The 126,251-nt window shown below is 37.9% G+C and overlaps 14 protein-coding genes, 1 long non-coding RNA gene and 2 other non-coding genes across 45 annotated transcripts; 7 read left to right on the forward strand and 10 right to left on the reverse strand.

Moving 5' to 3' along the window:
* Window positions 1-3,192: 3,192 nt before the first annotated feature.
* On the forward strand, window positions 3,193-10,241 carry RIC-3 (RIC3 acetylcholine receptor chaperone). Of its 25 annotated transcripts, none has more exons than XM_068287812.1 (12): window positions 3,193-3,330; window positions 4,654-5,087; window positions 5,229-5,348; window positions 5,537-5,691; window positions 6,489-6,632; window positions 6,708-6,834; window positions 7,007-7,027; window positions 7,376-7,647; window positions 8,920-9,084; window positions 9,147-9,245; window positions 9,458-9,607; window positions 9,677-10,241. In XM_068287812.1, exons 2-12 carry the CDS (start codon window positions 4,874-4,876, stop codon window positions 9,806-9,808), a joined length of 1,599 nt encoding a protein of 532 aa, XP_068143913.1. In that variant the 5' UTR covers window positions 3,193-3,330; window positions 4,654-4,873; the 3' UTR covers window positions 9,809-10,241. The 25 variants fall into 25 exon arrangements, 21 of the variants coding, with proteins under 21 accessions (XP_068143913.1, XP_068143915.1, XP_068143914.1 ...); XM_068287814.1 differs by lacking the exon at window positions 3,193-3,330 and adding an exon at window positions 3,417-3,593; XM_068287813.1 differs by lacking the exon at window positions 3,193-3,330 and adding an exon at window positions 3,833-3,979.
* An 879-nt stretch (window positions 10,242-11,120) lies between these two features.
* tsu (40S ribosomal protein S12 homolog tsunagi) lies at window positions 11,121-11,924 on the reverse strand. Its single transcript, XM_068287868.1, has 2 exons — window positions 11,762-11,924; window positions 11,121-11,680 (listed from the first exon to the last, which is right to left on the reverse strand). Exons 1-2 carry the CDS (start codon window positions 11,820-11,822, stop codon window positions 11,244-11,246), a joined length of 498 nt encoding a protein of 165 aa, XP_068143969.1. The 5' UTR covers window positions 11,823-11,924; the 3' UTR covers window positions 11,121-11,243.
* A 334-nt stretch (window positions 11,925-12,258) lies between these two features.
* Pgm2a (phosphoglucomutase 2) lies at window positions 12,259-14,934 on the forward strand. The gene is made up of 4 exons (XM_068288063.1): window positions 12,259-12,450; window positions 12,658-12,871; window positions 12,929-13,030; window positions 13,089-14,934. Exons 2-4 carry the CDS (start codon window positions 12,711-12,713, stop codon window positions 14,695-14,697), a joined length of 1,872 nt encoding a protein of 623 aa, XP_068144164.1. The 5' UTR covers window positions 12,259-12,450; window positions 12,658-12,710; the 3' UTR covers window positions 14,698-14,934.
* A 627-nt stretch (window positions 14,935-15,561) lies between these two features.
* Window positions 15,562-18,698, reverse strand: Vang (Strabismus domain-containing protein Vang). The gene has a single exon (XM_068288007.1). It carries the CDS (start codon window positions 18,338-18,340, stop codon window positions 16,589-16,591), a length of 1,752 nt encoding a protein of 583 aa, XP_068144108.1. The 5' UTR covers window positions 18,341-18,698; the 3' UTR covers window positions 15,562-16,588.
* Window positions 18,699-18,930: 232 nt separating this feature from the next.
* On the reverse strand, window positions 18,931-23,734 carry LOC137575564 (tetratricopeptide repeat protein 37). Its single transcript, XM_068288155.1, is given in 11 exon segments — window positions 18,931-19,515; window positions 19,581-19,768; window positions 19,826-20,417; window positions 20,485-21,470; window positions 21,539-21,721; window positions 21,793-22,204; window positions 22,264-22,341; window positions 22,405-22,436; window positions 22,438-23,013; window positions 23,068-23,266; window positions 23,321-23,734. Coding segments are annotated over 11 exon segments (3,708 nt in total). The 5' UTR covers window positions 23,623-23,734; the 3' UTR covers window positions 18,931-19,355.
* A 7-nt stretch (window positions 23,735-23,741) lies between these two features.
* On the forward strand, window positions 23,742-25,146 carry Ctu1 (Cytosolic thiouridylase subunit 1). The gene is made up of 3 exons (XM_068288161.1): window positions 23,742-23,913; window positions 23,975-24,132; window positions 24,196-25,146. The coding sequence occupies exons 1-3, from the start codon at window positions 23,866-23,868 to the stop codon at window positions 25,019-25,021; spliced, it is 1,032 nt and encodes a 343-aa protein (XP_068144262.1). The 5' UTR covers window positions 23,742-23,865; the 3' UTR covers window positions 25,022-25,146.
* On the reverse strand, window positions 25,015-27,372 carry LOC137575570 (uncharacterized). 2 transcript variants are annotated; one of them, XR_011032194.1, is made up of 9 exons: window positions 27,358-27,372; window positions 27,144-27,287; window positions 26,867-26,915; window positions 26,512-26,604; window positions 26,261-26,301; window positions 25,936-26,015; window positions 25,595-25,672; window positions 25,347-25,406; window positions 25,015-25,100 (listed from the first exon to the last, which is right to left on the reverse strand). It is a non-coding gene; the product is annotated as an uncharacterized lncRNA (long non-coding RNA). The 2 variants fall into 2 exon arrangements; XR_011032195.1 differs by lacking the exon at window positions 26,867-26,915.
* LOC137575638 (small nucleolar RNA Me28S-Gm3255) lies at window positions 25,476-25,557 on the reverse strand. Its single transcript, XR_011032212.1, has one exon. It is a non-coding gene; the product is annotated as a small nucleolar RNA Me28S-Gm3255 (small nucleolar RNA).
* LOC137575636 (small nucleolar RNA Me28S-Gm3255) lies at window positions 26,382-26,463 on the reverse strand. The gene has a single exon (XR_011032211.1). It is a non-coding gene; the product is annotated as a small nucleolar RNA Me28S-Gm3255 (small nucleolar RNA).
* A 392-nt stretch (window positions 27,373-27,764) lies between the features above and the next one.
* On the forward strand, window positions 27,765-30,042 carry Boot (Bootlegger). The gene is made up of 3 exons (XM_068288160.1): window positions 27,765-27,925; window positions 28,107-29,125; window positions 29,192-30,042. The coding sequence occupies exons 1-3, from the start codon at window positions 27,895-27,897 to the stop codon at window positions 29,282-29,284; spliced, it is 1,143 nt and encodes a 380-aa protein (XP_068144261.1). The 5' UTR covers window positions 27,765-27,894; the 3' UTR covers window positions 29,285-30,042.
* Nadk2 (NAD kinase 2, mitochondrial) lies at window positions 29,950-32,216 on the forward strand. 3 transcript variants are annotated; one of them, XM_068288157.1, is made up of 6 exons: window positions 29,950-30,091; window positions 30,516-30,762; window positions 30,909-31,149; window positions 31,217-31,423; window positions 31,481-31,883; window positions 31,958-32,216. In XM_068288157.1, the coding sequence occupies exons 1-6, from the start codon at window positions 30,052-30,054 to the stop codon at window positions 32,059-32,061; spliced, it is 1,242 nt and encodes a 413-aa protein (XP_068144258.1). In that variant the 5' UTR covers window positions 29,950-30,051; the 3' UTR covers window positions 32,062-32,216. The 3 variants fall into 3 exon arrangements, with proteins under 3 accessions (XP_068144258.1, XP_068144259.1, XP_068144260.1); XM_068288158.1 differs by having other exon boundaries at window positions 30,921-31,149; XM_068288159.1 differs by lacking the exon at window positions 29,950-30,091 and adding an exon at window positions 30,434-30,455.
* On the reverse strand, window positions 32,149-34,027 carry Dbp45A (putative ATP-dependent RNA helicase Dbp45A). The gene is made up of 5 exons (XM_068288156.1): window positions 33,351-34,027; window positions 33,126-33,292; window positions 32,713-33,071; window positions 32,492-32,645; window positions 32,149-32,434 (listed from the first exon to the last, which is right to left on the reverse strand). The coding sequence occupies exons 1-5, from the start codon at window positions 33,966-33,968 to the stop codon at window positions 32,194-32,196; spliced, it is 1,539 nt and encodes a 512-aa protein (XP_068144257.1). The 5' UTR covers window positions 33,969-34,027; the 3' UTR covers window positions 32,149-32,193.
* A 462-nt stretch (window positions 34,028-34,489) lies between these two features.
* LOC137575569 (uncharacterized) lies at window positions 34,490-35,500 on the forward strand. The gene has a single exon (XM_068288163.1). It carries the CDS (start codon window positions 34,630-34,632, stop codon window positions 35,428-35,430), a length of 801 nt encoding a protein of 266 aa, XP_068144264.1. The 5' UTR covers window positions 34,490-34,629; the 3' UTR covers window positions 35,431-35,500.
* Window positions 35,501-52,961: 17,461 nt separating this feature from the next.
* On the reverse strand, window positions 52,962-57,024 carry LOC137575154 (dentin sialophosphoprotein). 2 transcript variants are annotated; one of them, XM_068287567.1, is made up of 4 exons: window positions 56,863-57,024; window positions 56,268-56,703; window positions 54,868-55,809; window positions 52,962-54,806 (listed from the first exon to the last, which is right to left on the reverse strand). In XM_068287567.1, the coding sequence occupies exons 2-4, from the start codon at window positions 56,615-56,617 to the stop codon at window positions 53,780-53,782; spliced, it is 2,319 nt and encodes a 772-aa protein (XP_068143668.1). In that variant the 5' UTR covers window positions 56,618-56,703; window positions 56,863-57,024; the 3' UTR covers window positions 52,962-53,779. The 2 variants fall into 2 exon arrangements, with proteins under 2 accessions (XP_068143668.1, XP_068143667.1); XM_068287566.1 differs by having other exon boundaries at window positions 52,962-54,809.
* A 46-nt stretch (window positions 57,025-57,070) lies between these two features.
* nopo (no poles) lies at window positions 57,071-58,931 on the forward strand. The gene is made up of 6 exons (XM_068287568.1): window positions 57,071-57,296; window positions 57,363-57,932; window positions 57,990-58,047; window positions 58,107-58,220; window positions 58,276-58,467; window positions 58,534-58,931. Exons 1-6 carry the CDS (start codon window positions 57,181-57,183, stop codon window positions 58,771-58,773), a joined length of 1,290 nt encoding a protein of 429 aa, XP_068143669.1. The 5' UTR covers window positions 57,071-57,180; the 3' UTR covers window positions 58,774-58,931.
* LOC137575157 (armadillo repeat-containing protein 6 homolog) lies at window positions 58,841-60,697 on the reverse strand. Its single transcript, XM_068287569.1, has 2 exons — window positions 60,285-60,697; window positions 58,841-60,221 (listed from the first exon to the last, which is right to left on the reverse strand). The coding sequence occupies exons 1-2, from the start codon at window positions 60,399-60,401 to the stop codon at window positions 58,947-58,949; spliced, it is 1,392 nt and encodes a 463-aa protein (XP_068143670.1). The 5' UTR covers window positions 60,402-60,697; the 3' UTR covers window positions 58,841-58,946.
* Window positions 60,698-97,113: 36,416 nt separating this feature from the next.
* LOC137575539 (uncharacterized) lies at window positions 97,114-102,274 on the reverse strand. Its single transcript, XM_068288123.1, has 12 exons — window positions 101,876-102,274; window positions 101,142-101,249; window positions 100,064-100,161; window positions 99,705-99,995; window positions 99,407-99,643; window positions 98,714-98,842; window positions 98,521-98,650; window positions 98,344-98,466; window positions 98,185-98,274; window positions 97,962-98,085; window positions 97,439-97,746; window positions 97,114-97,372 (listed from the first exon to the last, which is right to left on the reverse strand). The coding sequence occupies exons 1-12, from the start codon at window positions 102,263-102,265 to the stop codon at window positions 97,214-97,216; spliced, it is 2,187 nt and encodes a 728-aa protein (XP_068144224.1). The 5' UTR covers window positions 102,266-102,274; the 3' UTR covers window positions 97,114-97,213.
* Between the last annotated feature and the right edge of the window lie 23,977 nt (window positions 102,275-126,251).

The raw sequence follows: 126,251 nt of genomic DNA on the forward strand, positions 1-126,251 counted from the left end.
TAATTTTATAAGCTATGTATTTGATTTTAAAATAAGCTAAATCTATCTTAAAACATGCCAGTATGGCAACAACTTTACTACTTCATTGCTCGAAATAGCCGACGGCACCCGAAAAGAAAGTTGACAACCGTCTCACTCATATTCAATACGACAGTCAGTATTGTTCATTTCACTCACACTTATTGCAAGCTTATATGCATCTCTTGGCGACGGGACCACGATGAAATAAGTATAAGGTGGTCCGGTCTTCAAATCGTGCCGTCCCATGTATTTTAAAAATAAGTTCGAGTGAGAGCTCAGGGAGTGTAAGAGAGATGGCAATATTGGGTTTTGATTAACCCATACTAATAAAAAGACATTTTAATTTTAAAGTAAAATTTTTAATAATTTAAAATTGCCAAGAAAACGTTGTTTTTGCATTTTAATGATGTTTTTTTTCTAAACTATGTTCTAATTTTAAAATAACATTTTTTTATATTTAAACTTAAGTTTATATGGGTTGCAGACTTTAAAAGTTTTCTTGAACATTTTTGTTTATATCAAAATTTTTGTTAGGGAAACTTTGAAATATTTGTTCCAATTTTTCTAATGTGTCTTGAAATTTGCGAAATTTCATCGACATACAGTGACGAACAAAATTTTTGACACAGCAAGCTTTTGGAACTTTCTATCATGATTTGTATATTTGTTATTTGAGAAAAAAAGAAGTAAAGCAGCAAAAAATACGTTATGTTATTATTTTTTCCCCATTTCTGCGTGCGTCGCTTTTCACTTTTCGTTTTTCTTAAGGGCAGGAGCTTGTAGCCCAACGCAGGGAATTTTCACATACATTTTTATACCCTTGCAGAGAGTCAGATGGTTGTAACGCAGAAAAGGAGACGTTTCTGACCCCATAAAGTATATATATTCTTCTTCTTAGCATGAGAAGCAGAGTCGATATAGCCGTGTGCGTCGGTTCGTATGGGCTTGACTCAAACATCTTAAAAGGTACCGGGTTGAAATTTTTTCTGTACTTTTTATTACCTGGAGCAGATCAAGTATAAAAAAAAAGATATCAAAACGTCTTAAATATATGCCCCCCAAAAAAGCGGACTTTTATTTGACCATTCTTACGGTTCATTATCTTAATACAATAACCAACAAATTGCAGAAAAAATTATTCTATTAAGTTATTTAGGAGCCAAGAAATGGGGTCGGAAACGTATCCTTCTGTGCGTTACATATGTACATCTGACCAATTTTATAAAAACCTCTGCAAGGGTATAAAACTGACAATTTCGAAGCAAAAACGACAAACTGAACAGGTGAAGGATAGACCCAATTAAATTTACGCCAAAACCCATTTTTTCCATTCTTAGCGCATGAAATTTACACCACTTTGAGTATGTCAATGATCTTATAGTAAGATTACTCGCCAACATAAAATTCACTACAATGATTAAGAAAAATGTAAGATCCTTTTTTCAATGCAAAAAAAAAAAAACACTAAATTTTTGAGTTCTTTAAAAATTTACTATTTTTTTACTTTGATCGCTTGCAGCTTATAAATGTTGCAGATAATTTACACTTACATATGTAGGTACATAAATGTAACATGGCCAGTGTTGCCAGAAATTTAGAGTCACCATAAGCTAGATTTAAGGAAAAAATAAGCTAGAATAGGCCAAACATTTAAAAAAAAAGCTTAAAAATAAGCTAACTATAAAAACACTTGGTGTATAACATTTGGTAAATGTTTACTATTACTACTCGGGCCCAAAACGCCCTTAAACTACATAATTTTGGTATCAAACGAAAGAGAAAAATTGCACGAGCACGACCTCAGCTGCGCCTTGACGATTTATTTCGTAGTTTTTGAGTAATTAACAAAAGAAAATTAATATTTTTAGCGGGACTATAGCTAAAAGTAGCTGTTTCCGGCTAAAAAAAGCTGTTCAATTTTGAGATGGTGTTGCCAAATGCCGAATTTTGGATACTGGAACACGCGGGCTTTTTGAATCTTTTGTTCGCACTATTCTCAACAAACGAAAATATTGTTGAGTTTACAGTATTTCTTGATTTTTTTAGAACAAATATAGTTTAGAATACAATATTCGGCTGCCAGAGCAGCCGAATATTCCTCGATTTTAGAGTTTAGATTAAAATATTTGGCTACCAGGGCGGTCAAAATAGCGTTTGACAACACTGAAATCTAGCTTTACACGATTTTTCAACACTGAAATCTCGAGTAGTAGTAAATATTTACCCTACTACTACTCGAGGTTTCAGTGTTGAAAAGTGGAAAAATCGGGTAAAGCTAGATTTCAGTGTTGTCAAACGCTATTTTTTATTTGGCGCGCTGTTTGACCGTCCTGGTAGCCAAATATTTTAATCTAAACTCTAAAGTCGAGGAATATTCGGCTGCCAGAGCATATTCTAAACTATATTTGTTCTATAAAATCAAGAAATATTGTAAACTCAACAATATTTTCGTTTGTTGAGAATAGTGCGAACAAAAGATTCAAAAAAGCCCGCGTATTCGAGTATCCAAAATTCGGCATTTGGTAACACCATCTCACAATTCAACAGCTTTTTTTTAGCCGGAAACAGCTACTTTTAGCTATAGTCCCGATAAAAACATTAATTTTTATTTTGTTAATTACTCAAAAACTACGAAATAAATCGCCAAGGCGCACCTGAGGTCGTGCTCGTGGAATTTTTCTCTTTCGTTTGATACCAAAATTTGTAGTTTAAGCGCGTTTTGGGCCCGAGTAGTAGTAGTAAACATTTATCCTTAAAATAAGCCAAAATGGCAACACTGAACATGGCGCGAACTTGTTCGGCAATACCAGATTCGAATCCAACATCGAGCAAGCCAACTCATACCGATGATGCCGAATTTCCCGAATTTCGAAATTTGAAAATCACTCCGAAAAATTCGCCAGTCACAGCGAAATCGTACAGTGCGAATGGCAAAAAACAATAACGAAACAAAATTCAAATTTGTAAAAATAATTACTTTAAATTGTTCAGAAATGGAATAAATGTAGAATTTTGAAAAAGTGTTTTCTCTGAACAAATAAAAAAAATAACAAAACCATTATTTATTTGTCCTGTGCCGGTTTTCTAAGGCCATTCAGTTTAAACCGTGATGCCTGTGGCAGCTGTAAAACAGCTGTTCTAGGGGTTGGTTGCTACCAGAACGAATCTCTGTTTCACATCCACCGTTAATGCCATCCGTTCCCCGAAAAATCAATGAAAATATTGTTGTAGTCCAAAATAAATAAAAACGACAACTAGCAGTTTGAATTTAACAATATATGTACATAAGTTAACATGTTACCCATCTATGTATGTATGTGAATATATGTGTACATATATGTACATATTCAAAACTGGCAACAGAAGTTATACATTTTTTGTTCCAAGGCTGCAAAAAGAAAAATTTTAATATGTGTGCACAAGTTGACATTGAACCCAGCATTACAATACCACAAAAATAAAGTCTATAAATAACGAAAACTAAGAAAAACCGCTGGACACGAGACTACATTTTTCATTCGTCTTGCCGACTTAATTACCAAAGTGCCGCCCACCGCCTCCAACAAAAAAAAGTTAGTTAAGTTTAAAGCCCGTTGTGGGGAGTGGGAAACGGAGAGAGAGAGAAGAAATAAAACATTTATTATTATATTTTACTTTCGCCTCAAGTGAATGGGTTCGAAAGCGAAATGAGTAAAAGCGTTTCGTTTCAGCGAATTCGCCAAGAGAGCAACGATCCAATGAAATAAAAAATTATACAAAAATCAAACCCCAACGCCAGCTAGGAATACCGGTGCACTTTGTCGCCGTGCTCATCCTCACACATTAGTATTTTTATATTAACGGCAAGATTATGAAGAGAGATTTGTCGGTTGTCTCTTGGCTATTCTTATTGGCTAACCTTCAGATGCGAAAGGCATTTTAATTTTCATTTAAAGTTTACGACTCATAAAGAAAGATGGTAAATTACTGCCTAATGTAATATTTAAGTGTACTGGACCACATAACGTTGATCAAATTGATTAATGCTTGCCGCTGCATTTAAGTAAACTCAGCCAAAAGGGTATTGGGAGTTCGACCATGCTTAAAACACTTTTTCTTGTGAAAATTCGCTAATAGTTTGAAAATATAATTTTGCCCGACCAGCGACCAGTTCGGGAACAATATTCGAACTTTGCGTAAGCAGTCAGTGCACAGTGCGCCCAGCCCGCCAGCTCTTGGTCAAACTGACAATCCTATATTATATTCCTATATTCCACATAGATATTTATATTGGAAAGTGTGTGTTTTGGAGAAGCAGCAGCATTTGATGATATTATTTATGTTTACGCGATCATTAATTGTGAAGGAAAATGGCAAAGAAAATTTAAAGAAAGAAAATTATTGCTATCAAGAATTATGAGACAGACAGACCAAGCAAAAACCGAATAGTGTAGAGGCTAAAAATAAACAAAATAATAAAAAAAAAAAAACATCAAATCGCGGGACTGCCTATTTATGTAATAAAAATTTGAAAACCAAAAAAAAAAAAATGTTTAGTGATGTGAAGTGAACTAAGTCTAATGATAATAATTATTACAAATGTAATTATATATATTTAGTATATGGTTGTACCCATATCTGTGTATCTTTCAGATGATGCTTTAAACAAACAAAACAACAACAAATAACACAAAATGAGCCAACGTCAAAGTTAACCACGAATCAACCAACCAAACTGATCAGAGCAGGAACAACTTATCAGCAAGAAGCGAGATAAAGTTGCCTTACGTTTTAGCTTTAAAATATAAAAATACAAATTAACCACGAAGCACAATAGAGGAACAATATCATCGAAAACACGAATTAAATCATTATGTCCACAGCAATAAAAAAACGGTCTGCTCCATCGTCTAGCTCCAGCGGAGGCGGAGTGGAAGAGGCCATGACTTCCAAAAAGACGGCACTCATCATAGTCACGGTCATTGGTTGCATTGCCATTCTGTGGCCCAAAGTTTTCCATCCCATGATGTTTGGCCCAGCCACTGTCAAGCCAAATATCAAGGATCCCCGAGGCGGAGGGCCAGGAGGTATTCGAATATTAAAATCATTTTGTTGTTGTGACCACATTGATATTTTATGATTTCTTTACTTTTATTTAATATTATTTATGTTGTTCGTGTGTGTGCGTGTATGTATGTTCCCGGGTTAAACCTTAATATTGTAACCAGGCTGTTGCGATGTCGTGCTTGACCGTGAGGAATTCTTGAATGCATCGAAGCCGAATCCCGAACCATTTGTGGGTCCCCATTTGTATCGCAAACAAATCAATTTGTATACGGGCGAAATAAGTAGGTTGGCGGCTAAATGAAGAGCAAATCTCACTCTTCCCCCCACCACGCTTCTTTATTTCAAATAATTATTAATATTTCATTACCCTTTAAACTCTTTACTCAACCGAATCTAACTGCAATTTGCTGTTTGTCATCTCGAAAAAAAGTCTAAATCATACTCACATATTTACCTTCGATGCCGTCAGGTTTGCGCCAGGAGCGACCAGCCCACTTGCATCCGGAATCGATATATCAGGCCATGAGAGAGCGTGGACGGGCCATCCCAGCCACGCCCACTGTACCCATCGTTGAGCGCAAAAATTCTCCAAGCAATCCGCCGCCTCGAATTGTTGATGGACGGGTGAGTCAAAGAAACTGAAAAATATTTGTCTCTTCACCTTCGCCTCTATCTCGTGATGGATGAGGGGGATGAGACACCGACAACCACACAAATTCACATCTACATACATCCGCATATCCGCAATTCACATCAGCGCCCTCGCTTAGACGTCATTTATAAATAGCCAACGTTTATTTTATTTGGATTTGGGCTTTGTTTTTATGACACTGCACGCAAATTGAAGGCAAAAGACAAGCAAACACAAATACATACAGACAATAGATGAAAACAGTGAATACTCGCATGAACGGCCAATGATCGTTGAGCATCCATGGGCAGAACAGTAAAATCCCAACCAGTTGAGGATTAATTAAAGATGCATTTACGTACGCCCTAGAGTCCAAGAAAAAGTTATGTTTTTGTAAAAAGGGAGGCCAATTTATTATACGGGTTGACACTGTAACTACGTGTGTAATAAAGAAAAGGAGAAAAGCGAAAAGCAAGGTGGGATGCGGGATGTTGGGAGAGGACCCAATAATGATTAACAAAATATTGTACACACATATTGAACTTTTGCCAAATTTAGTGCGCCAGTTCCATTTATCTTTTCTGGGGCCCTTCTATTTCTATCTGCCCAAATCTATCTCTTTCTCTTACTCCTCCTCTTCCTTAATGTGAATATCAACTAATTGTCTGATCGCTTAAGCATTATTGTATGTTAATAAAGAAATTACCAAAGAAATATATTAAAATTATCTGGAAGGCCACAAATGTCAACAATCCTCTCAATCCTCACTTTCACTTTCTCTTTTTATCAGCCTGGACCCATTCCTGGAATGCGACCACCCATGGGTGCAGGTGCAGTGCATCATCCGGCTCAGCAGCGTGGAGGTGGCATGGGTTTCCTTATGCCCCTTTACACAATTGGAATTGTTCTCTTCTTTGGCTATACCATTATGAAGGTGGATTGCTACAAAGCATACATATATCGTGGTATTCGTTTAATAAGCTCTGTTAACTTTCGTGCTCCACATTAGATTGCGTTCAAGAAGCAGGTCCCAAATGCACCCTATGGACCAGCCCCAACCGATCCCAGTTTCCGTCAGGAGGTTTTTGGCCATTCTAACCACAGCCAAGTGGAGGATTTGGGTAACACGAAATTGGGTGAGTCATGACCTAAGGTTAAAATATATATATTTAAGGATACAAAATTCTCTTTTTACTGTATAATCGATACACCCCACACGTAACTCACAAAATCAAAGCTAACCAAAAGAAAACCACTTCGTTTTTTGTATTTTCTTTGCTTTTTTCGCATCCATGCTGAAAATGAAAGGCTGGCGGGAACATCAAACAAGTAAGCCGGGATTCAGTTTTGAAGTCCATTAAGTTTGTATTGAACTCTTTTGAAATCGAAATTTGAGTCTTGAGTTTTGAAATATGTCCCCCTCACTTGGTTTTAGCTCAAGTATATACATAAACGTATATATATTTTTTGTCTTATATATGTCTCGATGTTGTATTTAAAAATATATATATACTAATCCCGCCAAAATAAGTTCACTATTTGTCCTAGGCACAACCACATACCGACACATTTTGTAAATACATGCTCGTATTTTAGTTCGTAGTTCTTATCCTTGTTGTTTTTGCTTCCGAATTTTTATGAAAACCACAAAACAAAAATCCGTACGCCAATTTCTAGGAATCGTCGCCAGCACAGCGGCAAAAGGAAGGCGCTCAAATGGCACAAAGGAGCTCTACAATGCCAGCCTGTCGGCCACCGAAGTGGCCACAAATTTGCAGCAACAGCAGCAGCAACAACGTCAATCCTTGGCCGAGGTGGAGAAAACCATGTTTAATAAGGAAACCGAACAATTGATGGAAATAGAAAAGTTGCGCAAGAAACTCGAGGATACAGAACGAGCCATGGCCAAGCTGATTGCCGAAATGAACACGGATCAGTATGAGGCAAAGGTTAGATTCCTCAAAAGCCAGCCAGAAGATCGCCCTCTTTCCATCATTTCCCCCCATTTCTATGTATACATATGTCTCGTATCCCTCCATTTTTTAGTTACCTACACATACTTTTGATTCGCTGCGTTCTCTTCACATTAATCTTTTGATTTCTCTACAATTTTCATTTTTCCAAGATGATAGCCATGAAGTTTCTCAAGAGGCAGACAAATTTCTAAACAAACAAGAAAAAAAAAAAACAAAAAAGAAAAATCAAAAATACAAAATATCCTAAATCCGAAATAAAATCACAGATCAAGAACTAAGTACTTCTGATTTTTAAGCAATATGTAGACTAGACCCTCTTTGGAATGGATTTTTTTTGCTCCCCTTGCATGGAGTCGATCTCCCACTTTTGTCATATTAAATAACATCTATTAACTTTGTGCTCGTCGTCTGCCAATTATCTACTAACCTTCTTAAATACACACACACCCACATCTTCTCTCTCACTTTCTATCTATCTATCTATCTATCTCTCTGTGTGTAAGTGTGTGTCTGTTTACTAAATTCTTATGATGGGGACATATTTTACAATTCAAATTCAATCAAATCGAAATCGGTATTTAAATCGAAATCTTTCTTAGTCGTTTCTCTCTGAACAATCATTTTAAACGCACAGCTGAATAATAAAACCAAAAATCATCTCATATCCTATATAGTATGTATACATAGTATAGTATGCTGAAAACAAACAAAAGATTACAAACATTCTAAATATGAAAAACATTTCTGTTTCACATTTCTCGCCATGTAAAATATTTGTACATTTTTGACCAAACCAAAAAACGACAAATATGAAAATTTTCGAATGAAATAGTTGTAACGGCCATTCAAGGCTTAATCGATGCTGCCGATGAGCAATTGAATATTCGAGATGACGATCAGCAGGCAACGATGAGGGCAACGAGTCAAGTTCAATCTGAATCTGATTTAAATAAGGTTAGATGGTATGGCCGTTAACAGGAAGAAGGGTCCCCCAAACGGCAATCGTTTCCAAACATTCAATATTTAAATTTTGTATTTATTTTGTTCTTCTGTTCCATTAACCTAATAAGACTTATTCCCGTTTTGTATTTTTCTTTCCGTTGTATGTTCTGATGTTATTAAATCTTTTTGTTTACAATTTATTTTTAACAATTTCTAATTCAATTTGCGCTGCAGACCAAGTTGCATTTGTAATACTCCATACCTAGGATCGCCAAATCTAATTTGCATTTTTCCACTCAATAGCAAAACGACAACGAAAACAGGAAACCATTAGACAAGCAAAACATTTCCAATGGGCATACAAATATTGACCAGGATGAGCAACAGGAACAGGAGCGATCACCCCAAACATCATCTAAGCCACTTCAACAGAAACGTCGGGACATTAGCGCTGAACGAGAAATGATGGTAAGTGCGTGGTTTACTGCAATTTTTTTTTGTGCATTTGTAATAAATTTAGCTCGATTTAGGTTTTGGGCATGGAGTTAACAGCCAGTTGTGAGGGCGGCCAAAAATGGAATGCTGGACGCCCTCCAACTCCTGTTTTCCGAACAGCACAAAGCGAACATGTAAGTGTTGCCTTTTAGTGCCCCATGCTCCATAGCTTCAGTCCTAAGTTAAACACGGCAATACCAACAAACATATAACGATTAAAGTTGCAATCTATATATATGCAGGGTGTCGCTATTTATTTATAGTTACGATTAAGTATTGTTATTGTTAAACAATATCCGCTCTATGATATTGTACTCGAATTTCAAACAAAAAATTCAATTTTCAGTCCAAATTGGATGAAAGTTTACCCGAACCGCAATCAATTTACTTGGAAGGGGCTTTGGCGCATGAGGGTCAGATTTTGGTAGCCGATTCTCAAATCAAACGCGAAGAGGTCTACGATGCTGAGCTTAACGGTTCATCTGAAGAACCAGCTGTAAGTCCTGTACACATATGTATGTACAAACAAAAATGCATAGATCTATAAATCCTTTTCTATCCTTAGGTCATACTAAGCAGCAAAATGACATTATCATTGATTAATGTGGACTCAAATCAGCAAATTTGCAATCCAAGCAAACCGGAAATCGAAAGTCCTTTGGCTGATGATATTGAAATTATTGGACATTATGACTAAACATTTGATTTTTATTGACTTATTTTCACAATATACAAACAAAAAGAACCGAACGAAAATTAAGCTACAAGTTCCACACCACACAATTACGACTGATTTAAAACCAATGTGAAAATCAAGATAAACACTTCTCATAAATTTTTCATTTCCTCATTTTGTAGGTACATATGTTGATGCATATACACGACTAACAAACATTTTGTTACATTATTCTCCTCTTTCTTGTATGTTGTAATTTTAATTTTGCACTGTTCCAAAAATTGCTCAGTCTATATTAATCTATATCGATATCCTAAAATATTTGTATGCCAAACAACGTCATTAAATGGATCTATTGTATCTTATTTTATGTTAGTTGAAACGAAACCTAGTCTACCACTATCTATTTAAGATTTAAGCGCATAAATATTCATCACCCATTATCAATTACAAACTTGTGTATTATTTGCATTTCAAGAAATCAAAGATGTCGTTAGAATATTCGCAAGGAGATACTCAGGGTGGTCATAATCCGCGGAGTTTTTGTTATTGTAAATCTTGGTATTATTTATTTATAATATCGCTCATATTGCATCGTCTCGTCTTATTACCTTTTTCTTGTTTACTGTAACATGCAGAGAACTGACAAAAATATATATTGATCTTTTATTTCCTTAGTTGGATCCCTACTGTCAGTTCTCTAAAAGTTTATTTTCAATGATTTCAATGTGTCTTTTTTATACCCCTGCAAAAAGGGTATACATATTAATATGATCAGAAGTGTGCAACGCATAGAAGGAAGCATCTCCGACCATATGGGTGAGAAGAAGCTACAATCCTGTAAGGTTCTAAATACTGCACGAGAGGAATATCTCGGATTCAGCCGGATCGGATCACTATACCATATAGTCCATACAAACGGCAAAGTCATGAATCGTGTCTGATCTCAATATCTTCGTCATTTTCTAGGCTATTGTCATACAAACTAAAATTTTTACGGTTATACATAACTAACTATAAGTGAAGAGTAACAAGTATGTTCGGCGCAGCCGAAGTTAGCACCTGTATATACAGAACGTACAGTGAAAGCTCCAGAGGGCGGACGGCAACGTATGTGTTGACTTTTCTTGAAAATCAATCGTTAAAATTCACTCACAGCTATTTATGTAAAAGACATGTTACAGAATTAAACAGTTATACAAAATGGTCATTGAACAGGATCATGTCGGAATATCGACTTCACAAAGTTCTGATAAACAACAGTCGACTTACACAAACATTAACGATTTGCACTAAGAGTTCCTGTACATGTACGGTAAAGCTTTAATGAAGATTATGGTAAATGAGTCAATTTATTATTTCATTTGCTTATAGACTTTCCATTAGGCTAAAGTTAAATGTATTTCAATTTCCATTTTAATTTTATTTATCACGCAATCGTGACATATTCCACTGCCTATCTACGTCGCTTCTCCGATTTTCTAACTCGTTTGGGTCCCTTGACAAAGCACCAGTCCACTTGAATAGTTTGTCCCATTATTTCGGCGCCGTTTAAAGCTTCTTTGGCAGCCAACGCTTGTTTGTGCGTTTCGTATTCGACGAGGGCATATCCCTTGGAGAACCCAGTTCGGCGATCCAGATTTAAATGAATATTCTTTATTTCGCCGTAATCGCAGAACTTCTCCTGAATCTCATCCTCCTGAGCTTCTTCGTGTATGGAAGTTACAAATAAAATCCAGCCTTCTACCGAACGTTGTGGACCTGGCTCCAGTTCATCATCATCCTCGTTGCGAACTCGCTCATAGCTGTGTATTGCCTCGCGGGTGTTGCTATCGGCTCCAAAACCGCGTCCCTTGCGATGTTTTGCTTTCTCCTTTAAGCGCACGATACCCTCTGTGAGCAAGAACGTAGGCGGAAAAGAAAAGGTAAAATCATACCGGCTGAATGGAATATTATACACGCATTTGCACTTACGGTCACCATCCTCATCTACTTCAAATTCCTCGGCATTGTCAATATCTAATACGTCAGCCATTTGGAAATAGTTTTTTTTCACGAAATTGCAAATAAATTAATAAATTTGTATTCTAGCGTCGTTGAAGAAGTAATCTGCAGAGAGTCTTCCTTAAGTAATCGAATATTCAACATTCGATTGCACAGCAGCGCTAGCGATAGTATTAAAGATACATATTGGCCGAATTGTGCATACCCTTGCAGTTTCCTCTTTCTTTGGCACTCTACTGATTGGTGCTCATATGTTACACACTGGTGGCACTCTTTCACCAACCAACACGGTAGTCTTTGCAAACGTTATCTTTACAATAAGGGCCACCTTAGTGCTCCATTGGAAATATATTGTTTAAAAAGTTCGTTAAACTATAGAACTTACAAATTGCAGCTAATGTCACAAAGGCATAACCAAAAGGGAAGAAAAAGAAACCCATCACCAGTTATCGATTTATCGATTCCGGCAAAAAAGAGAACATCTGTTCAGTCCTGTTTAATTGCAATACTTATTAATACATGTCCCGTTAAAGATTAAAACCATTTGTTGTGAACAGTTTGAATAGATCAGACGAATTGCGATTAGCCTGTTTTCTTAAATCATAAGCATACATATCTTAACGGCTATAAAATAATTTATCAAAGTCGCTTATTTCCGGGTAAGTTTGACCTTGATGTTTGTTTTAAAGGGCGACCCCCAGCATTGGGCTTATCAATTAAAATCAGCCCATCCCATAGCAGCTGCGCTGTCAGTCAATAGTTTATTTATTTGACCTAGCGATCCGGTGAAAAATCTGTCGAAAATATAGTGCTTTCTCGGTCATAAATATTTTTTAAATTAAAATTACATCGTGTACTTCGTACAGTTTGGAAATTGGTACTTTTTTGTCAGTTCCGTCGCTTAGCACTCAGAATCACCATGAGTCTTCCAATAGCGCGAATGAAATGTGAACTAAAAACCATGGCCTTGTCAGGCGACGCGGACCTGGATGCGCAAATTCGGTTATGGCTGAAATATGACAAAAACCCTAGCACCTTATCGCAGATAATGGATGCAATTAAGGCAGAAGATTGGAACACGTAAGTGGCTTATCGTATCTGTTATCTCGATATTGATACATTACTGTTCCTATTCAGACTGCGCCGACGGCTGTGTACACGTATCACATTTGGAACAGCTGGATTAAGGGGTTGTATGCGGGCTGGATTTGATTCTATGAATGAATTGGTTGTGATCCAGTAAGTAATTTGAGGAGGTTTCGCCAAATAAACTAATTCTGACTCATTTTCTTTGCAGAACCGCTCAAGGACTATGCGCATATTTGAAGGAGCAGTACCCAAACGAAGAGGACTGGAAGAGCCGCGGCATCGTCATCGGATATGATGGACGATACAATAGTCAGCGATTTGCTGAACTAACGGCCATTGTGTTTCTGAATAACAATTTCCTTGTCTATCTTTACACTCGTTTTGTGGCCACGCCTTTAGTGCCATTTGCGATTTTGAGGCTTCGCTGTTTGGCTGGAGTCCAGGTAACCGCTTCTCATAATCCTAAGCAGGACAATGGCTATAAAGTCTATTGGAACAACGGAGCCCAGATTATTCCACCGCATGATGTAGGCATTCAAGAGGCTATAATGAAGAACCTGGAACCCAGAAGCGATTCTTGGGATGATTCAGCATTCTGTGCCAATGATCTGTTGGAGGATCCTTACGAATCCGTTGTGCCAGCTTATTATGATATCCTAAAAAAGTCCATTTCATGTCCATTGATGGAGTCGAACGGCAAGTGTAAATTGTCCTTTACTTATACGGCTATGCACGGTGTGGGTCATCCTTATGTCCGAACGGCTTTTGACAAAATAAATCTCAAGCCATTTATTCCTGTGCGTGAACAAATAGAGCCGGATCCCGAGTTCCCGACCACTCCTATGCCCAATCCTGAGGAGGGGAAAACCTCATTGGAATTATCAATTAAAACGGCCACGGAAAATAAATCTGAGATCATTTTGGCGAACGATCCCGATGCAGATCGTTTGGCTGTCGCCGAAATTGGCGATGATGGTAAATATAAATTATTTAACGGCAACGAACTAGGTGCTTTGCTGGGATGGTGGTCACTGGAGAACTATAAAATGCGGAATCCTGATGCAGATATCTCAAAGTGCTCGATGATTGCTAGCACAGTTAGTTCCAAGATTCTTAAATCAATGGCAGAACGCGAAGGATTCACCTTTCATGAAACACTTACCGGTTTCAAGTGGATGGGGAACAAAGCAATCGAGGAGGAGGCGGCTGGCAAAACTGTTCTATTTGCCTTCGAGGAGGCCATTGGTTTCATGGTCTCAACCAATGTATTGGATAAGGATGGTATCAGTGCCGCCGCACATGTGTCCACCATGGCCTGTTATCTGCGCTGCAAACAATGCATGACCCTGCAGGAAAAGCTGCGCGACATCTACGAGACATATGGTTTCCACGTTAGCATTTGTTCATATCTTATCTGCCACTGTCCGCCCGTAATCAAAGCCATTTTCGAACGCCTCCGCAACTTTGACAATGATCAGCCGAATACCTACCCCACAGGAATTTTGGATGACGAGTTTGAAATAGTACATGTGAGGGATCTGACGACTGGCTATGACAGTAGTACAAGTGACAAGAAGGCCACCCTGCCCATTAGCTCCAGTTCACAGATGATCACGTTTACTTTCAAGAACGGAGCTGTGGTTACTCTCCGCACCAGCGGCACAGAGCCCAAGATTAAATATTACGCTGAGATGTGTGGCAAACCAGAGGATAAAAACTGGGAGAAACTAACGAACACTCTAAAGCGCATGGTAGACGCCATTGTCCAAGAGTTCTACGAGCCGGAGAAAAACGGGTTGGAGCGTAAAATTGACTAAGATTACCAATTGACGAATATGGCGGCAGCACATTTTGTGTGTCTGTTAAATTAGTTATCCAGAACAATACTAACGTTGCACAAGCCAAAAAAACCAAAAATAGTTAACCATGGACAAAGCTGTCTTGTAATTTACTGATATTCCAAACTGTAATAGTGTAATACTTTTAATTAAACTAGAGTAAATATTTATAACAGTTAAAGAAAATAAATCAACAGCATTCAACTGTAAAAACAATGGTGGGGATATCGTTTATATGGCATAAACAGTTCTGTGGCCTCGTTTTCTTCCGAAAAGAGATAAGAAAGTCCCCACCCCCTACATGGAACACACAAGTACTCAAATCAATTACACTTGAAATGGTTATCGCTGAAATTAGAGTGCCAAATAGGTATATACAAATTATTATGAGAAATCTAAATTCCACTTAATACCTGCCTTTGATTTGTCTATAATCTGAGTTTTCCAATCAGCTTATGAATACACCACATATTTATGTGTATGTAGTATCGATTTTGCTTACATATAAGAAATAAATGGTTGCATCTGCAAAAATATTGAGTCTCCATGGCCAAGAGGTCACGGTCATTCTACGTTACGAATATATTAAACTATTAAGTTTTCAATTTTATGTTAATTGGTTGTTCTTAACAATTTGATAATGGCTGTTTTTGACACTTCTCTCTGCTGGAGCTATATTATATGGTGATAGAATCCGAGATAAAGTCTGCCACCAGGTTTTGATCCAGAGATCTTAAGGGATGGTATGTCCCTAATGCAAAAACTTTATAATATGGCATACTTCCATATGACGTACACAGACACATGTCAATCATTCCTCGAGTTTCCCAACAAAAACAAAAATTGTTTGTATTAAAGCTGGTTAAAAAAGTGTTGTGTGTGCATTTATTTTACGATTTTTGTTTTAATACAACAAATTCAAATATGGTTATTGTAATGAAAAATTGCGTTTTCTTCTGATAATTGTCGATTCGTAATATGTATAGAGTACTTCTTATATCGAATAAAAACAAGCATTTAGCTAGAAAAACGAAATAAAATGTAATTGCTTAAGCAAAAAGTTGGCTAAGTTGATATAAAGTATGCAATTAATATTTAAAGGTTTAAATAAATTGGTTTGATTCACTGGAACACACATACATTACTTATATTCGAGTACTAGTAGTGGTTTATACATTGAAAATTTTGTATCTAAAAATACATATTTTGATGTATGCATGGATAAGATTATTGATCTCTATTTGTTGGCAATTTGTATATATGTATGTATATATATTTATGTATATGTGTAAATGCAGGCAGTCTCTCTTTGCTTAAACCTTATTTGTCATATGTTGCATTCGAGTTTAGAGTTACATTTGAGTAGTCTATTTTGGATTGGAACTTGGCTCAATATTTAGGATTCATTTTTGATTACAATTGTGCGATCTTATTTGATTTAGGGAGTGAATCGCGCCAAGAGTGCGCCCAGCAATAGTGCTGAGAAATGACACACCCTTTGCACAAGTCTTTCTTTCTTAACTTAGTATTTTAATTTCTTATTTGCTACGTTTTGAGTTTGATTTAAAAAATATTTGAAATGTTTATAGGAAATCAAATGGATGAAGAGCTGCATTGTTTTTACGATTGAGTGTCAAAGGACAAGCTCGTGATATGTTCGTATTTCTAGAAAAAGTATGAACCAATATTAATTGATCTGAATGAACATAAGTACTGAATGTTAAAATGTGAAATACAATTAAATCTATTTTTGAAACCCAAGCTTTCTTCAGACAAACACATGCAAATACGACGATTGAGTTTGATTGCTATGCGTGGGAGTGATTAAGGAGGGCTGTTGCTGCGTCTGGTGTAGCGAATTCTGTTGGTGTCATACGGATGTCTCTGAATTCAACTTGAGCACAAATTTATTGCTCTTGGGATCGACAACTTCTTCGGCAAGATTGAAATGCGGCAATTTGTGCACGGTAACCATAAGAGAGACATCGTTTTGAATTAGCTGAAAGGTGCACTCGTTGCCAATCGGTCGAGAAACGATGTCATCGCAAATGAGCGACCAGGACTGAATCCATCGACGCTCCTTTTCGCTCTGCATCACCGGCGATTCGGTTAGATAAGGTTCGAGGAAAGCTCTAGGCGACAGATCATGTTTGAGACAGTGCGCTAAATGCTTAAGAATGCTTTCAAAAGTATGCCGCGGCTGCTGCCGTGTGACTCTCAGGTATTTCTGAAGGGCCCGAGCCATTGAAGGAAACACGGCGGAGGCGGCCTCCTGTGGATCCAAAGGCAGTGCAGGTGCAGGCTCGTTGTGAATCCGTTTGATATGAGTGAAGGCCTCCTCTGCTGCTGTAATCAGACGAGCCCGTCGTTTTTTAACCCTTCTCTCGTACTCATGCTCCTCATAGAAGCGCTCATTGTGGGATGAGTCCCGCCTACGTGCATTCGCCGCGAGCACGGCTCGACTTTGGCTCTGCTGCTGCGAGTTACTCACGCCGTCCACTTCATAATACTTGAAACTATTGGAAATTTTATTACGCTGTGACTTGGATATAGAGATCGGAATACGTTCCAAATAGGGATTGAAGATCGGAAAGTCCACATAATAGTGCTGCAATACCCAGACGGCAGCACGTTGAATACTCAACTGGCCCAGCATGTAGGAGCGGGACACTCCATCCGGAGAGCGGATGATCTTGACGTAGTAGCAAGGTTGCTGGTGGCGCAATTCCAGCAATACTACAGCCACATAATGGATGAAGAGCAGAGTATCAACGAAGTTTGTGGCATAAGCAACTAGAGATTTATAGTCAACGGCATCAGTCTCCACAACAATCCGTGCTCCATTGGTTACCTGAACTATATAAAATAGCCAATAGGCAAAAGTACAAATCGTCACGAGTAGCAGTACAATCCCGCGATAGAGAAATATTCTAGGCATTGTGGCAGCAGTTCTTCGCATAAAAACAGCCCATAGTCCAATCGCCAGGAGCAGCAAGCGTGCAGCTAGGGAGACCAGCTGGCCCTTGCATTGCTCACTGCAGGCTAGCAGCTGGGTACGCCTAGTCTGGGTTAATTCTGGATGATCAAAGGCCGAGGAAAATAAACCAATGTGCGGCATTACCACCATGGCAACCGGCGAGAAAAAAGCAGCACAGCCGAGCAGAAAATAAAAACTTGATTCCACATAGCGCCGGCATCGAAATCCGAATCCTTTATCATTCTCGCGATGCCACATATTGTTGACGTCCTCCATGGATATACTCTGCTCGGAGGTATTGCCTGTTACCGCAGTCGTGTTCTCACCCCAGTTTTCATCCTGCGGTAGAATTTGGACTTCGATCACCTCCTGACCATCCCGGCTCTCACCATCCCCCGTCATGTTTACGCTTGTCTGGTAAGGTGCCATATCACTGCCCCGCTGGTATCCTTTGCCGACACCGCCGCCACCACCACCCGACTTAGATGAGTGGGTGCTGCGATGCGAGTGACGTGATCGATCCCTATCCCTGTGATAGCCGTTGTTTACACTACCTCCGCCTCCTCCCCCGCTGGTATTGTTGTTGTGATTACGAGAGCGTCTTGAGCGTCCACTGTGTTCTGACTTTACAGATTCGTTTTCCATGCTCTCGTTCTTTCACTCGTCCGCTTCTCTGCACTCTGGGCTGGCTGTAGCGTTCTTTTTTAATTGTCTTCCAAACTGCAGCTTTTTTCAGTGTCTAACTGTAATTCAGCAGGTTTTTCATTTGTAGGTATGCAAGGCGCAGTTCAAGTCGGAGAGGGGAAGGGGCTGAGTTATAAATGCAGTTGCAATCCTAAAGCAGGCGTACTCATTGAAATAACATTACTATGTCTACCCATAAAGAACTTTAGGTTTCTGCGATTATCATTTCTGTGTTTTTCACCTCTTTTTCATTCATATTTTCACTATTTTGCACAAATTCTCGCGTACTTTGTGTTTTACATGGCTTCCATTCTAGAGTGGAGATGGTTCTATCGATGTTTTTGCATTTACATGAAGTATCGATACATCTCAATCGAAAAATGTATTAAAAATAAAAATCGAATAATATTTATTAGGCGCTAAAATTTTAAAATGTACTACTTTGAAGTATTTGAATTTGGATTGGATTTTACCTTGCGATCCATTTATCGCCCACAGGGAATTTAGAAGGTTAGTTAAAACTAATAAGATTAAATTAAATTGATTTAAAATAATTTTGCACTCATTTTTAATTATAATTTCTTCAAAAACTATATCTGCAATTTCTACAATGATTTCGGTCGGATGGATAACAAAAATCTACATACATATACATAGTTACATGTCATAGTTAGTTCATACGACGTACTCAAAGATAATCTGAAAATGATGCTCACTTTAAAAACCTAACTAGGGTTTTGTTACTCAATAGGTGTACTTTCAGAAGAAAATAATCCGCTGCGGTTTGATTTCAACAAACTATCTTCCGAAATGTGTTGAAATAAAAATGTAATATTCTTAAATATATGTATGTAAGTATTTATGGATGCAATGTAATGTGTTATCCTTAAACGGTGTTAACTCTTGACTCATCCTAAATATAAAGTAAAGATTTGTGTCAAATTCATTTACAAATGATACACATATTTTTGATTTATTAATAGATTTTGTATGTAGCAAGTAACTGTCTGGCTTGCGGGTTAATTGGATTTAACCGTATAGCTTTCTGCACTAACTTGAGAGACTGCGCTTTGTCCACAGGTTGGACTGCTTGACTTGCAAATATTGTGGTCTCGGCTTCTTCGCTAGCTTTAATGCTGAAAGAGATATAAATATTTGTTCCGAATCCTTTTAAACTGCCACTAATCTCACAGTGTTTTACCTGAATTCCAAACTGCGGTGTCCTAAAGTCAATGCAATTAATCCCATATTAGAAGTTGGTTTTATCATCGATGGATCATTTGGAAAGTAATCCAGGAGAAATTTTAAGAGGACTTTGCGAAGCGCAGCAGAATGTGGGAACATGCGCACCCGAGTTTGAAGGTAGTTCAATGCCTGCCGGGGACCATCCTAGAAAACGAGAACAACTTTATAAGCATTTCTGAAGTGTTTTTTGCAAAAACATACATTTATCAGGTAATAGTGGGCTGTCAGATAGGACAGATCTGCACAGTATTTCTCATTGGTTTGGTAGGCATTTAGCTCTGTAATAATGGTTTGATTTAGTTCATTATCCTGATGGAGTACACCTAAAGCACAACCGGAGTAGTAAGCCTGAATAGGAGCATGCTTCAGAATGCATTGATAGAGCAGTGTCTTCGTGTCCGCTTCACCTTGGAACGAATAAACCATTGATGCCATGGCCACCAGAATGGTTGATGCTTTTTGATCATTCTGCCCGAGCACAGTATTATAAATTGAATACGACTCTTGTAGGTGGTTTGTTCTGTAGTAGGCCAAGGCCAAGCCAATGATTGGCTTAAATGTGGCGTGGGCCACTGCATTGAGAGCATTAACCGCTTGATCTGGCTGATCAAGTTTCAAATATAGATAACCCAGATTGGTATACAGACTGTCACGATCTGGACCAGGTTCACATAGCTGGCATGCTTTGGTGAAGGATTGAATAGCCTGCTGATACAAATGTTGGCGGGCATATAGGAAACCCTGAAATGTGAGAGCCGGAACACTAGCTTCTCTCTCTTCGTTCTGGACATACCTAGAGTGGGATGAGAAAATTAAAATGAGCTTAATCTAGACTTTTACTGATGATCTTCTGCTCGCACCAGTTGATAGCATCTAGAGCAGAGACATCCGCATGCATATGCTGAATGGCATGACGATTGTGTGGTTTCGCGGATAGCTGAGGATCGGAGAGTACATGGCAAACCCAATGAGCAAATCCCATAGCCGCTTCAGGTTGATACTCGAACTGTTGGCAATGTCTAAACAGATCGAATGCTTCTTCCAGTTCTCCAATCGTTTCGGCCACCATGGCTTGACCGATCCAGGCATTTGGGTACATTGGACTGGACTGCTGGGCACGTTTAAAGGCTTCATTGGCCAGTTTTATGTTACCTAGTCGTATATAGAGTGCACCCAGATTAGTCCACGCTGTATACGATTTCCGTTCTAGGGTCACGGCCTGTATAAAACAATGCTGCGATAGGGGCAAATTTTCCAAGGACGCCTGCATATGGATAACGCCCAAAAGATTCCAATTTTGCCAGCGATTGCCCCGCTCCTTAATGGCCATCTTGCACACCTTGGATGCCATATCGAGATAAGTTTTAGCTTCCTCAGGAACATAGATGGCACTTAGGTAGTTTGCGAAAGCGAGCTCATACCAGAGGTAAGTGTTCTGTTGTATTTTTAAGGCACGAAAATAGAAACGCTTGGCCAAATGCAGAAGATCCTTGCGCGACAAATAGGCGATCTCTTCCACATCTTCATCCCACTTGGCCAACTTTCCAGCTACATCCAAATTTGCCAATGATAGAGGTAACTGGGCTGTTTGGACAAACACGGTAGCAGTCAAACGCCACAGCCAGACCATGCCTAAAGCTTCTTTTGAGTGTAGAAACGCTTCTTGTAGATAATCGACAGCCATTTGGAGATTTTGTTTGGCTCGGCCATAAAGATTCTGAGACTTTAAATTGGAAGCGAGACCAATGTGAGCCTCGGCTGCGCCCCTCAAACCTGGCAAGTATTTTGGATGCTGATGGAGAAGCTGATTGAAATCCTCTATGGCCTCGGGATACATTCGAATAGTCTGCAAAAAATAAGTCAAATAGGTTTAGGTCAATCTGTATTACAAAATGGTATCATGAGTAAGATTACCGTCTTGATCACCGCTACTTGAAGCAAGGCATAACTATTGTTTGGCACTAGCTCCATGATATGTTGAAAGACACGTATGGCTGAATTGTAGGATCCTCGAGACGCATATGCATCGCCTAGTGATTCCCAGTAGACCATACACTGAGAGTCATGTTTAATGGCTAGTCGGAAGCATTGAATAGCCTAAACAAAGAGAGGAAGACAGCGAGATGTTTAGTTGATACCACAGGATTTCGTTACATAAATGACCATACACTATCCAATTTTTTCACATGTAGAAAATGCAGTCCCAACTTATACTGTAGCCGAATGGACGATTGATCGGCACCTAAAAGTCCCAAAGTATTGATTAGAAGAGCCTCATTAAGATCCTCCTCTCCAAGTTGCTGATAGATAAAACTTAAGGCGTCTACTGCCTGTTCGGCTAGAGGATTGAGACTTAAACACTTTTCAAAGCATTTTCGCGCTCGACTTAGGTCTCGGGTAGCCTGGTAAATGCGACCTAAATAGTCAAAGCATTCCGCACTGGGACTCAAGCGAGTGGCTTTAAGCATACAGTTCAGGGCTTCTGAATAGTTTTCCAAATTTAAGTAAAGCTTGCCACAGAGAAGAAGTTGCTGAAATGATTCGGGCTGGCCAATTACTCGAATTGCTTCCTCTGGAGATCTGAAAGAAGATGTATGCATTTAATCAAGTGTAAATTGACCCAACATTATTTGCTTTACAGTAGATATTCAGCTTGGGTCAGTTCATCTAGGGGCAATTCCTTTATTTGTTCCAGCTTGCCCAATTTAAAGAGACAACTGCAAAGTTTTTTTTTTTTAATTTAGAAATTTGGAATTAGGTTAGGACTGTGATTCATATACCGAGCTAAAATTTTCGCATTCTCCTCAGTTTTTTTCGTATCTCTCGAGTAGCTCAACAGCTTCTCGTAATTTTTCTTCATCCCTTTCATATGATAGACACTCAACATATGCCAAGTCGGACGGCCTTTGTTCCTGTTCTTGCCACATAAGCAAAGCCATTTTATGGGCACCTAACTTAATATAAATGCGGATCAAGAGCTTGATTGTTACTGCGTAGCCGGGATGACTTTCCTGAGCCTGTTGAGCCAGCTGCCTTGCCGCGATATAATCTCTTTTAGCATACATGTCAAAAGCATTGATCAGCAGGGCAAGGTTTGATTTCGAATGTAACTGCAAAAGCTGTTTGGCATATGATTGAATTGGCTCCTTCAGTTCTTTCATCCATATCGCTGAGTCTGCATCGGGTTTATCATGGTTCTCGCAGTATGTTTTGCATATCCACTCATATCCATAAACATCCTTCGGGTGTGTGATCGTCATTTGGCAGGCATTGCGGATGCACGATGCATAATCCCTTTGCTTGTAAAGCCATTTAAGATATCTTTTATAAAGGGCACTCTGGGAAGTTTCGTCAAAAATTTTTAACAAAGCTTCCATTGTGCTTTTGTACTGCATGTAGAAAAAAATCAGTGAAAGTATTAATATGATCTCTAACCAATTTACCAGCTCATTGTCGTCTTCAGCTACAACCAAGCCTTGGCTATACCAAATACGACCCAAATATTCCTGAATTTTAGAAAAATGACTATTTCCACTATCATTTTGAGCTCTGTTTCGGAATTTTTGAAAACAATCGGCTGCTACTTTGACATCTTGGGTGGACAATACATACAGCTTCTCCATATATTCCGATGCTTTCTCCCTAAAAAAAGAACGAAATGAATGCAATATAATCCCTCTAAAGAGACTACCTTACGGTATTAGGTCCATTAGTTTATCATAAATTTCGGGCAGTTCTGAGCTTGGGGCACAATTCGCCAATCCTTGTAGGGCTACTGTAGGCGGTCCTTCCGTGTGCTCAATCGAATTCCTCAGATATTTTGCCGCCTCCGACTTATCTACATTTTGATATGCGGCGCCCAACAATAAATAAGCTATAGCATTGTTTTTGGGATCGGATTTTAGCAAGCGCTGGCACTTGTGGATGGCATCAGCATATTTGGCCAATTTAATTGTCTCCCGAATCTCCTTGATCAGAGCTTTAGATTCCTTACTCATTGTCCCTTTGTTTTGTTATCGAAGCTGCTTGTTTTTCATTGGTTGTTAGAGGTGGCACTATCAGTATATCGATGGATTTGGCGAAAATCGATGTTTTTAACGTTATGGCAAAGGCATGCTAATCTGCGTCATAAAAAGACATATTATTATTGATGTCACAATAACACACATTACGTTATCTTCTGTCTTGCTTATGTCCATTCTCGTACCACGCTTTTTGGAATAATAATAATTACATTTGATATGCCAGTGTATTGCAAATCTCAGTGCGGCAATCGAGCAGTTCTCAGGGTAATTTTCAGCGATAGTTGCGGTTTTTCATAAAATTAATTATAACTTTTTGAAATTTTAGCGACCGAAAACAGGCGATGCCCTCTGCAAGGAATGTTTCTTTGCGGCCTTTGAGGCGGAAATTCATCACACGATCAGTTCCAACCGATTATTTCAGCCTGGCCAGAAAATAGCAGTAGCCGCAAGTGGAGGTAAAGACTCCACTGTGTTAGCCCATGTGTAAGTACTTATGAGTAATAATACTCATTAAATGAAATCCAAAATTTACACTGCTTATTCCAGGCTAAAGTTGCTGAATGAAAAACACAATTATGGATTGCATCTTGTTTTGTTATCTATTGACGAGGGAATTTCTGGGTATCGGGATGACAGTTTGGAGACGGTCAAACAGAATCGGGATGATTACCAAATGTCATTGAAAATTTTGTCCTACGAGGAGCTCTACGGATGGACAATGGATCGCATTGTGGCACAAATTGGTCGAAGCAATAATTGCACCTTCTGTGGCGTCTTCCGTCGCCAGGCTCTGGATCGCGGGGCCAAGCTGTTGCAAGTTGATAGCATAGCTACTGGTCATAATGCCGATGACATCGCAGAGACAGTTTTAATGAATATTCTACGTGGCGACACAGCTCGTCTAAGGCGCTGCACAGACATACGAACAGGTAGTGGCGAAGATTCTATTCCGCGCGTAAAACCTTTAAAGTATAGCTACGAGAAGGACATTGTAATGTATGCCCACTACAAAAAGCTGGTTTACTTCAGTACTGAATGCGTATTTGCCCCGAATGCCTACCGCGGTCATGCCAGGGCATTTCTCAAGGATTTGGAAAAAGTGCGTCCATCGGTGATTATGGATATTATCTACTCGGGCGAGCAATTGAGATTTAAGGATACTGTAAAGAAGCCAGTACGCGGTACGTGCTCCAGATGCGGGTTTGTCTCCTCGCAGCAGCCTTGTAAGGCCTGCGTCTTGCTAGAGGGATTGAATCGAGGACTACCAAAGTTGGGAATTGGTAAGAAGTCCAAAGGTGATCGAATGATTGCCGAACAAAATAGAGAATTGGATTTAAGAGAGCGAGCAAACTTAGTAAAAAACGATTTTTGATAAAAGAAACACTGAGTTTATTTATTTTTTTTTATAAAATAGTGCAAAAAATATTATCGTCGTCTTTGGGTCAGAACATCTGTAACAAAATAAAAAATGATTTGTTTCATCTGATTTTCACAAAATGTATTAAGAAAATTCAAGAAATTAACTCAGCGCCAATTTTTTAACCAAGGTCCATAAACAGCTAAATCCAACTTGCCAGCTTCAAAAGAATATTGAAGAAGCTTATCAAGATTTAACTTTATTATGGTGTCTGTGAATGGTTTAAGTGATCATCAACGAAGTTAATCTTTTGTAATAGTTTCGAAGAGGATTAACTTACATCACACCATTGTGTCGGTTTTCTGTTTTGGAATCAAGCAGAATCTCCCAAAGTGCTGATCTAAAATATTAAAAAAAAAAGTTTTAATAAGGCAGCCACAAAAAGGACTTAGTCGAATACAATCGATTTAATTTCAGTATTTAATTACAAGTAAAGTGAATCACAGTGGTTCATATGAGGTGTCAGAAATGTAAAATATCATCAGAACATTTAAAACTTAATGTGATAAAAATAAACATAAAAATTACCATTTTCTCACTGAAGCTGACAAGGGTATTCTGACCAAAACAGTTTTATCTATTTGGCACTATCAACATTTTTGGTATCTGCAATGAAATTAAATGTTATTTAGATATATATAGCTGATAGAAACTCATCAACTTATCTAACTAAATAGTTTAATTGTAGGCTTTGCATTTAAAATATGCACCGCAAATTTAATGGTTTACAATTTGGGTTATGCTTGGGCAAAGTATAGTTTATTCTGCGAACAAGTAAAAAGCACTAGCTAAAGTGGTTGATTTTCTCTACACCAGCGACTCGTGTTCACTTTTCAGTTACTTCTCGATCCGACAAGTTAATGTCTTACCTATTTATTATTTGCCACTGCATTAACATACATATATACGGCAAAGCAGGAAATTCAAAAATAGGCAAATCGGATTCCATCTGTAACATGAAAGAAAAAATGTTTAAAATATGAGTCGATCTAAGATACTTGTGACCAAACAGTTTGAAAAAATAAAACTCAGTGCCAATTTTTTAACCAATGTCCATAAACAGCTAATTCCGACTTGCCAACTCCAAAAGAATATTGGAGAAGCTCATCAAGATTTAACTTTATTATGGTGTCTGTGAATGGTTTAAGTGATCATCATTGAATTATTTTTTATTTTCATTTTTGTTTAACTCACCTTTTACAAAATTTTCAAGTTTCCAATCTTTAAAAGTTGATCTAAAATATAGGGAAGCAGTCTTTTAGTACAGGTGCAAAACAACTTGTTAACGTAGCGAATGCAATTAATTAATTAACGTAATTTCAGTTTTTAATTACAAATAATATGAATCACAGCGTTTCATATGAGGTGTCAGAAATGTAAAATATCATCAGAGCAATGAGAACTTAAACAGAAAAAATTCAGTATAAAAACAAGGGTATAATTACCATTAAGTTTAGTGCACCTTATGAACAAGAAATCGGTTAACTGCCCCATGGACAGGACCATTTCGGCAGCTCAGGTCCATCGACCTTTCATTTCTGCAATAGAATACAAAGTAAATGAGAAATCATCCAGGAAAACTTGTTGGATAATTTTTTTTTTTTTTTAAATGTGCTCTTTACAGATGAAATATGCACCGCAAATTTGGTTGAAAACAATTTGGGTTATGCTTGGGTAAAGACCAGTTTTAATCTGCGAACAAGTAAAAAGCACTAGCTAAAGTGTTTTTTTTTTTCTTTAGACCAGCGACTCGTGTTCGCCTTCTAAACATTTCTCTATCCGCGATGACATTAATCTTACCCAATTATAAAATGCCAGAACGAGAGCGTCTAACATAGCGCGGGTTCATCTATAATTAAAAACAAACTGAATTTAATGCATGTACATGCAGAGGATTTGACTGTTTTTAATTGTATGCCAGGCAGAGAAAATTAGCCGGCCACGTGGTTTGCCACATTGACTCTCTACTTGACTGTTTTATTTGGCAACGTTGAGTTCTGCAAAGTAGCCTTACAAAAGCTTTAATCGCAGTTATATTTGCTGCCCTTATTAATTTATTTAATTATTAATTACTTACATTCCCCGAAATCCTGATATAGCATCGTGTCACGTTGAAAAGCGGAAATTAAACAGAACCAGTGTGGCCATTTCTTCATTTAGCTGTACTTCGCCTGGAAATTTTGAAATTCGCCCTGATATTTTCAAGCCACCCAGTAAACATCTTGAGGGCACGATACATAGTTTATATGTTATAGTCCTACGCTAAATTAAAATATTTTTGAGTAGCTTACATTTTATTTATTTCATTTAATTCATTATTTGGATAAATTCGTGAAATAATAACTCTTCACTACAAAGAAGTAACCCAGGAACACAAAAGATTTTTATAAACATCACGTCCTAGCTTCGATTTTAAGTTTTTCCGAAAAATTGATTTACATTTCGCAGTACTTTGGAAGTTTTTTTACAATGTGTTGACTAAAATCCATGTTGTAAGCAATATAAAACCTTTGGGAATTTTTAGCGACACACTTCAAAATTTAAAGCGACTAAATCAAAAAACAAGAAAATCACGTGAACTGAAATGGTAAATGTATTTCTTTAAAATTTAACTGCGAGGTACTTTGATCACTTCACTTTTTTTTCTTATGTTCCCCAGTTCACTGTTTCAAATTTCGTAAAAACCAATTTGTAACTGTTAATTGTCAAATTGAATGAGAAAAGCGAAACGACTCGAATTAGTTTTTTTTTTTTTTGGCGAATGTTGTGCTTAGTGGTCAAAGTGAGTTTATTTTAAATTGTGTTCAAGGGACGAATATAAAATAAAAATGAGTGCCTTTAAAGAAGACATGTCTTTGGGTAAGTCCAATGTATATCTTGACAGATGTCTTTAATTGAGTTGTATTCTAGTTTTTCGAATCTTCGAGAATTAATAGTTCCTAGTATTTTATGTATCCGGCGAAATGCAAAACATGTGTAAATGTCATACATAAGTATGAAAATAATATCCTAATACATTTTTTTGGGCTTTTCATTTTAGATGAATATTATGAGCAATGCGTAATGCCCAAACCAAATATACCCCCTTGTTATCCGGGGGTTACGGGCGGGGGGAAGAAAAACCGGCAGGGCCGTCGTTTTATTTCTTATAAGGATCTGGAGTCGTCTTCTGACGGTGACTCTGATGATGAATTAGAAAAAAAAGTTCGTCAGTCGCGGCGTTTCATTTCCTATAAAAACGAGAATCAATCTAATAATGAGGATGTCGTTATGCAGGATATGAATACTAAATTTGAATATAATGGCACCAACTCAAAACAGATCAACTATGAGATAAATAACTTCAATGAGGCCTATGGGCAGGATGATGCTCCAAATTCTACCCAGGACATACCGTCTGGCTCTGCACAATGGCGTATTCAGCCAAATAATGTAAATCGACCATCAGGAGCACCTCCATTGGTGCCTAACAATGTACCACAGTCTAACGCAAGGACTCGCTTACCTATTAACTCGAATTCCTCAATGGGATTTCGAAAACAGTGGAACCAAAAGCAGAAGCAGCCGCATCAACAATTTCGAAATATACAAAATCGCCTGGGACATGGTCCCAAGCAGCAGCAGCAACAGCATTCGCTGGAGAATGGAATGCGCAATGCCTATAATGCATTTAGCTATTCTTCCCAAAACACATATCAGAGACCAAGCTTATCAAATGTTCTACAAAATATCAAAGATCATTTTCCCCAAAATTATTCTATCCATATTAAGAATAATTCTCAGGAGTTAAACAATTCGAATACCATAGGCTCCCTTATTAACACGGTGTCCAATATATCCAATCCATATCGTGTAGAGAATAGGGCCTTGCCCATAGATTTCAGTGGTGGTCAACCCGAGGTAAGCATATCGCTGGGCGATCTCCTCAAAACAAATACTTCGCCATCTCAGGATATAAATGCCCAGCAGATCGCCAATAATGTCTTGATGTTGCTCCAAAACGTGGTGCACAAACCTGTGCACGATCAACAGGTACAGAGTCAGATTAACTTTTTGCAGGTAATTAAATTAAATTAAACATAGACACGTTGTCGTTGCTCATATTTAATTTTTTTATTTTTATAGAAGACTCTTGGAACCCCAGAACCAAAATATGGTATCGATATAACCATTAAGCCAGAGGTCACTGAAAGACCAATGTATCATCGATTTAAATAATTGCTCGGGGTGGGGCCGAATTTTCTAGTTTTAGTTCGTAGATGTTTAAAAAATCTAAAATTTAAATGCAGCGTGTTTTTGGCGCTTAACTTAAGAAAGTAAGAAGAAGAAAGCTCCGGATAAATGAATATAAGCGAATTGGGTGAATGGCAAATTAAGCAGATGAAATGTATGCTGGAAATACTAAGCGAAGAGAGCTGTGGTCGGTCCCCACACTTTTTGTTATTGTTGCTTCAACTTACTGATAACAACTACAATTTGGATGAGCCACTTATCAGCAATGCACAACAAGAGGCAAAAAGCGAACGCCGCTAATGATGGTGATGCCTGACAAGGGGGAGGTGGAAGAGGGCAAAGAGCGAAAGCGAACAGAAATAGAAACACAAACGGAGCGATAAATTTACAGCAAAAGGCAAACAACGAAATAATCAATCAGTTAATCTGCCAAAGACCAGGAACGTGGAAGCATATAAAAATAATTTACGCGAAATGGGGTAGTGGGGAAATTGATGAAACTCCTGCTCTACCGCTTTCAATAAACAACATAAACACTAGTAATAAGAATGAAAATTCACTTAACCTCAACGTGAATAACAAAACTTACAAAATACACTTCGTTCAGTTCATGTGTAAGAAGAAAAAATTTTTATTTCTGTATTTCTTTATATTCCTTTTGTCAATTTCTATACACAAAGAAGACATTCAATTAATTTACCATTTAATACAACATATGCAAATAAACGACATAATCAATTAAATGCCACATCATGTTGAAATCTAAGCAACTGCTACAACAATTTGCCAAAGGTAAGTTCCAAAACAATTGCTCCAGTCGGATGTTAGCCCCACAATTCCAAATCTGTGAGCTCATCCGTTTTGATTTCTAATTGCTAGCGATTATTAATCATTGTTATCAGCTAGTAGCTACATTAAATTTGTTTTGAATTACTCGATGTTTTCCATAATTAGTTCCCTTTAAAACTAGAGATCTTAAAAATGCTTCACCATTTTCTATTGTTAGTTAGTTATTATTATTATTTTTAAAAAAGTTGACTTCAATTATCTTTGAAAATGAATGAAATTTCGATATCAAACCAATCCGAGAGTTGGCAATCAGATCTTTGAGTAAAGGAAGGTCACAGAATGAATCTATGCGTAAGAAAAATGCCAGGTTGAGTAAATTGTCTTTGGTTAATAAAATAATTGTGTTGCATAAATTAATAATTTGTAGAGTATGCCAAGTATACGCCAGCAAATTTTAAATTGAAACGAGCTTTGGTGGTGACGAAGCTATCGCGCTATGAATTCGAGCAGCTACGTCATCCGGGCCTTTCCAAAGAACAGTTGGAGCAGAAGCTACGCGATCGTGGCACCGATGTGGAGATGGTGCTATATCTACATAATCTGCACAAGGACTTCGAAAGACGTGTGGTCCAGAGCTTTCAGGATGTGGGCTGTGAGGTGAAGCTGTCCAGCAGGTGTGTATACCGTAGCTGTAGGATTTGCGTTCTTGTCTTCTAGTCGTCGAGAATTGTTTCACCAAAAAACCACCAACCATTCAATCCACATAAATGTGTCTCTCCTGTGTGGCCCCTTCGCGCTGTTGACTTTACTAAACGAACAGACTTGAATTTAGAAGCTCACTGAGCAAAGACGTCATGAGCTGGGCGGATGTCATTGTCCCGGTTGGTGGTGATGGAACCTTTTTGCTATCTGCTGGTCGCTCGAGTCCTCTCTTTGCCCTAAGCCAGCAGAAGACACCGATAGTAGGTTTCAATTCCGATCCGCAGCATTCCGAGGGTCGACTTATGCTGCCCAAGCACTATACGGAAAACCCCTCCGATGCGGTAGGACGCATCAAAAGTGTAAGCCAATTGGGAATGCCACCTTCTCCGTTTATATCAACTTTGATCTAATGCTTCTTTATTGCAGGGTGACTTTAAATGGATGCATCGTTCACGCATACGTACCACATTTCTAGGTAGCAATGGCGAAATTCCTGAATCGACTGATTTGTTTCGACACACTGAGGTCAAAATGGAGCAGGTTAATACAGAACCTGAAATGCTGGAGAAGAATATGGCCTACAAGTACAAGGCAAAAATGAGAAGAGTTCTGCCTTATTTGGCCCTCAATGAGGTGATGTATAATTGTTTCCTCCTGTTTAAATAATAAAGGATATATTTCTTAAAATAGGTATTCATTGGTGAACATCTATCCGCCCGGGTCTCGCATTTACAACTAGTCCTGGACCACCAGGACGTGGTGAATAAGACGAAGTGTTCGGGTCTATGCGTGAGCACTGGCACCGGATCCACGTCGTGGCACACGAGTATCAATCGCATTACAAACAGCGATGTGGAGCACTTGCTACGTTCATTGCCCAACAGTGGTTCGGCGGAGGTGCTTCGACTGCGCGAGAATGCCGAAGAAATTGCCCACCGCTATAATCAGAGTTTGCTCTTTGCCCCAGATGATCCCCGACTATGCTATTCCATACGTGAGCAGATTTGTGTTGGTGTTTGGCCTTCACCTAAAACGTTCAAAGAGCGAGATTTCGTACAGAATGTTTTTGTAAAGTCGCATTGCATCGATGCCAGTAAGTAGAACTGATCTGAGCAAAGTGATCTAATGTGATAATATGAATTCCTCAAAAATTGTGTTTTCCATTAGATTTGGTTATAGATGGCAGCATATCATATCCTTTTAACGATGGAGCTAAAGCCTTACTGGAGGTCTATCCTGAGGACGCCCTCTTAACCATTGCCCTAGACTGATAACGATGAAATTAATCAATTTCCCCATTCTCTGTGTAAACCTTTTGCAAATTATTTAATCCGCATTTTGCCCAAATACTGCTTAAGTTAGTGCAATATCAAGTTCTATTTTTTTGCCTTGTTATAAACAATTTAATGTACAAAGTTGGGTTTAATTTGCTTTGGTTTTCGTTTTTTTATGGAATTGGGATGTTTTAAATTGGCCGTCTCACTTTTTCGTTTGGGTCTTTTTTCAAAACGCTCTTTGTCCATGCTTTGGAAGCGTTCATCTTGCATTAATGCCTGTTTCTGTTCACTGCCTAATGACTTTTCTTGCTGCTCCTTGCGTTTACGGCGTATTTCTTTCAATTTATCCTTTTGCTTTTTGCGATAACTACAAAAGATGTGAGTCAAGTATAGATTTTTATTAAGTAAGCTTTCAAATACATACAGCGCTTCCATTTGATCAGGGTCTTTTCCTTCAATGATCCAAGTTTTCCGCCTATAGTTTTGTGCACGTTCATCGAAGTCATTGTTGTCTAGTTTCATCTCAGACTCTCGACGCGTGACGTTTACTTGCATGAATATTCGTTCTACCATTCGCTCTAAAGATAAATAATTCGAGTATATAGGTATAGTAGTTTTCAGATCGGTAAATCAGGTGCATATTACGGTCAATAGGATGCTCTTGAAGCTTTGTGTTAATTTCATCTTCAATGGAGCCAAGCAGCTCCAAGTCTCTGGGGAATCGAAAGATGGAAATAGACATGCCACTGCGTCCGGCTCGCGCTGTGCGACCAACACGGTGTATATATTCCTTGGGTGTGCGGGGCAACATATGATTGATAACCAACTGAACACTAGGTATGTCCAAGCCACGAGCAGCCACATCGGTGGCAATCAATGTGCGTATGTGATTCGATTTAAAACGACTTATTGCCGCAACGCGCTCCTTTTGCCGCATAAAGCCATGCAGGCAGACATTTTCAATGTCTAAATTCTGGAGGGTCATCGACAACAGTTGACAGTACCTGGAAGAGTTGGAAGGTTTAGAAAATAATCTCGTCCTTTGTTGGCAAACTTACTTCTTGGTGTTGGTAAAAATCATGACATTCGAATTTGGATTTTCCTCGCGATATTTACGTAAGGCCTCAATTAATACCATATCCCGATCATATTCAGCACAAAGCAAATATCTCTGATCTAAGGTGTCGACAGTGGCAACTTGTGATTCCTCAGACCATTCAAAGCACTAAGATAAATACAGTTATTAGATTTACTACTACTAGATAGCCGCTGGTTTTACTTACTTTATTTGCTATCGGGAATATGCTAGAATCCTTTATAAAGTCTTTCATGGTGGCGGAAAAGAACAAATTCTGTCTCGTTTTTGGCAGCGATTTCTCGATGATCGCCAAACTGGCATCGAAATCTCCATTCAACATGCGATCCGCCTCGTCTACCACAAGATATTTTAAATTGTCGAAAGAGAATGTATCACAACCAGTTAAATGATCCGCCAGTCGTCCGGGCATGGCCACCACAATATGCGGTCGCTGCATTAACTTCTGGCTCTCAATCATCTGATCTGTACCTCCTGATACCACGCATACCCGCACCCCCATTGGTTGGCCAGCTACTAAGAATTGTTCAGATATCTGGTAGGCCAGTTCGTGTGTGGGCGTTAGCACTAACGCAAAGTGGCTAACCGGCTCCTCGCTTAACTTCTCCAAAATAGGCAAAGCAAATGCAAAAGTTTTGCCAGATCCTGTCTTGGCCGCGCCAATACAATCCTGACCAGAAAGAATTGCAGGAATGCAGCTCTTCTGTATGGGTGTGGCATCTTTTAACCCCACTTTGGTCAGTTGTTTGGCCAGCCAAGGGCGCAGACCCAAAGCTAGAAAAGAATTGCCCTCCTTTCGCTCCATTGATAGCCGAAGACAAGGAATCAAAACACAACAAAACCAAAACGTGCACAACGACCAGGGATGAACATACACAACATATGATAGTGCTTGAAAACGTCGATTTCTATATTTATCGCAATTGTGTATCAGTTATCGATATTTATTTGCTATCTTCCCCGCACTTTATTCACAATAAATAGCTGGCTTTCAAAATCGACAACTTTATTTTCTGTTTTTATATGAAGTTTTAATAACAAATTTTGAATTTGTATAAAATAGCCCACTGCAATTTTGAAAGCAATTAATGGGTATGTATGTATGTACCTAAATTTGGTATCAAACGAAAGGGAAAAATTCCAAGAGCAAGACGGGTGCGTCTTGGTGATTTATTTCCTAGTTGTTGTGTCATTAACAAAAGAATATTTTTAATTTTCAATTGTGTCAACGATCAGCTGTACACTTCGATATCTTCGTCATCGACATGGATGATTTCTAAAATATACACATATGTACATCTATATGTATAAAAAGCTCTATATTAAGCTTTAACTAATTTCCGCTTTATTGTGAAATTACTGTTATTGTTACAAAGAATCAAACTGAAACAGGCAAAAGGGCAGCATTGAAACTGGCAAGTGCATCAAGTAAGCTGCTGTAAGCAAAATAAACCCAAAGAAAGACCATGGAGGACGAAGAGTCCGCAATAAGGAGGTCGGTATCACCTACTCCAATCGCCAATAATACGAATGAATCACCGTCATCGTCGTCATGTTCGCTGAATGTTCTGTGTGGCATTTGTAATGAGTTTTACCGGCCCAATGATATCATTTTTTCCACATACTGCGGTCATGTTTTTCACAAGGATTGCCTAAACCGATGGCTATATCGGTCACAGACCTGCCCCCAGTGCCGAAGCAATTGTCATCGAAATCGCATTCACCGCGTTTTTCTAAACTTCTCAGAACGAACAGAGGTGGATTTTGAGGAGCCACCTAAGCAATTTATCCAATGGTTACCCATGGACTTAGACGTTCAGGCTCCGAGAAATTCCCACCTTCCGCCGGAAGGTGCCGTAAAAAGTGGAACTGATGATTCAGGAAACGAAACGTATGTTGCCCGAGTTTATTTGCATGAAGATCTTTTGCCTGGCGGATATGCACCATTAAAGAAGGCAATCCAAGCTCCATGGAATTGCAGAGGTCACACTCTAACTGATGAGGTGGAGATTCTTATTTTAACTGATTGTGACTATAGTTGGGAACCGGGGGCAAATGGAGCTGTTCCAGCAAATTCCCTTAATGCCGGGTATTCTGAACTGGGCGAAGGTCTGTACACAGCTCGTGGCATACACGAAGGGCTGACCCTGCTGGGTAAGGTGCATCCCTCGCACAGAGTAATGTACATGCCATATCGTGGCCAGGAAGTGAGTTCACGGACCTATGAAGTTCTGACCGTAAGACCCAGAGAGCAGGCAGAGCGTTGAGCAAGAATGTTAAAATTTAAAATGATAAAATCTCAAACTGTTTAAATGCCATCGGGTGTTTCTTTGTTTATTTGCTGTTTTGTTTTCTTAATCATCGTCATCCGCATCATGGTCTTAAGTCCACTCACCCATAACTTGAACACGGCGAATGGCACAAATATCGCTTAAATTAGAAGCAATTAATAAATATATGTTTTATTGTTGGCTCAAATATTCACCATTCGACATCCCAGCTCCACACAGCCACAGCATTCAATTTCTTTAGCGTAAACATTTTTTCCGGCTTACTGCTAGTAAGAAAAAATCAACACAAAATTCAGTTATATGCTTGTCTTTCAATTTGTTCATCAGAAAGAAAAAGCCACGTGTTCGCAATTTATTTATATATTTGGTACACACCTTTTACATTATTTTTCAAACTTTTCGTTCCATTTCCACGGTTAGAAAGTTCTGCAGGAAAAATTTCATTTGTTAATAATAAATTCGTACAGAAGATGCAAAAGTTCGTATTGCTTATTAATCAGTCGTTAGAAAAAATCAACAATAAACTTCAGTTATATGCTTGTGTTGCCAGAAATTTAGATTCACTATAAGCTAGATTTAAGAAAAAAATAAGCTAGAATAAGCTAAATATAAAAAAAAAGCTTAAAAATTAGCTAACTATAAAAACACTTGGTGTATAACATTTAATATAAATTTTATTTTATTGATATATGTATATCAAATTATATTAGTGAAGCTATGTCATCAATTTCATTATTTGTTTCTTCATATTTGTCAGAGCCTTTAATTAAAGATAAGTACTTTACAGGTACTTTATAATTAACACAACATTTGCCATGACGGCGTAATCCATATCTGTAAAATTAAAAAGAATATATTAAATATACACTAAATAGCCAATCATTTCAAAAACAAACCTTATACGTAAAATTGCGTTCAAACTTTTAACATTTAATTGATTTCGCAATTTACTTTTAAAGATGTTAACTTGGCTAAATACGCACTCAACAGCAGCATTGTTTCTGCCAGCATCCTTATAGTTAAGGACCTCGGCCCAAAGCTGGGAAGTATTTTCCTTTTCCTCCCAATTTAGGTAATTTAAAAATTTCAATGAAGAAATTATCTCAGTCGGGTTCTTATTTGCACGTACCATATTGTTTACGGCAAAAAAATTCATTTTCTTCAAAACTTAGGCACAAAATACCAAAAGTCACCGTGAAATATTATTTTAGTTTGATTTGCCCCTTTAAATGATTATAAAAATACTTTATAATCTCTAAAAAAATCTTTATGCAAAAATTTTTTTAAAACCAAAATAAGCTTTTTGAATTTTGAAAAAAGGTAGATTTCAAGCTTTAAGCATTTTAACCACTTTCCAAGCTATTTCATTTTGAAATAATCCACTTTTTTTTTTTTTGGCATAATCTACATTTCAAATGCTAGAGAGCTAAAATTTGGCACGCACATAAGTCAGATCAAAATACTATTTTTTTTTTTTTTTTTTTTTTTTTGGAATATACCACGTTTTTACCGTTATCCGCCCAAAATTGTAAAAATTACCCCATTTGCATATTTTAGGCTTTATTTTTAAAAATATTTATATTTTTAAAAATGCCCCAATAACCAATAACTGCGCATTTTAGAATGGAAAATTTCTTATTATATTTAAGTATAAAAACACAAAATAGTATAATATACTTAATCCATTTGAAGAAGAGACAATATTCTTTAATACAGAAGCAGTATTGCTCTCTTTGGCTTTTTTAGCTGAGATTAAAGCTGCATGCAAAAGAAGGTTTGTATTATTCGGCAAGTTCTACCGCCCTTTTTCTTTTCAGCCGTGATCCCGCATCATTAAACGGCAGTCGTGGTCGTCCCATTCGGTTGGATAAGTCTTGCTTTTGGTCGACACTCATAATTTTGGCAAGCCAACTTATTTTTAAAAGTACCAATTGTATGAAGACATTTTTTTAAATTTTTCGTTACATATAGGTGAAAACTCCTTATTTTCCTTGATATTTCGGCTTTCATTTCATCCAATCCAGTCAATAACTGCTTTTTCATTTCGCTTTTTTTCAATCCATACTTCAAGAAGTGCAGCACGGCTAACCCTAAAATTGGCTTAAAATGCAAAACATCGAGAGAATGGGCCGAAATGGGCAAAAACAGTTAATCACACGTTCAAGGTTGAACCTTAGAGTAAAAATTTGCATAATTACTTTTTGGCAGAAATTATTTTTTTACTCCCAAATAGACGAAGACTTTCACTAGATTTATTCTAAAATAAGAGAATACAAACACAGCTCACAACTACAACATTGATAGCATATCTTAAAAACATTTATAAATAATAAATTTTTCATACCATGACCTTTATTTTCCATTTTGTCGCCAAAAATTTGGATAGAAGGTGTGGCTGCAGCAAAAGCTCAAAATTAAGTGATTATTTTCGTCAATTTTGACAAAACAAACAGTTGATCAAACATGTGACTTTGAAGGGCTGCCAATAATGCAGGGTTGCACATAAATTTTTTTAAATTTTGTTTTGATGTACCCAATGTATGCTCTTTTCAAATATCAACAGGGCCGTCGAGAAGATAATAGGGCCCGGTGGTAGTAAGCTACACTGAACGACCGCTCACCACTCGCAACAGATACTGGAATTGTGCAAAATATACGCAGAGCAATGCAAACGTTTGGGAAAAGTCTGTTCAATTTCTTCGCACTAATGGCATTGAGTAAATCAAATGGAGGCAGTCGAGGTCAAAAATTTGCTTCGTATATATTCTTGAGGTGTATAACTTCATTCGATAAGTTTTGAGATACATCAGCAGGATATTTGACTGTAAAATTTTTTGCAGCAGTCTGACACTCTTCAACGTTTGTATTAGAAAACTGCCACAGGAATGAGAATGTTTCGTTTAGTTCATTTATAGCTGTAAATCTTCTACTTATTCCACTGATGATTGGGTCGATTATGACGAAAAAAGTGTTTCTCTTGAAATCAATTTCTTCAACAGTGCAGTCTTTATCGACGATTTCTTGTGACGAGTCAACACGTTTTTTCTTCCTCGCTGGTGGTAAAATGGATGAAGTATCGATCAAATTGTCCGCGACGATTTTGCATTCATTATAAATTTTACTCCACTGATCGCGTAGAAGCTGCAAGTTGGCAAGTAAACTTTGAAGATTGTCGACTTCAACGTCAATGGTAGCGCTCATCTCTTGAAGAACCAGATTTCTTTCATTGATAGCCTGAAGAATTTTGAACCAAATGGAAGCCATCAAGACGCACTCAAATGAACTCATATATTTTAAAATGCCGTTGACGTCTCGAAGAGTTTCTGCGGTCAAATTCAGTTTCTTGATTTCTTCAAGAGACTTTCTCAATCCAGGAAGATTCTTCGCAAACGGTTTCACACCATCGATTCTTGCAGCCCACCAACAAGATTCAATGTATGTGCTCCACAAGGCGAGTATACTGCGTACTTATTTTTTAGAAGAATGTGATTTTGCGCTCCTTTATATTGTCCGCTCATGTTTCTGCCATTATCGTAGCCTTGCCCACGACAATTTCCAAGAGGAATTTTGTACTTTTCTAGTGTTTGACAATCAAGTCAGCAATAGCTTCGCCTGTTTTTCCATAGCAGTCCACAAAGGCCAAAAAACGTTCTTTGATATGGTAAACCTTTTCTTCAGTATCGTAATAAAGGTAGCGTAAAATAAAAGTGGTTTGCTCCACGTGACTTGAATCTGGGGTTGCATCAACAATGATTGTGTAGTATTTAGCTTTTTCTACCTCTTTCAAAATAAACGATATAACATGATGAGCACAGAGTTCAATGAATTCGTTTTGTATCTCGACTGACAGGTAGTGAACTTGCAAACGTTGGTGTGCTTCTTGAGAAGATTTAACTTTTTCTAAATGTCCATGAAGCACTGGGTCATAGCGAGCGATTAATTCAAGGATTCCCAGGAAGTTTCCGTTATTTCGTTGGCCGACTAAATTACTCTCTCCTCGTAAAGCTAATCCTCTTTCACCCAAAAAAAGAATCGTGTCTAAAATTTGCTTTAGAATCTCTCGCCACTTTTTCGCTTCACTCGCTATCTCTTCCCTCAACAGCATATCGACAGTTGAGTCTTTGTCAATGCGTACTTCTAAATCACGCCACTTGATGTAACATTGAATGTGATCGTTACTACTTTCATGTGACGGGAATTTAAGATACAACTTTTTCCAAAATTGTGCTTTAGAGTAGCCGTTAGGAGAACACATTTTTGAACGATTCAACGTATTTTTACTTAGAAGACGACAGGGTAGGCAGTAAAAAGCGCTTTTTGTTTGACTCCAAAATAACCAGTCACGTTGAATTTTTTTCACCGTTAGGCAAAATAGTAGACAGAAGTGAAAGTGGAAATGGCTCGTCCAACCGATCCCGAGGAAATATTGACGGCATTTTGGAATGACCCCGACGGAGGACTTCTTGAACTTCTTGTGGTTGTAAGAATTCAGCTTCGAGAGTACCAATATCATAATCATACGAATGTTTATCAACAAATTATATCAAGTCAAATTTTTTATTTGGCATTACAAAATTTTCCTACTTTATGCCAAAAAAAGGGAAATCTGGCCCAATGTGCAATGTGACAAGACATGCAAACCTTAAAGCGGCAACCAGAAAAAAACTTCGTTTGAAACTGACGTTTAAATTTTTAAAATAAAAGTGTTGAGAGATTTAGCCTAAACTTGGGGTACTTTGATTATACACGAGAGAGTTAACATTCTACGGCTAAAAAAAATAAAATATCATCGCATTCACATTAATAACTACGGAAGTGCTTCATTCAATCTTCGCTAAGGCGCTGATGCACTTTGGTGGAAACTTTCTTTGCTGTTTTCTCGTGGTGTTCCCATTAGGAATAATCTTAAATTATCCAAATGCCCGCCCGCGGTCATTCCTTTTATAAAATTTACATATTGAAATTAAAAACAAAAGGGTTATATTGGTTTTCTTTTCTGGGTTCTAATTTTAAGTAGAGAATCCTTAAGACCCTTGGGTTGTGGCACCCCAAGTGTTAGCTTTTTTCGAAAGAGGGTGGTCCAAAATTTTTTGAATTGCCCCAATGTCCACCCCCCTTCTTGGTATCTGCCCCAGCAGGTCAAGGAGCTCCTCGTAACTATTCATCCGCAATTTGTTGTATGCATCGCGCATTGGGGCGTACGCATCATATCCCGCGCATGTGCGCCTGTGGCTCGTCATTTCCGTCATACGGAGGGCATACAGGCATGCAGGCGGTGAGGGCCATAGAAGAGATTGGTGGGGGAGGCTGTAAATGAAAAAAAAAAATTTGTGAATAAAGAATACTAATGATTAAATACAATTTAATGTACCTTACGGCGTGGGATTGGGAAAACTTCCCAAAATGGGAGACTTGGGTTGTGCAACCTACACTCTTCGCCTTTTTGGGGGACGGTAGTCCAAAATTTTCTCTATTTCAGCAATATCCACACCCCTTCTTGGGATTTGCCCCAGCAGGGCAAGGAGCTCCTTGTATTCCCTTATTTTTAATTTGTGGTATGCATTACGCAGTGGACCGAACACATCATCCCCCGGGCATGTCTTCGTATGGTTTGCCATTTCCTGTGGACGGAGGGTCCTAAAGTGTTGGCATACGTCGCATGCGGCTGTGTAGCGGCCCAGCAGGTGAGGTACCGCACATTTGGAAAGAGGTCCTCACTAATGTTGATACTCCCAGTACCAGTGGTGCTGCCGCTAATTAGGGTTAGGTGTCGGTGTGTGTGTTGCTGTGTGTGTTGGTGTTTCTGCAAGGAAGTAACTTAACCCTGCAGTACGTGTCTGCGGAGACTCTCCGTCGAGTTTACGGGGACATGTCCGCTGTCTTGCGGCGACACGCTCATTTAAGTTGCGGCTACATTTAACATTAGATGGCCTAGCAATAAGGACAATCGGGACAACTGAGCGACATAGTCGACGGTATGTCCGCGGATAGTAACATTTTTCAAGAATATATTTTTGTTTATGCGGATTTACATTTAAAATGTGGGTGTAGCGTTTTATTGTGTGTTTGAGAAAAGGTATAAAAACTCAATATTTAAACTTTAATTTGTTTTATAACAACTTACAAACTACTTATATCTACTTATAAACTAATCAACATATTGGCTTTTATCAAAATTGCCGTTGAAGTATAATATTTCATTTTGTTCATTGTATAACAAGTTATTATACCATACACCCATAGGGTGAAATGGTATATTAAAGTCGCCAAAATGTATGTAACAGGCAGAAGGAAGCTTCTCCGACCCTATAAAGTATATATATTCTTGATCAGGATGAACAGCCGAGTCGATCTAGCCATGTCCGTCTGTCCGTGTGAACACGCAGATCTCAGAGACTATAAGAGCTGGAGCCACCAAATTTGGTATGTATACTCGTGTATTATGTACATATATAAAGTTAATTGGAATTTCGGCCACGCCCCCTTGCGCCCCCAGGAATTACATAAAACTATTTTTCTTAAAAAGTATGACAGCTAGAGACATCAAATTTAGTTTGTATACCCGTTTAGTTAGCGCGCAGAAATTAATTGTTCAAACTTTTTGCCACGCCCCCTTACGCCCCCAGGAATCACATAAAACTGTTTTTCTTAAAAAGTATAATTTAATATATATATATAATATATAATATATATAGCTAAAAACATAAAATTTGGTATGCAGTCTAGTTTAATAGACGCGCAGAAACTGGCTATTTAAAAATTTTACCACGCCCACTTCCGCCCCCGCAAATTAAACAAAACTGATTTTATCAAAAACAAACAAAGCTAAAGTCACCAAATTTAGTATGTATACTGGCTTAGTATGCGCGCAGAGTATATATATTTTCATATTTTGCCACGCCCACTTCCGCCTTCATAATTAAGAAAAAACCGATTTCCTCCTGTAGTTTTTTGACTATCGCATTCAAATTAGCAGACTAATTAATCTTATCTATTTCTACAAAACTACCAAATTTTAATAAAATCGGACTAGAAACATGCAAAATATGAGTATGAACGTATTTTACTAAGCGGTCCACAAGCCCGAATTGGCCGTTGGCTAGTAGCGGCGCTGGAGTGCTCGTGTGTTCGTAGAGTGAGCGAGATAGCACATACTATGAAACATGTAAAAACAATTTAATAGACATACATTTGGTTTTCGAAATTTTAAATATTTGTTTCACCTGGTGTATGGTATACCCAAGTCGACGCGTCGACTTACTTGCTTCATTTTCATTTAGTAATTGTATGTGTTTTATGTTATATGTTTTGTCCTGCAAACTAATATTATTATCTATGATATCCTGTATTAATGTGTTGTCATTTGTTGTTAGAGTATTATAGTATTTTAGTGCATATCTCGTTAAAAAATTGTCAATTCGTATTATTTTGCTTTGTTCATATAAGTTACTTTTCTTTATGTATATGTAGTTATTTTTAGTTCTACATGTACCAGTGCAGTGCCTTAAGCATTTTCTTTCAAAACACTCTTTCTAATGTTGTATACATATATTAAATCTAAATCATTATTGAAATTATTTGCACCATTATTATTATAAATTGCACAAACATGTAACTTATTATTATTTAGAATATTTTCCAATGTAATAGCTGAAATTTCAAGTGTTTCTGTATTATTAAATGAGATCTCTTTATATTTATATTTATCTTTTATTAAAATGGCACATCCTCCACTTTTGAATGAGAGGATGATTTAATTTTGTTTCTATTATCAATGCTATATCTGGAGTATTTTCTTTTAAAAATTGGTTAAGGTAGTGTCTTCTTGCAATATTCACTACCGAGTTTACATTTATGGTTATTATTTTTAATTTAAACATAAGTCAAATAATAGCTTAAACATTTCAGATTTCTTTTCGTTTTCATTATGAATTTGGTTGTATTTAGGAATGAAATTATTAATTTTAGTCATACATTCAATAAGATTTTTACCAAAACAGTTATAAATCTCCTTATTTAAATCAAATTTGTTATGCTGACTTTTTTTTGGTTAAGGTTATTATAATTTGTATTCTATTGGGGTGCATTTAATTTTTTACTGGTATATTTAGAGTATTACTTACATTATTTATTTCTGTTTTTTCTGTAGTTTTGGGCCTAGCTGGACATTTGGAGTAGTTGCCTGCATGGTCTCCATGGCAGTTGGTGCATTTGCGTTGTAGTCCTTTCCTGGTTGTTTTGGTCCCATCAGGTAATTCGACGACTTGCAGGGCTGTGTTGTCATCTTTATTGGGGATGTAGCATTTTCCAATTTCATGGCTTTCGCTGCATTTCACACATCGATATTGCTTCCTACCTTTATAGTTTTCCACTCGGATGGCTTGGCCAAGAATGCTTTTGATGCTTTTAAGTAATTTGGCACCGTCGTTTGATTTAAGTTGTATTATCCAGAAGAATTTAATCATGTTTTTAATGTTTATGATGCTAATATTATTAGCTTTTTCTTTAATGGCAGCTTCAATTTCCTCTGCGTCAAAGGTGTTGGAGATATTTTTAATGACAAGTGTCACTGGCTTTTCTTCTTTTGGCGTAAATGTATAATAGTTTATATGGTTGTTCTTCAAAAATTGAAGAACATTTTTTGTAAGGCTTTGTATCTTTATGTGATCCTTGCGAATGTAGAGTTGAAAATTGTTGTTTTTTAGATGTTCTTTCAGGTTGTTAATAAGGTATTTGTGGTTGTCAAAGTATGCCATAATTGCTGGTGGCTTTCTATCTTTTGGTACATTTGTAGCTGTTGCAGTTGCAGTTGCATTTGACTGATTTATTTTATTGTTGATTTATTTATTTATTGTTGTTTGATTTAATAACGGATGCAAAGGTTGTATTTTGCTGTTGCTTATTTTTGTGTTTAGGTTCAGCATTGGTTGCATTTCTAGGTCGCTTCAAAGAAATCACATCTTCTTCATCTTGATCCTTTTCTTCCTCACTATCTTCTTCATCTGAGATGGAGCTAGATTCAGCCTTCATTTCTGAATCATCTCTTAGGTCTTCAAGTTGTTTTTTTAGGATATTAATCAGATCTTGTTGCTCTGATATAACTTTTATTTGTTAACTGAATTCAACGTACAGTGTGTTAAACTTCTCTTCTAGAGAAAGAGAGTTCAGGCTATTAAAATTCATAATGGGATGGGAATTACTTTCCCCTTCCATCATGTAAGGTGCACTTCACTTAATGTTCATTCACTGTTCACTTTTCAAACTTTTCACTTGGCTGACAATAGATGTTTGCAGGTTCACTGTTCATTGTCAAAAATCGTAACGTTAAAGTAAACATCCGTTTTTATAAGCAATTGGACACTTGCAATAACAATTGTCTCCCTAAAAACCAAAAGCGTGAGAACGCTAATTCAGCATTTAAATTCGGGCCAATCAAATCGCATCAATATCAATCACGCCACTAAAGGGGCCATAAGACATTTTTGTTAGTCAGTTTTAAGTTTTCATTTAAATAATAAAGTACGTTGCTTTTAACTCACAATTTCTTTTTTTCCTCTTTGGGAAAACCAGATATTCATTTGGCGCTGTCGGTAGGATCGGTAAAAGTGAACAAGTTATTCTATCCGTGTTACACATAGAAATATTATCCGTGTGTTACATAGAATTAGTGAATAATCACTATAAAACTCCGATCCGACATCGAGAGCTTACTGGTAGTGCTCAAAAGTGTACAACAGTAAAAAAAAATATTTACGCCAACTGTGCGCGAAAATATCAACTGTGTGTTACAACCATTAAATCCAATTGAGGAACAAAAACGCCAACTTGTGTGCGAACAAAAAACCAAAAACCAAAACAAAACATAGCTAAAACCCAGAAAATCAAAAAATCAAAACACCACTAAAAAAAAAAAAAAAAAAACCAGAGGGCCCGGGGTAACTTCTACCGCGTCAAAGTTTGTATACCCTTGCAAGTTTTTTGTTACTCTTTCCTTACCTATTAGCCATCAATGTGGAAGAACGTTTTATCTAAAAAGGCTTATGTTTGCGAAAGAATGGCCTACAACCATAGGAAATAACGAAGATATTGATCATAGTCACTGTTTTCCACCGATCGTTCCTATGGGTGCTATATGATATAGTCACCCGATCTTTATCAAATTTGTCACAGTCATTAACAGATATATTAAACTAACAAATGTGTAATTTGAAAGCAATCGCGATAATAGCAATCACGATAATAGCACAGAAAATATCGAAGTTATTGAGAAAAGTCACTGTTCGTGACTTTGGGGTTTGTATGGGAGCTATATGATATAGTGGTCCGATCCGGCTGAATCCGAGATATACAAAAGGGCTGTAGAACTCACCGAAGCCCACCTCAATCAAGCACTGTCTTCGTTAAGACAGGGGGCAAACTATGATGGAGCACCAGAGAATCTAACGTCATTCATAAGGAGGATAGATTTCATTATGCACTTATATCCAACCCATAATATATATTGTTCAGTGCAATCGAGATGCAGCTCATTGGAGAGGCACAACGGCTCTCACAAATTGGACAAGCCAACACCAACTAAGGTCACTCCTCATCAATGATTTGAAGACGCAGACCCCCTGTGACGAACTTCTTCGACGCCTCTACAACACCCGCTATATAGGAAACCTTCGTAAGTTTGTAACAGAATTAGAAGATAAATTCTATATTATCAGACACAAACTAAGTCTAGAAAACGATGCAAATAACACCATTCTTTATTCAAATGCTTTAAATAACACTATAAAAGATGTAATAAACAAAAAATTACCCGATAGATTATTTATGACGTTAGCTAGATACGATATAACGACAGTCAGCAAGCTGAAAAAAGTAGCTCAAAGAGAAGGGTTATACGAGAATAGTATAAAAGAAATCAGAAAATCAAACCCTTTGTACCCAATAGTACAACTCCGTCTTAACAAAAACAATCCGATACAACACAAAACCAAAAACTTTTCCAAGAATTTCAACAAAAATTAAATATTGGCAGGGCTCAAAATCCAATGAATTATCAACAGCAAAATAATTATCCAAAAAATAATGTGGCAAACCAGCCTACAAAAAGGCAAAGAGAGAGTAATAGTGGAATTAGCAAATTGGATGGACACATCCGAAAATTTTCATCAGAATGCCTCGGATCTATCGGAAGAAGAGATAGGGACAAGCCCTTCATCAGAATAATGACGAACAATAAACCTTTGAGATGTGTAGTCAGGCTCTTTAATTAATAAAATGTCCGAAAACTTTTTTAATTTCAAAACCTATTTAGGAGATTCCAGAATTCACATGATTGAAGGAGCAGTAGAATTAAAAGAAATTATTATACCATACACCCATAGGGTATATTAAAGTCGCCAAAATGTATGTAACAGGCAGAAGGAAGCTTCTCCGACCCTATAAAGTATATATATTCTTGATCAGGATGAACAGCCGAGTCGATCTAGCCATGTCCGTCTGTCCGCCCGTCCGTCCGTCCGTCCGTATGAACACGCAGATCTCGGAGACTATAAGAGCTAGAGCTGGTATGTATACTCGTGTATTATGTACATATATAGAGTTAATTGGAATTTCGGCCACGCCCCCTTACGCCCCCAGGAATCACATAAAACTATTTTTCTTAAAAAGTATGACAGCTAGAGACATCAAATTTAGTTTGTATACCCGATTTGTTAGGGCACAGAAATTAATTGTTCAAACTTTTTGCCACGCCCCCTTACGCCCCCAGGAATCACATAAAACTATTTTTCTTAAAAAGTATAACAGCTAGAGACATCAAATTTGGTTTATATGTATACTCGTTTAGTTAGCGCGCAGAAACTAATTGTTCAAACTTTTTGCCACGCCCCCTTCCGCCCCCGGAATTTACATAAAACTGATTTCCTTAAAAACTATGACAGCTACCAACATCAAATTTGGTATGCAGACTAGTTTAATAGACGCGCAGAAACTGGCTATTTAAAAATTTTGCCACGCCCACTTCCGCCCCCGCAAATTAAACAAAACTGATTTTATCAAAAACAAACAAAGCTAAAGTTAGTATGTATACTGGCTTAGTAGAGAGAATATATATTTTCATATTTTGCCACGCCCACTTCCGCCTCCATAATTAAGAAAAAACCGATTTCCTCCTGTAGTTTTTTGACTATCGCTAAAACTACCAAATTTTATTGAAATCGGACTAGAAACATGCAAAATATGCGTATCAACGTATTTTTCTAAGCGGTCCACAAGGCCAGAATTGGCCGTTGGCTAGTAGCGGCGCTAGAGTGCTCGTGTGTTCGTAGAGTGAGCGAGATAGCACATACTATGAAACATGTAAAAACAATTTAATAGACATACATACATTTGGTTTTCGAAATTTGAAATATTTGTTTCACCTGGTGTATGGTATACCCAAGTCGACGAGTCGACTTACTTGCTTCATTTTCCTTGCACCCAGCAAACTTTGTCCAACAGAACAAAAATTTTATATCCATAAATTTTCAAATAATTACGACATGCTGATAGGCAGAACTTTCCTAAAAGCCTGCAAAGCCCAAATAAATTATGAAGAAGAATACGCAAAACTAGGAAACTATACATTTTATTTTAGAGATGTTGAAGAAATAGAAGAAGAACAAAACATAGAATGTGTGGACCAACCCACAGTGAGGGGCCCAGAAACAAATTTTGCGATTGAAAATGAAATAATAGAAAGCAATGAGTATAGACTCGACCATTTAAACAACGAAGAAACTCAAAAACTTAAAAAAGTCTTGTACGAATTCAGTGACATTCAGTACCGCGAAGGTGAAAATTTTACTTTCAAATATGGAACTTTTAAGATGGAAAATAAAACTAAACGAGTTGGATTACAATTAAATTAAATATTTACCTGACAAAGAAAATCCCGTAGCAGATGCCCTTTTCAGAATTAAAATAGATTAACACTTTTTAGGATCAACAGAAAGCACAGCAGCTACAATACATAGTGCTCATGAGAATAATGAAAATTACATTCCAATAGTAGAAAAACCCATTAATTATTTCAACAGGCAAATGGAATTCATTAGAGGTTCCGAAGACAAAGCAGAAACAACAACTTATTTTTATAAAACAAACATAAAAATAACATACAAAGAAATGACCAATGCTTACGCAAGCGATATAATCATAAGATATCTTTGCAGTAAGAACACTGTATTATATTTTCATAATGAAGAAGATTTTCGAATATTCCAACAAGCTTTTATTGAAATAATACAATCGAATGCAAATACAAAAACCTCGAAATCTAGCATTAAGTTAGAGGACCTTCAAACGTTTGCACAATTTAAAGAAATAATCCTAAAACAACATAAAGAATTATTACATCCAGGAATCGAAAAAACGATTAATTATTTTCCCGATTTTCAAAACCTAACTCAAAACATTATAAATGAATGCTCAGTATGCAATATCGCAAAGACAGAAAATAGAACTACGAAACTAACTTTTGAAATAAGACCAGAAACTATATATGTACATATGTATATAATATCAGAGAAAAATACTTCATGGACTTTTACATGATCGACAATTTACAATTTCTTTCATGCATTGACATTTACTCCAAATTTGGAAAACTTGTAGAAGTAATGTCTAGAGATTGGTTAGAAGCCAAGAGAGAAATTATGAAAATATTCACTGAAATGGGCAAACCAATAGAAATAAAATCAGACAGAGATTAAGCATTTCTGTGTATAGCACTAATAAATTGGCTACAAGATGAAAATGTAAAGTTAGAAATCACATCAAGTAAAAACGGCATTTGAGACGTAGAAAGATTCCATAAAACAGTAAATGAAAAACTCAGAATAATAGATAGTGAAAATGACATTGAAGAAAAATTTGAAAAAATTTTCTACGTATACAACCATAAGACGAGACATAAAACAACTAATCAAACACCAGCGGACATTTTTATCTATCCAGGATCCCCAGACTATACATCAAATAAACAATTTAAATGAAGATAGACACGACTTCGAAATCGACACTAGATTTAAGCAAGCGCCATTAGTAAAGTCAAAAACGAAAATTCCATTCAAAAAGACAGGAGAAATAAATCAGTTAGACGAAAAACATTTTAAAGAAAGAATTGGAGGAAAAAAGGTCACACACTACAAATCAAAATTCAAGAAGAAAAAGAAAATTAATAAAAGCAAATAAGACAATTGATTAAATATGCTATTTTTAACATTAAAATTAACATGCAGCCAATCCATTGACATAAACCCAGTAAAAGCACCAAACGGTTACTTAATATTTAAAACAGGAAAAATGGATCTACCTACAAACTTTGAATACCATTAATTAAAAGTGAATTTAACGCTAATAGACATTACATATAACAATTAAATGCAACAAGCACAGGAATTTAAAGACATAATCCATATTCAATACTTAACAGAAAAACTAAGTAGGAAAATTAATGGAATACACATTGTAAAACGTAATAAACGAGGACTAATTAACGGAATTGGTTCAATATACAAATATCTTTTTGGTACTCTTGATCAGGGCGATAAAGATGAATTAGAAGAAAAAATAAATAATCTTGAAAGCAATAGCGTAAAAGCAAACGAATTAAATTACATAATAGACACTGTTAATAAAGGTTTAGAAGTAATAAACAACCTCAGGGAAGAAGAAAAAGAAAAATCAGTAAGATTAGAAGCTCTAATCTTTAATTTTGAGCATTTCACAGAATACATTGAAGACATAGAAATGGGCATGCAGCTCACTAGACTAGGAATTTTCAACCCAAAACTTTTAAAACATAATCACTTAAGTCATGTTAATTCGGAAAAACTATTGAATACAAAAACTTCCACCTGGCTTAAACCAAATTCAAACGAGATATTTATCATTTCAAACATTCCCCAAGAAATAACAAAAAAAACCCCTATCTTTGAGATACTTCCTTATCCAGATGAAATAAAAATATTTTGACAGACAATTCATACGAAAAGTACTATTTTGACAACACTTTGTTCAATAAAAATACAAAAGAAATAGAAACTAATGAATATATAATTGGCATTATAAATCAAATCCCAACCACTTGTAAATACACTAAAACATAAAAGAACTTTCAAACTATTTACGTTGAACTAAACATAATTGTAACATGGAACAAAATTGCGTAAAAAACAACTTAATAATAGAAGGCAATAACATAATAAAAATTTACGATTGTGCCTTACAATTAAACGAAATATCAATAATAAATTCATTGCTTGACTATAGCCAAAGCATTTATGTAACAAACAATATAACCAGGCTATAACCTTTTTCCTTTATCCAAACAAAAGAGATAATTAACGTTCGTTAATTACACCAAAAATTATACTGTATTTCAAACTATTCCATTAACCACTTTTGTACTTACTATAATAAGTTTGATTACATACTTAATCTATAAGTTTAAGACAATTCCACAAAAATTAATAATTAAGCATTTTCGATCAAATGACAATCGAGCCCCCCACAGAAAAAAATTGAAACCCCAATTATTGAACAAATTGAGTCCCAAATTATAAACAAAATTGATACTCCAATCTATACAGCTGAGAAAAATCCCTCGCAATATCCCAATGTATCCGCCTGAGGAAAGGCTATTTTCTTTAGGATGGGGGAGTCATATATCCAACTCCAATACCCAATAACATATAAATTTTTCGCCCCCTAAAATTCATAACGTTAAAGTAAACATCCGTTTTTATAAACAATTGGACACTTGCAATAATAATTGTCCCCCTAAAAACCAAAACCGTGAGAACGCTAATTCAGTATTTAAATTCGGGCCAATCAAATCGCAGTAAAGAGCTCACAAATTTAGCCTATAAATATGTATAACCATAAGACATTTTTGTAACTCACTGTTAAGTTTTCATTCAAATAATAAAGTACGTTGCTTTTAACTCACAATATCTTTTTTTTTCTCTTTGGGAAAACCAGATATTTATATGATATAGTGGTCCGATCCGGCTGAATCCGAGATGTACAACCCCTGCAGTATATACAAGCCTAGGTGCAAAATTTCAGCTCTGTAGCTCTTACGGTCTAGGAGGAGTTTGCGTTGATCCAGACGGACGGACGGACGGACGGACATGGCTAGTTGACTCGTCTCGTCGTGCTGATCAAGAATATATATACTTTGTATGGTCGGAGATGCTTCGTTCTATGCGTTGCACACTTCTGACCAAAATTAATATACCCTTTTTGCAAGGGTATAAAAAATAAATGAAGCAAGTAAGTCGACTCGTCGACTTGGGTATACCATACACCTGGTGAAATAAATATTTCAAATTTCGAAGACCAAATGTATGTCTATTAAATTGTTTTTAAATGTCTTATACTATGTGCTTTCTCGCTAACTCTACAAACACACATGTTTAAATAGCCAATATCTGCGCGTCTATTAAGCTAGTCTACATACTAAATTTGAAGTCGGTAGCTATCATAGGTTTTTAAGAAATCACTTTTATGTAAATTCCGTGGGCGGAAGGGGGCGTGGCAAAAAGTTTAAACAATTAGTTTCTGCGCGCTAACTAAACGAACATATAAACCAAATTTGATGTCTCTAGATATTATACTTTTTAAGAAAAACAGTTTTGTGTGATTCCTGGGGGCGTAAGGGGGCGTGGCAAAAAGTTTGAACAATTAATTTCTGCGCACTAACTAATCGGGTATACAAACTAAATTTGATGTCTCTAGCTGTTATACTTTTAAAGAAAAATAGTTTTATGTCATTCCTGGGGGCGTAAGGGGGCGTGGCCCAAATTCCAATTAACTCTGAACATGTGCATACACACTACATACCAAATTTGGTGGCTCTAGCTCTTATAGTCTCCGAGATCTGCGTGTTCATACAGACGGACGGACGGACGGACGGACGGACAGACGGACATGGCTAGATCGACTCGGCTGTTGATCCTGATCAAGAATATATATACTTTATAGGGTCGGAGAAGCTTCCTTCTGCATGTTACATACATTTGTCCGCCACTGCATATATTATGAATGACTTAATGATGATGAGCAAAAAGAGGTAACCAAATCTGTTCAATTCTGTACATAATTATTGTTCTCTGAGAGTCCTGATCAGGTCTATTACATTTCTAAAACGGATGTTTCATTTATTTATTTATTCTCCAAATATACTCTTGAAAAAGCTAAGCTTGAATCTACTATCAATTAAGTTTTCATAAAATTAAGAAAATGTGAAAACCTAAATAAGTGAGTCAGTCGAGTGAATATGTTTACTCACTCATTACAGGAAATTGATCAATTGTTTGCACTCATTAAAAAACGACTCAGCAATGCTAAGGACAATTGCAGTAATATAGTAAGCTTTTATCAACATATCTATAAATAAAACAATAAAGAATGATATCATTTTGAGGTCGAAACCAATTTGATTACAATTATGAGTCGGGGCTTAATAAAATCGACAATAACTTGAAAATTTTATTGTATGTATAATTTCTTTAATAAATCTGTAGAATCTTGGTTTCTTTTTTGCAAATATTGTAACATGACATTTAGATATATTGTATATAAATATTTAGCTAAAAAATATAATTTATATGCTCAACGTGCATGTAACATTTAAACAACATGATGTTTTACGATTTCTGTTTTTGTTTTGATTCATTAGAATAGGATTTGTTTTTGTTTCAATGACTTTGTACTTAGTTTCTAAACAAATTGTATAAAATGTGTTTGGGTATATGTGTGTGGATTGTGATCGATCTGGTGACTGACTATGAATCTAAGCTATTTACAATATAATTTGTTTTTCCAATGGTTGTATGTGTAATTAATGCATACGATTTTTGAGTTTGGTTTTTTTATTTTTCTGTTTGTTGCTTGATTGAGCCTTAGTATGATTGATTTGTGTGTTGGATTGGAGATACATTATTTATTTAATGGGCACAAGTCAAGTCCAAGATTTGAGCTCTGTTGTTTTTTTTTTTTTTTTTTTTTTTTGTATTTGAAGACAGGCAAACACAGTCCACGCGCTTGATTAGAACATACGTTTACAGCGAATCCTATATAATCATTTTATATATATTTATTTATGGGGAAAACTTTTTAAGTAGCAATTAAGGTTATTGGGGGAAAATGCTTGGACGCCCCACTTGGGTTAGAGCACAAACCTAGTTCACTATTGGATTGCTTTACAAACTATTGGCCTATAGGTCGAACGAGGTCCTTGTAGAGGCCGTTGGGCGCGTCGCCTGTTTGGGCATGTCCTTTCTCATTTTTGCGCTGAAAGGTAGTTCATATACTTGGTGGTCTGCTGGGCATTGCGTACCAATTCACTTTCATCTTTTGACGATGGCTGTGACTGCGATTGCGACTGTGGCGATTCATGCTGCCAGCTTCCTGCATTCTGCGGCTGATGTATATCTGGCTGGGACCGACGTGTAAAGTTGCGATGTCGTTGTGGCTGCTGGTGTGAATGATGCTGCTGGCGGCGATCAAATGTGCTAGACGCTTCGCTGGCTAGGCTACTTTGACTGCTGTAGCGAGGAAAGCTATGTTGGGCGCCGCTACCTGCGCTACCTCCGGCTTTTGCATGGCTTGGACTCTGACTGTAGCGATAATTCGATTTCCTGCTGCCATCATCCATTTGAGATTTAGCCGGTCGCGGCAAAGTGCGTGCTCGCGATGAGCTTCGACTATTCGAATCTGGTCCATTGGAGTTATAGGCACAGTTTTCATCCTGATATGCATTGACTGCCGTATTGGATCGTCTCCAAGTGTCGCTATGAATCTTATGCCCACCAGCCTGACCATGATGATGATGCTGTTGTTGCTGTTGCTGCTGCTGCTGTTGTTTCTGGAAGCGCGGTGGCTTGTCGTAAGTGTTGCGATTGTTGTACCGACCACCCCGCTTGTAGCTATTTCCACGTTCATAATTGCTTATGTAGGAGCGTTCGCTGCGATCATCGCGATCGCGTTGATCCCAATTGGAGTTTACAATGCTGTTATAGTTTGCCCCTAATCCACCGACTTGGTTGCGTTCATATCGCTCCTGGGAATGCTTTCTGCGATCTTGTATGCTATATAAACGTAAATTAGGACCACCTTCACTGCGCACACTATGTTGATCGTCGTCAAAGCTGGCACTATACCGTCGTTGCTGGTTACGGGAGCGTCCATTGAGCTGATCACCAGCATCGTTGTTTCCCCGATTGAATCGGGTCTTGCGCCAACTGGGTAGGGGTTTAGACTCATCGCGATCTTCACTGCTGGCCATGGAGGGATATTGGTCGGAGGTGCTGCTGAAATTTAAACGTAACAATTAAAAGAAGTTTTCACATTAAATGTATTTCAATTTACTTGGCTTGTGATTGCTGATCAAGTTGCTGTTGTTTTAGTGGACGGGGAGCATTGCGTGGCTGATAGGTACGACGACCCCGGGCGTTTGAGTCGAGGGGTCCTTGTGACGACGATGATGCTGCATATGAATTCTTTAAGTTTTCATTATCGTACTGATCATCGTCTGGCTCATTGCCTTCAGTCTCACAAAAGGAGTCCTCACACACCTGTTCGCTCCATTTCTTGGTAGAAGTTGGCTGCGAATCGAAAGAGTCGTGCTCTTGTGACGAGTTAAGAACTTTGTTGCCATTTTCTCCCTCCTGGATCTGGGCAGACTGCAAATCACCCCCATTTTGGTTGTTATTCAGCCCATCATCCTCTTCCTCGCCTTCCTCCACAACCAGATAGTCGGTATACATGGCTTCCAGTTCATTCCCGATATGACGAAAGTGACTGTAAAACAAATCCAGCACCATCATAAGCATGGCCTTCACTTTAGCTGTCAAGGCAGGTTGTAGGATTAAGTGGCGTCTCACATGGAATAGCAGCTGATCTATTTGCTCCTTGTGGGTCTTGCGCATTAATTCACCATTAAGTGTAATCTGTGAGAGCACCAAACGTGCCAGGCGTGTGCCAATCACAACACTGGTGTCATTTATCTCCCGTATCAACAGATTAAGCAGCGAGTCGGCCAAAATTGTGATGGGAGCATGATCCGCTAGTCGCACACGATTATAATATTCTCCCAATAGAATAATAGAGTTGTAAAGACGATTCTTATCATGGACACGATATGCATCGGCGTTAATAAAGTTAGTCTCAAGAATTTTTAACATGGCACTGCGCACTTTTGTTTCCTTCATTGCCAGAGCATCAAAATTGCGCGAAGAGAAGAGAAGGGCAAACTTTAATGCCGTGTCGCTATCCGAAAGGGCTTTTTCATTCATATATTCCATAGATTCACTAGAGGAATATATAATCAGAGATATACATAAGTAGACATTTGAAAGTGTAGGGAATTCAGCTGAAGTTATAATTGCGACATTTATAAAATCGGAAGCATTTATTATTCCATACGTATGTATATTGCACAGGTAATGCAATCGATCTTTTAGCAAATCGCCAAAAAAATATAATAATTTTTGTCATAGTTCCATTTTATGAATATTTTGAGGGTAGTCCCAATTGGTTTTTCGACAAATCCAATTGAACATTTTCCAATTTTTGTGTGTAATATACAGTTTTTGATTTTAAATAAGTTAAAATAAAATAGAAGGGGTATTGAACAAAGACATAATTGATACACTATACACTCGGCAATACATACATAAGCATCTATCAAAATACGTATGCATATTTATACATTAATATTAATCATCAATCGTATACCGTGAAGAAAAAATATGTGAGGGAAAACTTACCACAACATTGTCTCGTCCTGCACTATGTTGCAAAAATCAGTTTCAATGGCTTTGATCTTTGTATTATAGATAATACCATCGTCCTGCAGATTGAGGTCTCGCATTAAGTTAATAATATGGTCATAAGCACAACCACCTGTTGGTATCGTGAATTGGTTGGGCATCAGCATATTGCAAACATCGCGCAATGTTTGTACTCGACCAGATCCTCCTCCAACTCCGCCTCCGCCTCCACTCTCGGCACCACTGACACTATTGTTGTAATTGTTGTAAGCGTAGGAAGCTGAATTGGCGCCACTACTGGTTGAGCTATTCGTTTTGTTGTTATTATTGCTAATCATATTAGCCATTTTTTTTTTTTGCGATCCCGTCTTGCCTTGGTTAGTTTTTGTTCTTATATTTTCTTGATTTTACTGCTGCTGCTGGCTGGGCTCCACTTTTGTGTTAGTGTGTACATATGTGTGGTAAGTGTATGAGTGTGTGTCCAAGAAATAAAAGAATTAGCGTTGAGTTGACAAGGTGTTGTTGTTGTTGTTTGTGGGGAAATGCGCATGTAAGATTTCCCTTGTATGTGCGCCTCCTTTTTTTAACTTACCGGAGCAGGGCGATTTTTCCTTTGCGATTACTTAAGACTCGAGTCACTTCATACAATGTAGGCATAAACTAAAACTGAAATTAAGTGCACGGCAGTTCTAAATTAATTAATTTTGACTTGGTTTTGGGATTCGCAGTGTGACCCTGTCATTTTTTTTTCAATAGTGCTGCCAGACGGTGATCAAAAACATCTGGCAGTCCCCAATCAATGGAACATCTGTTCCATCTGTTTGGGCGCGCAAATTACTCCATCGTACCTATTATTAATTGTTGTTTTAGCAAGTCTTTTTTGTTGTTAACGAGTAACTGTTATGACAGAATGTTGAATTTAAATTGTGTTATATGCGCCGAGCTGTTCTCACAATCAGACGATGTATATGTAACAACATGTGGTCATATGTTCCATCATCAATGTCTCATGCAATGGCTGCAACGGTAATTGCTACATATGTCCATATCTATTTAATAAATCATATTAAAGACAGAATTTTAAAATTGCAGTTCCCAAACATGTCCGCAGTGCCGCAATAAATGTACAACCCGCAATGTTACGCGAGTCTATTTCAACCTGGCTAACCTGGATGTTAGCCGCATTGATGTGGGCACCTTGCAAGAGCAACTGGATAATGCCAACCTTGCCTTGAAAATCAAGGAAAAAGATACTAAAAAGCTGGACCAGCAGATCAAAGACTTAAAAGACACACAAAAGAAGTGCATGAAAACTATAGCAGGTTTAGAGCAAAAGATGCAAAAGAATGAATTTGTAATGAGCAGCTATGTGGAACAAATCAAGGTGCTAAAAAGTGATAGTCAGGTGTTGGATAGCTTGAGAAAGGAAAACAAATCATTAAAGCAGCAGATTCATACTATGGAAGGTGTTTCAGCTATGCTAGATGCCAATTCCGCCGAAGTGGAACGCTTGTTAAAAAATGAATCTAATCCTCATGTTCTGGCCAATTGGGTCGCCACGCTTAAACGTGAGTTACGTCAAAGCGAGACCAAAAAAACGGAATTGAGAAATATCATCCGAGTGGTGCAGCATGACTTGCGCAAGGAGCTGGAAATAAAGCGGTAAGTTCAAAACGTGAATCATGTTATCATTTTGTTAATTGCTTATTACAACGCCAGAACCATGGAGGAGCGCATCTCACACTTGGAGAGCGATCTTTATCAAGCTCAAGAGAAGGTATACAAATATGTTTAACCCGAGTGTCGATAGTTAAATAAAATTTTGGTTTATTTCAGATTGAGAGCAAAGCGAGTAGTGCTTCAGATTCTCTTAATAACTCGGTTGGATTGAATCAAAATATACTTGCACTAAAAAAAGGTGAAAAGCGGACCACCATCTCTCCGACAACGGTCAGTATTTCATTTTAGCTTCATTTGTTTTAGTTAACTCCCAAAAATCTTACAGAAAGAGAATATCAAACGCATTGAAGAGTCGACTTCACCATACCTTAACATCAAATCCAGCAGCGTGGGACTATCCCATTTACTAGCAAGCAAAGCAAAACTATCGCCGACCAAAGGTAGCAGAGGTATACTTAGTGGTCCTCATGCAACAACCGGAGCTATAAGGAAAACAACTAGTGATCTCAGCGAAAAGGTAATTGAGTTATTAAAACATTATGATTAATTTTCATTTGATATCCCCTCTCCCTATTTGTTTTAGTATTCCATCTTCAAGAAGCCTCGCCTAAACCTGGGCTCTCTAAGCACAGGATTACATGCTGGAACAAGTTCTAATTTGGTGTTCAATGGTGTAGGTGGCTCCGAAAAACCTGATCCTTTTGCCCAGCGGGACGAAGAGGAAAGGCAACAAGACAGCGAGGTACAGCCACAACTTTTATCAAAGAATATCAACTCGCGACTCAAAGCTGGTGCTTTGCGAAACTTCAAATTGGGCAAATAATTGCTGGCAATTTTTGTTTGGAGAATCATCAGTGGCCAAGACTGTCTCAGGAATAGCTTAATTATGATTAATTTATACGCTGCAGTTGCATTTAATAAGTTAGTTGTTATCGGTGTGATTAGGATAAGTTTTATAAAAATATAAAATATGTGTATATATTGGATCGTTGTCATCTATGCGGCGATTTTTTTCTCCGCTTTACCGGTCCACTCCTCGCGGAGATGCACAGCACAGCCCAAGTCGCGCAATGCAGCTTTGATATCCTGCTCCACACTAGGATGCTCCTTCATGGCCGCATTAAGCAGATCTTCGATGCCATAAGATAGCCAAGATTCAGATTGATTGCGCGAACGTGACACCATATTGCGTATGGCCCAGGCTCCATTACGTTGGACTATTTTGTTTTTAGGATGAGATCGAAGTGACTCTACTATAATCTCAGCTATGCCTGTATCAAAAAAGGCTGCACTGTGTTCTTTAACGCGCAAGGTCAGTGTTGTAATGCAGGCCAAGGCGGCGGATACAATAGTCTCATTGTTTAGATGATTTTCCAAAAGCTGTTTGATAATTGGTGCCACTCCTTGTTGTACGATGTGGGCCTTAACAGCATCATGGCCAGCCAACGCACGCAGAAGCTTTAAAGCTTCACGATTTAGACGCACTTGCTCGAGATTTGAACTCATTATGTCAAAGACCAGCTTTAGACCTCCTGCATCGTCGATCACCGTGCATAATTCCTGACGTACCGCCAAGGTGCCTAAGGTAAGCAATAAATCAGCCAAGATGTTTACATCTTCGAATGCGGGCAGTAGCTCTACCAGAGGAACAAGCATTTCGTTGGCTATCTGTCGGGCGTGCTCATGTGCACAACCAAATTCTACGCGTATATCATCATCCAATACCAAAAAACGGAACACAGCTGTTAGATCCCTGACAAGTCGCACATTGTCGTTGCCAAGCAAAGGCTTCATCATCTTTAAGGCGCTTGTGCTCATTATATTTTGTCTATTCATTTCATGCATCAAGCAAGCCTTCTGCATCCACTGGAGCGTAAGGCAAAGTACGTCAGTGCGATCCTTAAGTGCCAATAACTTAAGCACTACTGTTAGGGCTTCCGCATCAAATAGATCGGGTTGTTTGTTGGTTAGACTATTCACAGCGAGCAAACATTTTATGAGCAGCTCCTCGTTTAAAACCTCCGCGGTCACTAATTGCTCCAGAAGTGTGATTAATGCATCATGAGCTCCATTCTTCCCAGCAAGGACACGATGGGCCAAGGATTTTTGGCATTCCGCCTCTAGGACAGTCAAATAGTTTAGCAGTTGTGCTGAATCCGTTGACTTCTCCCCAATGTGCGACTTTAGTTTGTCCACAGTCTCGTTGATAATCGGCCTGCCCGTGTCAGCATCGATAGACAAGTCTTTGATAATGTTGGCCAGATTAATGCCCTGTGAAAGAAGTTTTACAATAGGCACCAGTTTTTACAAGAAGTTGTTGTTAGTCTGACTCACCTGTGCCTCAAATTGTTTAATGGTTTCTTCTTTTGCTTCCGAAGGGCTCATAGAAAACTCCACCACATTCTCCTTGACGACATCGTCAAATGTGTCCTGTGATATTACCTTGGCCATTGCTTCAATAGTCCAACAGCTGGTCAACTACTTTTAGTCCAATTTCGCTTTGTTCATGCAGCCAACAACTTCCCACTCCTACACTCGCTCGCTCACTTACACACACACACATACACATTTAAAAACAAGCTAAATCTACTAATCACACGCTTTTTTGACCATCCAATAGCTCACTTGATCTGTTGCATACAGATGTTGCTTCTTATATTTTTTTTTTTTTTGTAATAACAAAAATTTAAATATTATATCCAAAAATTAAGAAGAAAACATTTTAATCAGTGTGTGCTAGTAAAAAGCTATTTTTGAATGCGATAACCTACATATATACCATCTCTAATTTATATCATATATCGATATCAATATTTGAGTTCTACAAACCTAGAGGTGCTCTTTCGAAAGTCCTAAGGTCTGAGTAAAAAGTGCTAAGGTTGAGTAAAAGTCCTAAGGTTGAGCCGGAAGTCCTAAGGTAGAGCCATTTGGCGGGCACACTCTGGATAAATAAAACTGCCATTATGGATGAAATATAGTTTTTGTGGCAACCGGAGTAAAATTTTAAAACATTGAGATTATTAACTTTTTTTTTTAATAATGCGAAAAAACACAAAACAATCAAATAAATGAGTTTTCTTTTTAATTCAAGAATAAAATCCTTAGATACACATATTGCGGTCGATTATACCAACCTACGGACGTCGCTCCGACCATTTTGATGGGTATAGAAAGGAAATATAAACACCATGTATTCACTACAAGCGCATTTTATGAATTATTGCCCAATTGATTCCCAATAGTAGTGAATAAATGGAAAATATTAATTACAGTATACAGCTGTCTTTCATACAAATATATAATTTGTTTGTCAAGTAGGCGTTATAAAGACTTTTTCGTTCAAAAATTGGGTAAGCCATATATGGCTTAGGCTTCATGCAGTAATGCATAGTATAAAATACTAATAATTGTATATAAATAAAATGTATACAATTGTAAACAAAATATATACTATTTTACGGAAATTTTCAATCCGTCAACGAGATTGAAGTTCCGCTTGACCTTACCTCCATAGTCAAAAAGAGACTTTTCCATTTCATGGAAACACAAATTAGAGCCACCAGCAGAATTAAAAATCTAATCTGTTAACAAATAATAGCATTATGCAATATTGTTAGTCAATATGTAGACTATAGTCACACTTATTTTTTAACTTACCCTTTTTTATAAAATATATTTTTTATAAAAATAATCAAACAATAAACTTTAACTATTAATTCGTAAATTATTATATTCGTAAATTCAGTACTATTCGCACTTCAAGTAGATTCATTCAGAATTAATCCCAAATACATATGTATGTACATGTACATACATACATAGATATGCGAAGCACTGCCTCTATGCCATTCCACAAAGGACAGCAGGATTAAAGTCTATCCCCATATACATACATACATATGTATGTTTCTTGTTAATGTTTGTGAAAGGACGTATTGTATATATGTACATACATACATACATACATAGTATAAATTGAGTTATTAAATGGAAATAAAAAAAGAAAATAAATATGTATGTACATATAAACATGTATGTAAGTTTGTACATACATACATACATATGTCAAATGTCTCCTACTCTGCATAAGATACATATGTATGTATGTACATCCTGTTCCTTTCATTTAAAGTTTTTCGTTTTAAACTTTCGTTTTAAGTCATGTAAAAACGATTTAAATATATTTTTTGACAAATTGTTATGTTCCCATGGTGTACGGATATTTTTTCTTGCAAGTGATGTATGTACATATGTACATATATGTATACATATTGCACAATTACTGTGTTAAACATAACTTCATACATATGTACATGTATGTACATATGAATAGCGATGAACCAATCAGAAACCAACCATCATTGCTCTCAACTAACTGTCGACCGATTCGGGGGGTTCGCAACACACATGCATAAGTGCTTTTCACTCATTGTCAGACTTGGAGCAAAAAGTCGGTTAGCAACAAATTGCATCGTTTGTATAAAGTTTGTTCGCACTCAACCGACGAAAAGTTTTTTCCGATCTCTTTTGCTCTGTTCATTTGAACGACGCGTCGACGCTGCGATTCTAAAAGTGGCGTCTGTGTGTGTATGCGTGTGCTCTGTGTATATACATATGTAAATAAATCTGAAATCTGTGGATTTCAAGCAATGACGTAGTAGGCTGGCTGCAGCCTTGTCGATTTATGTACATATGTATATTGACTGTAACTTGTGTTCTATTTATGCGATCTGATGTTTTAAATACAAAACTATCATATATGTAAGTAAATTTCGTAGAGATACTCCAATTTTTTCATTTATCTGCTCTGGGCTATAAGTAGCTCAAATATCAAGTTTCATCCCGATAGCTCCTAAGATGGCGGCGTGAAGTTGATTTGCACGGACTCAGCTTCTCATGCTGATCAAGAATATATATGTATGTACATACATATGTATGTATACTTGATGAGGTCGGAAACGTTTCCTTCTGTGCGTTACAAACATCTGACCAAGGGTATAAAAACTCTCTAGCTAAAATAATTAGTTTAAAAAGTTTATTTCAATATTATTATTACCTTTTTTAAAGGTCATTTGATCAAATCCAAATTTTCATTAAAAAAAATAAATTTTTCCATTTGTCAACAAACATTTTTTAAAGTCCACTTTTGACATGTGGACCAATTTTTTTTATCTCAAGCACGAGTCGAATTGTTTCCGAAGTGCTGTTGCCGAACTTACACGAGCATTCACAATGTATGTGAGACGGCAGAGCTAGACCCATGTTCAAGGCATGATAAAATAAGGCAAATCGCACGGTCTTGTGTATCTTCACAATTAGTGCGAGTGAGAGGAACATAGCTCGAGGAGTGTAAGAGAAATGACAATAATTTGCGCTGCCGACGGGGCCACTTACCACTGCATTGATGAATTGATTCACAGAAAAAGTGTTTTGAACATTTTACACTTTACTGCCAAGGACTGCAACGGTGTATAAAATTATTTTTAAGTTAAAGGTAACAAAACAAAAAAACCTTATAAAAAGAGCAAAAAAAGTATCCGCACAATTTAAACTTAATATGTAGTAAAAAATCTAATGAAATAAGTTTTAGTAGCTCGTGGGATAGCCCTTTCTTTTGCAAGTCGACGGGGCATCGAATTTACTGATTTTGCTGTTTTATCAACCAAAGTTTCATATTGTGCGAAGTGTGCTTGGGTTCGGTATTGTGTTGGAAATGGAAATCGTCTCCAAACTCAGCACTTGGTTTCAAATTACGTTTAAGATGGAAATAAGCAGATGATCTCTGAGGAACTTGGACAGTTCGGTCTTAAAGTAGGCGCATTCCCTGTATGTGGCCCTGTGTCCACCACCACAGTTGCCGCATGTCCGAATCATTGGCTGTTCCACTTTTGAGGCATTTGCCTCTGCTTCTTAATGCCGAATTTTTTCAAGTTTTCTATACTCTAGTTTCATTTCGATTAAATATATGTATGTACCACTGGATTCAATAAATACAAGATAGCCTTGCTTAATTCTTTGCAAAATGCAAAGATTTATCTTTGGATGGCTTTAATATTTTGTATGTCCTCCGTTAGCATCCAGTGGGCATTCATGTCGCAGTGTTGGGATATTTTTTGCCATCTCTGCGTACACCCGAGAAAATTTTTGTATTTCAAGTTTGACCATTAACAGCGCTCAGTATAAACAAGATATCGAATTTTTCTTTTTCTATTTATATTTTTAATTATTAAGCTTAATATTTACTATCATTTCATTTATCAAAACAAAAAACTTAGGCATAATATAACCATTAGAAAAATAACTTCACAAAAAGACTTTCCAAAGGTCTCCGTACATTGGAAAAGGTACAAAAAAAAATCTGAAAACAATGCTTTTTGGATTTGTATTAATATCTGGTTGGATATCTTTTTTCCTTTAGCACATCCGCCAAACGTCTACGCATCGCATCCACAAGTTTGCGGGTATCCTCGATGGTTGTTTTGCTCCATTCCTCCATAATAACCTCCTTTAGCATATTTTTCGAGGTAATGGTGTGCTCCAGAATCCTGCGCTGTAATAAATCCCATAGATGCTCTATTGGATTCAAGTCGGGTGATTGAGGTGGCGTTGGCAACTGGAACCATGGAATACCATGCACCATGTTTATTAAATTCTTTTTATGCCTTATAGCATATTCTATCTCGATTTCTCTAATAACCTAGGGCAAACTCCGCCCATTTGGTACGCTTAGTAAAACACATTTTTATAACCTTGCAGAAGGTAATATAAAATTGGACAAATCCGACCCAAAAAGTAAATATATCCTGGATCAACATGAGAAGCTGAGTCGATATAGCGTGTCTGTACGTCTGTCGGTGCAAATCAACTTCACGCACTGTTTCGAACTGTACGACAAATGCTCTTTTATTACCGGGACCAAAAACGACTTTAGCACTGGCCCATATTTTTCTCTATTTATTGTTCCATTTAAAAAGTATAACGGACTTCGTGTGTAGAAGGAAAAAGTGCTTTCGTAAGGCAATCTAGTCGGCTGCCTTTGCCTTTGGCTACCAGGGCGGTCAAACGATGAGCCAAATAAAAAATAGCATTTGACAGCACTGAAATCTAGCTTTAGCCGATTTTTCAACTTTTACCCTGTTGGCAAATATTTACTTAAGCTACTTGAGATTTCAGTGTTGGAAAATGAAAAGGCTAAAAAATCAGCTAAATTGCATTTTAGTGTTGGTTGACGCAGTTGTTCTAGGGTTTGGCGTTGCCAGACTGTCTTAATTTTTGACGCGTATTTTGAACAGTTTTTTTTGGCGGGCAACTTAAATCGTATTGTCAATTTCAACCCAGTACTGCGAAAAAAGATGAAAAATATTACTTAAAAATAAGACTTAAAATACTAATTAAAATTATATATTAAAAAATAAAAATAATAATTTTCAAAATAAAATTAAAAATAAGACTTAAAATATTAAGAACAAAAAATAGTAAATTTCAAAATAAAATTAAAAATGAAAACAAAACCAAAAATAGAAAAATTAAAAAAAAAATTGTAAATTTTTGTCAGGAAAGACACGATTTTTGAGCAATCTAAAGTCTGGGAAAGATATGCTACCATGAAGCAGAAGTTCAATGAGGATGAGCATGGGATGTCTTTATTCGGGAGGTATACCTGTTACTGGAAATGAGGGCCAGCTCTGCATCAAAGCGTAACTTTGATCCCTAAAAGCACATACCCAAAACATAGGTATATAGCGGAGTTCCGGTTACACCACATATTCACTACGATTGGGCATCGGAATCATTGCCCAAAGAGGAGGAACTAGACTATACTCATCAAAGTGGTCGATACGACGGCCGTAGTTCGGTATAACCGACCGTGCGTCTCGCCACATTCTTTCGATGTTTTGGGTATGTGCTTTTGTGTCGGGATCAACAAAGTTTTTTGAATGGTTTACGCTTTGATGCACGTACCCTTCATCATCCAGACACTTGTATGCCCTTCAACAATCCGACATAATGGTCGTGTTTCGCTTTATGTAATTTTTAATTACCTCAAGCAGGGTTTTTGCGGTGCGGTTGGGGACAGCGACATCGGAAATTAAATTCCTTGGTCAATGTCGCTGGTTTACCACAGGAGGTACAATTTACTGTCCTCCTTAGTACTCCATGAGCAAACAAAAATTCAAGCAACTCATCATCCGTCATTTTGACGAAGTTGAAGAGTGTTAGTTTACATCCGTTGCATGCCATCGTTAAGCTTAAAGTGATTGACTCAGTTCTTACCAAAACTTCTTTGGTTTGAATCAAATCATTCAGCATATTATAAGCTGGACACACTTTAATGTTTCCTATTTGAAAACTAGGCACTGCTTTCAAAAACTCAATTTGTTTTTTTTAAATGTTCCTCATTGTCACAGGTCTCATCTTTTTCGTCTTCTTCTAGATAATACTTTGGTCGCCTTAAGCATACTCGCGCCGTTGTCTGATGTTATAAAAATTATTTGTTTTAAATCTACATATGTCATACTTCGTAAGGACTTCAGTTGCCAGATCTTTGCCTTACTTGAACCTACACCTTTTATTTATATTGTGGACATGCATAAATTGTGCACTTACACCGAATATATTATAAGGTAACCTTGCACTGACTATTTCTAATAATATCAATTGACTTTTAACCTCTTTGCTTATGTTATTTTTTATACTGTCTACAAATAGTTTTAATGTTTTCTGCAGTTTGAGGCATTTAACTTAATGTCTTTTCCACCTGCGGCCTTAAGCCCTTCAAATAAAGGGTCTATAATTTTTATATTATCATAATAGTAATATTCGTAATATTCGCTCGTAATAGGTCTTTTTTATTTACTTCTACTTTAATTTTTTGACACCCCTGAAATGCTTTCCTCGGCATTAATAACATTAATTAACATTAATATAATGTAGTTTCGATAGGTGTAATTTTGAATTAAACACTCTATTATTTTTTAGCACGCTTTCATACGTTTTACACATAGCACGCAAATAACAATTGAGTGTTTTTTTTTACGAGCAGAAGCGAAGCAACTAAAAAAATTTGCTCCCACTCTGAGCAAGAGAGTTTGTTCTATTTTGCTTCGGTTTCGCTTGAGCCTTGTTGGTGAGTTCTTCGTGTTGAACTCTTTTAGCGATTCTCTTCTCGGGAGTAGAATAATTGTCGCTCGCGTGTTGAAACTCAGTAAGTGAGTGGATGACTGAATAAGTCAATTCAAAAAGTCTTGCAAACACTCTTTAAGGTTTTTTTTTAGTGATTGAAAATGCTATGCTACATCGGAGTTTTTTCTTGCTCCCGCTACTGCTCTGATTTTGAAGGGCTACGTAGTTAGACTTGGGTAAAAGCAGCTCATCGATGTGAACTGGCTCACTCATTCTTTTTTCCGAAGTGAGTCAACTCACTCATTTGGCTCACATGCTGATAGCTCATTACCCGATAGTAAAATACGTAACATTTTAAGCCGTTTAAAAATATTACATATTTTAAAAATTTTTTTCTTTGAACTAGTAGAACAAACTTTTAATTAAAAATATATGTTTTAGCTCCCTTCATTGGTAATTTAACAAAATTATAAGATAAAATATAACAGAAAATAAAAAACAAAATAAACATTCTTTGACATCCGTTCATTGAACGCAAAATGAGCCATAAGAGTGAGTGGGCAAAACTGAGCTAGTTAGCAAAACTGAACTACTGAGTCAAAATGAGCCCAGCTCAGTGGCTCAGTTCAGTGAGCAGTTCATCCTGGCTCACTCACTCATGAGCTACCCAAGCCTACTACGTGGCATAGCAAAGAGCACAAACGGAAAACGGTTGCTCTCTTCTCTGCTCCGTAGCATAATCAATTTTTGTGCCACTGCTCCGTAGAGCATTTCCTTTTCTGTCGCTTTAATAGTAAATCTGTACTTGAGGTGGGCATGGGCCGAAATGTTACATCCAACCCAACCCAGCCCATGGCCACCTCTAATAGTAGTACCAAATATTGCCGTTAAGACGTTAATTTCAAATTATTCGAATTTATTTTTCATGACATTGTCTATACTATAGTAGTACGAACTAACACTTAACATAAATGAATGTTTTCGCATTGGATATTTTCCACAGCAATGGAAGATGGCCAAAATCATTCCCATATTAAAAGCGAACGAACCCCCGGAGAACCCGGCTTCGTACAGACCCATTAGTTTGCTCTCATCACTAAGCAAGATTATGGAGAAAATAATAAAGAAGAAATTAGTTGATTTTGCTGACAGCAACAATGTCTTCCCATCTCTACAGTTTGGATTCCGCCGTGAACACAATACCGTGCACCCTCTGTGTAGAACAAAGAAAATCGTTAAGTCAGAATTCAGCAGATCAAATTCTACGGGTATGGTCTTACTTGACATTAAAGCAGCCTTTGACTCTGTGTGGCATGAAGGACTCATATACAAAATGAATCTCCTTCATTTTCCTATTGAGATTATTAAATTAATACAAAGTTTTCTGAAAAACAGATCATTTGCAGTGCACATAGGCAACTCTCATTCAAGTGTAATTGACACAACAGCAGGCTGCCCACAAGGTTCCTGTCTTTCCCCAATATTATACAATATATATACTTCAGATTTCCCCGTTAGCTTAGCTAATAAGATGTACTTATTTAGGTCTATTTTTCAGTCCACAATTTTCTATGGCGCACCTGTTTGGGCCGATATTGCTAAGACTCATATTCATAAAATTCCAGTGCTGCAGAACAAAATATTAAAAATGATATTAAATCTTCCCTGGCATTTCTCCACTTTGGAGTTGCACAGTATCGCCAAAATAGAACTAGTCGTAGGAAGACTGACTAAGCTGCACACTAACTTTGTATCTAGATGTACTTCTTCAAGTTATCCCCATATTCAAAATATTTAATTAGTTAACGTTAATTGTAAGTCCCTAGTTTTTAAGTTAAAAGTTTATAGGGTTTTGTATAAATTTTTTCCCTTTAATTATTATATCGTATATAAGTTAATTTCTCCATCATATTTAAGTAGAAAAGGTTACTGCGTGTCCTGTACTCTTAATTTTTCTATGTAAGTCTCACTCACTTGTGCAACCATATATACAATTTGATTTAATTTTTTTTTTTTTACTTTTTTAATTTTTTTTTTAATATACATTTTTTTCCCTAATTTTTTAATATATTAAATATTGGCCTCTTCCTTCAGCTTCCGGTTTTTCGCCTTGTTCGCCGTATTTTTGGCGCAAGCCAGTGCACTCCGAAGCGCTCCTTCCGCTGGCTGCCCCGGATGTATCGTTTGAACTGCCTCTGGAATAAAAAAATTTAAAATATTATTAGTAATGAAAAAAAAAAAACAATGTCTACAATTATTGTACGTACCCAGTATTACATTCAAAACCTTCGGGTATGCCCGAAGGCTCAGCTTCCCATTCTTGCCGTCCATATTGTGGCTCTCAATAACACCTTGGGAGAAAACTTTTTTAATTGATTTTGTCAAAGCCGCTTGGCCGAGGAGGGCAGACACTTGGGAGGTCTGTAAAAATAATATAAACATTAAAATTCACTACTTTCTTTTTAGTATCAATGTACTTACATAATCTTTGCTCCTCTCCGGCGTAATCTGCTCCTCCAAATCTACAATCTAAAAGACCGACTCCCATTGCCATATGGCGGATTAGCGCCGTCTGTGCCGGCAACGCTTCCTTCAGAATGGCGAACTCCGCCATTATCGCCGCTTGGCCATTCGGCTCCTTCTCTGTTTGCGTACTAACATCTGCTTCTGAAATGAATTATAATTATGATGCAAAATTGGATTGTGCAATAATACAAATACTTACTCCGTGAGACCGACTCAAAAGACATCCGCATGATTTTTTTTGGTGGTCTGCCATTCTAAAGTAAAAGAATTTATTAGTTTTTCTTTAAAAAAAGAAGAAAAGACCCCCGCTCCCCCTTCCATTTTTTTTTTTTTTTTTTTTTTTTTAAAAGCTATCTAATGCGCCGTTGCAATAAATATGCCCGATTCATACTAAAGCCTACAGACTAAACACCTCCATTTCCCCATTTCGAACTGCCTACACATGCAGCAAGTGAACAACTAATAAACCCCCCTTGTACGGCATGGCTACCGCTTTGGTCACAAAATTGGACACAGAAAACTTTTCCAAAGTTGATGCCATTTCAATAAAACAAAAATTATCTGGCCTTCTATTACTAAGTGTGCATCCCTTTACTTTTAAACAATTTTCAACTAACTCTATTTCTTCCTCCTCCCCCACAATTGAACTATCTTCTACGATTTTCCTAAAAATTTATGGTAAAATTTGCGTTGGCTTTCGGACAAATCTTTTAAGAGTTTGCAAATAGTTCTCGAAAGAGTATGAAGAGCCAGAAATCGGATCACCGATTTGCTCAACAGTCTCTTTTAAGTGGAGTAAGCTGTGAACATTGTAGGAAACACTGTTTTCCCCAAAAACAAGTGGAAAATTCTCAACAAATAAGTTTAACATTTGTTGAGAAGTTTCCACATTACTATGTCTCTGCTTTTGAGAGCATAGCAACCTGTAGGCACAGTGCAGCAACAAAAACTCGTAATACTGGTCATCATTCATTGTATCTTTAAGAGCTACAATCCCAGTATACAACAAAAACTGCCTGTACTCAGTTGCCTTCCAATTGGGAAGCTCTACTAATGATCTCGGCTTCCTTGCAAACTCTTTTGGAATATATTTTCGCATCGATATAGATGCTTCGGATAGTTTTGCTTTGTCAGTTTTAGAAACTTTACTGACAATTTTATTTGTATTTAATCTATTTAGAAATTTTCGCATGACACCCAATTCAACAAGATGCATACAGTCGAGTGGTATTTGTGTTATCATTAAAACACCAATTTTTTCAAATGCGGACTGAATGTTTAAGTATTCGGCTTGATGATGCGACGGATACTTTCTATTGCGAAAGTCTTCATCTGAGATCAATTCAGCACTCTTAGTGCTAAATGTTAAAACAGAGTCAACTTTTCGTGACACCTGAATGCATTTGCTACAACCGTGACTGGAAGTATGACCAGGCGTGTCAGTAACAAATGCTCTTGCAGGAGCATCACAAACAATACCGCGAAGTTCTAAGTGAACTTTTTTATTTCCAATGGTTAATCCATTTTGAATAATCTCGAACAGCTCAAGTGTGAATTTGGACAAAAATTCATAGGAGTTAAATGGCTTATTGTGACCCATAAATACTCCGATCGGCAAAACAGGGCATTTATAAATATTATTTAAACGAATAAGTATGGGCCACAATTGCGCACGCGAACTTTTAAACAACGGAAGTCCGTCGACATTAATATCGATGCTTAATACATCGGCAAGCTTGGACAAAATGGAAGGTTTATTTAACTGCTTCGACAAGCCTATATGCAAATAGGTGCCGCTTCCTATTGTAACAATGTTAGGCTTCTCGGAGCAATTGAACTTATATAAGGGCTTTATGTTTAAATTATGTGAATTCAAAATGTTTACTAATTCAATAGCACAGCTTCGTTTTGGTTTATGCTTTAAATACCAATTTTTCAATAGTGCATTTAAGCCATCACCAACGTTTGCTTGTGCTTCTATGCTACCTACAGTGGCCTCAGTTTCTTCCTCCACTAACATAAATTCCCTGCCTTCCTGAAACTGGCCACATTCTTCAGCACGTTCAACAGTCCCTAATTCTAAAGAGGCACTTCTAGAATTTAAAGCGTCTCTTTCCCTCTTAACTAACCTACGCATTTGCCTACTGCTTAAAACTTTTCCCGATTTATCCATTATTTGCAATTAAAAAAAAAGCGTTTGGCTGTAAAAAAAAATATATTTAAATATATATAGAGATTATTATAATTACAGTTACAGTGTTGAAAGAAATAATAAAGACGCTCCGTATATTGTCCTTGAAAAGCATTTTAAGTCTCATAGATGTAATTTTTTTTTAATAATTAATAGTAGAATATTAACATAAAAAAAGAGAAATTATATTGCAATTGCAGAGATTGCGAAATTAATGAATTGTTGAAAAGTAAAAGGGAAAGAAAAGCAAGGTCTGAAACGCGTCGCAACCCATTCCTCTCATCGGAGGATCTTCGAAATTAGTTAAATGACATTCTATTTATCGGATTAGCGCCAACAATTTGGAACAAAATCAAAGATTGAAGCTCACTCGGAATTGGTCCCATCTGTGCACAAACAAATAAAGGGCAGTCCACCCATTATTAACTTGTTAAAAATATCAAGTATTTTAATAAGGAAAAACAGTGCTAAATTTCACTGATTGTAAGATTTATATTTTTTCACCTACACTCATGATGAAAATTATAGGTAACCCCCCTTAACATTTAATTTTATTGAAAAATAAATGTACCCTCTAGTACTGGTAACTAGTTCGTAGCTGGTGAAATCACTACTTACTGCGGTACCACCATTACTTACTTTGCTGACCCTAGGCAATGCAGTTCATCATTTCGTTTCTTGTATGAAATGTCCGCAAAAAGGGTCAATCGCCACCACATCGTTTACCACGAACTATCGAATTGGGTCACCAAGAAAGGGCTAGTCACATGGGTACCCATGCCAGGGGTACTGAAATGGGTACTCAATCCAGGGGGGTGAAAAGAAATAAAAAATATCAAAGAAGTTAAATTCGGCTATGCCGAAGTTTATATACCCTTGCAGTCCTTGACAATAATAATTTCACATGTTCAAAATTTGTTTTCTGCAACTCAATTCATTAATATACAAACAAAACAATTTTAATTTGTTCTTCTTCTTCCCTCATTCCCTAAGCAAAGCAACGCACGCATACACATACAGTTTATGTAGCGTTGCGTCTGTGTGTGTATGCATGTGCTCTGTTGATTTGATGATGACGTAGTAGGCAGCAAGCAGAGCTGCCGGCAGCGATTGAACCGATTTATATAGACTGTAACTTGTGTTCTATTTATCCGATCAGGGTCAAATTTTGGGATCTGAGATTTTATATCAAATTCTATTATATTGGTAAATTTCATGGGGATACTCCAATTTTTGCAAAAATTTTTGTTCCAGAGTTATATGATATAGTAGTCCGATCCCAAAGATTTTCATACTTTATCTCACCCGGGTAAAAAAAAGCTCCCAAAAAAAATTTCATCCCGATAGCTCTTAAGATGGCTGAGTAAAACGCGTACGCACCGACGGACAGGGCTATATCGACTTAGCTTCTCATGCTGATCAAGATTATATATACTATTATACTTTATGGGGTCGGAAACGTCTCCTTCTGTGCGTTACAAACATCTGACCAATTTTATAATACCCTCTGCAAGGGTATAAAAAGTTAAAATAGTTTTAATGAAATTTTGTTTTTTATTTAAAAATATATTTTTATACCATACATCCATAGGGTGAAATGGTATATTAAAGTCGCCAAAATGTATGTAACAGGCAGAAGGAAGCTTCTCCGACCCTATAAAGTATATATATTCTTGATCAGGATCAACAGCCGAGTCGATCTAGCCATGTCCGTCTGTCCGTCCGTCCGTCTGCACGAACACGCAGATCTCGGGGACTATAAGAGCTAGAGTCACCAAATTTGGTATGTATACTCGTGTAGTATGCAAATTTATAGAGTTAATTGGAATTTTGGCCACGCCCCCTTACGCCCCCAGGAATGACATAAAACTATTTTTCTTAAAAAGTATAATAGATAGAGACATCAAATTTGGTTTATATACTCGTATAGTTAGCGCGCAGAAATTAATTGTTTAAACTTTTTGCCACGCCCCCTTCCGCCCCCGAATTTACATAAAACTGATTTCCGTAAAAACTATGACAGCGACCGACATCAAATTTGGTATGCAGACTAGCTTAATAGACGCGCAGATATTGGCTATTTAAAAATTTTGCCACGCCCACTTCAGCATCCGCAACTTAAACAAAACTGATTTTATCAAAAACTAACAAGGCTAAAGTCACCAAATTTAGTATATATACTGGCTTAGTATGCCCGCAGAGTATATATATTTTTATATTTTGCCACGCCCACTTCCGCCTCCATAATTAAGAAAAAACCGATTTCGTCTTGTAGTTTTTTGACTATCACAATCAAATTCGGCAGTCTAATTATTCTTATCTATTTCTGTCAAACTAACAAATTTGATTGAAATCGGACTAGAAACATGCAAAATATGCGTATGAACGTATTTTATTAAGCGGTCCACAAGGCCACAATTGGCCGTTGGCTAGTAGCGGCGCTATAGTGCTCGTGTGTTTGTAGAGTAAGCGAGATAGCACATACATATGTAGTATGAAGCATGTAAAAACAATTTAATGGACATATACATTTGGTTTTCGAAATTTGAAATATTCGTTTCACCTGGTGTATGGTATACCCAAGTCGACGAGTCGACTTACTTGCTTCATTTTAATTATAATTTGTTTAAATTTTGTTGGAATATTTACGATTGTTGCTGCTTCAGAATTTCACTTGCAATGCTTAATTGTAATTGGCCAACCGGCGAACGCAGCAGCCTTGGAACACCGAGGAAGAGTAGAAAGCATAAACGAAAAGAAACGGTACTTCCTTAACAATTGTTTTTGTAAATTAGGAAAGAAACAGCGACAGAAAGCAAAGATTGTTTCTTTCCTTTACCTATGCGCTATTCTCAAAACCCCAAAAATATACATATGTATGTGATGATACTATACATATTGTTTTTTCGTTTATGTTTTCTGTCGTTTCGTGCTCGGTGGTTCGGCGTTCGCTTACCATAGGGTCAGTCGAGTAAGTACCCATATAAGGACTAGTGGGGAAGGTAGCTCAACTATGGTCAATCGGCACCTCCAGTACTACAGGGTAGCTTGGTCAATTAAAGTGCACCTATTATTTTCATCATGAGTGTATCTCTGAATGCGCTAACCTGATTAACGAATTTTCAATTCCCTGTTTTCATAGAAGAATTATAATAAATTAATTTCATGATTTACAATATTCAAATTTGTCTATTTTCAAGAGAATCCACTAAATTATATTGCAATAAATTTGAGTGAATCATTCCAAAGGGCTTGGTAAATTTTACGGTGAGTGTAAGGGGGGCGATAAATAATAAATATCTTAAGAAAATTATTTTTAGAAAAATATTAAAAAATGATTATTAAAAATGGAAAAAAAAGTTTCGGCCGGGGGGTTGAACCAGGTTCTCATCAACTTCAGGCACGAAAAACAAATTAATTTATTATGAGAAAAAAATTTTTTTATTGCATCGCCACGGCCCGGGATCGAACCTGGTACGTCTATGTGATTAATTTTGTTGGCAAAATTTGTTTTTTTGTTCCTTTCATGTTCTGGAACATTGCACTTACATACATATGTTTTTTTTTTCACTGTTTTTAGTTTTCCTTTTTGCAATTATTACTCTTCATTTTTATGCAATTATAAATTACACTATTAATTTTTTTTTTTTTTTTTTTTATATACACAAAACTATAAACACATAGTGTTGTATTTGAAAGAGAAAAATACAAAATATAGAAAAACAAATTTTACCAACAAAATCACTATTTTTATATATATTTAAAATTATATTTAAATAACACTTACCTTTATTTTATTATGGAAACACTTAATTGAAATTTAATTGCAACAACAATGGAAACCTGTTTGTCAACATAATATCACTAACCATAGAACACATAGATGGGACAAACTCATGTTTTTTTGATTGCAAACGCTAGCCTAGTCATGGAACCCCAGAGAACTTCGGGAAAACCCGAACGCTCGTACTCTCAATGAGAGCGTAAAATGGGGAGAGGGCCAAGCAGCTACGAAAATAATTTAGTGTAGCACAGACTACAGAACGATGAAGGCAGGCCTATGTCGCTTGTGATTTCGTTCTGTCTATGTATGTGTACACTCGTCGGTACATGCTCAGGCTTCGTAGTGTGTGTGTGACGTGAAGTTGTACAACATCGCATTTCAATAGCTTGCTCGACCAAAATTTTTAATTTTCGACAAAACAGCGACAATGCGAATAGGATATGCCCCTGTCGAAAGAATATCAAGAAATATTGGCCTCAGCTTCGTATGTATCCCGGTGGCTGTGCCGATAAAGTGCTCGCTTGGCGATCGGAATGTCCCTGGTTCGAATCCCAACTCGTACTCGTTAAAGAGGTTTTTCTTTGCCTATTTTTTTATTTATATAAAAATAAAAAAAATAAAAATAAACAAAAGGGAAAAAAACAAAATAGAAATAAACTCGATTATCGTTGACGAAGGTTTTTTTTGTCTTTTTTTTCTATTTTGTTTCTTTTTGGTTTGTTTTTTTTTTAAATATTTTTATATAAATAAAAAAATAGGCAAAGATAAACCTTTTTAACGAGTACGAGTTGGGATTCGAACCAGGGACATTCCGATCGCCAAGCGAGCACTTCATCGGCGCAGCCACCGGGATACATACGAAGCCGAGGCCAATATTTCTTGATATTCTTTCGACAGGGGCATATCCTATTCGCATTGTCGCTGTTTTGTCGAAAATTAAAAATTTTGGTCGAGCAAGCTATTGAAATGCGATGTTGTACAACTTCACGTCACACACACACTACGAAGCCTGAGCATGTACCGACGAGTGTACACATACATAGACAGAACGAAATCACAAGCGACATAGGCCTGCCTTCATCGTTCTGTAGTCTGTGCTACACTAAATTATTTTCGTAGCTGCTTGGCCCTCTCCCCATTTTACGCTCTCATTGAGAGTACGAGCGTTCGGGTTTTCCCGAAGTTCTCTGGGGTTCCATGACTAGGCTAGCGTTTGCAATCAAAAAACATGAGTTTGTCCCATCTATGTATGTGTTCTATGGTTAGTGATAATATGAAATGTATCTATAAAAGGTACCAATTCGTTGATTAAATAATCAATGTGTAATTAAAAAATGAATTATCTTAGAATATAAATAAAAAATTCAAGCGCCATCACGTTTATTTTCATTCATAGGTAAATAGGGTATACAAAAATCATCGAAACAAAAAATATTCTTGTCGATTGAGAAAATGTTTTTTCCAAACTTTTTTTCGGCAGCCGATTGGGTTTGGAGAAACGAAGTTATTTCGTTCGGGTGCCGTCGGCTAGCCTCAGTATAAAAAGCGCCGGCAGAATTTTTCTCTGCCGATGTAGGTGGCTCGGACAATGCGTCGACATTGTCGGCGGCGACAATCTGGTACTGAAGGGAGTAGACAGCAAGCAGCGCTGCCGGCAGAGCTGGAAGCAGAGCCGATTATTATATTGACTATAACTTGTATTATATTTACCCGTCACATTCAAATTTTGGGATCTGGGGTTTTATATCCAATATTATCACACATGTAATGTAATATTTCAAAGCATACTCGATTTTTATGAAAATGTTTCTTCTAGTTCTTCTCGAGCTATATGATATAATGGTCCGATCCTGATGGTTTTCATACTTTACGTTTCCCGGGTAATAAAAACTCCCGAAAAAAAATTTCAGCCCGATAGTTCTTAAGACGGCTGAGTAAAACGCATACGCATAGACGGACGGAAGGACGAACACACGGACATGGCTATATCAACTCAGCTTCTCATGCTGATCAAGAATATATATACTATTATACTTTATGAGGTCGGAAACGTCTCCTTCTGCGCGTTACAAACATCTGACCAATTTTATAACCCCTCTGCAAGGGTATAAAAAATAAAGATAATATTAGAAAAAAATAAAACAAAAAATGTTCAAGCGAAATAAGTTACTCGGACAAATTCACGATCTGTCTAGAAACAAAACAAAAGCAAACTAAACAAACTTTTAGCTATTAAACTAATTTAAATTGACGCCCCTTTATTGTTTAACACTTTCAATATGCGGCCTGGCATTGAGTAAATTAAATTATGGAGCATTTGAACGTCTAGTTTCTGCCATTCTTGAGTAATGTCTTCCTTAAGGTCCCTCAAACTTCCGAATTGTCTTCCGTTGGCATAAGCCCGTTGAGTCAAAATGACCCAGGCTTTTGTGAAGTTCGATGTGTGTATGGGAGCATTGTCCTGTTGATATGTCCAATCCTCGCCGTGATAATTCTCTCCAAATGGCACTAAAATAGTCTCCAACAACTGTACATAATTTTAAGAATTCATTTTATAATTTATAAAGCACATTGGAGTCTTTCCATTAAATGAGAACGCTGCCCATATCATCAAGGACCCTCCATGAAAATTTCTAGATATATGAACTTTTTGGGGCACGTACATCACGATAATTATTGCGGTAACCATCAGGGCCATCTAAATTGAACTTTTTCTCGTCACTGAATATAATTTTTTTCCACTCGTCCCGAAATTTGTATTTGTTCGCGAAGTGTAAGCAGTTTTGTGCCTAGGCAGTAGTTCCGGTTTGAGGAGTTTTTTTTCATATGAAACATTCTCGGAGTTCTGCAGGACTTGCTGCACACGTCTCGGGGAAACAATTTATTCCTTATTTGGGATGCACTGATATTTTCTTTCACCTCTGTATTTATACCCTTGCAAAAAGGGTATATTAATTTTGGTCAGAAGTGTGCAACGCATAAAACGAAGCATCTCCGACCATACAAAGTATATATATTCTTGATCAGCACGACGAGACGAGTCAACTAGCCATGTCCGTCCGTCCGTCTGGATCAACGCAAACTCCTCCTAGACGGTTAGAGCTACAGAGCTGAAATTTTGCACGTAGGCTTGTATATACTGCAGGGGTTGTACATCTCGGATTCAGCCGGATCGGAGCACTATATCATATAGCTCCCATACAAACCCCAAAGTCACGAACAGTGACTTTTCTCAATAACTTATAACAATATAACAATATTTAACAATATTTTCTGTGCTATTATCGTGAAACTTAATATTAGAGAGTTTATTACGCCTATAAGCTACTGTGCCAAATTTGATCAAGATCGGATAACAATATCATATATACCCCATAGGAACGATCGGTCTAAAACAGTGACTTTTGTAAATAACTTCGTTACTTTTAACGCGATTGCTTTTTTTTTTCTTGTGTTGAGGCGATGCTCAAACTAGCACCAATCGCCGTAAGGCCATTGGCTCCTTTATTGTTTTCATTCTAAGACCTTAGAATCTATAACAAAGGGTAATTAAATGCAGCAAGGATACATAAGTGCTGAAGGCATTAAAGGCTAGGACAATGATTAAGACTAGGCCAGATTGGTCTAGAAATTATATAATATCATGCAATTGGTGAAAATCTATTAACTCAAACAATAGTTAGGGCATCATGATTGAAATAAACATAGTATGAATGCAATCACTCTATAAGAGTTTACAGAAAAGACCGAATGTTAGTTAACATTGCCGATGCGTACAAACGATGAGAGAGACGTTGCTAGGAGGGACACAAGCCAGTTGTGTCGAACTCCGTGGAACGTCTCTCTCTCGGCAACGAATGTCTTGCAAAGAAAAACGAGGATTAAAAAGTTAGGAAGCTTGCTGAAGGCTAGATACCGTGTAATAGTATATTAGTGTATAATGTGATTAAGAGTTTTTGTTATTGTATGGATTAACTTAAAAACAACATATAATGATTAATGAAAGAGAGAAATTGGTATTAATAGGGACGAAGGTGCATCAAGTTTCATATGTGCCAAGGTACGATCTGTAAAGGCACAAGTCAGAAATGCCCTAATCATCTGGGTTGTCCAGGGTAGCTCGCATGGATATGCGTACAGCTGCTGGCAGTGGCTGTACTGTTTGGAAGTTAAGCATCAAAAGTAGACGTCGAGAATCAAAGAATATCGTCTTCTGTCGTTGGGTAAATGAAAGACTGAAAGAGAATTGTGTATTATTTTGTTTTTTTATATATACATATATGTATATATATTAAGACTTTCTTTGCTTTTACATATGATAAAAAAGTATTTGTAATTGTCTTAATATGTTGTGAGGAGCAGCATCGGCAATCGTGTATTAAAATTAAATACAATAGTTATGTGGAGGTGAATTATTATTTTGAGCAGCAAACAGCAAATGTGATATTAAGACTAGTCCGGCCTGTGCGTTATATTAACTGTACAGGTCGGAATAGTCTTAAGATTGTATATTGCTTTTAACATCATTTAAAACAAAAGATTTCGAATATGCAGCAGCCAAAGCACCTTGGCTACTTATTGTTAGTTGTATAGTGTGTATACTCTTGTGTGTATTGGTATAGTCGAAAGTACACTGCGCGACAACCGATTAGCACACCCTGTTACCTCTCAGAGGAAATATAAATAACAAGTAACTGTAAATCTCTATCATGCTCTTTATATTTTTCTATCATTCTTCTGCATTTGTACTTAGTATAAAAGCAAATAGCATGCTCTGGAAGTTTACCGTTAGTTAGTCTTAATTTTTTCTTAGAAATAGATGAAAAAATCATGCCTTTTTTCTGCGACAGCCGATTAGCACACTTCCCTTTTAGTGTGGATTTTTGTGTGAAAGCTGTCGGATCTCACTACTTAAAGAGATTTATTATTTAATTTGATCAATTTTGAATTGAATAAATCGAAATTACTTAATTATGGGAAAAGCAAAGCAGTTAGATGAGGCAGAAAAAGGTCGAATAAAGGCTTACATAGAGTGTGGACTTTCAATCTCAAAAATATCGAAAAATATTAAGCGCAGCCGTAAAGTTATTACCTCATTTTTGAAAAACGAGCACTCTTATGGGAAAAACATGAAAGGTCGGCCTTCTTCAGTAATAACAGAGACTGACAAGCGACTGATTCTGAGGAACGCGTCTAACTCACGAGACTCTGCGGCTAAAATCAAGCAAAAATCTGCTGTTAAGTCGAGTGTGCGGACTGTGCAACGCATTATTAAAAACGCGAAATACATAAAACGCCTTAAATTAAAAAGAAAACACCTCTAAATGCAAATAGAAAGATTAAGCGGCTTGAATTTTGTCGATCGAATATGACCTGGACTAAGGAGTGGCGACTTGTTGTCTTTTCGGATGAGAAAAAATTTAATTTAGAGGGTCCGGATGGCTATTCGTACTACTTTCACGATCTTAGAAAGGAAGAGCTTGTTTTAGAACGATTGCACAGCTGTGCTGGTGGTGTCATGGTGTGTCATAAATAAGGTAAAACAGATTGAATTAACAATACAAAATTTTGTGATGCGGTTTTCTACATATTTCGACAATATTCTCTTAAATATTATTTTTCTTTATTAAAAAATATGTGATGTCTCAATGACACAAAAATCATTCCAAAAGGATCACGCGATTGGCTGATATTAAGCTTCAAATGTAGGAAGAATTGGGTGTGCTAATCGGTTGTCGCGCAGTGTATATGTGCGCATACGTAAAAGTGTGTTAATTGCAAAATATATCCAATATGCTGATTTGTATCAGATTAAATTGTTTTATATTTTGGTAATGGATGTTATAGCAAAACTAGCATATAAATCTTGTGCTTGGAAAATCGAAAGCTCATTATTGAGCATACATAATTTTGTGTTAATATATGCTTATATGGCAGGTGATTGTGCAGTGTACAGAGTTCATTGACCGTAGCTGTGAAAGCAGCTGTTTTATTTCAAAACGATTAATTAGCAAATAATATTGTTATTAGATTGTGTTAAGATTATCAATAACTGTGCATCCATGTGATTTATATATTAGCGAGGAAAATATATTGTTGATTATAGCAGTTGTAAGGAAGCTCTGGCTGGGGTACAGTTCTCAGTCCCAGGGTAACATTTATTTGATCTGGAGACCTTGACGAGTATTCGGATAGCGGACTGAGACCACATAAAGGAGAGGAAAGGGAAGGGAAAGGAGTAGAAGGAGAGTCCAAGAGGAGTAGCAGCGCCTGATCTTGTCAGCCAAGCGAAGCCCGCTTGGCCAAGATCCGTTGCCTCTCGGACAGGGAAAAGGAAGCGTGAAAGGAAATGTTAGTGGGGTTATCAGAAAGGGATGGTGAAGATGAACTGCAACGACTGATCTCGTCTGACAAGCGAGGCCCGCTTGGCCGAAATCCGTTGCCTCTTCACCTTGAGTGACTGAGCCTCGAGAGCAGCGACTGACTTCGTCTGCAGGAGAATAACTCATCCTGCCGAAGTCCGCTGATCCTTTGGCTCCACTCAAATAGTTAAGTGGCCAAGGAAAAGGGAAGGGACGGGGTATACACAATTTGGTCACATATAAAGAAATAATGCTGGGTGTATTAAATGTTAATGTATATTTTATTGTTGATTAACTGATACTAAACATCTTTAGTAAGTTGGGTCCCTGCCGCACTCAAGTAAAAATAAAGGGGATCTAAGGACATGAGCTCACCTGCTAATCCTGGATGATTTCCTTAGGGTACTATGTCTTTTGTTTTCCGCTGCTATTGTTTGCACTTGTCGACTTTTCACTCTCGTGGTTACTGGCGAAGTCATTTTCTCCTAATTCTAACTCTCTGTTCAAACCGACCGATGCTGAGAGATTGCCCACTCCGCGACGCGTCGACGCCGCTGCCACGCCAAGTCATTAGTCAGAAAGAGATAGATTTAGATCATGAGCATCGTCTGTCGAAAAGAACTACAGTTAATTCCATGTTGGAACATTGCCCTCCATGGGCGTAACGAAAGATAACCAACAGAGGGGCCCTGCATAGGCGTAGTTTACTTAAATATATACATACATACATACATCAGAAGGGGAACGGTAATGAGGTGTCAGACGCTGCCAAGTATTGTGACTCGTCACACAGTATGGTTATATTTCTATAAGTATAATTTGTAAAGTTAGTGTGACGCATTAATATTAGTAAAATAGAAAAAGAATCTTTAACACATAAAAATTTATTGATTAAAGGATTTGTCAATAATCAATTGAGATTTTTATCGATGTGATTGTTACTAAGTTTGCACATAAATTCAGCAATGGGTTTAATTTGAACCATAATGATGTTTATTTGCTGTAAGATAGGCTCAAGTTGCTGCTTGAATTGTTTTATATCTCCGATGGCCTCCCATAGTTGGTCTGCCGTTGGGGTATTTGCTGCTGTTGTTGTTACGTTTACAGGTTGTTGTTGCTGTTGTTTTTGAACGAAGTTAGGCTGCTGCTGCTGCTGTTGGATTGAATTCCGCTGAGTTAGTTGGTGAATCTCAGTATTATCATCATCAAATTGCTGGCCAGTGTCCAGGGAATTAAAAGGCTGTTGCAGCTGCTTATTGTCAATTGGTTTTAGTTTTCGCTTTATTATTTTAGGCCTCCATTTGTTGGTTGTATTTGACTGATGTTGATAGAGCTTTAGTTTCCGTTGCTGCTGCTGTTGTTTTGACTTGTTATTAGATACCAATTTTTGTTGCAAATTTACTGATAACGATTGATGTAAGTTTAGCTGAGGGTCCAGTATTTGCTGCTGTTGTTGTTGCTGTTGCTGGCCTGGATTTAATTGAAACCGTTGAGTTTTTGGCGTTTTAGCTAGTTGTTGTTGTAGTTGCTGTTGTTGAACTAGTTGTTGTTGGGTTGTATGATTCTTAGCTAGGATTTTCTTAGAAGAAATTATATCCTTAAGCATTGCTTTATAAACGTGACACCCCCTATAACTGGCTATGTGGCCATCTCCACAATTAGCACATTTGGGGTTATCAATACGTTTTTGGCAATCAGTAGTACCATGTTTTCCTGCGCATTTCAGGCAAACGAAGTCTCTTCTACAGTAGTTTTTTGTATGACCAAATTTTGGCATCTGTGGCATTGAACAGGCTCCATTCTCACAGATTGCCTCTGTACAGAGACCTGTTGCCTGCCAATGCTTTTAATCGAAAGGAAATCATTATTTTCATCGTCAGAGCAAGGCTCCAGTTCAATCTCAAACATATTCAGTGGCAAACGAGTATGTTTGTGTTTAATAACATTTATGTATATATCTAACTACAAATCCCATTTGGTTTACCTCTGAACGAATGTGATCGCAGGGCGTAGATGAGTGTAGTCCTTTGATAACAGCACGATATCCACGATTGCCACTATCCTGGTGTGTGTAGATTTGAACTTTGTTATCATTGAGTTTATTCATTATTAGCTGGTATGATTCGGTGTCAGAGCAATCGATTTTGACATCACCATTGTGTAAAGTTTTAGTGCTAAAATTGGCATCTCTTTTAGCATTGGTCAGACTATTGAGAATGTCAAAAATGTTTTTAACATCGCCCACATAAATTCCACGAGGCTTTTTGACATTTTTTCTATGGTCTGATTTTTGCTGTTGTAGTTGTTATAGTTTAGGTTGTTGTTTAGATAAAGACTGCTGCTGTTGCTGCTGTTGTTGTTGTTTGCTTTGCTGTTTTGATAGGTACTTTTGATACTCTTGCAGGTCCTTTTGTCTCTGACGCTGCATTTGATCATTATGCTGTTTTGCTCTTTTCTCTAATAGCTGTCCAAGTGTTGCTTGGCTCTCAAGCAAAAGCTCTTTTATGGAAAGAGTTTTTGTTTGTTTAGGATTTGTAGTTGACTGGTTAGCCTTATTTCTCTCATTTGTTAAATCAGATGTGTAGCCAGTCAGATTAGTACGATTTTGTTGTTGTTGTTGCGTTGATGAAAGCTGTTGTTGTAGAGGTCGCGCTTGAGCATTGTTAAGCAGTTGCGAGAAGTCCAATTCATGGATGATCGATTTAGTAAGTTGCTGTTGAGAAGCTGTTGTTTGTTGTTGTTGTTTAGGCAGTCCATTGCATTGAGCAATTCACAAATAACATAAGAACTCCTGTGTGTGACTCCTTTAGACGTAGATGGGATGTCATCAGCATTGAGTTTTTGTTGCTGTGAGGAAACATGCTGTTTATTTAACTTACCTGGCGGCAGCCTGGGCTCAAGAGCCACAGGATTGGCAAATTTCTTGTTACATTGATCATCAGAGTGGGACACTGTGTCAATTTTCCTTTTGAGTCGAGTTGGTGTATCGATTGGGGCCAAAGCATCCATTGGTTCGGGTGTTTTGGTGTCATCCCGCGTAGATTTAGCTGGCTTAACCGGGTAAATTAGTTGCCGTCGGCAAGTTTTATTTAAGTGTGGGGTCATCGTGGCCAAATTAATTTTTTCATTTGCATATCGCGTCGAAATGCTGCAACAGACTAATTCTGTTTTTACGCTCTCAAGTGCACTTCGTGTTGACTTCGGCATGCACACAGATGGTAAAACGATCATATGCCGAAGAAAAGTGCCCGCACGGGCTATGGGTGCCTACCTCTGTATTAGTGGATAGATTTTCGCTCTCTTTCATAATAGCTGTTTGTTTATGTGTGTGAGATATGTTTGCGAGGCGGAGCCAGTGCTGCCAACATTTCGTTGCATCAAAACGCTAAATCAGCCTTTGAAAAAAGCTAGAAATAGCTAGAAATGTTTCTTCGTAGCTAAAAAAAACGTTAGAATATATATATACATTTTTTTTTGTTTATTTCAATATTTTATAAGATTTCATCAAGGACATCATCTTGATCCTCTTGGTTTTTGTAGGTTTCATTGGTCCCTATCTTTTTTAAATATGCTGCTGGTAATTTGTAGTCGTGGCAGCATTTTGCTTGGAGGCGTAGTCCGTATCTACAAGTATGAAATTTAATGTAATTAATAATTTTGTGAAATATACGTTCAACAGAAAAAATACCTTATATGTAAAATGGCGTTCAAAGTTCTATTAGCCATATTATTTCTTAGCTTCGTTTTGACTATATTCATTTGACTAAAAACTCTTTCCGCCTCTGCGTTCGACCAATGTAGCGATAAAAGGTTTAGTGCAAATGATGCCAGTGCCGAAAACCGTTTTGTCCCTGCTCCATCTCGATATTTGATCACTTCGGCCCAAAAAGGTATTGTCTCGTTTGCATTGCACCACTTAATTAAGTGGATGCTCGAGTACTGCATCGAAATTTCATCAATATCGATGGACTCCACCTTGAAGTGCACGAGAATATTTACAATTTCATCTTTTTGTGCACATAGTATTTTTTCTACAGAAAACAAGTTAACCTGCTAAAGGATTTCAAAATTATCAGGCAACCTGAAACAATTTATATTATAATAAAACAAAATAATACAACTAATGCATAATTACATACCTCTGTTTTAGCTCGTTGATCAATGCTACTATAAAGTTGGCACATTGTAAACCAATTTCTGCCTCCAATTTATTCGAGATTTTTTTCTTATACTCTTTTAGCTTTGTTTCAAATGCATATCCCAAATAGCAGTCATACTTAACAAATTGTTTGAAGTCTTCTTTTAAAATATCAATATCGACATCAGGGGGAACATTTTTTATTTTTAAATGAATATATCGTATATACGAGATCACTTAATAGTTGCTTGAGTCTCCAGTGCTTGATTGAAAAATTTTGTTGATGTGCTGCATTTGGGCTATCACTGGTTGCAAGAACAGAAGATACAAATGATTAAGGTCAACACTATAAAGTTTTTGCAACGTCTGCACCATATAAAATTTTTCATTTGTTGCAGCAATGGTGAAGCTTCAGTTCAATCCATTGATCAAGAATTCGACTAACTGCTTTTTCAATGGACAGCCACCTTGTCTCGAAAACTCGAGGTATTTTAAGAGGATCCTAAAGAAATACATGTTATTCATATTCTTAATATATGTATATACACATATTTATATATAAACAAACATGTACAAAACACAAACTACATAGACACTCATGTTAAATAGAATGAAACGCACACAAGGCGGGACTAAGGATAAAAATGTGGAAACCATACGCTCCGTTTTGAACTAAAATAGTTTATGGTAACACCTATACAGAAAGTAGTTAAGATTAAGATTGTTTTTCAGAATGATTAGAATTATTACTTATATCGGTACTCTCATCAATCAATAAACTATACAAATACAAACACAGTCCCGCTTCTTGATCGCAAGTTTTCAATGAGATTGAAGAAACAAATGGTAGTTTGTTAGTCTGTGCAAAAGCCGCTGAAGTTGACTTGTGTTTAGCAGTCTTGGCATGTGCGTGCAAGTCTGAAAGCTTGGCATTAATGCTGGATTTGCAGTATTTGCAATAAATTTTGCACTCATCAGCTGCATCTAAAGTCAACCAATCTTTAAATGCAGGATCTTGCAGCCATACAACACGCTGTTTTTGCTTATAAATTTTTGGCATTATTAACTTCCGCTCGCGCTTTAAAACATGTAAAATACCCTGTTAGTGATGGCATAAAACACGATTCGGTAAACTTCACACACATCGATAAGATTGAATGCTTGTTTGGCTTATCGATGTTTTTTGCCATTCAAATGAAAAAATACTATTACTATCAAAAAGGTGGCATCATAGAGTAAAAATACACCAAGTTACCAGATGTTTCAAAAATATAAAGTAAAGCTAGTTTTTCTTGAAAAATAGCTATAATTCCCGCTAGCCGCTATTTCACAATTTATCCCGCATTTCCTTGTTGCAACCCACTAGATTTAGGGGGAAAATAGCTGAATTGGCAGCACTAGGCGGAGCGCGGCTTATGTACTAGTGCAGGGCCCGGCACAAAGAGAGCGCTAGAAAAATGTAGTTGTATGTGTGCACTTGCTTGTCTGCGTGTGTTGCTTTACACTGCGAAAAATGAAAGTTGACAAAATTTTGCCTCAAATCAAGAAAACGAGCAGAGCAGCTAAACTGATGCAAGAAGAAAGATAGAAAAACAAAGTAGCGATCAATTTTTTCATGTGTCATCTCTCAACAAAGCGACATAGATCTCATGCTCTGTGTCAGGTCTTCGGCAGCCGTTCGGTTACACGCATGCGAGGTGCCGAACGTGTTCGTCCCCCGGGGGATATGAGTGCCGGGCTCTGTACTAGTGTGTATGTCAAACCAATACACGTACAAGCAGATGAGAGTGGAATTATTTTTTCTCCTTCCAGCCTCTTGCAAATGGCAGCACATGGGAAAATTTTTTTATTTCAGACTAAAAGATTTAACATATATAGACATTTACCAACATATATTAAAAACACATGTTAAAAGTTTTTGATTAAAAGCACATTCACTTGGTTTTTGATTAGAGTTTTGATGCAATTTGTTGAAGAAATATATACTATATGTATGTATGTTTGAGCGATCGATTTTTAATTATTAGGTTAGGTCAACACAAAATTAAAAGTCTTTTAATTAATTAATTAGCTAGGAAATCGGCGATTTTCCATAGCCCACGCGTGAAGAGCATTAAAACACGATTTTTAGAATTTATTTGGGCAATTAATTCCCAATTTTACTATACTTTTCAATAACTTATATTTTTTCTTGTGTTGAGGCGATGCTCAAACTAGCACCAATAAAAATAAAATAAAAATTAACTTACCTATAAGTTTCTGTGCGCAATAATTTGCACAATTTGCGACAGCGGTTAATTTTTTTATACGCATAATTGAAGTGTGTGAACAGCGCACCGTACAAGATGTATATTGGCAAGATCAAGTGAATCTGCCATTATCAGATGTAATGCTGAAGATTTGATCAAGCTTTATGGCGCAATCATTAAGAATATCCGAAACATTTTCCTTAATATATGCAGCCGTGTGCGAATGGGTGAGCTGATTCATACCCAACGTCTTCACTAAAATTTCGCTCTGCTCCAACGTCGAATTAATAATTTGTAGATTAACGCCCAGAATGGCTTTGTCCATTCTAGTAGCAACGTCAATTTTTAAGGAAATAAGCTTTGACTGCACTAAAGCTTTAATGCTGTCGTTAATATGTTTCTCCCTGGCAGATACTGAATCCATTATATTCCGCGATGTAATCGGGTTCATATGCAGTGCATGGAAGATTGGATCAACGATTTCCTTCAAGCCTTCGCTTGCCAAAAATGAAAACGGCTTGCCATCCGTGGTTACAACTATGCATTCTTCACTAGTTTCATAGCATATCTTCTTCTTTTTTGCATTTAATGGCACTTCGGTGTCCTCGTTGGCGTCACATTCGTTAAAAACGTGTCTATGTTTTGCTAACAAATTTGTCACGTGATGACCTGAGTATATTATAAATACACACAAAATTAGTATTTTATTTTACACCATATATGTAGCACTAAGCGCAACTTAATAAATAAATATCACCTGCAAATTTCATGCCGCACACATAACACACTGATTTGTTTTCATCGGAGTTAAAGGTGAAAAATTGGTGCACTTTTTTACATTTCTCACGACCCATTTCACTAAAAATGTTAATTTTGACGCGACCGCAAAGAAATCACAAACACAAGTGAAAGCGAATCTGATTCGCAAAGCATACTCAAAAAACACTTTGCTTCATTGTGAGAGATTAAAGTGTCCGATAATAACCAGAACAAAAGAATCGAAAAAAAATCGGTTTTGTTCAGAGCAAAACAGATTCATCGAGCAAACAACTGAAACTGTTGCTCCTTAAGTTTTTGCTCAAACTGTTGGTTTACAACACTTATTTGCGAACACCAAGTCAACTGTTATTTGCAAGCTCTGGTATAAAGAATTCAAGCGCCATGACGTTTATTTTCATTCATAGGTAAATAGGATATACAAAAATCATTGAAACAAAAAATATTCTTGTCGATTGAGAAAATGTTTTTTCCAAACTTTTTTTCGGCAGCCGATTGGGATTGGAGAAACGAAGTTATTTCGTTCGGGTGCCGTCGGCTAGCCTCAGTATAAAAAGCGCCGGCAGAATTTTTCTCTGCCGACGTAGGTGGCTCGGACAATGTGTCGACATTGTCGGCGGCGACAATCTGGTACTGAAGGGAGTAGACAGCAAGCAGCGCTGCTGGGTAATAAAAACTCCTGAAAAAAATTTCAGCCCGATAGCTCTTAAGACGGCTGAGTAAAACGCATCCGCACAGACGGACGGATGGACATGGCTTTATCAACTCAGCTTCTCATGCTGATCAAGATTATATATACTATTATACTTTATGGGGCCGGAAACGTCTCCTTCTGTGTGTTACAAACATCTGACCAATTCTATAATACCCTCTGCAAGGGTATAAAAAATAAAGTTAATATTTGAAAAAAATAAAACAAAAAATGTTCAAGCGAAAAAAGTTACTGGGACAAATTCACGATCTGTCTAGAAACAAAACAAAAGCAAACCAAACAAACTTTTAGCTATTAAACTAATTTAAATTGACGCCCCTTTATTGTTTAACACTTTCAATATGCGGCCTGGCATTGAGTAAATTAAATTATGGAGCATTTGAACGTCTAGTTTCTGCCATTCTTGAGTAATGTCTTCCTTAAGGTCCCTCAAACAAAACGAAGCATCTCCGACCATACAAAGTATATATATTCTTAATCAGCACGACAAGACGAGTTCAAATAGCCATGTCCGTCCGTCCGTCTGGATCAACCCAAACTCCTCCTAGACGGTTAGAGCTACAGAGCTGAAATTTTGCACGTAGGCTTGTATATACTGCAGGGGTTGTACATCTCGGATTCAGCCGGATCGGAGCACTATATCATATAGCTCCCATACAAACCCCAAAGTCACGAACAGTGACTTTTCTCAATAACTTATAACAATATAACAATATTTTCTGTGCTATTATCGTGAAACTTAATATTAGAGAGTTTATTACGCCTATAAACGACTGTGCCAAATTTGATCAAGATCGGATGACTATATTATATAGCTCCCATAGGAACGATCGATCGAAAACAGTGACTTTTGTAAATAACTTCGTTACTTTTAACGCGATTGCTTTCAAATTAAACATTTGTTAGTTTAATATATCTGTTAATAACTGTGCCAAATTTGATAAAGATCGGGTGACTATATCATATAGCTCCCATAGGAACGATCGGTGGAAAACAGTGACTATGATCAATATCTTCGTTATTTCTTATGATTGTAGGCCATTCTTTCGCAAACATAAGCCTTTTTAGATTAAACGTTCTTCCACATTGATGGCTAATAGGTAAGGAAAGAGTAACAAAAAACTTGCAAGGGTATACAAACTTTGACGCGGTCCAAGTTAGCCCCCGCCCTCTGGTTTTTATTTGCCTTTTGTCCCTGCTGCCTCAATGGTGGGTGACCATAACGGGGTTTTTTGCCATAATTTTCCGGGTCTTTCAGTAACTTTTCCACTGTGTTTTTATTCCTTTCAATACTTTCTGCAAATTTACGAATGGACATCCCCACATCAAGCAGTGCCACGATTCTCCCACGATCTTCACTGGATAAACGTGCAAATCTAGCCATTTCTTTATAAAAAAAAGGTAATTAAAAATTGCAACGAATGTGGATTTTATTGAAACATACTTAATATAAATAATTGTAATAGTTTAAGCAAAATTAACAATTGGAAGATGAATAAACACGTGTTCGCTTATACACAAATGAAAGCATAGAAATCTGCCACACTTACTTATTTCGTTCGCGAAACTCAACACTAATCGAATACTTGATTAACAATAGAAAAAATATTGTCGCTTATATATATCGTTTAAAGACTCCTTCTTCTTACAATAAGACATAGAATCGACGAGCCTCTGCAGATGACAAGACTACTTTATGTTATTGTATCATGCTATGTGGATTTTAAGCAATGACGCAGTAGGCTGGCTGCAGCCTTGTCGATTTATATTGACTGTAACTTGTGTTCTATTCATCCGATCGGATTGAAATCGGGATCTGATGTTTTAAATACAAAAGTATCATATAAGTAAATTTCGTAGAGATACTCTAATTTTATCATTTATCTGCTCTGGGCTATAGGTAGCTCAAATATTAAGTTTCATACCGATAGCTCTTAAGATGGCGGTGTGAAGTTGATTTGCACAGACGGACGGACGGACGGACATGGCTATACCGACTCAGCTTCTCATGCTGGTCAAGAATATATATGTATGTATACTTGATAAGGTCGAAAACGTCTCCTTCTGTGCGTTACAAACATCTGACCAAGGGTATAAAAACTCTCTAGCTAAAATAATTAGTTTAAAGAGTTTATTTCAATATTATTAAATGCATTATTACTTTTTTTAAAGGTCATTTGATCAAAATAAAAAAAAAATAAATTTTTCCCTTTGTCAACAAACATTTTTATACCCTTGCAGAGGGTATTATAAAATTGGTCAGATGTTTGTAACGCACAGAAGGAGACGTTTCCGACCCCATAAAGTATATATATTCTTGATCAGCATGAGAAGCTAAGTCGATATAGCCATGTCCGTCTGTCCGTCTGTCCGTCTGTCCGTCTGTCCGTCGGTGCGTACGCGTTTTACTCAGCCATCTTAAGAGCTATCGGGATGAAATTTTTTTGGGAGCTTTTTTTTTACCCGGGTGAGATAAAGTATGAAAATCTTTGGGATCGGACTACTATATCATATAGCTCTGGAACAAAAATTTTTGCAAAAATTGGAGTATCCCCATGAAATTTACCAATATAATAGAATTTGATATAAAATCTCAGATCCCAAAATTTGACCCTGATCGGATAAATAGAACACAAGTTACAGTCTATATAAATCGGTTCAATCGCTGCCGGCAGCTCTGCTTGCTGCCTACTACGTCACCATCTGTTAACAGAGCACATGCATACACACACAGACGCAACGCTACATAAACTGTATGTGTATGCGTGCGTTGCTTTGCTTAGGGAATGAGGGAAGAAGAAGAACAAATTGTACATAGTATGAAGAGTAAAATTGTTTTGTTTGTATATTAATGAATTGAGTTGCAGAAAAGAAATTTTGAACATGTGAAATTATTATTGTCAAGGACTGCAAGGGTATATAAACTTCGGCATAGCCGAATTTAACTTCTTTGATATTTTTAAAGTTCACTTTTGATATGTGGACCAATTTTTTTATCTCAAGCACGAGTCGAATTGTTTCCGAAGTGCTGGTGCCGAACTTACACGAGCATTCACAATGTATGTGAGACGGCAGCGCTGCGGCAGAGCTAGACCCAAGTTCAAGGCAAATCGCACGGTCTTGTGTATCTTATTAGTGCGAGTGAGAGGAACATAGCTCGAGGAGTGTAAGAGAAATGTCAATAATTTGATGAATTGATTCACAGAAAAAGTGTTTTGAACATTTTACACTTTACTGCCAAGGACTGCAACGGTGTATAAAGTTATTTTTAAGTAAAGTTAACAAAACAAAAAAACTTTATAAAAAGAGCAAAAAAAGTATCCGGACAATTTAAACTTAATATGTAGTAAAAAATCTAATGAAATAAGTTTTAGTAGCTCGTGGGATAGCCCTTTCTTTTGCAAGTCGACGGGGCATCGAATTTACTGATTTTGCTGTTTTATCAACCAAAGTTTCATATTGTGCGAAGTGTGCTTGGGTTCGGTATTGTGTTGGAAATGGAAATCGTCTCCAAACTCAGCACTTGGTTTCAAATTACGTTTAAGATGGAAATAAGCAGATGATCTCTGAGGAACTTGGACAGTTCGGTCTTAAAGTAGGCGCATTCCCTGTATGTGGCCCTGTGTCCACCACCACAGTTGCCGCATGTCCGAATCATTGGCTGTTCCACTTTTGAGTCATTTGCCTCTGCTTCTTAATGCCGAATTTTTTCAAGTTTTCTATACTCTAGTTTCATTTAAGCCTTGCTTAATTCTTTGCAAAATGCAAAGATTCATCTTTGGATGGCTTTAATATTTTGTATGTCCTCCGTTAGCATCCAGTGGGCATTCATGTCGCAGTGTTGGGATATTTTTTGCCATCTCTGCGTACACCCGAGAAAATTTTTGTATTTCAAGTTTGACCATTAACAGCGCTCAGTATAAACAAGATATCGAATTTTTCTTTTTCTATTTATATTTTTAATTATTAAGCTTAATATTTACTATCATTTCATTTATCAAAACAAAAAACTTAGGCATAATATAACCATTAGAAAAATAACTTCACAAAAAGACTTTCCAAAGGTCTCCGTACATTGGAAAAGGTACAAAAAAAAATCTGAAAACAATGCTTTTTGGATTTGTATTAATATCTGGTTGGATATCTTTTTTCCTTTAGCACATCCGCCAAACGTCTACGCATCGCATCCACAAGTTTGCGGGTATCCTCGATGGTTGTTTTGCTCCATTCCTCCATAATAACCTCCTTTAGCATATTTTTCGAGGTAATGGTGTGCTCCTGAATCCTGCGCTGTAATAAATCCCATAGATGCTCTATTGGATTCAAGTCGGGTGATTGAGGTGGCGTTGGCAACTGGAACCATGGAATACCATGCACCATGTTTATTAAATTCTTTTTATGCCTTATAGCATATTCTATCTCGATTTCTCTAATAACCTAGGGCAAACTCCGCCCATTTGGTACACCCAGTAAAACACATTTTTATAACCTTGCAGAAGGTAATATAAAATTGGACAAATCCGACCCAAAAAGTAAATATATCCTGGATCAACATGAGAAGCTGAGTCGATATAGCGTGTCTGTACGTCTGTCGGTGCAAATCAACTTCACGCACTGTTTCGAACTGTACGACAAATGCTCTTTTATTACCGGGACCAAAAACGCCTTTAGCACTGGCCCATATTTTTCTCTATTTATTGTTCCATTTAAAAAGTATAACGGACTTCGTGTGTAGAAGGAAAAAGTGCTTTCGTAAGGCAATCTAGTCGGCCTTTGCCTTTGGCTACCAGGGCGGTCAAACAATGAGTCAAATAAAAAATAGCATTTGACAACACTGAAATCTAGCTTTACCCGATTTTTCCATTTTTCAACACTGAAATCTGGAGAAGTAGTAGTAAACATTTACCTTCCTTTTTATTAAATTCACTTATTTTGTTCCAAATCGTTTTTGGTTCTCAGTCAGTGTGAGCCTTATGCAATAATGTTTTTAATCGCGTCTCTATTGAATTTAAAATTTTTTGGCCAATGACTTTTACATTTTCAACACTTGAGCTGCAAAATTTTTTCCGTGCAAATCTTCATTTTTAGCCATTGCGCATTTTTTTTTGCAATGGGTTGAAAATATTACAAACATCTTCTATAAACTTCAAAATTCTCTTCATCAGATTTATTTTTAATTGACTCAGTTCTGAGCAAAACTTCTTTGGTTTGAATCAAATCATTCAGCATGTTATTATATGGACGTATTGATCAATTTATTGATAATTCTGGACATAAAAAACTGTTGAAAAACATAAATGTACGAAATCACAAATCGATTTTCCTCTGTTTTTGAGCGAATCTGTCGATAACTTCTTCCACCGTGATATCAATATCTCTGTTAACACTCATTAGAGCAAGTCCGTTCAGCCTATCTTCTCCAGTTGAATTTCTTATCCAATTTTTTAAACGCCTCAAAGTTGAAAAGCTCCGCTCGCTGCTAGCAATGGTCACAGCTAACGTTGTCTCCACAATACGACTTCATTTATTACTATGGAAACAGCTGCCTCAGTAGCTGTTGGCCATTGATCCATTATTACTTCGACAGTTTCAGAAACAATACCATTTTCAACTCCTTTTTTAACCAATTTTTCAGGGAGGATATTTTCAATAATTGACAATGTCTTTTTGTGTTTGACGAATCTGTCAGATAAGGAAAATATGAAGTGATCGAGGAATGGTATGAATATTGATTGGCGATAATATTCTTCTGCCGAGCTGTTCTGGTAATTTTGTAGGTGTTTTTGAAATTGAATAATCCTGGGAACTTCAATTTTTTCTCCTATTGATTCAGCTAATTTTTCAGCATCAGCGAATACTTTTTTAAACTTTGATGCAACGTTTTCCTTCATTTCTTTCAACAAAACAGCCAAATCATCAGCCGCCGAAACAGCTGCAGAGGACTTTCCCGGGACATTGAGCGTCCGAATACAACAACCGACGCTACGCTCGGAGCCTAAGTATTTTTTCCCTTATAAGGAGAAACTTTCTTTGGTTCCGAGCGTAGTCGGTGGTAGTATCGTGATACTTATTTGTGCTTCCAATTTTTAAATATGAGAAAAGAATCATACTCTCATTGTGAGAGTCACGTGTTGATGTAATACATTCATTTTTGTCTACATCTGTCATGCAACTTGTGGAAGTTTTTTGGCTCTCATTTTCCACACTTGTTTCATTAATGGAATTGGAAAGTCTCGGCCGCTTTATTAACCACTTGTCCATTTTAAGTTAACACACTATAACTTAGATATTAGAAATATTTATTCAATGCGTTTTTGCTTTAACAATAGAAAGTCTACGGTTCAAAATGTTTTGATTTCTCGTTTACGAATATACATACATACATAGGTATATATGTAAAGAGGGTCACACTAATCAGCGATCGAGGTGGCATCACACGCAACGTGTGTTGAAGAGAAAAAGTTGAAGTCGGATAGTTGTCACCAGAGTCCAGGGTCAACAGAGTACGACAGAGTTATAGGTTAGATTCTGCCCAAACTCAGACCTATGATGACACAGATTTTTATATTCTCCATGGAAACTTATTTTCGAATGTTCCACAACTTAAATCAGATTTCCCTTTCCAGTGGCGCCAGATGTGCGTGCAGCAGAAGCTGAAACACATGCATTCGCAATAATCACGTTTTGTGTGCTTCTATGTATTTTCTGATTTGTCGAAAACCGCGAACTTTTGAAATTTTGAATATAAAAGATAACTTTTCGTATCATATAAACAAAAACACATTCCCGAAGAGATTCGAAAGGATTGAGGAGATTCCGAATCAGAGTATTTTTTATGGTAACTAAGTTTTAAGTATTTATATTTAGAATGTTTGCGGCATAATCAGCTGCGTCCCACATGCCGATTATTTTGGGCGGTTTTTGCAGTTTAATTTTTGGGGTCTTTAGCTATTTACTAACGTTTTGAAAGAAATAAATCTTAATATTATTTTGAATAGATTTAACTTTTGTTTTAATTCAATTTTTTTTTCCTATAGCTCACCTCTAATAAATTATTCAAGTGGTCCTTGATCCTCTTGGGATTGAAGACTTTAGTTGGAGAAACGTTAACTGGATATGCTTCAAGCAGCCTTTTTCTCTATTTTGACAACAACCACATCTACTCGTAAAATCGTTTAGTCTGGCTTGGTTTGTTACATTCAGAAATATTTAATAGTAGTCATTCACATAGCCAAATTACAGAGCAATCGCCCACTTAGTACATCAGAACGGTGAATAACCTCTAACAAACAAACACCCAGACATACATACATACATACGTAAACACAAAGAGGAAAATAGATGACACGGCACACACTAGAATAACAGTAATTTGTTCTCATTAGACATTCGTACGGGCCTTCATTTGCGTTTGGGCAACTTGTAGTCCGTGGGAGGATGCATTTTTAGATGATCCAGGAACACGGGCTGTATGTCGGCCCGCCAAGAGATCTCCTCACGCAACATTTTAACGGGTCCATCCTTGCAGGTTAGCCAATAGGTACTCATTAGACCTTTTCCCTGATTTTTTAAAAGAAGCGAAGACAAAGACTCAAATATTTGAAGTTTTTTAGTATAATAACTCACTTTGACATCAATAAGGCCACGATGTTCGGTTTTAAAGCCTCCCACCTGCTGTAGTGAATCATGCATCTCTTCGGTGATATGTATCTTTTGGGCCTCTCCGGTGCTTTCCATGCGTGAAGCCGTATTGACAGTGTCCCCAAACAAGCAATAGCGTGGCATTTTGGTGCCCACTATTCCAGCTACCACTGGTCCCGTGTGCACTCCACATCTTATCTGAACGAATTCCCCAGCTCGAGGAATACGAAAAAGAGACGAGGCATCCAACAAATCAAGGGCCATTGTTGCAATCTCGCTAATGTGCTTGTTGCCTACAGAAAGAACATGGAAGTTAAAACATATGTGATGAAAAACGAAAACTTTTCCATGGCATAAATCATGGCGCATGAGCATATAACAAAAAAAATTAGCACAAGGAGGTTGGCTTGTGGGGGCTGCTAGGCCATTGCCTGCCCTGACGACGGAGAGACTGGAGCTGGCCGCTGTCACCCGTGCTCCTTGATTGATTGAAATTTGCATAAATTACCGTTTTTAACCGGCAGCCCAGAAGCCACCATATAGGAATCGCCGATGGTTTCCACCTTATAGACATCGTAACATTCAATACGCTCATCAAATACACGATAAATGGAATTGAGAAATGTCACCACCTGTGAAATGTGACAATATAATGTTATTTGCATTTGCCAACTTCCTCGCCTTCAGCTCGGTGCTGGTATGTGTCCATACCTACATACATATGTACGTACCTCCAACGGCGTGCAATCAGCCGCAATTTCGGTGAAGCCCACAATGTCGCTAAAATAGATGGTAACTGCTTCGTAGAGCTCGGCTGGCACCTGTTAATGGGAGGGGCAAATCGCGTTAAGTGGTGTGTGCGGGTGAATCTTGCTATTACTTTCACCAACCTGCTGCGTTTGCTTAAGTTGCATAGCCACGCTGGGTGGAAGCATTTGGAATAACAGCGAATCACTTTTACGTTTCTCACGCTTCAGTTCCTTGGCCTTCTGTGACAGATTCAAGGCATACAACTAGGGGCAAAAGTCTGTCAGATGAGGATTCTTACATGGCAAGTACTCAGTTACCTGAATGGTGGCTGCTGCATTCTTTACCAATATTATAATAATGGGCGATACAAGTAAGACAACTACCAATATGGCAATGCCAATGGCTTCTTTGCTATCTGCCTCCATTAGAGTTTCGTCGACATACTCCCTAAACATGACAAACAAATTCTAATAGTTATGATGGAATGCGGATTGTGGAAGGAAATCTTACTTGATAAAGCGACGCAATGCCTTTTGCAATATTCGCAGATCCTCGGTATAATTATTCATAAGTTCGTAATACTCAATGGCACTTCGTTCATCGGATACGTTCGGTTTGTTTTTTAGCACAGTGTTGCTCCTAATCAGATAATCAAATTTGGATGAAAAAAAAAAAAACAGAAACTTGTGGCTAAATTCGGTTGTGCCGAAAGTTGTATACCCTTTCGAGCTTTGGTTTTAATCTTTATCCTCCTGTCAAATCGACCAAAAATCTGTATGTAAAATGTTAATACAAACTAAAAACTATATTGATTGCATGATACCAAAACAGATGGGTTAGCAAGTTTCATTTGTGTTCATACACCTAGCTATAATTCTCAACCAGTTTTAGGGTTGGAATTACAATTGTATTTTACAACGTCCCCATTTGTTGTTGTGTCCAGCAAACCAGACCAATATTGATTTTCCGACCGATCTTCATTAAATTTGTTCTTAACGTATTAATCTAACAGAAATTAAATTTTATATTGATCGCATGAATAATACATAACGGATGAACGGACATTACTATATTTACTCGGCTCTTCGTTTTGATCGAAAGATCGGAGATTCTTCTATCTATGCTTTCCCCACTCCTAAAGAGAATCAGAATACTCTTCATGCAAGGATATACCAAAAATGTCCACATGAAGGTGGTACTCACATGAGTTTTGCTCTATGAAATTTCTTGCTACTCGTTATATTTGTGTACATGTACTTCAACATAGGAGCATAGTTGAGGGTCGAATTAATCATTTCTCGCGCCATGAACTCATAACGCACATAGGAGACAAAGTTTTCAGCTGTGAGCGATCCTCGGCCATAGTAGCGAATGCCAAAAGAGGTGGCTATATTCTGGCATTCAATGCTCTTCAACAGGTTTTTGAAACCAACTAAATAGCTATAAGCGATATCAAGAGATGAGTATGTGGTTATTGGAAATATCGGATGGAAAAACTTGCCGCCACACGCCACTGTTGTCAGTCTCTTTGATTTGCTCGTTCAGATGATGTAATAATCCTCGATTTATCGATGTATACCAATTCATAACTTCTGTAATGGAACTATCTTCCGGTTCTAGCCGCACACGATCTCTAAACTCATTGAGGCGACTCTGAAACTCATTACGATTCAGCATGACTTCACGGTCATCCTCATCCTCATCGGGCGCGGTGGGCACACTTATTTCACTCCAAGTAGTCATGTTGTTTAGGGCATGGTCGGTATTAGTAAACCGTTGTGTGAGATTGGCACTGCCCGTGTAAGAAAAAATGACAAGAATGTATCTACATATTTGTACATATGTATATGTGTAACTTACCGCTGTTTGCTGCCATTGGTGAAGATGTAGAAGGCCACTTCAGAACGTTCTAGTTGAAGACGTGTTACCACTTTACCCAAATCCGTTGCAATAGTTACCTTTGGGGACAAGATAACCAAAATTCTTGTAAATTGGAACGTTAAAATTTTCTTCTCTATTTTTCTCTCTCTCTCCCAAAATAGACGAACTAAATATGGAGGAAAGAAAAGTATTCAATTCTAGCCATTTTTCTTCAAAGTCTTTTTGTGATAGAACTTTGTGATTCTGGAAATACTTAAAGCTACAGATAATATCAAAAAGATGGCAATTTTATTCAAATAACCTACTAAACATTGAGGAAAAGGAAAAACAAACCTGTGCCTAGTCCTTAGCCAAAGTTGTGGTATTGGTCGCTATAGATTGAACAGGCATAATGACATTATATGCACTTATGTACATATGTATAGGAATATAACTATGCAGAATCAACAGTCAAATCGATTTAGATGGATTCCTATTTACTCGTTCTTCAGAATATGGTCATTGTTGTTGCTGAGCCCGAGTTCCATGTATATATTAAGTACGTGACCCAATCGAAGAGCGCCCTATCCACTCAGAACTTGTAACTGTCGTTGCATATTTTACATTGCGTGCTTATCAATTCACTTTAGCATCTTACAATATTTTATATTTTCCTCTCTGTTTCTCTATTTCTCTTTCTCTATCTATACATTCCACTTGTTTCACATTTTCTTTCCGTTGAGAACGCATTTGCATTATGAGGGGCTCAGCACTCAAGCCCCGAGTAACCCTTGTCCTTGCTATGCGGGGTCGGAGTAAGAGTGAAAGTGGGTGGCACTTACCTGGCCAAACAAATATTTACCAAAGACTCTCCTTGGTCAAGTGAGCATTGAATGAAGAGAGGAAGAGCGAGACCGAGTGCGAGTGCGAGAGATTGAGGAATGGAAAAGTAGGTGACGACAGCTAAAGAACCTACACCATTTAAACACTTTGGCATATGATTGAATTTCTGCCATAAATTGTAATTACTCAGCGGAAACCTCCCAGGACTCTCGGCAGTCAGTCATTATGGTCTTACCTGTGTCTCTATATCGGCCACATCGGCCCTGTACTCGAGTATCTCTTGCAGCGATACAGATGTTTGTACAATCAGCGCCAATATTGGTATAAATGGTAGAATTATCATCTGGAAAATGGATACGCATTTCAATGAGAGCAACAAAAAAAAAAAAAAAAGGTTTCTACGGTCCAAGGCAACAGTGGGTCAAATTTGTTAATTTATCTATCGTAAATATATCTTTAATCTAATACTGATTAAATTTCGTTTTGACTAAGCAACAAATCCTTAATTAAGACTTTTTAAAGTGTAACTTTTACATATTTCCAATTAAGTAAGAACATTAAAATTGAATCGGAATAACATGGTTTGATTGTATTGATAAAAATATAAACTGATTTCTAAGAAACTTTTATAAAAAAACTGTTATCTATTTACTTTGTTGTTTTACCCACTGTGCAATTGGGACAATCTATTTTCATTTGTAATCTATGCTCAGACATGACCAAAGGTGGGTATCACTTCAGCTAGATACGCTCCTACCTCTTGGACTCGGACTTCATCCCTGATTCATAAGACGTGATTAGTGTTTTGCCCGTGTGACCACTTCATTAGAGCGAGGGTCGCGCACTTTGGCACGTGACCCTGCCCCGTCGAGCTAATTAAGATGCATATGTCCTTGCTAATTTATGCTTCAATAGGAATTTATGTCTGTCTGTCTGTCTGTTTGTCTATCAGTCGCTATATTGTCTTACCTGCATCAGTTGCAGGCGCCGTCCGGTTTTTATGGTTGGGTTCCTGGCAGCGGCACTGCAACACTTTCCACTTCCACCATTGGATATATCCTCGGAACTAATCGAGCGTACGGAAATTTTATCGAGCTGCAGATTGTGATGGGTGGGCACTTGGAGGAGACCAGCCGAACCCATTGTTGCGGAATTTCTTCCTGGGGTGCTGGAGACTGGTTTGGGGCGATGGGGCGACTCGGGATTCGATTTGCAATTGGTGATGTCGATCTTGACGCACGTGTTGGTCCTTTTGCTAATGCTGTCGCTGCTGCTGCTGTTGGCACCCGCTGGGGAAGGGTTTTGGTTCAGATTCTGCATTGTTTCTGTATTTAATTTGTGAGCTTTTCCATTTAGCATATTGTTGATTGTTCATGCGAGTACATGTATACTTTTATGTATCCATTTAATTATTATATGTATATATTTGTATTAGATGGGATACTATTTGATAATGATAATAAACACAAATGTTTATGGCTGCATAAAGAATTACACATAATTGTTGCGTGTTAAAACCCACTTTCCCTATTCCCAAATACCTCAGCTCAGTCCCTGTGCCCTTCTTTCTACTCTGCTCACTGTCTGAAGGACACTTGTTGAGTTTCAATAGCCAGGGAGGTTGTTAGTGCAATAATGAGAAGAAGACGCGTAAAATAATTGCAAAAAAAAAAAAAAACAACATGGAGAGGAGATAAACACATATGGGCCAGGGTAGACACACACATATCACTTATTACCCCACCCTCTTCCATACAATCATCAAGTCAGCACAACAAATTTGATGGATGAGCAACCAAGTCCACTCCAAGGGATGAAGGACAGAATGGGAGATGATGGGGGAGGGCTTGTTGTTGTTGGGAGTGTGCCGCACTCTGAGTTTAATTGAAAGCACATTTGATTGCTTCTTTGTGGACTGGCTGTGGAATCTCCCCAATTCTCTCAGTGTACCTCAACTCGAATGTAAACAATTTTCCGCGATGAGCTGTATTTGAGTTCACCTAAATGGACAACACACACATATCCCTTTTACTTGGCTGTTTACTTTTCACACTTGACCCATGTCCTTCCATCAACAGAGCAATTTTTATTGATTACAATTTTAATTGTGTTGACAAATTGTCATTGGTCAAGTCATAAATAAACGGAAATAAACATATTTTAAATTGTTGACAAAAAACAAAACGAAACTCAAATTTAAACCAAACTCCGAACAAAATAAGCTTCAAACTTAATGTTCCATTTCCACTAATTTTACACTAATTTATTTCCTTTTTTGGGTCTCTTTTGATTAGCACACACAAATAGCACATAAAAAAAGTGTTTTCTTCTTTTATAACCATAAACTTTATGTAGGCGAAATTCAATTATAGATATTTTGAAAAGCAGTTTATTCGATATATGTATATTTGATGTGTCTTCGTTACGATTTGATGTGCGATTCTCCCCAGAGAAGCGTTGAACAGCAACTGAACTTAAACCTGTTGAGTTTCGCCTGTTTATAGCGAATGTCCTTTAGGACCCAAGTCGAACAGCCCTCCACCCATTTTTTGTCGCGCGCACAAGGGGAATTCTATTGAGCTATTGAAAAGTGCTTTTCTAGGAGGCAGAGATTGTGGAAGAGAAATAGACGTAGCTAGAGAGAGGGAGAGAGACAAACAGAACCATTTTCCGTTCCCCTGAACGTTTGAAAGGTTTAATAGTCAAGAAAAGGTGCTCAAAACTTGTTCCCCATTAACAGAATCAAACGAATGAATGTCGAGAATTTGTAAGTCCTAGATTTTTAATTCGAAAATAATATTTAGTGAAAAAGGACACGTTTCCTTGTATTTTAAAAATTAAACTCCAACGTATTTTGTAAGCTTTTTGGAGCTTTCGAACATTTCGCCGAGCTTAAAATCCAATAAAGCTTAGCTAACTGTTCACTGTCAAAAGGTAGATGCTATGGATGAGATATGTATTTGTATCCACAGGACATTGACTGGGTGGGTTAAAGAAGCACCACCAAATACTTCCACCATTTGCTCCACATGATTTACATAGTTCGGGGTGTGTGTTGTATATATTTATCCAATTATCCATAAGGAAAAACGAAGAATGATAACTCTGTTCTGGGACACAGCGTTGTGGTTTCTCAGGTCCGGGTGAGTGAGATCATCCGCCTAGGCCCTAAGGCTGGCAATAATTTGCATAACTAGCTGTAAAACTGATCAAAAAACGTTAAGCAAACGTTCTGGCGATTGGCTGAAATGCGAATGATATTGGGAAAACAGAGAAACAAAACATTCGCTTGAAGTGAAGAAGAAACCTGTTCTAAACAGTAGAAAAAGCCGCCGCGCTGCTGTTGGTCGCACTATCTCGGACCACCTTGGATTCAGCCACCACCTCCTCCATCTCTCTTCTCTCGGCTAACACAATTGGATCAGGTGTCTTCCACTATGGCGTCCAAATTGATGTTTCAATAAAGACTATAAATTTATGACTAACGAAACAAGCAAAACCATGCCGATTCCCCATTCCTCTGTCCGAATTCCCATCTCCAAGTCCCCATTCCGGTTGGATGGTGGCGAGGTGTAACGGTGACAACGAGTAGGTGTCGCCATTCGTGCCACTATGAATTAATTTGGACAATTTATGAGTTAATCTCAACGGCTGACAACAGCCTAGGAATGTATCAGACAGACTGTGTGTGTGTGTGTGGTGTGTGTTTGTTTTCTTTTTTGGTCCACCCCGGTGGTCGATTGAAAATTAAATTATAATTTGATACCCTCTTTCTGGCTCTTACACCGATGCGGCATCTTCATCTCACTGCCTTTCCTGTTTTATATGTTTGCATATATTACGTATTGATCGTGTCGTACACAGGCAACATAGCTACAGCATTTGATTTGAAAGATTTTGTCTTTGTTTTGCTGGAATCATCTAAAACTATAGATAAGAAAAGAACCCAAACAATTTGGTTTATAAATCCTTTTTTGAATCTATGAAGTATATATAAATATAGACTAAGTACATATGTATGCGGAGTAAAATGCTGAATCTGTTGAGCAGATCTGGGCGGAATATCCACAGGGAGATGAATATGTTCTGCGATTATTATGGGTGTCAACCAAAATTAGGATTTTGGAATACAAATATAATAAGCGGAAAAAAGATACGTGTACTTTGGTTGATAGTTACAAAGATCAAGTACAAGGCCCAAAACCCGAGCTATGGTCAGCCGTATATTGCATGTTCGTTTAAGTTTTTGAGTACTGAATCTATCGGGACACATTTTTGGATTAGACCTATATGGACGATGGTATTGTGTCTCCTGGAAAAAAATGTTTTTTTGTACATTTTGGCAGTTTACTGGGTGGGCTAAAAGGTTTTGTGAGGTTGCTTAAAAGTTGAACTGATTACAAGCGGGAACAAGAGTTGCGTTTTGGTCTTAAAAATTGTTTTGCTTTGAATGTAATTAAGCTAGGCACAAATTGATAAATCTGATATCAAAATACAATAACTATGTTATATAGCTGTCATATAAACAATAAAGTAGCATGCTATATGAACCGCAGTATCCGTTTTTCCGACCAGGCCCTCTGCGTTTTGTATTAGCCGCAAACCTCGATTTTTCGATGGGGATAAAGAAACATGCAAGTGAAAAGCAGTATTTGTGGTTTGACTTAAAACATTTTATAGATAATAATAACAAAAATCAGTGTGACATTTTGTTTGCCATAGTTTAGAAATTGTGTGAACAGACGTGTTTGCCTTTACCGACTCGGCTGTAAATATATAGTCACTATGAATGCTTTGATAAATGATTTAACATTTCGAGTTCTGTACCCAACCTCTATTAGATTTATTCAGAGTATTCTGCGGTCAGTAAAGTATTTTATCATATAATAATTACCAAATAATACTAAGCTCAATGATAGATGATGGAATGGAACACACCAAAAAAACAAAAAACACTGAACTTGGCCTACCTTCGTGTATAAATGTGAGTACTTCCTTCCAATCAATGAGAAAAACAATGGTGGTCAATATGGGATTGGGTTTTTGGGCTTTCAATTGTCTTGTTGTTGGCTCTATGTAGAAAACGGATACATGTGATATGGCATTAAGACTTTAATCTCAAGAGTTGGAGTAGACTGACGGCCGATTGTTTGCGTGTGCCAGGGCTAGGATGCAGATATTGTCTGGAGCCGAACAATTTTTATTGTCGTCGTCGTTGACGTCTGCGTCTCCTCGGTCTATGATTGTTGTGTAAGTGTTTGCGGCACTTATTTGACAAATTTCGCAGATTCGAGACCGGCGGTGGTAGAGGGTAGGACGTCTCGGCGACTGTGACTCGACTAGGCACAAGGCACTAGACGAACATTTTAATTAATTCAAATGCAATTCAACTGCATGTCAGGGCCAAGTGATGCTCGTCTGATTGAAGCTGAAAGCCAACACGTGAGTGGAGTTGCAGCTAAGTTGAAGACACTGTCACTTTTTCTTGGCCAACTCTTCACCTTGGCTACCACACTGCTAGACTAACTAGACTAAGAGACAGAGGCAGATGAATACGAATGAGAAGTGAGCACTGTCGGCGGTACCTGAGGGGAGGTGGGAGATGCCACTCAATAAACGTTTGTGATTTGTAACGATTGTGCAGTACATAAATCAGTCATGGATTTATTGCCAGAGATCTTTATACTTTATAAGAATGAATGTCTGACTGTCCGTCCGTCTATCTGTGCCTTGGGTCGTGGTCGTGTGAGTGGCGCTGCGTGTGGGTCGCATAAATTTCACGCTTTGCGCAGGCGCTGCCGCAAAACGATGTTCTTCTTTTCCTATTTCGACTTCCTCTTCTATTTCGCTCGATCTCCTTCTCTGTGTGTTTTGTTTTATGAGTCACGCGGTAGGCTCCAGCCCAGCTCCATCTATGCAATAGACATATGTCCATCCAAATATGTATCTACTAGTACGCCTCTAAAGAGAACCCTGCATTCTAACATGGGCTTTTAAACTGGACACGCAATGGCTTTGTGCTAATTGCCCCCAAAAAGCAAAGGTCTTTAGTAACGACAAATGCCAAAAACATATCAGATTGCATGACATTTCTCAATTACCAACCTGTTAGGCAGATTCCATTAAAGACCAGTCTAATCCTTTATGAGCGGGTTCGTTGTCCTAATCACCCCTTTCATTCGTCCTAAAAAAAAAGGCAGAAAAACTGTGTAAAAACGATTTCCCTTTTTATTTTTGGATTTCTTAAACGTGTTGTTTCCCGTTAGGTTTCAATTTATAATTTATGGCTTGCAGACTTTTGCCTAATCCCTGGCCTAATCGTCCCTCGTTCCTGTCTCTCCGGCTCTCTGAGTCTTAGCCCCATACTAACACGAATCAAAAACAAAGAAACCTCCGAAAAAAAAAAATTCATCAGTCAGTCACCTCGCCATTTTACTTTCTTGGGGGTTTTCGTTCGATTTCGTTCGTTGGTTCGTTCGTTTTGGTTTTATAATTTATTATCGCCTCAAAAGCATCTCAATTATGCCTCCTGGTATCCAGACCCAGACCCAGAGCGAGAGACATGAAATCTGCGTTTCAAAAGACAATTACAAAAGGAGAAAAAAAGTGTTTTGTCTTTTTTTTTTATCACAGAGATTTCTTTTTATTTTATATTCAATTAAACGCGGATGCTGATTATATCGTAAGGCAACTGATGTTAAGCAATAGCTAAACTTGCTTTCATTATATGATTATGATTCGTTACCTACTATACAAGTACCTATATATACCTATGTATTATTGGAGGTAAGCAGCAGACAACGCTGCTGCCATTCCGCGATTGCAGCTAAAATTTCATCCTCTTTGGCAATCGTGACGCTGTTTTGATTGCCCCCCAGCCATTTGAGTCCGTGTAACCGCCTTCTCCTCCATTTCATGGTCTGGATCTTGTCTTGTCTGGCTCTCCATTGTTGGCCACATTGTGTTTCTTTCTTTTTAGTATTTTTTGTTTTGGGTTTTTTGTTCTCACTAACAGTAACAGCAGCCGCCACGATTTGCACACTTTTACTTTTTAGATCTTTTGCCCCTGCCTCGCTACCGCTTCCCTACGCTTGCATCGTTTTTGGCCATGTTACCTGAGCGAAACCCAAAACGGAACTATAAATTCAAGTGCCTGTATCATTACTGTCGCTGGTCCCCCATAGATTATAGCAGACAAATTGTCGTCATGTCTGCATCTTGTGAGCTGTATTTCAATTCAGGGATGGGCTTCGGTATATGGGTTTGGATTTGGGTTTGTGTTTGGGTTTGTGTATGGGTTTGGGTTGTGTGGCAGGTGCCGGTACTTTGTGCATGTTTTGAATGCCTTTCTTGTTGGCCCAACTGATTTATGCATTTGTGTGTTTACTGTCATTTAAATTCAAAATTCAACACTTCAGAACTCTAATGTGAAATGACAAATGAGGAATGGTAAATACTTTCAATTGCCATGGATCGACTTTACTTATATCCTCTACGAAAAAATCCATAAAAATTTTTAGTATGTTAAATATGTTTACTTCTTGAGTGGTTTGCTCCAAGTTGTTACCTTTTCGTTGATTCTCCTTCTTTTCTGTGGATATATTATTTATGATTAGACATTCATGACGGACATTTTGGACATTTATTTTGTGTTTTCCTGACAAAAGGAAGTACCCATCTTTTTGATAACTGATATCATATGTTGCATGCCACATGCCTTGCGAGTTGTAGCAACTTGAGAAACGGCTTCCATTTCCTTTTTAAAAATCGATAGCTCTGACCAAAAAAGTCTCCGCCTCTTGGCCTGGCCTGGCCTGGTCTGCAACTCATCTTTGTACTCTTGGGGTATGCCAAAATTGTCGTGTACATGTGCTACGAGTATTTTGTATCATTTTCGGTAAAGGACTTTAATAGGCAGCGGGAAGAGGTACGCTGGGGAGAGGCATTGAAAGGGGGAGGAGAAAACGAGAAATGCGCTAATTACACGCACTGGGCACTCGTTAATTGAAGTTGTCAACACAAACTAAGGGCATTCCGAAAAGTTATGCGATGCGATCGGAGCAAATCAAAAGCAACTCAGACCCAAAAACCCATGCACCCAGGCTTTCGAAGTCGATGCATGGGGAGGGAAGGAGTAGCCGAAGCAATTATCTGTGAATTGAGCTAAAGCCAGCAGCCAAAAATGTGAAATCAAATGGAGAATGGCGCCATTAATTATCGCAAAAACGGATACATTTCTTAATAATTAATCGGGTGAATGACATACTGGACTGCAAAAGCAGCAGCAACAGCAGCTGCTCTTCCCCCTGCTGCCCCTCTAATGACACTGTCGCTTCCGTCCATTTGCATTGGCAACGAGAAGGAAATCTTCATTCTACATTCCGGCTCCATTAGCAGGATGAATGCGGAGCCTAATAGAGAAACATTAGTCATAACCCAGCAGGACATCGTTATGGAGCGCGTGTCTGCTGCCTAGCCTCTCTGGGCTGTCACTTTTCCAGTTGGCCATTGGCTTTTAACTTGGCTCATACCATCCTGGCATGCAATTGAGAAATTTATTAAAAATCATTTCCATTAATTTGGTTATTTATGCGCAGGATCAAACATTCAATTAGGCTGATGTTATAAATCTCGAATTCATTATTCACATGCTACAACTAGACACGGCTTCTATAAATCAAACGACTATTCCATACCTATACAATACCTATGCAAATATAGGTAGTGTATCCCAAGAGATAGAGCTGGAGACGACGTCATTTAATAATAATGCGACCATTTAATTGAAAAATAAATGTTATGAACAATTTTTGCTTTTGCTCAAATGCAAAAAGGTTAAAAGTGAAATATCTCCCGCTGACTTGCAACAATATCAAAAGTTTATTTTGTTTCTTTTTTTCGTTTTGTGTTGTATTCATTGTTATTGTTTTACTGTCATTTTCTTGGCTTTTTTTTGGCACGAAATGGGCTCTACCTCTCTTTGTAACTAGTCTCTCTGCCCCCCTCTCAAAAAAGATGCACAAAAGTCGATAAAATAAGCAATTGACTAGAGATGTACTATAAACATAAACTTTTCAATGGGAAAAGCGCCCAACGAATTGCAAGTACTCTTGCTTTGACCTCAAAACATTAGAAGAAGTTTCGCATAGGCAGATAATGGCTAATACCTAACCAGTAAAGCCACGATCTCGTTTCAATGAGTTGGAAAATGAGGGGAAAATAACATTTTCTTCACTTTATAGAGTACAAAACGCAAGCCTTCACAATTACTGGTTGATAAATTTCAAACAATGTTTAATTTCAAATGAAAAGACTTCGCATTATATCCAAATAAGTTGACAGAGTTAAATCAGTTAACAAATTTTTGTTATGCCAACAACCGAAATGAACAAGAAAACAAATTTGGGACATTTATTGAACTGCTGTTGACCTGCAAAAGAAACTCGAAATAAAACCAAAAGTAAATCTCAGCCGCAGTTTCAGTCTCTCTTTTTCTAACAGGAAGCTAAGGCCAAAGCTGGGCAAGCGGCAGGCAGAGGCTTATCGCCCAGTTTTATCGAACATATTGGCTGGGTGGGTAGTAGAGACAAGAGACAACAGACAACAGACAAGACACAAGACAACAGAGCTGCGATAAGGTGAGGAATGAGAAGAGCAGAACGGAGGGTACACATATGTGTATGTATGTATGTATACATACACAGGTCTAGATCATAAAATAAAACTTAATAAAAATAATAAAAAAGACAAGCAAAATCAACTCTTTGGCATCATCAACAGAAAGCCGACAAAGTGGGCGTGGCCCAACCTATCAGCAAGGCCAGGCCTCCAATTGGAGCTGAGTTAGGCAACAAGTTTAGTTTAGTTTTTTCTTCTTATTTTTATGCTTTGATATAATAAATTGCATAGAAACATAAATTTAATTTTTAACGCCCCAGCTGCCTTTTTGCATGACAATTAAGACATCATAGAAGGGGAGAGAGCGAGAGAAAGATACATCCAGAGAGAGAGAGAGAGAGAGAGAGCGGGACTACAGGTGGACAAAATGGCGTACGATAATCTTAAAAAATACCCATCACCCCCTTCCCATGCCGCTGTACGATCACTCTTTCTCGTCACCTGCCCACCCCTAAACAATTAATGGCGCCCCAAGTCTGCACATTTTGCACTCTCACATTTTTCAAGTGTGCACCCTTTGGGTCCTTGAAAAGTGTTTGCATGCGTTTGCCAGGACCGCATTCTCCAAAGTACGCTGAATACACTATAAAAAGGGCGCAAATTTACATGAGTAAATCGAATATATGCAGATTTATCAATATCAATCAACCAATCAACTTCCTAAGCCAAACATAACTTCAAATAGTAAAACAATTGAAAACTTAATCCGCATAGTCAGAATACTAATGAAATTGTTGCTAATAGTCAGAATACTAATGATTATGCTGCTGTTATTTGCCTGGTTTTGTTTGGACTTGCAAAATTATTAAATGTACAGATTATGAAGACTGGAGGAAAGGATAAGCCGCCCCTGTATACTTTGTGGGATTGGGGACTTGGCCTTCTTTATAACCATAACGTACCGTTCCGCGTATGCGCACTGAGCTCATATTTGTATTTGTCTTTGTTCAACAGTTGCTGGTGCTCGCGCGCGCTTCTTTGATTGATGACTTTCATTTGCCATTCGGACAGGTCTACATTAATATCAACAACAACGTCGTCCCCATCGTCTGCATCCCCGTGGTAGTCGGCGTGTCCAAGGCTCTTGTTCTGTTTGGTTTGTTTGGCTTTTTGGTGGGGCGTTACAATTGCCGCAGAGTTGGTGGAGTTCGGTGGAGTCGGTTGGGTTGGGGAACACCCAGGAATTTAGCTAAGGTCGCTCGAGTGTTTGCTTAGTTATTCCAATTGCACAACCCAAAACTCCGACACTTTCCACTTTCCACCATATAAATAGATGAGAGCGCACTCGTGGCATATTTAGTTTGGTGATTCCACAATTTCCACTGGTTACTTTATGGATTTTAGTACAAATATGAAACAATCTATTAAATACTTAGCTCTCGACGTGGCCTAAGCATCGAGCAACCATTATTCACTCAGCTTAATCCCAGCGTCTCCATTTGCCTTATGGAGCAAAAGAAAAATCACATGAGCAGCATTTAAACATTTCTTTTTCTTCGTCCAACGGGCGAGAGGCCGGGAGGAAAATGCAACACCAGCAACAGGCGATAAGCAGCTCGGGAAAACTGCACAGGCAATTGAGTTGTCCAGCTCCTGCTCCTCCACCTATGTAAGTTCCATGTGCTGGCCGTAATGGCGTTGCATTTATTAAAGGCTTTTGTGCGTGCGGGCTTTCAGGCTTTCCAGCCTTTGCTAGTTCCCGTTGCCGTTCCTCTTCCCCTGCCTCACTCGGTCGCGTATGTTTAATCCATAAATGGAAATTAATGGTTTAAATACGAATGTCTGTGTAGTTGCTGAGCCTCTTAGCCGGGCTAATGGTGGAAGTTGCCAGTTGCTGGCATCGTGGTTGCAGATGCTGCTGCTGGGGTAACGGTATCAACAGAGTGCCACTGCAGTTCCATTTTCATTTGTTGGACGCCTGCAAAAATATTAAGACATAAATGTCATCAACAATGATACGGCCAGCTTGGAGACCCAGACCCTGGTACGCCGTAGGAGGCGTAGGTGACAAACACAGAACAGTGTCCAGATACTAGCATAATATTTCAAAAAGAATGTATATAATATATTCACTTAAATAAGGGAAATGAACCTAGCTAGATGTAGCTTTGATTTTATTCGATTTTGAGTTGCGAACACATAAAACTCCGCAACTGATTAGTCTGGAGTGGTTAATGAAGCTAACAATTGCTTTAAATAGCCAACGCATAATCAAAACTTGCCAACAGATTATCGCCCACCTTGGTTCCAGACTCCAGGGCTGGTTTGGGGCTGGGGAGGTGCTGATGCTAGAATAACAACTATTGGAGTAACTCACTTCAAAACTCATGTTCAAATCAAATTTGTTGCATTCCTTTTTGTTGTTGAAGCCGCTCCTGACTATCTCCCAATTGTCGTGGCTGCATATCCCTTTCCTTTGGCCAGAGGGGGCAGAGGCATGGGACAATGCCTGGTTTATTGTAAGTCCTCCAGAGTCAGTTGCATAAAAATGATACCACAATTTATGGTCGACATCTAATGGGATTCACTTCTTCACACCGTCTGAGGAGGCTTCGTGGCGGAGTTGGCAGACTTTTGCATGCAATGCGTCTCATAAAACATAATCAAGTTCACCATTCACACTAGTCCACTAGACCACATCCTGCCTAGGGTTTAGAAGTTCTATGGTAAGATTAATTCTCAACGATACTGTCATATTTTCCTTTTTTCCCATTCGCTCTTGTTGTTGTTGTTGCTATTGTTGGGGGCAAAAGTTTTTATATGCATTTTGATTCCATTAAGTTTCTGCTCCAAATTGTCATCTGTATGTGGGGAGGGGTGACGGTGACGGTGACAGGGGTGGTGTCCGATGTGTGGGGGTACAGAAGAATGTCCATTTATCATATATGTATGCATTGATCTGCGGTGTGTATTAATTGTTATCCATTTGCCATTTGGCAATCGCATTTATTGTTTGGGTTCTGCGGAGACTGTAGTGTATGTGTGGGCGTGGCTAGTGCACACACAAGTGTGTAGAAGATGGGACAGACATACATACAAACATATGTGCGTTTCTGCCTTTCGATCGTGGCGATATTGCCAACATTAACATTTGTAATCGCTCATCATCTTGAGTTTCAAATTACAATTGAACCGGTTCACTTCACAATTTATGTTAATTTTCCCCGGCTAGGTAAATACTTACACACAATATTTCAATTTGAGTTTGTTAGCAACAATGAAGTGAAGTTTGTTGCCTAAGTCTTTTGTTTTTACAGACCACACACATTGCCACCGAGGAGTGAACGAAACGATGCTGGCCCATGAGCTCTTATAAACTTTTTTGGTTTTCTCTTGGCGAGTGTTGAGCGGGGTGGTGGTGGTGGTAGTGGTAATAAAACAAGCCCGTTAACAATTTGCACAAAACCATTTGGCCTGTTCCACCTCTGACAAGCAAACGAAACGAATATGAGGAGAAATAAACAAACCGAGATCGGCACATGGTGGCAGAGCTGCGAGAAGGTGCGGTGGCTGGCCAGGGGAAAGGGCAGCCGGAAAGAGAGGAGCACTACGCACGCCTGTTCGCATTCAATAAATAAAATGTCAAAACAATAATGAAATGAATTATGAGCGCGCATCAGCGGCAGGGCGGCGTGGGCCACGGCTGCGCATTGGCCGGCTGGCTGGCTCGATGTCTGTGTCCCACGTCTGAAGGGGGGAATGTTTTCCTCTTTTTCCCCCTTTTTATTTATTGATTTCGTGCGTATGCACAATCAGCACGGCACACCGAGTACAGCAGCCGGAGTCGGCAGTCGGCAGTCGGAGCAGCAGCAGCAGCAGACGATCGCCCATTTTTCCCCTGCTCTGTCGCTGCCTGGTTACAATTGTCAGATTGAAGCTCGTTTGGGCAATTCGACTGGGCCAGGCTGCCAGGCCTCCGGCGTCCTTCTCGTAATGAAATCCCCCCTCTTTATACGGACATAGGGATCCACATTGGGGGATTAGTGGCAGCTCTCCGCTAACGTCAGGGAATCGCAATCAAAACTTTCGCTGCCAAACGAGCCAGTCCAAAAATAATAATAATAAAAAAACCAAAAATAAAAAACCGAAACAACAAATTCAACAAAAACGAAGAAAAAAGCAATTATTTCGATAAAAATGACCATTTACTGTCGTTTTGTGGGTATTGAGAGCCAATTTATGTGTATTCCGAAGCAAAGTAAGGCCCAATCGAGGTAATGTCGAAAATATTGTACGATTGAGTTGGCAGATGAATTTCAATATTTTTATTTCTACGTATTCGTTTGCTTTCCATTCGCCGTATCCAAACTGGGTCAAGGAAGCTGCAGCGCAACTGAAAAACTGTTAACACGGTGTTCAACTCAAACAAGGTGAGAACTGATATTTTATATCTCCGCATGAAAAACCCTTTACTTTTTGGCTAGAATATGCTAGCCATTAACAGAAAGGATAAATGCTTCGGGGTTCCCAAGGAAATCATTGCATTAGCTATGGATTTAATACGTGGTCTATTCTATTTATCGAGTTTATTTTGGGTGACTTCAGGAATTTTCTTTGTTTTCATTTTGGATGTTCATTATAATTGGTCATCATTAATGCTTAGAAATAATTAAATATGAATGTTTTGGTTTCCAAGTGATAAGAAAGGGTGATTCTGAATTATGTTTTGTTATTAGTATATATTTTAGTACTTTCTAATCTCATTAAGAATAATTACGTCAATCGGACGACCATGGAGATGAGTCTCAATAGAAATTAAAGTAATGTTTTGACCGGAGACTCGAATATTTTCATTTAAAGGTTTAAAACAGTGGGTCCATTTGATATTATCGTTACTATAGCTAAATTTTAGTTTTAACTAATACAAAAAGAAAAGCAAAAGCCGTTCCCTTGAACGGACGCTTCCCGTTTTCAAATCAATTAGAATTATATTATTATATTATAAAAGCTCGTTTTTTACCAAATTTCTTAAAAGTAGCTAGTAGATAAAGGTAAAAGATTGTGAAAAAAAACTATAGATCGTGCTACAATAAAGCGAAAATTGAACACCTCGATGGTTTGCCAGCTCTAATCTAACATCTGTAAGTAATTCATGGTACTTACCTACATATATGTAGGTGTTCATACGGACGGAGAGATGGAGAGAAGGACATTTCTGGATCGAGTAGGCTGCTGATGGCAATCATTTATCAAATATGTATATAATGTATGTACATAACCCCATGGTTACATGGTTTAAAAAGTTCATTAATCAGTTTATTAAACTAACCATATCATTATATTATACAAGCACTAAGCACTAACTAACTAATTATTGATTTTTGCAATGTTTAAATTAAACAATTTCAATTGTTAACATCTCCTTGTTTATTTTCTCCGAATTTGAAAAATGATATATATGTGATATATATAAAATGATCCATATCTCAGGTTAATGGGACTTTCCCAAACCATAAGGATTATTTCGATCCAATTTAATTGAAATTATATTGATTAACTAAAATTATACGAATCAGAGCATCTAAAAGTCGTTGTCCGAGTTGATTTATATATTTTATTTCGGCTTGGAACTATAACTATAACTATAACTATTTCTATTGATTTTCCATTTAAGTCATTTTATTCATTTAATAATAAGAAATTTACATGCAAATTACATAATGAACTCTACTCACCTCCATATGAAATCAATAAATTTCTAACGATTTCAACGTCCCTACACAAACACACACACACATAATATTATATGGTTTATGCGATTGATTTATGTGCTCAGAGTTTTTATGGTGCACTTAAGTGCCCAGCCATTATAACATTTTCCGCTGGATCAATGACTTAAGGGGCATAAGGGATGTGGGAGAGGTGAGTCTGAGTTTGATTATTGGCTACAAATAAGGGGGCAACATTTGGAGCGACAAAATTTTATATATATTGGCCAAAAAATCAGCATACACAATACATAAATAAATGACCAATTATGAATATATGAATATGGCCGTTGACCACGCACTTAGATAAACTGAACGAGGATGGATCAATCAATCAATCAGTTTATATTTATATTATTTGAAACTATGGACAAACTTATTTGGGACAGTTATTAGTAGAAAGCATGGGTACTTCTTGATCAGCCCTCGCTTGGGTATATACATATTTTTTGTCGATGCACACAATATAAAGCTTGACCACACTGAGCTGGTTTTTGTGGCCCTAGGCTGGTCAGATTGCGAGCAACCGGCAACATTCTTATTCTCAATTTAATGTTAAGACTTTTTGCATGTGGTTCGCTATATATTTGGGATCAAGATAAAAATTACGTATGATCAAAAATCAGTTTGACAACAAAATACTTTATGTGCGCCATTCTTAACGCTGCAATTTAACAAAACGGCACATTAAGAGGGGGGTAAGCAGACGATGTGAATGTGAAGTGAAGAAGAGAAGGTGAGAGGGTGCGGAAGAGGGGGAGTGTGTGGGATAACCCAGATTTCGATGTTGTTGCTACGTTTCTGGCATGCTAATAAGGGAACATTTCACCTCGGCTCAATGTACGGACAAGACGCCCGCAATCATTCATATTCATCATAAATGCAGCTGATCGGCAGCCGGCATCGAGATCCACATCCACATCAGTTTAAGTCTCTCTTGTTCTCTCCCTTCGACATTTTGTTCGCATGTCGCGGTATATCTGGGGATCGGAATCGGGATCTGGCCCTCACCTCACCCAGATCCCCTCGCTCTGTCCCTGTTAGTTGGTCTCGTATCTTCAACGTCGATCAATGCAAATTTTTCCAGCAGCAGCAGCAGCAACAGCCTACGCTTTGCAACAGCAGCAGCAGCAGCGGCTCAAAAATTATTATTAAATTCGATATAAATAATATTTTTAAGCCACCCCTCCCCCGTTATGCCCCGATGCCCTTTTTGCATTCACTCCTGCTGGTCGGTCTGCTGATTAATAAAAGACAGGCTGCCGTTGCTAAGATGGCCTGCGGTGCTTAATTCTGAGGCATCTGTCAAACTGAGCGAAGGTGCACGTTTTGTATGCGCAGCTTGGCTCCGGCTTCCCAAGTCTTCAGTCCAGTGCTCTCCAGTCACCAGTCTCCGATCTCCGATCTCCAGGACCCACCGAGCAGCAGCCACTCTGTAGAATTGGTGTTCAAATATTTTTTAAAATACTTTGCATATGTGTGACACTCGCATAATAACGCTTCAATTAAGTCACAGTGCTTCTTTGACACGATTTTCTTTTGTCCAAAAAAAGGGGGAAACTTAAGCGAAGGAATACCTCCACTTCTAGATGCATATCAAGAATATCTGACGTCAATTTTGATAAGCGAACGCATATTATTATTGTTATTATTGGCAATATATGGCGAAGCCAAAGCGGTGCTCGGCCAGAGGAGAGTGGAACCTTTATAATAAGCAGCAACATCGCGAGGAATCCCTTCAAGCATTTCGCTGCATTTCTGCATGGATATCGGACCACAATCGACATGTGCTAAGGCAGCAAATTCCTGCATCAAACCCACAGGTCCACGAGGGCCGAGAAAAATAAAATAAGAATTATGCAAAAATTATGCGAGGCAGAACAATTTACAAAGTGCCCTGGATAGCTCCTGCTCCTGCTCCTCCTGAAACTGCTGCTGCAGATGACTGGGCACTTCAAGTTGAATTAAATGAAGTGAAATTCAATTATGATTGCATATTAAAATGTCCTGCAATTATTAGAAGAAATTCCATTCGTGTTGATGATAATATCAAAAGCCCTGGAATCCATGGGATGCATTTAATTATTAGGTTAATCTTCTGAAAGTTAAATACATAGGTCATGCTACATTATCTAAGAACAAAACTGGCCGCCAGGTTCGCTGAAGTGCCAGTTTAAATCTATGCATTTCAAATAGATTTTGCCTATGCGATTTTGCAGCGGCATTTGGCTAGGCGAATCAATTGAAATGGATTGATTTCTATCGATAGGCCCCTTTTTTCTGTGTATTAAGCTCAGAAAATACTGCTTTATTTATTTTTCGTCTTAAGGACTTTATTGAGAAGGTGAGGGTGGAGCCTGTAAACAATTTGTTTGTGGCGACAAGTTTGTGTAGCACTTCCGGCCCTACTCAATGCACTCTCTCTCTCTGTTTGTCTGTCTGTCTCGCTCTTCTTCTTGTGGTCGCTGCATTTTTTAGGAATACATTTGTAGCAATCACGTTTTATCGCCGCATTCGGACATTTTAAAAGGTCATAACTTAAGACCTTATCGCCACAGGCAGACAGACAAGGCGACACACCGAGTCCAAGTCGGAGTTGGAGTCTAGCGACATGCAACATGCGAGCAATTCACTCACCAAAAAGTCGCCGAAATTGATCGAACAAAGAGCAAAAAGGAAAAAAAACAACAGAAAGGATAACACAAAATGGCAATGCAAGTGAAACACGCAACAACTGAGGAGATGTCGAGAAGTTTGGCGAGAGAGAGAGGCAGAGGGACTGATCTGGAGGAGATGCCATGGCACCATTACATTCCATTGAGCGCACCCTGATAATGAGCCATGCATACACACACACACATACAGAGTCACACACAACATGAAAGGACACACTTTTTTCTGAAGAGGTTGCGCTAAAAGCGAAATGATAAGCTGACAGCTCTGTAGTCCCACTCACTCGGAACCTTAGGTGGTAGTGGCACTTCCACTTTTAAAGAACGAAAGACAAAAAACAAAACTTGCGGCGTCGGCGGCATTCTTATGATAGCAACCACGGGGGGCCCAGCTGAATGGCCATTGAGTCTGAGTCGGAGTCGCAGATTTAATGAAAGAAGGAATCTCCGTTTTTCAATTGGACTGTGACTCACTCTCAGGCGCTTGTCCCTTGAGGGTGCGGCAGACACACACACACGCACACACACAAAATTAAATCGCAATAAACCCATAACGCGTTATTAAAACAAAAAGGATTTGCATTAGAATACCGATTTTCAATGGAACCCCCTCGAGCATTGGGATTTCTACAGAAGACCGGAATAAAGATTTTAGAGGTCATAAGGTAAGACTTTAGACATTATTAAGGTGGATTTAAATTAACAATTTAGTTGTTGAATTCGAAATTCAGAGGGCGAAAGTCTGAGACGAGTTTATATAGCCATGTCCGTCCGTCTGTCCCTCTGGATCAACGCAATCTTCTCCTAGACTGTTAGAGCTACAGAGTTGATATTTTGCATGTAGATTTGCTTAGCTTATACATATATCTCGGACTCAGCCATATAGCTCCCATTCAAATTCTCAATAACTTCGTTATTTTCTGAGCTAGTGTCTTTTGATTTGATATTGGTGACTTTATTACACCTATGACTGTGCCAAAATTGATCACGATCGGTCGAAAACAGTGACTTTGGTCAATAATTTCCATACTTCTGACGCGATTGCTTTGAAATTAAATATTTGTCAGTTTTTTTAAATCTGTTAATAACTGTACTAAATGATTAAACGGGCGGCTATATTATGTAGGTACATTGCTCCCATCAACGATCAATAGAAAACAGTGACTTTGATCAATAATTTGCTATGCTTAGATTGTAGCCCGTTCTTTCGCTTACATTAGACTTTGAAGATAAAACGCTTTACCGCTTTGACGGCTATAGGTAAGAAAGGAGTATCAAAAAACTTGCAGGTCTTTACAAACTTATACCTTCTGGTTTAACTATATTTTGTCATAATAAAAACGGAACGCTTTGATCCGATCACCATATCTTACTTTAGCTAATCTCCTCTGATGTAAGCCGGTTACGCAGATGAATTTTGGGACATACGTGGATCCTTAGCATACGCTCCAAAGGGAAAAGGACACAGCTGCTTTCCACAGGCTAACTGTGTTTTTTTTATTCATAGTATTAAATGCATTTCTTCCACTCAAATTGATGAAGCGTATAAAAATGTGCATTCTATTCAAAGAGAGGCGATAAGTTGAAATACCTTTTCTACCTCTGGCTGTAATTATGAACGAAGAATAAGTGCAACAACAAGAGGAGCCGTAAAAAGGAAATTTCTTTCATTGTTACGAACCTTTCCTTTGAGTTTAATGCCTGGAAATGAGATACTCTTACCCTACCCTTACCCTCTAGTTGATACAATCCGTAGTGAGCCCAACAGAACCGATACGATTATTATCTAGTTTTCTATTTGGCTTTGTGTGTGTTGACATTCCGCCATTCTTCTTCATTCGTGACATTTTCTACGAAAACTCAATACAAATACAAACAGATATCGTCGCTTGTTCCTTCAAATGATGCCTAAACACACCCATTCAAATGACATATCCAAAACGAAAGACCAGATATTTACGACATTACCTCAGGTAAAAAGATCGAATAGAGACAGAGTGGATAGAGGGAGGGAGATGGACTCACAGATGGCTATCGAAATCTAGTCGGTGTAGATGACTCATCAAATTAGAGTCCATGCCGCGGGCGATAAGCGGCCTTACGAAGGATTAGACGGAGGGATTGAGGGAATATCGAACGAAAAGTGCTCATATCATTTTACAAATAAATATACATGGTAAACCACTTGAGACTCCAGACAATATGCTAGTGACTTGACACAGTCACAGAATTTCTTTTCAATTTTCTTTATTTCTGTTTCGGAATTGACCCTTTGGAAAATCGTTCAATGCTGGGAAAATCTTTTTGCCCTGGTCCAATGGACGACCACCCGAGGGTGAATCGTATATACATACAATGTCGTGATTATTAATTGCTTGACATTTGTTATTAACTAATTGGGAGGGAAACGATGTCCTTTCTCTTTCTTCCCTCGTGACTGAATCTGTCGGACCAAATGCCAATACAATGCAGTATACAGTTTTACAGTTATTGGCCGCACAATTATTCGTTCAATTTACACAGGAAGCGCTCTGATGAGGAGTGGGTACGAGTACGAGTATGGGTATGGGTATGGGTATGGGTACGGTCATGGGCGATAATCCGACAGCAAAATATGCGAACGTTAATTACGCTTTTGAGAACGTTTTACGCACAGTTGCAAACGGAGGATGGGGCTGAAGGATGGAGATGAGAATGGGGCTTGCAAATGCGGCAACGATGCCTGACGGCAGATAATGTTGATCGTATGAATGATGGAATCGAACTGGGAACTAAGAACGGGCTGTGGCTGGTTTGCTGTTGGCAGAGTCTGGGGATTGGGATCGTAGCATACACGGGTTCTTTGATCGATTAGAGAAGCCTGGCGACCATTGCGTCCAGCAACAGAGCGAAACATGGGGAAAGATAGTCGGAGAGAGAGAGAGAGAAAGAGTGTGAGCGAGAGTCCAGTTGGAGCCGATTTGATTGAAAGCTTGCAAATTGTTTGGGAAAATCATGCACTTACGGCACTTGCCAACGATGTCATTGGCCTCGCCCCCTTCCCTTTCTGATGCTCTTCCACAGTGCCTCTCTTTGTCTTCTCGGTTAGCTCATGTAGAACCTCCCAGGTGCATTTCAGTTTTCCCCCACACTGTGCCCAAAATGCCATTTATCTTGACCCCTAAGTGCTGCATGTGGCGTTACTTTCGTTTCTGATTAATTTGGGTTAATTTGTTTTGTGCCTATATAAAAAAACCAGAGAGAAAGATGGGTAAAGAAAAATAAAGGGAACCATCCCAACCAACAACCAAACGAAGTTGTAAAAAATAATATAAAAACAGTTTGAAACAAATTCCACTGATCTTGGCCAGTCGATTTATTGACACTTAAGCCCAAACTACATGGAAATGGGATATACTTTGTTTTTGAACGAACAAAACTCAAAGTAGGGCGCCAAATTGTGCACGTCCTGGCCTGCGGGTTCCATTCGATTATGGGGACCATCAACAGCGGGTGGCCAGCCAAACAGCCTGGCAGGATCAATCCCAGTGTATAAACATGAATGAATTCATTTCGTTTCTGAAGTATCAATTAATTGGTTAATCATTTGTTAAATACCAAACCCCAAAATCGAACAAGATCGATCTTTAAACTGTTTGTTAAGTAACTTACAGACAGACAGACAGACAGAAAGTGGGAGCTGCCTTGTTACACACATAAAATTAAGTCAACAACAGTTTCATAATTTGACGCAGTAAAGCAACTGTGGGTTGATCCCAGCCAACGACTAGCAACCCGTAACCATGTCCCACTGTCCCATGGCTATGTCTCAGTCAAAGTCTGTAAGTAGCAGCTAGTCAAGACCCAAGAAGACCGGAGATCGGCGACCCAAGTCCAGAGACCACGTAGCACACAATCAGGCGCGTGCAATCTTAATGGGTAAATTATTGGTCCAGTAACTCCAACCGCTTCTTCTTCGGCCTAACAACAATTGGCGCAGTTTGTGTGTTTATGTGTGCTCTTCGTTATGTCATAATCGTCTTACTTAACGGCCTCCGCGTAATATAATAATCATTTATTAATTTGTTTTGGCCCAAGACCATAAAAATAACAGGTGCAGGTACGTGCCAGACCCCAGACCCCAGACTCGAGACCTCCGACACTCTGATCATTTCTTCTTCTCTTTATTTTTAAGGTGCTTAGTTACATTATTTGTGCTCCATCATCAAATAAATGACTTAAAATCAGACTCGAAATAATTTGCTGGTAATGCGGATTGGATGGAAACGGAGAGAATGGAGTCGGGCGGTCGGTAGGGGGCTTTGTTTTATTTCAATTAGAGCAAAGGTATAGGCCATGTTGTCCTAGACGGAGAACCAATAACAACAACACAAAAACAACAACTCATCAACCGATTATGCCTCTGCACTGCACTAAGTGGTCCACCTCCATCGTCCCTGCCCTCTCTAAGTTGGCACACGCAATCCGTTTAGTCAGCTGCCAATTGGGGATTGTATTTATCCCCCTTTTTTCAGGTCTCGCCCAGCAATTAACACCCGCAGCACCTGGAGCGGGAGCTGTAGCTGGATCTGCCGATGAAGCTGGAGTCGGAGCACGCCTTTAACTTTTATTTGCCCAAAAATGGATAACCTCTAATTTGCCAAAGCGCATTTTATTGCCATTCACAAAGACAGAAGAGAACGAGAGAGGATTGGGATGGTGAATCGGAGATTGGGCATCGACGCGTTCCACTTAATGACACACATAAGTCAGTTATTTTTTCCCTTTGTGATTTCGACTCCCGATTGTATGTATTTTTGTTTTTCTGTTTTTGTTTTTTTCGTATCATTTAACGCCTTTTTTTTTTGTGTTGTATGTAAAATTGCCATTTCCATTTCACTTAAATGAAGCGTTTCAAATGATCTGTTTGGAGGTGCTGGTGTTTGCGGCATGATTGGGTAATTTGAGGCATTTAGAGACACGCAAAGTCGGACACAACAGACACAGGAACCTTGCTTTCAGTCCCAGTTGACACAGAGCTGTCCAGAATGTTGGTTTTATTAATATTCATATTGTACACAATCAACAAAGGGGTAAGCCCAAAAGCACAATAAAAAACAAATGATTTGAAGATTGATCTGACACCACTCTCCAGCTAACCATTAATACGACAATTAGCTCATTCATCTGTATACCAAATCCGGACTATTGCAGCCAAAATGTTTGCCAACTCACCACAAATAGTCGACGGACTATGAGTTTTATGACCAGTGGCTGTTTCTTTACCCGCCCATTAGATAATGTGACGGCAAGTTCATCTTAGAGAGAGAGAGAGTGCATATAAAATTCATTCAAAAGATTGTTCTATCTCTTCAGCTAAATGTCGTAATGTATCGGGCTCGTGGTTCGGAGTTTGAACCTTTTTTCTTAAATGTTACGGAGAATGTTTGCGATGTCTTAGATGCCCGATTGAAGAACAAGATCTTGAACATCCTCTTCGACCTGGTGTTAACGCAATTGCATAGCCATCACTGCCCATTGATGGGGAATATAACATTGAGCCGTGTTCCAATGCTCTTTCATAGACTACTGCCCGGCATGTTTGGCCATACTCGATATAGGATCGTGGCTCAATTGAGGTTGCAGAATATTTCCATTTTGATCTTGAAAGTTACCTTTCGGCTGGGACCTTAATTAATTACCTCAACTTATTTGACAGCCTTGAGCGCAGGCAAACTATAAATAATAAAAACTTCCTATAAATCATTTGGGTGAACTGGGGGGATGATGTGGATGTGAGAGGGGGAAGTATGCACATACACAAACATGCGTTTGATAAGCTGGACATGAGCTGCAAGGAAAATAGGAATAGCTTAATGCCCCAGATGCTTGCCAGATGGCCAGCTGCTGCTCCTGCACTAGCTTCTGCTTTGGTTTTTATAATCGAAAAGCGCCAAAGGCCGAAATACTCATACGCAAAATAAATATCGTTCCCCGCACGCACGAACCACTAAGCACTAAGAAGCCCTAGACTCCGAGGACGAGGCGACGGTTCACGTAATTACGAACCTGAAGTTGATGCCGCGATATTGGAAAATCGCTTAACAAGCCAATACTCTGAGTTATGACTGAGGCTGCCCGTCTTGGCTTTCCTCTCTTTCTGAATCTGAATCCCTGGTCCCTGTCTCTGGTTCTAGCCATCGAAGATGTCGCTGTCCCAACGGCAGCAATTTGTTCTTGTTGTCGACTTTGCATGTCTCTTGTTGCCTTGGCTTGGTCGGTCGGTTGGCTGGATGGTTACTTGGTTGTTTGGCTGTCTGTCAGTTTGCTTGTTTTGCATGCCAGACAGTGAGCCAGGGCCAATACGCGTAGACATGGGCAGGAAACTCCGGCGGCTGCTTTGGCGTCTCCTGATTAGACCAACTGCAACCCCATCTCCGGCTTGTAGTTCATGTAATATTGCTGACAAATACAATGTAAACGGCCAAAGCGCCATCACGGCTCTCCACCCTCCACAATCATGTAAGAGTATTCTACAACTTGGTTAGTTTTTCTCAAAGAAGAATTCAGAGTTTTATGGAATTTCTTTTTATCAAATTTAAGGTCAATCAAACAAATATATTAGCTACATACTTGGTTCAGGTTAAGGTATCAAATAGGTAGCGCAGGGTGGGATAGATATTCGCATTTCGATTGTGTTCTGTATATATACAGTGGGTAACATAATTATTCGGGTTTTCTTCCATCTATAAGGAACAAGTGGTGTTAGTTGGTTAGGAGCTTTGTTTTAGGATTTGGTATGATAACCATTGTTTAGTCGTCTATCCTTTAGGCGCTTTGGCATATTTCCAATAATTTGTTTTTACATAGTCTGGGCTAATTTTGGCGCACCCCTCTTAAAGCCGTTCTTTTAGAATAGCCAACGAAAATATGAGAGTTTTGTGGACACAATGTGCCAACTCGATCCGCATATTCTCAATCGGATTGAGTTCAGGTCTTTGGGACTTATAGAACTTTTGGGCAATTATAGAGCAGCCAAGACCTGACCAAGACCTGTCCTGGTATAGCCTGAACGTTTCGGAAATGCCCATTTTCTCCGTATAAAAACATAAAAAATATGAAATTTTCCTTATAGGAACAAAATGTTGAGTTTGTTGAGACTGTTGATGTTATCTAAACTCAAGTGGACATACGCCGATCTTAAATAGTCTTAAATGTGTTTTGCCATGCTCCTAATTCGAGAGAATGCATTAAGATTTAACTGGGGAGAAAAGAGGTGTATGATGTCTGTACAAGATCTACATATAT

This window comes from Drosophila tropicalis, unplaced genomic scaffold, assembly GCF_018151085.1.
Source record: "Drosophila tropicalis isolate 14030-0801.00 unplaced genomic scaffold, ASM1815108v1 contig_573, whole genome shotgun sequence".
In the NCBI taxonomy this organism is placed as follows: Eukaryota; Metazoa; Arthropoda; class Insecta; order Diptera; family Drosophilidae; genus Drosophila; species Drosophila tropicalis.

Excerpts from the sequence above, each read along its gene's own strand:
- RIC-3 (XM_068287812.1), top strand. The coding sequence starts at position 4,874 with ATGTCCACAGCAATAAAAAAACGGTCTGCTCCATCGTCTAGCTCCAGC. Across the intron at positions 5,088-5,228 it reads CCGAGGCGGAGGGCCAGGAG|GCTGTTGCGATGTCGTGCTT; the intron begins GTATTCGAATAT and ends TATTGTAACCAG. Across the intron at positions 9,085-9,146 it reads GCGCTGAACGAGAAATGATG|GTTTTGGGCATGGAGTTAAC; the intron begins GTAAGTGCGTGG and ends AGCTCGATTTAG.
- tsu (XM_068287868.1), bottom strand. The coding sequence starts at position 11,822 with ATGGCTGACGTATTAGATATTGACAATGCCGAGGAATTTGAAGTAGAT. Across the intron at positions 11,681-11,761 it reads AGTAGATGAGGATGGTGACC|AGGGTATCGTGCGCTTAAAG; the intron begins GTAAGTGCAAAT and ends TCTTGCTCACAG.
- Pgm2a (XM_068288063.1), top strand. The coding sequence starts at position 12,711 with ATGAGTCTTCCAATAGCGCGAATGAAATGTGAACTAAAAACCATGGCC. Across the intron at positions 12,872-12,928 it reads AAGGCAGAAGATTGGAACAC|ACTGCGCCGACGGCTGTGTA; the intron begins GTAAGTGGCTTA and ends GTTCCTATTCAG. Across the intron at positions 13,031-13,088 it reads AATGAATTGGTTGTGATCCA|AACCGCTCAAGGACTATGCG; the intron begins GTAAGTAATTTG and ends TTTTCTTTGCAG.
- Vang (XM_068288007.1), bottom strand. The coding sequence starts at position 18,340 with ATGGAAAACGAATCTGTAAAGTCAGAACACAGTGGACGCTCAAGACGC.
- Ctu1 (XM_068288161.1), top strand. The coding sequence starts at position 23,866 with ATGCCAGTGTATTGCAAATCTCAGTGCGGCAATCGAGCAGTTCTCAGG. Across the intron at positions 23,914-23,974 it reads GCAATCGAGCAGTTCTCAGG|CGACCGAAAACAGGCGATGC; the intron begins GTAATTTTCAGC and ends TTGAAATTTTAG. Across the intron at positions 24,133-24,195 it reads TCCACTGTGTTAGCCCATGT|GCTAAAGTTGCTGAATGAAA; the intron begins GTAAGTACTTAT and ends TGCTTATTCCAG.
- Boot (XM_068288160.1), top strand. The coding sequence starts at position 27,895 with ATGAGTGCCTTTAAAGAAGACATGTCTTTGG. Across the intron at positions 27,926-28,106 it reads TAAAGAAGACATGTCTTTGG|ATGAATATTATGAGCAATGC; the intron begins GTAAGTCCAATG and ends TTTTCATTTTAG. Across the intron at positions 29,126-29,191 it reads GTCAGATTAACTTTTTGCAG|AAGACTCTTGGAACCCCAGA; the intron begins GTAATTAAATTA and ends TTATTTTTATAG.
- Nadk2 (XM_068288157.1), top strand. The coding sequence starts at position 30,052 with ATGTTGAAATCTAAGCAACTGCTACAACAATTTGCCAAAG. Across the intron at positions 30,092-30,515 it reads GCTACAACAATTTGCCAAAG|AGTATGCCAAGTATACGCCA; the intron begins GTAAGTTCCAAA and ends AATAATTTGTAG. Across the intron at positions 31,884-31,957 it reads GTCGCATTGCATCGATGCCA|ATTTGGTTATAGATGGCAGC; the intron begins GTAAGTAGAACT and ends GTTTTCCATTAG.
- Dbp45A (XM_068288156.1), bottom strand. The coding sequence starts at position 33,968 with ATGGAGCGAAAGGAGGGCAATTCTTTTCTAGCTTTGGGTCTGCGCCCT. Across the intron at positions 33,072-33,125 it reads ATTTTTACCAACACCAAGAA|GTACTGTCAACTGTTGTCGA; the intron begins GTAAGTTTGCCA and ends CAACTCTTCCAG. Across the intron at positions 32,646-32,712 it reads TCAAGAGCATCCTATTGACC|AGCGAATGGTAGAACGAATA; the intron begins GTAATATGCACC and ends ATTTATCTTTAG.
- LOC137575569 (XM_068288163.1), top strand. The coding sequence starts at position 34,630 with ATGGAGGACGAAGAGTCCGCAATAAGGAGGTCGGTATCACCTACTCCA.
- LOC137575154 (XM_068287566.1), bottom strand. The coding sequence starts at position 56,617 with ATGGCTAATATGATTAGCAATAATAACAACAAAACGAATAGCTCAACC. Across the intron at positions 55,810-56,267 it reads CAGGACGAGACAATGTTGTG|TGAATCTATGGAATATATGA; the intron begins GTAAGTTTTCCC and ends ATATTCCTCTAG. Across the intron at positions 54,810-54,867 it reads GATCAGCAATCACAAGCCAA|CAGCACCTCCGACCAATATC; the intron begins GTAAATTGAAAT and ends TTTAAATTTCAG.
- nopo (XM_068287568.1), top strand. The coding sequence starts at position 57,181 with ATGTTGAATTTAAATTGTGTTATATGCGCCGAGCTGTTCTCACAATCA. Across the intron at positions 57,933-57,989 it reads AAGGAGCTGGAAATAAAGCG|AACCATGGAGGAGCGCATCT; the intron begins GTAAGTTCAAAA and ends TTACAACGCCAG. Across the intron at positions 58,048-58,106 it reads TTTATCAAGCTCAAGAGAAG|ATTGAGAGCAAAGCGAGTAG; the intron begins GTATACAAATAT and ends GGTTTATTTCAG.
- LOC137575157 (XM_068287569.1), bottom strand. The coding sequence starts at position 60,401 with ATGGCCAAGGTAATATCACAGGACACATTTGACGATGTCGTCAAGGAG. Across the intron at positions 60,222-60,284 it reads TTAAACAATTTGAGGCACAG|GGCATTAATCTGGCCAACAT; the intron begins GTGAGTCAGACT and ends CTTCTTTCACAG.
- LOC137575539 (XM_068288123.1), bottom strand. The coding sequence starts at position 102,265 with ATGCTAAATGGAAAAGCTCACAAATTAAATACAGAAACAATGCAGAAT. Across the intron at positions 100,162-101,141 it reads TGGCCGATATAGAGACACAG|GTAACTATTGCAACGGATTT; the intron begins GTAAGACCATAA and ends TTGTCCCCAAAG. Across the intron at positions 98,275-98,343 it reads AACTTAAGCAAACGCAGCAG|GTGCCAGCCGAGCTCTACGA; the intron begins GTTGGTGAAAGT and ends TCCCATTAACAG.